Source organism: Falco rusticolus, chromosome 3 (genome assembly GCF_015220075.1).
Source record: "Falco rusticolus isolate bFalRus1 chromosome 3, bFalRus1.pri, whole genome shotgun sequence".
NCBI lineage: Eukaryota > Metazoa > Chordata > Aves > Falconiformes > Falconidae > Falco > Falco rusticolus.
Genome location: NC_051189.1, coordinates 46,509,757 through 46,631,652, shown reverse-complemented (window position 1 = coordinate 46,631,652; position 121,896 = coordinate 46,509,757). Strand labels below are relative to the sequence as shown.

The 121,896-nt window shown below is 41.3% G+C and overlaps 4 protein-coding genes and 1 long non-coding RNA gene across 21 annotated transcripts; 2 read left to right on the top strand and 3 right to left on the bottom strand.

The window, feature by feature from the left end:
- Nucleotides 1–4,522: 4,522 nt before the first annotated feature.
- On the bottom strand, nt 4,523–6,271 carry MOS (MOS proto-oncogene, serine/threonine kinase). The gene has a single exon (XM_037380909.1). The coding sequence runs from the start codon at nt 5,638–5,640 to the stop codon at nt 4,591–4,593; it is 1,050 nt and encodes a 349-aa protein (XP_037236806.1). The 5' UTR covers nt 5,641–6,271; the 3' UTR covers nt 4,523–4,590.
- Nucleotides 6,272–15,352: 9,081 nt separating this feature from the next.
- PLAG1 (PLAG1 zinc finger) lies at nt 15,353–67,992 on the bottom strand. 4 transcript variants are annotated; one of them, XM_037379093.1, is made up of 5 exons: nt 67,769–67,992; nt 53,472–53,530; nt 26,252–26,351; nt 22,041–22,399; nt 15,353–21,445 (listed from the first exon to the last, which is right to left on the bottom strand). In XM_037379093.1, exons 4-5 carry the CDS (start codon nt 22,280–22,282, stop codon nt 20,182–20,184), a joined length of 1,506 nt encoding a protein of 501 aa, XP_037234990.1. In that variant the 5' UTR covers nt 22,283–22,399; nt 26,252–26,351; nt 53,472–53,530; nt 67,769–67,992; the 3' UTR covers nt 15,353–20,181. The 4 variants fall into 4 exon arrangements, with proteins under 4 accessions (XP_037234990.1, XP_037234989.1, XP_037234991.1 ...); XM_037379092.1 differs by lacking the exon at nt 53,472–53,530; XM_037379094.1 differs by lacking the exons at nt 53,472–53,530; nt 67,769–67,992 and adding an exon at nt 66,497–67,246.
- Nucleotides 31,529–47,461, top strand: LOC119144149. Its single transcript, XR_005102972.1, has 2 exons — nt 31,529–31,656; nt 40,482–47,461. It is a non-coding gene; the product is annotated as an uncharacterized LOC119144149 (long non-coding RNA).
- Nucleotides 67,993–68,152: 160 nt separating the features above from the next.
- CHCHD7 (coiled-coil-helix-coiled-coil-helix domain containing 7) lies at nt 68,153–80,150 on the top strand. Of its 13 annotated transcripts, none has more exons than XM_037379319.1 (6): nt 68,153–68,316; nt 71,173–71,250; nt 71,806–71,904; nt 72,710–72,841; nt 75,270–75,456; nt 76,180–80,150. In XM_037379319.1, exons 2-4 carry the CDS (start codon nt 71,197–71,199, stop codon nt 72,809–72,811), a joined length of 255 nt encoding a protein of 84 aa, XP_037235216.1. In that variant the 5' UTR covers nt 68,153–68,316; nt 71,173–71,196; the 3' UTR covers nt 72,812–72,841; nt 75,270–75,456; nt 76,180–80,150. The 13 variants fall into 13 exon arrangements, with proteins under 13 accessions (XP_037235216.1, XP_037235214.1, XP_037235207.1 ...); XM_037379317.1 differs by having other exon boundaries at nt 75,238–75,456; XM_037379310.1 differs by adding an exon at nt 69,563–69,636 and having other exon boundaries at nt 72,710–75,456.
- A 15,321-nt stretch (nt 80,151–95,471) lies between these two features.
- Nucleotides 95,472–112,384, bottom strand: LOC119144743 (epidermal retinol dehydrogenase 2-like). Of its 2 annotated transcripts, none has more exons than XM_037380468.1 (7): nt 112,236–112,384; nt 109,250–109,593; nt 104,006–104,137; nt 102,934–103,033; nt 101,509–101,653; nt 100,807–100,932; nt 95,472–100,293 (listed from the first exon to the last, which is right to left on the bottom strand). In XM_037380468.1, the coding sequence occupies exons 2-7, from the start codon at nt 109,568–109,570 to the stop codon at nt 100,200–100,202; spliced, it is 918 nt and encodes a 305-aa protein (XP_037236365.1). In that variant the 5' UTR covers nt 109,571–109,593; nt 112,236–112,384; the 3' UTR covers nt 95,472–100,199. The 2 variants fall into 2 exon arrangements, with proteins under 2 accessions (XP_037236365.1, XP_037236366.1); XM_037380469.1 differs by lacking the exon at nt 112,236–112,384 and adding an exon at nt 111,708–111,849.
- Between the last annotated feature and the right edge of the window lie 9,512 nt (nt 112,385–121,896).

The window sequence follows — 121,896 nt, the reverse complement described above, 5'->3', positions numbered from 1 at the left end:
ACCTCTGGAGATTGTCTCATTCAACCTCCTGTTCACAGCAGACTCAGCTACAGCAGCTTGCTCAGTACCGTGCCCAGCTGGGTTCTGAATATCTCCAAGGATGAAGACTCCACAGCCTCTCTGAGCAACCTGTGCCAGTGTTTGACCATCCTCACAGCAACATTTTTTTTCTCTTGCATTTAAATCAAGTTTCCTGTCCTTCAGTTTGTGTTCGTTGCATCTTGTCCTGTCACTGGGCACTGCTGAGAAGAGACTGGCTCCATCTTCACTACCTCCCATCAGTATTTATACAAACTGGTAAGATCCCCCTGAGCCTTCTCTTTCCAGTACCATTTCTCAGCCTCTCCTCACACACAGAGGTTCCAATCCCCCAATCAGCTTAATGGCCCTTCGATGCAGTTTTGGTCCAGTACATCCAACTTTTTTGTTCCAGCATAGTCCCGAGCTGGCCACGGTGCTCCAGATGTGTCTCACCAGGGCTGAGTGAACAGGGGGGAGTTATCTCTTCTGGCAGTGCTCTGGAAGAGCTGGAATCACCCTTTGTAGTGCACCCCTGGATGCTGTTGGGCGCCTTTGCCACAAGGGTGCATTGCTGGCTCATGCTCAACTATGTCTGCCAGGAGCTCCAGGTCCTTTCCTGCAAAGCTGCTTTCCTGCCAGTCAGCCCCCAGCCTGTACTGGTGCATGGGGTTATCCTCCACCTGGTGCTGGACTTTGCAATTCCCTGCGTTGATTGCCATCAGCAGATTTCTCCAGCTTGGTAAGGTCTCTCTGAACACCAGCACAACCATCTGAGGTATTGACCACTCCATCTGATTCTGTATCATCTGCAAACTTGCTCAAGGTGCACTCTGTCCCATCATCCAGGCTATTAACAGAGATGTTAACCTGTACTGGGCCCAGTATTGATCTCTGATGTATACCACTAATGGCTGGTTTCCCATTGGACTTCATGCCACTGATCACAACCCTTTGAGCCCAGCAGCTCAGCTGGGCCTGTACTTCATCAGTTTCTCTGTAAGGATGTAATGGGAAGCAGGGCCAAAAGCCTCACTAAGGTCAAGATAAGCAACAGCCACTACTCTCCCCTCATCCAGCAGCCAGTAATCTCATTGCAGAAGGCTACCAGGTTGGTCAAGCATGAATTCCGCTTCATAAGTCCATGCTGACTGCTCCCAATCACCTTCCCATCCTTCATATATTTTGCAGTGATTTCCAAAATTATTTGTCCACTACTTTCCCACGGCTTTAGGCGAGGTTGACTGGCTTGTAGTTTCCCCAATCCTCCTTTTTAGCCATCTTGTAGGTAGGAGGTATATTTTCTTTCTTCCAGTCCTCAGAATTCTCTACTGTCCACCCCGACCTTCCAAAGAGAATAAAGAGTGGTCTCACAATGACATCAGCAAGTTCTGTCAGCATTTCTGAGCACATCCCATCAGCTCCCATGAACTTGTGTATGTCTTGTTTGCTTGAAGTTCCTTAGCCCAATCCTTCTCTATCAACGGTAATTCCTCCTTGCTCTAGACTTCCCATTGGTCTCTCAACTCTTGCATGTTTATTTTTTATGTTTGAGTTCAATCAGGAACTCCTTGTTTATCCTTGGAGGCACCCTGCCACCTTTGATTTTCTGCTTATTGGGATGGACCATTCTTACGCTTGGAGAAGGCAATCCTTGAAAATCAAGAGGTTGGGCCTCTCTTCTCTCCAGGACAGTACCTGATGGAAGTCGTTAAGAAATAACTTTCCTAATTACATGACTGGCATCCGCACAAGATACATAGATTAGCAGATACTATATTAAAGGAATTAACAGACACATAGATATGATCTATTTAGAGGGAGCCATTATTGCTTTTGTTGGAAGGACTTGCTTGTGCTTCACAGTGGTGTTGAATTGTATTGGAATTCTTTAGGAGCACCAACAGCATGCAGATAAGGAGCTGGTTTATATGTTCCCTTTGGGTTTCCAAAGGTATTTGAAAAATACTTCACTGCAAACTTTTTAAAGCAGCCATGTTTAGGAGAGAAAATCCTGGGCTGGATAAGTCAAAAGATAGGAGCAGAGGGTAAAAGTAAAGTGTCAGTTTCTCTCAATTCGAGAAAGCGTCCACTGGTGTTTCAGTCTCCTGTGCTGCTAAGACATCCATAAATGAAGTGCAAGAGGGTGAGCCATAAGAGAAATAAATTTGCTAGCAGTGGAATTATTTAAGACACTGAGTGCAAGGGCTAGCTACAAACTGGCAGAAGGAAATTCAGGGTAGATTGACATAAAGTAAGGCAAACAGGTTAAATAATCCTCATCGAACAGAACCATGGATTCTGAGCTATCAGGCCTGAGATGTTTCTTGATTAGTTTTAACTCAAAGCTCATTAGCCATCAAAAAGCAGCAAATCAAATCTTAGAAGTTACTAAACAATAGAACATCATTATGCCAGCAGATTATGACATGGCTACATCTTGAGTGCCGCTGCAGAGTTCTCACTCTCAAAAAAGTATCCAGTAAAATTGACAGAGACCTCTGCAGAGTTGATTATGCTACAAGAGTAGATCTTGGCCATCCAGTATTCATTCTTCTGTCCAGTATAACAGAGAATTTGAAGGGTGCTTGATTTTTCAGAGACTCAAGTAGCACTTATTGGTGCTAAAGTATCATTAAGCACAAAATAGCAAGTTTCTAGCAGTCTAAGCAACAAGCTACCTCGACTGGCAAAATAAATACAACACATAAGCATCTAGGAACAACTAAAAAACTGTAATTCCATTTTTTTTATTATATTCTTTTGAAGACTGGAAAAACATTTTTGTCTAAGGGTTGATGTTAAGATGAGGCATGCCAATGGCTTTGTCTGACATTTTGTCTTACGTGCCCTCAGCTAATCATTTTAAAAGGTAACTGGTTTATTAGATTAACTTTTATAAGACATTTCTTGTTTATTAGAAGATGTTCTGCAACACAAAAAAACCTGAAGTTCAGGGTCTATAACATAATTATTTTGACAGAGAGAAAACAGAAAATATATTCCAGAATTTACCTTCAGGTTTTTCATTCCAGTGGGCATTTTACAGTTTCCACTTAAGGGGAACAGAAAAGCAAGAAATATTTAAGCTTAGGTATGCTTTAGAAACCATTAATTTCAATGACCAACCCAAGACCTGCAGGATCATCTCAAATTCAAATAGCTGCTCATTTCGAGGATTTCACGGGGCTAAGAGCAGATGTGTGTCAGAAATCAGGAAACTGGCTCAATTCCTTCGGGATTTTTTTTCCAGAATGGAAGCATGGGGGAGGAAGGGAAAAGAAGAAAAACAATTTGACTGAAACCTCACTCTTTCTCCTGTCTTAAAGAGAAGTGGGAGTCTTTAAGCAGAATGGCAATATCAGCTACAGCAGTCAGATCTTTGGAGCTCCAGATAAGGGTTGAAGTAGACAGATGTATATTTATCAGTTCTGATAAATCAGGGATCAGAGCTCTTTGTCTTCCCCATTGCCTACAGCACTTCCTTCCCCAGACACCTTACAACCAGATTAGGAAAGATCGTAGATAAGACATAAGCAGTGCAGAGGATAGTTCAACAGTGTCTATTTGGAGCACGTGCAGAGTATCATTATTACTGCTTTAAGCAATCTTCCTTTTCAGTACTTCCAGTATCTTGTCTAATATGGATCCATGCATTACAAAGGGCAAGTAATCCCTCCCCACCACCACCACCACCTTGATTTATGAGGTTTTTGCATCTCTCCATCTCCCTTCATGCTTCCGCAATTATTTTTTTTTTTCAACTCCCACTGTACTTCCAAAACCTGGAAACTTTCTGTTCCACACAAGATGCTCTTATAAGAGCTAAAGTTTACAGTATACCAACTAGCAAATTAGAATTAACGAACCTGGTAGCATGGAGGTCTTATAAAAGCACAGGTTGTTAAGGTATCTTCTTACTCTTAAGAGCCATAGACTGACAAAAAAGGTTTCTTATTTCAAGCAGTATGTGGGTAGTTCACATTTTCCATTTCAGAAACAGCATACTTACTGAAATTAAGTACACCTAAGAACAAGGAAAAATCCCGCTGACACTCCGTATTTGTTTTTCTGCATGCATTGATTTGTGATGCATACTCATTCCTTGGTAAATGAAGAGGAAAAGCTCAAATGCATAAACCTAGCTAGTGTAAAGAACTGCTCACATCTGACATCTTGGAAATACCAAAAGGTATTATGTACAAAGAACCTTCCAAAAGCAGCCCTTTTTCGTACTTCACTTATTTGAAAACAACTTTTTTTCTGCACATCACATTCCCCAGTTTCTCCCCGAGCAAGGCAGCTCACAACAGGTCAACCTTAAAAAGCTGTATTTGCCAGCACCTTGATCCTTGCCTCTATCCCCTCCCATGGTAAAAATCCAGTTTTGTTAAATCTCTTTATTTATAATCTTTTTATATCAAAACAGTTTTGTGCTTTTGGTTTGTGGGTTTTTTTTATATAAAAAACAGCAACAAAGCCTTTAGATCACACAGGGGCTAAATTCATTATGTTTGAAGGAAAGGGAAGAAGAGACAACAATAAAAGAAACTGTAAGAGTCCTGCATTTTCCTAGAGGCTTCCCTTGAGGGCCCTGAGGCTGGGAAGCAGCTCAGCCGCACTCGGGCGCTCCTCTACATTAGCCTTCCAGCAGCAGCTAATAATGCTCTGGAGTCTCTGGCCCACTGGTGACTCGTGGAAAACAGCAGCAGCCAGTGAAGGGCGTAAGTTATAGGCTACCACAGCATAGAGCACATACTGCCGCTCACCCTGGTAGGGCTGCTCTCGCATGACAATTTGCCAGAGGGTGATAGCAAACGAGTAGATGTCTGCTTTGGCAGTGACCCTCTCCCCTTTGAGGAGCTCCGGGGCACGGTGTGTGTATGTGCCCCCTTGCTGGCAAACATGGGAGCTCTGGGACAAGCCCTCCTCCAGTTTCTGAGAGCACCCAAAGTCTCCAATCTTGCACACTCCCTGCTCAGTGATGAAAATGTTTGCAGGCTTCAGGTCCAAGTGTACAATGCCCTGTGAGTGAAGAAAGGCTAAGCCCGTTATAATGTCGCAAGAATAGCACACAGTCTCTTCCATGCTCAGGGCCTTCCTCCCACATCCGCCTTCATCATCCTCACCCTGTCTCCACGCATCACCAGTGCCATAGATTACATGGTGCAGAGTGATATTACCCACATACTCCATAATGATGGTGCCCAGGCTGTTCTGGCTGGCTGGGGCACACGTGCTGGCAGCCACCACACGTACCACGTTATTATGCTGTAGCCAGGCTACGTTCAGCTCAGCCCAGAAGCTCTGTCGTGACGCCAGCCGGTTTTTGCTGCTCTTCTTCACCTGCTTCACAGCCACAGTTGCACCGTGGTAGGTGGCTTTGTAGACAGATCCAAAGCCCCCAGAGCCTAGGGGCTGCAGGAGGCAGAGCTGATCCCAGTCAATGGAGCACCAGGCCAGGCGTGGAGGCAAGCGGCGAGTCCTGACCGAAGGAGTTCCTCCCAAAAAATCTTTGCTGCCTTTGCCAGGGATAACTAAGGGGCTGCTGCAGGGTCGCAAATCCACAGATGAGGAAAATTCCCAGGGAAGAAAACAATTAAGAGGAATGGGTGATGGCATAATAAGATGGAGAAAACAACAAGCAGTTACTAAGACAGAAAACTAGAAAGATTCCCTGACAGAAAGGACTCTGCAGGGGCTGCCAAAGCCTTTTATCCCCTCTTCACCATTTTCCTCCCTTACCCCAAATGAACTGCATCTGTCACAACTAGCTGAACCCAATCAGGCTCACCTGGAAACATTCTCCTCCAACCCTGAAGCAAACCTTTAGAAAATCGAGGTAAATGGATTTAAAGCTAAAAAGATGTTAACTCATATGTATGTCACATCATTTGTAATCTCAAGAGAAAAGAAAGATGTTCTGCCCATTGAATGCTTCTAGCAAAATGCCCCAGGAATAAATAAAGCAATGATTGGTGAATGCATTTCACCATGGCTCCAGGCAGGAACGGTCATCATCAGATGCATTAAACAAAGTCATTATCAGAGGAAGCAGCTGAAATGGTGAGTGCTAGCGTTTCGTGATGCTATGGCAGGCATAACTAATATAAAAGCATGTTTGTAGAAACCCTGCCACTTAAACGCGATTGGGACAAGGGGACTGGTTTGCTTGCTCAGCTCTGCTCATGCAGGACAGCAACCTTATTATAGCAGCATAAAGACAAATGATTGCTCTGTATCATCTACTGGATATAGTAACTAGAATTATACATAAATATTTGGTCATCTTCCCATCACATCCCACACAGTTACTACAGGTGTGTATTTTATTTCTGCATTCTCCTTAGTAAACTTATTGCTAAATTTACAGAGCTGTTCTGGTAGAAGACAAACATAATTTTGCCTTGCTGATCCCAGTGATTTTCAGAGGGGCTTTTGCTCTTTTGGCCCTGCTTTCACCTTTTCATAGTGCTCATGTTAACTGCCTTAGTCTTCAGCACCTGCTGCCCAAGCATCAGAGCACCCTCATGGGACCTATACAGCTTTTGAATATGCCAGTAAGTATCTTTCTGTACGTGTTGACAAACATCTTTGAAAGCTTGGTACCCATTTCCCACTTTCTTGCCCATCATAACCTTCCTCTGGATGTCAGTTTTGCCAACACAGATCCTCCCATGGGACTTCAAAGGTCGGCGGTGCCCGTTTCTCCAGAGTTTACCTCTGGGCAGCACTGGCTCAGCGGGCAGTTCTTGCAGAGTTTTCCTGATGTTTCCTGTTCCTTTTGTTTTGCTCCTCTGGATGAGTAAGATGCAGCACAGATGCACTGAGGGAGGTTTCAGAGGTGCTCAGAATATGTGCAAGCCCAACTGGAGTGTTCTCCACTTCGAGACTGGTTTGATTGTTCACCTCAACAGACAAACCTGATGTCCCAAGGTTATCTTCAGACCCTAACTGAACTCTAGATCAGCTCAGCCAGAGGGTTTCAAAGGTACCACTCTGTGTAGCAAATCAGTGATAGAGATCTTCCTGGGTAGTGAGACTTAGGACTATCAGGAGAAATTTGTCATTGCAATTCAGAGGGAAGCAAACCTGGACCAGAGATGAATACGAATGGGGAATTTGGGTTATCACCTGCCAGTGTGAAACAGATAGGCTGGGGAAGAACTAGATAAATAGGTGCTAATATGCATTGTAGGAGTTGCTAACAAGTGAGAGTTGCAAAGAGTTAGGGATGCCAGAGGGCCTCTCAATGGCCCTGGGTGGGACAGTCCCTGCAGATAGGACTGCCTGACAACACCAGGCTCCTCTTCCCTTGCCCCACCCAGAAGAGACTCTAATAGTGCCAGAGGCCCCTGGACTCCTCTGGTGTTACCGCACCCTGAGAACCTCGTGCTGTAAAGCACAAGCCAGCTGGGTAATACCCTGCTGCTGCCCCTGCCTAAGGGCAGCTATCTGGCTTGAGGCACCGTTCAACATCAGTTATGCAGGGAAGCTCTGGGGGTGGGGGGAAGACCACAGGAGCTTTAGTTTTAAACAGGCAGTGAGGTAAGCTGTGGAGACAACAGGTATTTTATACTCCTTTTCTGAGCAACACTGTGATTTTATGCTTGTATGCAGAAGTCTTCACTTCTAATCTTTGCAGAGAATGTTTTCTAGGCAGGTGGGTTGTGATGGAAATCAAAAGCTGCAGTAAGCAGATGAAACTGTACTGGAGGGAGAAAGGAATTTTTATGCCTATTTTCTGAGTGCTATTAGGGCTCTAATTCTTGCATGAACTTATAGAATGGTTTGAGTTGGAAGGGACCTTAAAAATCACCTAGTTCCAACCCTGCTGCCATGGGCAGGGGAACTTCCCACCAGACCAGGTTGCTCAAAACCCCATCCAGCCTGGCCTTGAGCACTTCCAGGCATGGGGCATCCACAGCTGCTCTGGGAAACCTGGCCCAGTGCCTCACCACCCTCACAGTAAAGGATTTCTTCCTCATATCTAATGTAAATCTACCCTCTCCTAATTTAACCATTACCCCTGCCTTACTGCTACAGGCTCTACTAAAATGTCTGTCCCCATCTTTCTCATAAACCCCCTTAAGTATTGAAAGGCCTCCCCTGGAGCCTTCTCTTCTCCAGGCTGAACAACCCCAGCTCTCTCAGCCTGCCCTCACAGGGGAGGTGCCCCAGCCCTCTGATCATCTTCATGGCCCTCCTCTGGACTGGTTCCAACGGGTCCATGTTCTTCTTATCTTGGGGGCCCCAGGGTGGATGCAGTACTCCAGGTGGGGTCTCACAAGAGCAGAGGGGGCGAATCGCCTCCCTCGACCTGTTGGTCATGCTTCTTTTGATGCAGCCCAGGATACGTTTGGCTTTCTGGGCTGCAAGTGCACGTTGCACATTACAGCATTGCACGCTGCCTCTCGCCCAACAACACCCCTAAGCTTTCTCCTCAGGGTTGCTCTCATTCCATTCTCTGCCCAGCATGTAATTGTGCTTGGGACTGACCCAACCTACATGCAGTACTTTGCACTTGGCCTTGTTGAACTTCATGAGGTTCACACAGGTCCACCTCTCAAGCCTGTCAAGGTCCCTCTGGATGGCATCCCTTCCCTCCAATGTGTCAACCACACCATACAGCTTGGTGTGGTCAGCAAACTTGCTGAGCGTGCACTTGACCTCACTGTCCTGTCACTGACGAAGGTGTTGAACAGTGCCAGTCCCAGTACGGATGAGGAATGCCACTTGTTACCAGTCTCCGCTTGGACATTGAGCCATTGACCACAACTCTCTGAGTGCAACCATCCAGTCAATTCCTTATCCACCGAGTGGTCCACCCGTCAAATCTGTGTCTCTCCAGTCTAGAGACTAGGATGTTGTGTGGAACAGTGTAAAAAGCTTCTTCTGTGCCATATAGTATATAAAAGCAGCAGAGAGACGTCTCTGCTATGAATTCTCCAAAAATATCAGCCTTCTCATGGAAGAAATGCACTTGTTCCAACCTGTTTTCACCCGGTTAAGGTGGCAAAAAAAGTTCAAAGGGAAAGTTGGTTGAGGAAGAGAAGTAGATAGAAGGATGCATGGATGAAGGGCCTGAGAGTGGACCTGCTAAGCTGACAAATATAGGAGCATATCTGGAGATTGTGAATGCTACAGAACACAGCAGTAAAATCTATGTTCGTAAAGCAGAGGGTTAGGATTAGGGCTGTTCCCAAATTTCTTTGGTTGAAGTCTCATTCGGAAGGATACAGCAGAACTTCCATATAATTTTTTCCAGCTTCCATGTCCTCCCCACTCCTTCCAGTTGTCCCTCTTTTGGTAATTTTCATGTCACCTTTTTCTCTTTGAAACCTTTCTGGTTTTGCCTGTCATGGCAGGTGTATTGTATTGCTCTTGGGGAATACACTGAATTTTTGAGCAGGAAGAGGGGTGTATTTTAGGATCTAAAGAGCCTTAACATAACTTACTGTCCTGTCTCAAGCTGACTGCGAGCAGGGGGACAGCCAGTGCCTTTCAATGTGAACACAATTAGAGCACATTTAAAAGCAAGTAGGCTTTTATTCTTAATAAATGTTATTTTCCTTTAATCCATTGATGACTTGGCCCAGTGACTTCCCAGGAGACACCACTGGCTGAAGGAGGGGGCTACAGCATGGCCTGGGGAGACATTTTCAGAGGGAAGCAGGGCTGCTGGGGACAAGCTGCTCCTTCCCTCCCAGCCGCCCTTCCCCAGAGGAACCCCGAACATTGCACTGTGCACCCACAGCAGCCTCCTACCACACCGCTCCTGTTTCACTGCTATTTCCACAAGGAAAGAGGAAGCTGTATGAACCAGAAGTCATCAGCAGAGAATGCAACAGGAACTTTTACAAGTGACAAGAGGGAAACACATTCTGTGTCCTAAGGGCTGCAATGTGTCACAGCTATGTAATATGTCACAGCTACCATGACCTGTGGCAGCAATGGTTTTGTTCCAAGCTTGTGTGTCGTATTTCTGCAAGTAAAACATGCTTGTGCACCTGATGCTGCAACAGCTGCCCAACCTCATCTGTGCTTCCAGCTGAGAAGAAATACAGAACCAGTCTCACTCAGTTCACCTGTTTATATTTCACTTGTATATCAGGAATACAGAAACTCTTTATTTGCCAATAATTTTAGTTACCACTGCTGTTTGTTGCATTGCTGGACAGAAGTCAGCCCCAATACCAAGAGCCTCAGAGGACTGATATGGATGTAACTCACTACAACTGAGGATGCATATCAAACACCATTTTGATCAAGGTGCATCACTGTTGTGGTTCTTAACAGCCAAAGTTTTGTCTAAAATAAGAGAAGGACAGAACTGGGGACTGGAAGTGATTTCAGAGAGTTTAAGAGTGTATAGTTATATTCTTCTCCACGATCATTACTTCATTTCTTTGTACGTCTGGTTCGTGTACCATGTAACAAACCCTTGAAGACTTGGCTGTCCAGTGGCTTCTAAGAACTGCTTTACAATTTAGAGGTAGCATTGTGTTTCTAATAAATTACGTTATAATCTTGCTAAAGGAGTAAAATTTATCTAAGTACTTAAGTTACAGTCCTATGCTCAAAACTACACAGTTCCTTCACCTGTGCCATAATGATTTCTGAGAGGTTTTCTTCCCAGTTTCAAATAAAAGTTTTCTCCATTTACTGTCAGTCCCTGTGATCTCAGTTTAGGATTTGATGATGAACCTACATTCTTCCTTAAACATACAGTGTTTCACGGTCCAAATGTTGCTTCCAGTCACACCTCATCGACCTCAAATGATATTCAGAGTTGCCTGAAAGCAGTTCTGATATGATCAATTGCACAGGTGTAAGCCATACCATTACTGGAAGCCACCCCATACACAGGCTTGCTCTGAAGGTAGGCAGACTACGAAGATTAACCATTTTTTTTTTTTTTTTTTTTTTTACTACAAGCACAAGCCAGAAAGGAATCCAGTTCACGTTTCAGAGTTTGGCTGTTTTGATGAGACAAATGACACCTTGGAGTAGCAAATACAAGCAAGTTTTCATTAAAGCAGAGGTAAACCCAAATGCAAAAGAACAAATACATCTGCAAGAATTGTGGTGCTAATTTACTGCTGAGAGACGTAATAATAAACATTTAAAAAGGTTAAACCCTAGTTTATAAATAGTAAGATTACGTTTCAGACACACATTGCCAAACAGCTGCTTGATGCTTTTTTCCTTCCCAGTAAGGTTACTCCACGTGTTCAGGAGCAAAAAGCAAAGGCCCTCCTTATCTGAACACAGGCAGGTTTTAGCTGGAGGCACTGGCATGCAGGTGAGCTTTCACAGCTGATTTATGGGGGCCTCAGGGACCACCACCGACCAGGGTGGACCAGGGATAACAACCTGGGACCAGCTGCTGTAGACTAATATCACAATTGCAAAACAGCACCTTGAGACAAGCTAAGAGAACCTACACTTAGGAATAAAGATAGTAAAATGTGAAGTACAGGCGCTCACCCATAGCAATACATTCTGGCCATGCCAGGCCAGGTACCTATCCTGGGCGGGTTTACTGCTGTCACATGGCTGGCACCTTATGCAGTATTTTCAGTCAAATTGCCGGAGATTGGTTTTGCGGTCTCCCCCCTGGCACAAAGCTGACTTTGCTGGGTCACAGGGAGATGACAAAAGGTAATTTGAGACTTGCAGCTTAAGGACTAGAGAACAGCTTCAACGCTTCGTGAGAAAAATGATTCACCTACAGCAAAGGGCCTGGGGGGTAATGTCAGCGCTATCCCACTGCTTGGAGACAGCTGCTTTCCCAAGTCCACAGATTTAATGCTGATGCCTAGAACTGAAGTATAAAAGGGTCAGTCTCTCCCAGCAGCTCACAATCCTGTTAACACAGACCGTGCCCAGCTCTGTGACTCTCCGTTAAACACACTGCCATAGCAAATGCAGTGGCTCCCTGCAAACACCACATCTTCAGAGCTGCAGAGGGGAAGAGACAAGAGGATCAGCTACATCTGCTGGCTCTGAAATGATGGACTGGGCACTCTGGTGGGCCACAGCAAATTATCAGAGGTTGCCTTAAGTTACAGGGTTTTAAACCTGCCTGATTAAAATGGGTTGTGCAATTCAAGTATGTTGTTACAACGTCTGCATTAGTGAATAAGCAGAAGCGCCTTGTAAAAATATGGCTGAAGAAAAATATGTCTAAACTGAACAGAGCACATAAACTACGGGGCAATCCTGTAATGCTTTATTGCATTTAGGAGCCAGGCACTGACAAAATATGAGGAGACAATTTTCAGGTGAGGACAGACTTCATTGAGTTTGGGAGTTTTGTCTGTGTTTATTTGCCCTTAATGTTTGCTATTCCCGTTACAACTCTGATGTTGCTTGTTTATGGCATGCCCCTTAATTGTACAGAGCCTGTATTTTATTTTCATTGTTAAGCACTTGTGAGGGAACTTGAAAAGATTTACCCATGACCATGTGTGTAACAATTTTAACACAAAGGCAGCAAGCCAGAGTTGAGCTTAATTTCAGAAGCACAGCCTACAGAACTTTTCTGCTGAAATTGTATCCAATACTACACAAGGATAGCTGACAAACACCTTCCTCGCGAGAGTCTGTGCTCCCCTTAGATAAATTGCTGTCTCTCATAGATTAATCACGTATTTGGAAGAAACTCTTCCAACTTGCCTGGCAAACCACATGCTGTGTTAATTAGGAGATACCTTTACAAACTGCATGATTCATTTTGGACTTGTAAAACACAAACAGTTCAGACTTAAACTTTTTGAAGTAAACCAAAACAAAATAAAACTGATTTCTCAACTTTTTCAGGTTTGATTGCTACCCTCCCATGTATAAATACATGAACACATACATATACAAAATTTTAAGCAACGTACCAATTTTCTGTGAGTATTCTCTCTGTACTCTCAGGTACTCCACATTATTCCTACACACAGTGAGCAGAGATCTGACTGGTTTATATGAAAATGACACTAAACCATTCTTCTTCTTTGTTCAGTGCAGCAGCGAAAATCAGTGCCATGGGCAAACTACCAAGGATCAATTCAAATGATTTCTAGCCCAGCCACAGTGTGCATCACTATAGTCCTGTTTCCAGAGTACTCAGGTGATTGCTGATGTCTTCAGTCCCCTCTGAGGCAGACTAGCTTTGTAGCTAGTGATCTTACAACACAAATGTTCCCAAAGGAGACAGGGTTGTGGGATGATGATGACATTGAGGAACACAACTGTCAATTATATTTTTTTAAATACTATTCTGAAAATGTTCATTTCTGGAGGACACACAGACCATTACAACAAATGAATATAATTATATAAAAATACCGAGCAAGATGTCACACCTTTACTAGGAGCAGAGGAAGTTTATACTGTATTACCTGAGCTTATAGCACGTGAGCAGGAATTTGAAACTTCAAACTACTGCTGGTGTCTGTCAGTGTCAATACCAGTATCTCCACTGTTGTTCAAAACAGAAATAGAGCATTGCTGTTTATTTGCTAAAGGCCCCAGCTTAAAATGATAAGCAGCAGTTAATCCTCCAATACACTTCTCTAACTTTTAAGCACAGGCTAAATTTTGTAATACAGCTTATCTTGCTGTCCTGCTTGCTGCCTGTTTGTGATCACCAACCCTTTTGCTGTGCCAGCTACCACACCTGCCGCTTTGGAAAACTTAATTTCTATCCAATTTAATACAGTGTTTTGATTTGCAAAGCAGGGATGCCAACAGCTCAGTTCTTGCTAGTCCAGCAGCAGCTCTGCATCACTTTTGTTCTCTGCCAAAAAAATTTCTTTATTCTAGGGCATGCTTATATGTGGGAAGCAAAAGGAGAGTGAGGGGGGAAACTAGAATGGTCTTTCTCTTCCATTCCTGGAGAATAGTGAGACCACATAGAGATGATACTGAAGTACCATTTTCCTATATTTTCTTATGCAAGTTTTGGAAAGGGGTGGTTACAGGAGAGACAGAAGGGAAGACACCTGTGGCTCTCAATTTAACAAGGAAAACTCTGGAGGGAATGCACCATGAGATCTCTGGATATAACATAGGTATCATCCATGCAATCACATTCTACTTATTACAGAGGCTGATGGAGTTCCTAGAGGGTGTCCATTTGGAAGGAAACATTAATTCAGTAATGGTGGATGAGACCACCTATGACAGTGACATAAAAGCTTGTTTTTCCCTCGGCGTGGGAGTGGGGAATTAATATTTTTGCAGAGTATTTCATACTGTAGAGCATCTGTACAGCTTTTGACTCCTGAAATAACAAGGCCAATCCTCTCAAGCAAGTTAGAAACCTGTGAGGCAGAAGTGATGTCAGCTTAGAGGAAAGGGATAGGGATCACAAGAAAGGAAAAACGTCTGTGCATGCGAAAGGCAAGAGCCAACAACTCTCTGTAACAAGCTTTTCTCTCAGACCAGGTTACAGAAGAAATCTAAAAAGTCAAGACTTGGAAAAGAGAAGAACCCAAAAGCAAGAAAACACAGACAATGCTGAGGATGTTAACAAAGTACGTTCCAATCAGCAATGAAATGTGAAGTGCTAGTCTTTTACTTTCCCAGCAAACAGTCTATGCTAGGGAACAACTACATGGAACGAGCAGAGAGGCAACTTTCTGCAGTTGTGAGTAGGCTGCTCGCCTGGCTGCATAGCACCTCTTCCCCCCACGCATTACAGTCAGACTTCTTCAGCAGTGTCATGGGCAGACGGGAGATCTACGGGATCAAAGCAATGGTACTTCTCCTGGAAATATTTCATACTCTGCCTAGCGCATGCTGCACCCTTACAGTATATCCTACAAAATGTAACAATCGATGTAAATGACTTACATTAATCTGAAATGACGGAGAATCACTCACCTACATCTCCTCAATGAGCAGTCCCACTATGGAAACCCCAAACTCACCTTCCAGTGTCTCACAGCTCTTCAAAGTGCAACTGGATGGCAAACTCAATTGCTTCCTTCAGATCTGTCTTGTCACAGACACAGTAGCATCATCCAGTTTGTTCCTTGGTGAAATCATAAAATGCAGATACTTATGCTTTAAGATTTTCTGGAAAACTGACATTTTACCAGTCATAAATTAGAAAAGACAGTTATACCTTTGCAAACTCAGAATAACTACACCCAGGAAAACTGGATGTATTCTGTAATTACTTATCATAACCACAAACATGCAGATAAAGATTATCTATTGAAATGCCAGGCATAAGTTATTCATTAACTAAAACCATTCTGTAATTTTATTGATATATTTTGTGGAGTTCACATATTTTTGTACAGCAAACATAACACTGTAGGCCACAAGAAGCTGCAGCACTATTGTTTAATAGCAGCAAGGTATATTTTATAATCAGGGTATGTGGACAATAAATAATCTGTTTCTTTGGATGTGAATGTTTAAAATGAAGTTCTGCTGCAGCTTCATAATGTGATTGCTATTTTACAGAGCTTATACACAAAAATATATATGCAATCTTTTTGTCTATATTTTATACAAATACAACAGTAGTTTGTGAATACATTTTAAAGTACATATACATGATAAGCAACTCAATTTCCCATATCACAGGATAGCAAATTTTAAATGCAAGAAACATATACAAATTCAGTCTGGAATGCAGGGTTTTCTGTGTTCTTTTTTTTCTCTATTTTTGACTCAAAACTTTTATCATTAAAACATTTTAGCATACAAGTTCAAACAATTTTTCCACTAGCTAAAAATATAATTTCAGCAATCCAAGTCAGGTTTGGGTGTGTCATCATTCCCCAATCTTACTTTTCCCAGTTTTCATCTAAATTCCAAGGCTTTTAGTAATATATAGTATGTTCTTCACTCCACACCATATAAAAAGCCCACATTTAATTTTAACTAGCCATCACCTATTTTTGTGAACAAGAGCTGGGCTTGTCAGCGTTTAAATTTGCATGTCCAAAATTTTACTTTTGCAAGTGCATATGAATACATTGTGGTGTTGCACAAAGTTCATTAATGACAAATTAAGTCACAGTATAAAAATATATCATACAACTATAGGTCTAGTATAGTCCTTTTTTCTATGGGTAAAAATACATCTGAATGAGACAGGGAGGTTTGTAGCACCATGAGAGGAGTTGTATCCCAAGTTACATTAGCAGCATGATCCAATATAACAATATTGCAGGAGTGTTTCTGAGGAGATAAACATTCACTCTGGTTCAACTGTACCACTGAAGCTTATACTGAAAAGTGTTTACATATGATTAGCAATAGTTCTGTGTCACTTCCAGGGCTAGATAACTGTTATCAAAAGACACTGCCTTCCAACAAAAGTAAGACACCCTTATTGCATAAAAGCTTTGGGCCTATCCAAACACATTTTGAACTACTGTGGCGTTATTTGTACGTTGAGCGTGATGCTAAGTAGGCTGTGGTTTTAACTGTACACTGGGAGGATGCAGGATGGGCAGCTAAGCCTATACGGTTTACTACACACCAGACAGGTATGTTTATTTCAGAGGCTTATCTATAGACTGAGAAGACTACAGGATGAGCTGCTAAACCAGTGTATGAGACAGACATAACGAAGGATGCAATCCTGCCCCCTTGACCTTTACGGATGCAGGATCAGGCCCTAAGTTAACTTCAGACAGCAGCATAGCGATGATAGGATATGATAAAAATATATCTGCATCAAATACTGCATGTTAAACATTTTTGCCATAGTTTACCATCCAGAACTCCAGAGGACACAGTTTATAATTACTGAAGACAAACTCCTAATTTTTTTTGACTGGTATTCAAAATGGCAGTAGAAGACAGTGTAGTTTGAAACATGTAAACCTAGTAAAAACCATTGTAAAACCCTTTAGAAAGACACACTGGTTCTGTGCAATATAGCAAATTGATAAGAAAACACTGTAAAAATGTACCTGTTTAAAATTAGAATGTCTACCATTTTGTACACAAAGCATTATACCAAAGGCCTACATATATGTAATCTAATGGCACTTGAAACAAATTATAATAAAAGGTTTTATAATAAAAAGCATAACCTGTAAGAAATTTTCTTAAAAGGTTTAGGTTTTCTTTTTGAAAGTGCTATATCTTGTAATATGTGTAACATAGAGGTTGACCAAGCTTTATTTTAAAAAATATTGGCCTATAATACAAGTTTAGCTCACTAGGCAAATGATCCTGAAAATATGTACTCTTAACATTCATTATTAGCTTAATAAAGCAATCAGCTCTGGCTCATGTTTCAGTCAGTATATGGTTTTTAAAAACCGCTACTGCCAAATTAACAATAAATCACTCTATTCCACAATTTACTACTAAATAAAGCACAAGCAACAAGTACACAAAAATATATATATTTAAAAAAAACCCAACAACCTTACTAGAAGTTTAGAAGTTGCACAAAGAGTGGTGCATGATCAGCCAGCCCTCCCCCCTCCCACCAAGAATCCATCTGAAATCAAGAAAACAGGGTTTAAAAACCAGCAGTTTAGTAGTGGCCAATATTGACTCTGCCTAAGTGATATTCAAAAGCACTCCGGTGGTGGTAGTATTGCTTACAGTGTCAGTCTGCTTCCATGTTACTGTACATCCTAGTTCAGTGGCAAACACACTCGGTGCAGCCACCCACTGAAACCCTAACTGAATGAGGTTCAATATCTTGTCTGAGGTCCCTATTTCTCAAGTGAAATGTATGTCTTAACTCCGAAGTGAAATGTCAATCCCTTTTCAGGAAGCTAAGGCACGAACAAAGTAGTAAGGATTCTGGTTACGCCCTAAGAAATGGATGTTGGCAAAGTGTCTGTTGGGTTTTGGTTTTTTAATGAAGTCTAAGTGGCAACTGAGACTGATAAACAGTCGCTATGGACTAGAAACCTGTGTGCCAGAGGCTGCCCGGGACTGACAGTGCTGCCCGGCCAGGCTCCTGGGCCAGCTGCAGGATGCTGAGCACTCACAACTTTCCTCTACTGCAGCGGGAGTTGCAGGTGCTTGGCTCCACATGGGACATAACCCACTGGAGGAATTAAGTCCATTTATCATCATCTCAGATTGATTTAAAGGATTGAGAATAAACCCGAGTTCTTCCTAGACACGTTATGGTTGCTGATTTAAACTAGAGTTACATTCGGTTGCGTTCACCTTGTGCTCTGTTCATCTGTGGTTTTCTTTCCTTTCAAAAGGTGAAGAAGAAAAAAAAGCAATATTGAACAAATCATTCAACTAAAGATGTAAGTAAGCGAGCAATCTGTTTCACAGAAACCAGAGGAAGCAGTCATGAAGCAGAGCTCAAAGCCCCCTTTGAGATAACGTGCTCCTAAATCCAAAATTTAGGAGTAGTTGGCAGAATTTCAAAAGGTATTTTCCTTATTAATACATCCTTATTTTAATGCCTTTGGAACACAAACACATTTATAAAAATGTTATCTTTCAGTAATAAAATTTAAATACACATATGTATAAAATAGTAAAACTACACCTGCATATTGCTCCTAGAATTAAAAAAAAAGTAGGAGCTACTGATAAAACATCTGGAGCATGAGCTCCTTAAATGGGAGCAACTTTTGTTTCTGTGAAGTATATTTAGTTTAACCACTTAAAACCTTGTACGAATCCTCATTATTGTTTGAGAGATACTAATGTACTTGATTTCTATTTTTTAATTCCTTGTACAAAAATGACAAGGAAAAGAATTATTGTTGAATTACAGCAAAACTAGTTTGCTTTCATGCATCACAGGGCTGGTTTTTTTTTTTTTTTTTCCTCTTTTGGTTATTAGGGGTTGGGGAATAGAATATATTGCATTAGGTAAAAGTGGTGTAAGCAATATGCTTTTACTTCACTCCTAAGAGTCCTGTCTTTAAATCTTGGCAATGGGCAAAAAGTCCCTAACCAAGTACCCAGGTGTAGAAAGTATGATTAACATCTAACTTGTTGCTTAGGAGGACATAACACACCATGTAACACAACTGGAAAGATCATTCCAATAAAAAAAAAAATCAAACAAAAACTGGTATTTGCAAATTTACATTCACTCTCTGACTGCACACTAGTTTTGAACTGAAAATAGATACACACTTTCTGGCTGGACTTGACCCACCCTTTGGCGGTGGCAGCTGGGAGAAGACTGATGCCTACAAATGTGAATACGCTATTGGAAGATTCCTATACAGTACTCTTTCTATGCTACTAAAGAGAAAAAACAGCAAGTTAAGAATTAAAACAAAAACTGCGACAAAATAGTCTGCATGACTACATTACAACACTTTTATATTTCAAGATCAGCCATTAATTTTGCCTGTTTCCCTCTACCAGAGTCATGAAAGCACAACAACACAGTTCCAAATTCAACTTGAAACATTTGTCATTTAGGCAAGCAGATTCTCTGTTGAAATTCTATTCAGCCATGATTTTAGAGAATGAAACTATATTTTTTCTTCCATTATCCATAACAGGCCACAAAAATTTAAGCCAGAAAATGGCAAAATTCGTAACACCTTTTATAATGACTTCAATACAAGTCAAAATGCTATATATATGTACATGTGTATATATGCACTTCTATATATAGACACACAAGTTTTCAGAAAAATCTGAATTCTATATTTATTTAAAAAATTTAGATTTGTCATTAGAGAACAGATCAGATGTGTCACCATTTGGGAAGAGGATTTGTCTGGAAACAGACTGGAGATTTTTTTCCCCAAATCTTCAGGAATCTTTGTGATACATATTTTAACTGGATTCTTTGCAAACAGTAAAATCTATTAAAAGGTAAAAGTGGTAGTTCTACCACTGACATCAATAAAACAGAACAGCTGGTATGGTTGAAAAAGTTTTAAAAAAGGGGTCAGTGTTGAGAGTTTGCTTGGGATGACTTTCTACTAAACATTTAAAATGTGTCAATTGGCAGTGAAAATGAAAACCATACAATGAGACTGTTTAAAAAAAACCAAAGTAAACACAGCTGAGAATAAACACTTTCAAAACATTTTAAAAAAGTTAATTTAAATTTCTTACTGGCTTCATGAGATTGGTACTGTACAAAAGCAGAGAATTTATAATGTCTTATAGTAGGCACTAAGTTAAAAATGGTCACCTAAGGCATTTCTACAAATAGACAGTAACAAGCCAGCTTTGTACATCCTATTGGAAAGCTTGATGAAATCGCGGTAGGGTGGTGGTTGTGCTTAGACTGCTTGTGAAAGCTGCTGACAATGAGTGCAGAGACCCAAGACCTATACTATTGCTAGGATCTTGTGGATCCTGGGTTTGTGGTGGAAGCTGAGTCATAGAAGAATGTGCCTCCTCTTGCGTGTAACTCATTCCGAGGTTTCCCACTGAAACAGAAGGATTATAGGGAGGGCCATTTACAGGTATGAAGTTGAACAGCTGAGAAAAGTCCAATGATGGGGTGTTTAGAGGTTCACTAATAGGAACGGAGCCCTTGGAAAGGGAAACCTCCCCAGACCCATCATCTAGCGGCCCTACTTGTGGATCCAGCCCTAGTTTTGATGAAGATGCTTGAGAATCTTGGGATGAAGAAGGCATACCACTTTGCAACTCCATTAAGTAACTTTCGATTTCCCCTTTCAATGGCTGTTCTTTTTCAGGCATAGAAATTGCGTATGAGGTAGTACCGAGCGGATATTTCAATGATAGCTGGTGAGAAGGGTGGACAGACTCCATATCTATTGGACAAGGCATTCCCAATGGTAACGATGTGGCAACCATTTGGTGTGCAGATGCAGAACTCTGCATGGACTGAATCTGAGTGTTGTAGAGATTTAATTGCAAAGTGTTTGTAAATGGCTTTGATGTCAGTTCACTGGAAGGTAAAGACATCACTGGAAGCAGCTCATCCTTAATAGGCACAGAAACATTGCAGGTAAAGGGATCTAGAAGGTCCATTGGCTCTGTTTTGACCTTCAGAAGTTCCTGGTTGTGACTTTTCTTCATGTGGCGCGTGAGGTGATCCTTCCGCCCAAATCTCTGTGCACAGTACTGACAGAGGAAGTCCTTTCTTCCAGTGTGCACTACCATGTGTCTACGGACATCCTTTCGGGTGTAGAACCGACGATCACAGTGTTCACACTGATGTTTTTTCTCCTTCACTCCACCCGATGACTTGCCTGCATGAGTTTTTAGGTGCTCCAGCAGCACTCCTGTGCTTTCAAAAGTCTGCAAACATACCTTACAGGTGAGGTCACCGCTTGTTGCAGCATGCAAAGCCAGGTGACGTTTGAACCCAAGCTTGGTATTGTAGTTCTTTCCACATTCTTCACACTTAAAGGCCTCTTTGTTGGGATTGTGTGTATGTAGGTGATTCTTTAGGTGATCTTTTCGGTGAAACATTTTCTCACAATAATTACACTTGTGGGTTTTCTCAGGAGAATGAGTAGCCATATGCCTTTAAACACAGATATATTCTGTAAGTAATTATTTTGATCAAAAAACACACGTGCTCATTTTTTAATGGCAGCTAAATACTACACTAAGGGGTGCTTTGCAACAGAACCTTTTAACTGAAAGCATGACACTACAAAGACAGTTCAACAAATTTAAATATAGCAAAACGTGAGCCATTTTTCTTAAATTGACACTTTAGTTTTGGTGGGTTTTAGCTATTGTAACAGGGGTATATGGGCAAGTATGAAAGTATTCGTGTAAAAGTCCATAGCCAAAAAATTTTCAGTCCATACTCTTTTTCTTGTGACAATTCCTTATACAAATGAAAATTCTACGCTCATTAAAAAGAAACAAAACAAAACAACAAACAAACAAACAGAAAACAAAAGCAGAAAACAAATTAAGAAACAAAATCAAAGACATTAGCTTGAAAACTTAGGTAATTTAGAATTCTAGAAACAATCCAATGGATACTTTAATTAACACATCCTCTCTGCAATCAGCTGAAGGTGTACACAAATATATACTTTTACACGGCTTAACATGGCCAACATAAAATAGATAATATAATCTGAAAGATAAATAGAGTTTAATACCTTAGTAATTTGTACTTAGAAACAAAGGCCTTGGTGCAGTCTTGTTGTGTGCACTTGTAGGGCCTCTCTCCTGTGTGAGAGTATGAGTGAACCTTTAATTTCTCAACACTGTTAAAGGCCTTGTCACACAGTTGGCAAGGAAAGTTTTTTCTTGGTTTGGTTTCACCACGCTTACGTTTCCCTGAAGGGACTTTCTGGGTATCTCTTACTTCTGACAAATCACCAGGAATGACAGTGGCCATCGCAGCCTAAACCAGGCCTTCTTGTTGGACACTTGGGAATTGCCCAACTCCACTAAATGATTTAGCTTTAGATGGCTTCTCAAGTTTCATGTGGTCGTAAAAGAAAGCAAAAGGGGACTGGAAAAAAAAAATAAGAAACAACTAGTTTGTAACTAAACTTAGATTTTGAAGTTTACTTGCTATGTGATGCTTCTGAATAAAACTTAAAAATAAAATTAGGTTCAGCTGGTCTGATGTAATACCTGCAGGTTTCTTTACACTATTTGCTGCAACTCTTAAAACGCATTGCTCAGGATGAACAGATCCACATTTGCCCTGAGATCACACCTCACAACCTTCCCCTCAAGCACTGATGGAGAACAGCAAAGTTTCTGTCAGATTATGGGAGGCATCAGGCAAAGGGCCCACCTACCCAAGCGGCTTTCGGCAGCTTCGGATTTCAAAGGAATTACAGCCGTGCCTGCGGTGTTTGCACAGACACATGCACACACGCACACATGCACACACACGGTTATCAAAGTGAAAATCTGTAAGCCTCGAAATGTTTGAAAACCTGCACGAAAAGCAGCAGTACCCATGCTGACAGACTCGGGGGGCAAAGCTCCTGTTCTCGGGCATACCTCCTCACTGTCCTTACCTGCACATCTGCGCATCTACTCTCGCAACATGTACACATTGCCAATGATTGCTAACGCCAGGTGAAATTCTCCTGTAAACTTACCCTCTGCTAACAGAGACAACGTATTAACAGCAGAAATCCCACGGATTAGGGATAGGTTAGATAGATTAGGGTTTTAACAGCCCAGTGCTGGAGACCCCCACCCTCCTCATGCTATCCTTCAAGTTGCAGGGGCGGCAAGTGTTCAGGTTTGGGCTAGCTCAGGACGGAGGCTCTTAGTCCAGCTGGGACACTGCAAACCACCAGCTAAACCGGCACCTTTCAGCTAGAGGAGGTGCGTGATGCTCATGTCTGACTTGCTGACTGACTCGGGTGAACAGCTTTAAGTTCATCATCTGGTAACGTGTAGTAGCAACTGGGCACCTGCCATGACAGGGCACTCAACAGCCCTCCTTTGTCAGGGGTAGCTGACAGCTTTTTTTCATCATTGGCACACAATTGCTACTACAGATACCAAAATTTAGTGCTACCCGTTGTGGCAAGGGCCGAGTGCGAGGTCTGTGGCAGCAGGGGCAAGGAGGAGGATGGTGGGAGGATGGCACTCAATGAGAGCGTTTGGCAGGGCCAGACAGCCCCAAAATTTGGCCTTTCTCCCTCAAAAGTGCCCCCACCCACCCCCAGCCCTGGTGTGGCTGCTCGCAGCTGCCGTCCGCTCCGGCCTGCGCCAGGGCAGCTGCGTGAGAGGCAGCTGGGCCGGGCGGCAGCGAGGCCGGGGCAGTGGCCTGGCCGGGCTGGGGGGCTCAGCGGCCGGCCGCCCCCACGGCCCCCAGCAGCAGCACAAGGGAAGCCAGCAGCTGCTGGGACAGGTGGAGCCGGGCAGCCGGGAGCCAGGCAGGGAGCACCAGGCTGCAGCTGCTCCAGCCTAACGCCACCTCCCCGATAAACAAAACGGACTCTTCCCCGCTGCCTGTGAGGGAAGGCCGGAGAGCTTGGAGGCGGCCTGGGCCCTGCCTCAGCTGTCCACTCTCCCCAGCCGAGGCTCAGCAGACGGAGGGAGCCAACCACTCCAGAGGGGAGCGGAGAGCAGTGCCCAGGTGCGATGGGGCCAACACTAAATGGTCTTTGCGAGAGCCCCAGCGTGGTCCTGGAAGAAAGCAAGGAGGAAGGACAGCTGGTGTTCTTCTTAATACATGGCAGGACAGGAGGGCTGGGAGGGCAGGGAAGGGAGATGGGAATGTGCCTCTTTGTTTGCATTTTGTGAAATCTTCAGACTGACATCTCCATTTGAAACATGTACACAGAGTATGCTTTCGTCTATGCCTTTTCCTCCCCTGTTCCCATAACTTCTCCCTTGTCTTTACAAGAGGAGAGAAGTCCTGGCTCACCAAGATGGAAATCTGCTGCCTTTCAACCCTAAAGCCCTCCAGCGGCAGGTCAAACTATGCTACATTCTTTAAGCAAGAAGTTTTGTAAGACCTTTACTCCCCCAGATTTTATATGGAACCATTAACCTCTTTAAGGTGTTTCTTTAAGGACTACTAAGATTTCAGATTTGTCTTGGACTCATTCCCACTCATGGGACGAAGCCTGGACACATCAGTTCCAGGAGTGGGAACATGCACAGGTCTTCAAAGGGTCAGCTTAATTTTATTTTCTGTCTGCTAATCAACTATCTAGTTCATAAGTGGAAAAATGAAACAGTTATTTGGAGACTCAGGAGCAACAATTTTCTGCAATAAAAATAAATGAAGACCAGTTCCGAAGCCTTCAGTGAAGCCACCAATGTAATCAAAAGGAGGGTCTGATTCACATCGAAGTTGTGATACCTTTGTGGATTGAAAGATTTTTTTCAACATATGCTTTCATCAGAATCTGGTAATAAAATTAATTTTGCTTTCCTGTAAATGAATACACTGGTCTTCTGCGCTTATTGGCCTGAATATAGAATGAAATCTTGCTTTAGCCTAATCTCTCCTGACAAATGAAGTTCATGGCGGGGGGTGGTGGTGGGTGGTGAATCCAACCTGATCTACACTTACATAGGGTATATCTATCTATACCACACAGGCACCTACGTGAGACCTGCCACACAGAGCTGACAGTGTAGCAGCTGTGGCCCTCAATGCACAGCTAGGGCACCTAAGGTCTCAATGGAGTAACAAAGGGCTACAAGCCCTTTCACCTTGCCACCAAATCCACACCTAGCATGAGACAGGGCAGGCAGCATTAGCAGCAAAGGGCAAGGGAACTGCCTCCACAGCCTGCTGCAAGGGAGTGGAATTTGACCATGCTGGGTCCAGAGCTCAGCAGCAAGTGGTCTCTGTGCCCAGCCAGTGGGTAAGGGAAGCAGGCACAGCTGGCAGGATAGAGAGCAGGAGAGGGAGGGACAACAGCCAGAACTAGGGTGAGGCTGTGGGGCCAGAGAGGTGCAGGGAGCACTGCACAGGGGTTGGGAATATCTGAGGACAATGAGTATAGGGATGAGCTGGTAACACTGGGGGCAGATGGGGAGGAATTGAACGTGCATCAGGCTGGGGAGGTGCAAGATATTAGGTCATGCAGAAGGACAATATGCAGGGTTTGATGCAAGGCCAAAAGCAGTGTTTGTTGTGGAACAGCACAGGAGACTTAACTGTTAAATTAACAACTCTGATGACTTCTCACTCCTTTTCTCGATGCAAAGATCACACCTCAGGCTGGAGGCCATCCTATATTCAGGCCAATATAACATTACCGTTATCTTCTCCAAAACTTGAGGCAACCTAGCTACTGTAACAGAAGTAACCTGGAACATTCACACAGATGAAGAATTCAGGTTTTGTTCTTCTATGATCAAAAGTAATTAAGCTGACTTTGAACTGTGTTTAAGTGTCCTTAAAAATGTATCATTAGAACAAATATAGTGTGGATCCAATCTTGACAATGACAGTGTTTTATTAAAAACCATGTATGCACTATTATCTCAGTACCATTTCTCAACAGATGAGGCAATTAAGAACTTCAGTATTGATCTCTGAATAGCACATAACCATGTTCTTTTTTTTTTTTTTTTCTTTTGTGGATATATAGACTGAGCAATGGAGATAAAACTTTAAAAAACACTGATCCTCAAATATTACACTTTCCAAAGACCAGCTGAAAGAATTTTATGAGTAATATTGCCTGTTTGTGTCTCAACATATTATCACTTAAAATCCTCATTCTTACTGGTGCTTTCACAACTGCAGGATGAATGATTATATGCAGTATCAAATATAACAAACACATTACACAAAAGCTCATATATAATACTATTTTTAAAGAAGCATATACTTAAAGCAGGATTAAAGCAGCTTCTGTTCAATGCACACCTGATGTTTGCCCACTAAAGTCCTCAGATTTTGGTCTTAACCAGTTCCGCTGACTCTTCTTGGAGGAAACCAGAATCCAGTACTTCCCATTTTTACTGGTCTGAAAAACAAAAGGAAGAATAGACTAGATTCCAGCGAAACCAGCATATTCAGAAAGGCTGGGATGCGGCAAGACCGGGGTCGGAAAGAATCGGAAAGGAAAAGTTAAAAGGGACAGATCCAACCCATGCACAGAACATTATGTACTGTTAATTATAAACTGTAGGAATCAATCGTTCTTGCATTATCAGTAGCGATTATGCACTTCAATTTGCAATATACTTACATAATTTCAACTAACGCTACACTGGACAGTAACACATAAAGAGATGAAATTAGACAAAAGTAAAGGAGTTTTCAATAAAGTTAAAAACAAAACAAAAAGAATCCACAGACCACAAATAGTTTAGATATAACAGCAAAACACGTAAAATGCTGGGCCCAGACTCGAGTTTCTTACTCAGAAAGGACTGAATAAGAGAAGATTTCTGGATTAGGCCCAACTTTACTAGAACCTAATGCCTTCATTCTGCTTAATTATACAGGAAATAGCAGCTTAAAAGGTGACCTGCAAAGGAAAATAAAATTAATGTAAAAAAAATAATAAAGCCTCTTAATGAAATACATGCTACAGGTAAATCCTGATAGAGGGCAAGTCTAGGTGTGCCTGAGCAAATCCAGAGGGCCTTTCTGGAATTTCCCTTATATCTCCCTCTTCCCTGCCACCATCCTTCTGTAAATGTGCAGCATGTCTTCCTTTTCTTGCTAGAAGGCCTCCTGGATGACACAGGTATACACAAAAAACATGTCCAGCACCTCATTGTAATGGGGAGGTTTATCCCCTTCAGCTCTTCCAGATATGCAAGGGCGAAGCCCTATACAAAGCACATACCCCCACGTGGCACAGCAGGCTGAAGGTATTTGGCAGGAGCCCCGGAGAAATGTAATATTTCCCCCCACACAAACCATTTTCCCATCTCACTTCCCATTCACTCCAGCAAAGTATTCTTCCTCTGTGGTATCAAGTTCAGCTTCGCACAGCCCCAGCCTCCTCTGCTGGTAAGCACAAACGTGAGCAAGCTGGTGTCCTTGAACATCTATTACAGGCAAAAGTGCTTCAGAGCAACTGACTGAAGCTCTCTGACAGCTGAGGAGCACTAATTTGGGACTTTGTATATACAGGCAGGAGAAACAGCTCCTGTGCTCAAAGAAACGCTTTGTTTTCAACTAATGAGCAAGAGAGGGGGCACAACCCTCACCTCCTCTTTTGGAGGTCCCCAAACCTCCTTGTTTCAGGGAGAAAATGCTGACTCCTCACTCCCTCTCCCAGCAAGGCTCTTGTAACTTAGTTACCCTGTGAGGCCTATCTCAATATCTTCCACTATTGCAGCAGAAAGGAAGAGCTGTTATTATCCAGGTGTTTCTACTAATGTAGCTCACAGTAAGCAGACAATATTTAAGACAGCCACATAAATGTAATGGACTAAGTCCTCATGGACTTGGTCCCTCCACTATTGGTATTTACAGGCTATTTCCTGTTCGGACCCCACCCCCCAAATTCTACCTAAAATATTATAACACCCATTCAACAGTATTCAACGTTTCCTCTTAAATGTTTGTGGTACTCAGTTCTCACCACACATCTAAAATCACTCCAGCAAAAAGCAGATGCCCTCAAAGACAGGCCATTAGGGGCATGAAAAGACTATTGTATCAGGGGAAACTGAAGCAACTGGAATGAGTAAATAAGCAAGATAAACACCAGATGCAGGTAAAATGCTGAAGAGAATGAAGGAGAAAGGTCAGGTACTCTCATTCATTACCTTATGAATATAGCAAAATCACAGTGCAGTGGATCCAGATGAGGGCAATGCTACACCTACAATTAGCTGAGACTTCAACTTCTACAAGACCATTACCAAGCAAAGAGCTTAACAACATACATACAAAAGGGGGTTAATTTGAATTAATAATGAAAACATCTGCTACATTTGACAGGATTAAGTGAAAACAAAAAATAAAATAATTCTTATGCTTTGCAACAATAAATCAGCTATTGGATAAAAGATGTTTTCTTATGCACACAATACAAAAGTTGTCCATGATAATGCTGATTTTTAGACCAACTTTCTCAGAAGTTTTTGGTGCTAGAAAAATCTCTGAGGCAGAATACTGGACAAAGATGTACCATTCTCCTAATTGCTTATAGTTATAACGTTACTAAAATTTTTTCTCTGCTAGATGAGTTAGGAACATTTTTTTAATGAATAACAAAGCTCAAATTATTCTCTACATGAAGTAGAGAAGCATCACGTTGCAAAAAGCACTGTCACATGCACATGCCCAAAACCTACTTGGGAACTAGCAATAAAATACAACTTCTATAATCTGTCAGATTATCATTCTTAGAATTTATCAGATCTTCCAGTATCCATGAAACACTAATTTTGCTAATACTCAGAGAATTCCAGGCTAGACAACACTTGAATTTCTACCACCTAAGGAGTCAAAAAGGTCCCAAACCCTAAACTAAATCACTTATTCCTGGTTTTAATATTAAAAAAGAGTAACATATTTTGTTCGAAACTTGCAGTTCATCTTTAAAAATTTGAAAAAACAGTGCACTTGAAAATGCTTTTAAACATTATTTGATATCTGAAGTAAAAGGATAATGAAGACATGAATACAAACAATAACCCTCCTACTCCTAACTTGCATGTCTTACTTTTCTTAAGAGTGTTCAAGCACAGAGCAGGAAAACACCAGTTTCATGGTTATTTGCTTTTAAAATAAGTGAGCAATAATGAGAACACATATTGAGAACACAGTATCTGTCATTGCGCCTTGTATACAGAACAGTGAATCTAGCTTCAGTTCCTGAAATTAATCCATTTTAAACCAGAGGAAGGCTCCCAGAAACATTAGAGTCATAATAATGCTGGAACTGATTACAGATTTAATAGTATCACAGAGTCATCCTAGGTTTTAAATATTTCTTTAAGGAAACAAAATGAAAAGCGGTTACTTACCCTATGGAAACTGTGATTCTTTAAGAAGTGCTGTCCACACAGATCCCAGGTAAGCATGTACTCACATGAGCAGGATCAAGTTCTCTGAAGACAGTAATGTCCATCCAGGCTGTGCCTGTGAACCCCCCCAACTGCTACCGGCCGTGGCACAAGGCAACGGGCTCCCGAACAGTGCCACGCACATCATCGCACCACCTAACGCGGTCTGCAGCAGTGGCAGCTCCCAGTCCTGCTCTTCACTCACGCTGTGGGGCCAGAGCCATCACACGCGTCACTGCCATCAACGTGCTGCTCTGGGAAACAGCAGCCTCCCTCTTCAGTGGCTGCCGAAGCCCTGCTGCTCCCAAACCTGCGCTCCTGTCTCAGGGTTTTAGATGATGATGTGAAGGAGCTGGCCAGGTTTGCTGTGGCTGATGAAAGGAAGCAGAGCCATGGGAGAGAAATATGTGGGCAAGAGCTGATGTCCTAGCTGCGAATGAAGTGTGAAGACGGGAAAGCTGAAACAGACTGGCATCCTGGTTTGGAAAGAAGGAGGATGCACACGTGCAGCCCAAGGAAGCCAGGAACTGCTGCTGCTCAGGGTCATGATGGAGCAAACTAAGCTCAGGATGCCCCAGTCTGACCTCTCAGGTTTGCCAACAGTAAAGACTCTTTCAGAGCGAAGGACAACAGACCACTTGTGGTGCCTTTATGGAGAACATTCCTGGAAGAGCCACAATTACTGTAGCATAAGTAATCATTTTCCTTCTTTTCTGTATCAGGTGGCTAAAAAAAGTACTGACAGAGGAAACCTTCTCTGCCTGAGCAGTCAGGGATAGCTGGAGGAGCTGAGCTGGAGGAAGCATCAGCCAGAGACAGCCAACGTAGCCACTTATTGTGGCTCAGAAGAGCCAAAGTGACATTCAGACAGCACCTCCGCTACAGAGCGGCAGGAGTGAACTACAAATCTCACCACATCTGCCCCTCTCAGCCAGGGCTGTTAAAATTGCATAAATGTCACCAGGGTTCCTGAAGATGAAGGAATCTACCCCTGGGTTAATGCAACCAAAAAGGAAGCACGATTTAGCTTCCTTCTGCCTTCCTTGTGCTGCGGGCTTACACACAAGCCTCTCTCCAGGCAGTTCAGTTTGTGGAGGTACAGATTTAACCTCCTTCCTTCAGACACCTCTGCTGGGACAGTTGTTGGAAGGGGCTGAGGGCATAGTGGCAAAGTGCCTGCACTGCTCCAGGACAGCACGCTGGGACCTGCAGCTCTGCAAGGCTCAGCCATCCTTCCTGGATCATCAAGGATCAACTTGCCTACTACACACTTGCACGGACCTCAGAGTGAGCGGTAGGTCTGACAGACTTTGTAGAAAAATGCTAGAATTTTTGCAGTCAAAGCCTCATCTCAGAGTAGCTGCAGGTAGCAGAAGGTCTAGCTGCCAACCCGGGACTTCCAGAGGTCCCTCTTACAGAGAATTAACTTTCAGTAAGGGAGGATCTCAGCTGGAGAAGTTAATCACATCAATGGAAACAGTCAAGCAGGTAAGAAAAATCCACGCTTAACTGGTGAAGATGCTGAAGTATCAATGACTTCAGGGGTGCCTTTCTCCATGTTGAATTAAAATCAGTCTTCTGACTAATGGAGGGGTCTACAACTGTTTGTTCTTGGCAGGCCACTTGATCTGCATTTATTTGAACAGCATGTCACTCTTTCAAGGAGACAACCAGTGAAGCTTGTTCACCTTTGCCCACATTTAGAAGGAGAATGCTGTCTTTGGTAGGAAGATGCTGATTCTCCCTCATTTGTTCTTGGCTGAATGGAGCTGCAAGAGGAAGGGGGCAACAAAAGGACGTATCTCTGTGGCCCGAGTTCTCCTACATCTGGAAGCTCAAGCTGAGTCTTTGGTGCTGGAGGACAAGAAGGAGAAAGAATGGGCATTGCTGGGGTGAGCCAGAAGATAGGTTTGACCAGGGAGCCTGCCCAGGCCAGAAGGGGCTTGTACCTGCATTGTCACAAAGTCATACTTCATTTAATTTTCTGCCTGTTTCATTGTGTAGTTTGGAAGAGATTTATACGGCAAGCAACACGTATGCACATGGCACGACTGCTGATAAACACTGCGCTGCCGAACAGCAGGAGGGACAGATCTCAGCCCCTGGAGCCCTGCCTCTGGCCACCGTCGCCGTTCATACAGCAGGCAGCGACAGGGAGAGCCAACAGCAACACTGCCTGACAGCAGCCAGGGATCGGTGGGGTCCTGCAGCTCCTGTTCTCTCAGGAACTGATGGAGAAATGTGAAAAGGCAAAGGGGTCCACGCTGAGGCCCCAGCAGGACAAGATGGCACTGAGAGGTGGGTGAAGCCACTTGGCCTTTTGCATTTTGGAACAATAATTATTATTGTAAATTATATTGTAAAGTTATTGTAAATAGCCACTCAAAGATGTAGGCACTGGCCCTACCACACAGCACTGTTTCATATAAGGGGAGTGCATGCACACATATGCAAACTAATCACAAAAGAACAGGTAGTTTGTTGGTTTTCTTTTTTTCTTTTTTTCTTTTTTTTTTTTTTTTTAAATATAGACAAGGCTGTATTTATCTTATCTTGAACTTCAGGACTTCTCCTTATAGCAGGCAGCTGAGTTCAGAGAAATCCTTCTCCACGGATTCAGGCACTAGCCTACTGTACAGAGGGGTGGCCGAGGGAGTGTGGCAGAACAGCAGCGAGAGTGTGCACAGGCTGCAGGAAGACACCACCAAATCCAGGCATGCAGCAGGAGAATTGCTTGTGAAAGCTGCTGCAGGAAAATGAAATTTTGTGGGCAAAACAGTGGAAGTATCTATATCCAGCAATCTTAGGTATAAACATACGAATGATTTAAGAGGTAATAACACACAAGACTTCATCCCTCAGGAAAACAGCCTAACAGCTAGAACATAACGAATTAACATAAGCACTGAAACTAAAACCAGGCAACCATTGTAGTCTACTGTTAGTGACATCACATTAATAATATCCTATATATTATGTGTGCAAAACAACAATTATGCTGCAAAGAGTATTATATAGAAGGTAGAAAAATACAAGAATTAAGATATTTCATCAATTGAAAAATTTAATTATGTCTTTGTTGGGGTTTTTTGGGAAAATTTCCACAGAGAAACCTACTGAAATTGCATAAAGTTGAGCTGGAAGAAAACCTGATCCTTTCAAACTAGTGTGAAATATGGGTAGCAAAACAAATGCATCGACATGATTAAACCCATTACTTTTCTTCTGGGCAGTAAACACACAGATTCCACTAGTAAACACCTGTTAAATATCCAGACCTTTTATTAATTAATAAAGCAAGCATTTGGAAGAAAAAACTGCTAGGTTCTGTGGGCCAGTAACCATCATACAAAAATAGGTATTTATAAAATTTGACTATGAAGTACATGTTTTTTTTTCATGATCATAAAGCTATTCACAATTCTTGAAAGCTGTACTACAGTCATGAAATGTCGACAACCAGCTTTTTAATTTTAGAAAACAACCCATTCTTATAATATGCTACACTAGAATGAGTATTACATCACCTTTTCCAGAATATAGAAGAAAAATTCTATCATGCCTGCCTTTTTTTTTTTTTTTTTTTCCTTAAGTTTCTGGAAATGTAGAACACAAACTTACCAACATTTATTTTATCATGACCTAACAGTCTGTAATTTAAAGAAAAATAAAATCACAATACTAACCAGCATCTCTTTGTGGGCATTCCATGTTTAAAATTACTTAGGTCCACTTTAAATCTTGAGAGCTTAATTTTGGTTACTAAATGTTCCAAATGATTCCTTATTATATACTAAATTTAAGGAAACAAGAGATGCCAAGAATTAACTGATCTGATGATTGTGGTTTTTACGGGCTTTTTAAAAATCTCTATGGTACTGCATAGATCTTTTTCTAAAATCTTTGGAGAGGCCGTGATACAAATAACATTGATATGGTAATTACTGTTAGAATGCTTAAACCTGCAAAAATGTTTTCATCTATTTTGGAATCACACCCCCACCCCCACCCCCTCCCCAATAATAATCTGCACCCATTTTTAATGTGATGATGCTTCTGTAAAAGCAAACTTTGGTTATTATTTAATCTGCATATAGGACAATGTCATTTTTATAATAAACCCTAATCAAAAGCAAATCCTGTATATGTACAAGTAAACGCAAACACACATCCTAAAGGTGTGTATGAGATCATACACTAATATAATCAGGACTTAATTGATGGTCGTAAGGAACATTCTTTTCCTTTGTCCCAAGATGTTTTAAAATGAGACTAGGTGTGCAGGCTAGATTAATGGTACATCTAGGCCAGTATTCTGTCTCCAGTAATAGCCGAAAGTACAGAATAGGTCAAAAATGTATGATATTTCTTACTGACACTCTTCTGACCTCCAACCGCTTTGATGTCAGGGACTTTCCGGACTGTATGTGTTTCTGTTAGTTTAGCAACTTTCAGCACATCACCCTTCCAAGCAATATCCACACTCCCCTGGAAATCACATCAATTTCTAGTACCTACAGCATACTTTCAAAAAATTGTCCCACAGGTATCTCCACTACTGATTTTATGGAGAACCTCTTCCTTTTGAAGTCTCTGAATCTACCTTCCCTCCTGTGTACATTCTTCTTTTGAAAGGCAGTGGTTAGTCTGCCTCTTCCTTCCTCTCTAGATCTCCATGATATTGCTCTCAATTAATTCCCTTCCCAGACCAAAGTCCCAGTTTCCAGAAGTGTTCTTCATGTGGAAGCTACCCCATTGTATCTTATCATCCTTGACAACCTTCTCTAAGCCTCTTCCAGTTCTAATAAATCAAACGTATTGCTGCTTCTCTGTTAGAAGTGAAGTGCGTCACTCCATCTGTGACAACCATAAACTCTTGTAATGACATTCTCAATTTTATTCTACAGTTCTTTCCTCTAATATTTGGGTTGTGTTTCGGTGACCAATGAGCTCATAATCTCACAGAATCACCAATTACAATCCCCAAATCTTAGCGGTAATGGTAATACTCAAGTCAAACTCATCTTCTTGATATATAATCAGGATTGTTCTGCACAGTTACCCTCATTTATCTACATTGAATTTCACTGCCCGTTTTGCTGCTCAGTCCTCAGCACTTTAATGCCCTTCTACTGATCTCCACAGCTAGCTCTATTCTTCACAGCAAACTTGCTCACCCAGTTGCTCATCCCCTTCCTGATACCATTTATAAATGTGTTGAACAGCACAGATCTCTGTGGAACGTAACTGGGACCCTCCTTTAATTGAGAACTGACCTACTTCTACCCTTTGATCGTACCTTCTAATGTCATTTACTTGTGCAAAGACCTTCCCTCTTACATTATAGCTCCTTAGCTTCCTTAAAAAGCCTTTCTGATAAAGTTCACTTTGATTTTTGATCCAGACCATCTTTAATTCTTGCTGATGCCTCCCAAGAACTCCAACTCCCTAAGACAGAACTCTCTTACAAATGCTGCTTTGGCTCTTCCCAAATAATCACACCTAGCCAGGTGACCACCAATTCTACACTTTATTATAGCGTCTATCAAAATTGCCTGGTACAGATTTCAGATTTGCCTGGTGCAGGCCTACCTGGCCCAGACCACCCCTGAAACCATGATTGTACACACTCACATGTCAGAAGATTTGTCTAAACCTGAATACTTTAGGATGTACCACGTAAACAACGTCATTAGATTGCAAAGCACTAGACAGAATAGGAAGCTACAGGTTTTGCTCGTTGAGACAGTCTCATCTACCTGGAATGATAACGCAAGTTGATTTTAACGGTTTCAGCAACTGGTCAAGGGTTTCTGGTCTGCTGTGGTCTGCCAGGTGGAAATCACAATGACATCGGTGAACTCAAGATAAACTCCACTCACATACATCGCTACATCATACAATCCTGTGCAGCTACAGATCTCTGCTCAGTCAAGAGCGAGATGGCCTGAACTGGAACGGCACAGAAAAAAGCCACCAGTCACTTCACTTGTGCTCTGCTCCTCATTTGAGATGAAAAAGTAAAATTTACCAAAGAGCTCAGTAATTTCACTTGAAGGTCTGCTGGGCAGACAGCACAAAGGAACTGGCTGTGCTGAAGAAATTAACAGGGTGCCAAAAGGCAGGGACAGGTTTGAAATAGCAAAATCTGTAAAATACGCATGGACTATAAATCAGAAAACGTGGGACTACAATAATCCAACCAGTGATTCATCATTTGGGCTTGGAGAAATCCTCTACCATACCTCATTTTTTTGTCTGTTGTTTAAAAAAAAAAAAAAAAAAAAAGGAAATAAAAGTGTGATACCCATCTAGCTAACATAAACTCAAATAAGAATGGCAAGGTGGTGCTATTTGAAAAAGTAGCAGTATGACACAGAAGCTGCAAGGACCGTACTAAGGACAAAACCTTTCACAGGAGTTAGATTTCCCTCATGAGGTTAGGTTAGGTTAGATGGTTGGGAAACTTACATTTGGGACAAAAAGACAACTCATGAAAGACGAAATAAAGTGACTGAGAGAAAGGGTAGTCTCTCCAGTTACATACACCACATCCTGGGTGTAGGTGGTAACTACGCAGTAGTCCAAAGAATGTAGCAGAAGCCCAGCCCTGCCCTGAATCTCACTCCCTGAAACACATTGCCTGGGGGCAAAAGCTGTGACAGGGTTTAGCCTTGCTTTTTTCAGAACGTTGGATTTTCATATGATTTATTGGAGCTATTCCAATTAAAATGCTGATCCTGGTTGCCCCATCTCCTCTGCCTCTTATCTCAGCCCTCAAAGAACAGCAACAAGTGAAAAAGAGTGCCCAAATTCCAAGCAGCTGCTAATCTTCCAGTACACCCTACAGTCAAGGAACTGCTGTCATATCTGAAAAGAAAATACTTCCTAGATTATCGTAACTTTACAGTAAATAAGGAGTGTCACATTTAGTCGCGATGGCCTTTGCTACTGCTGCTACAGCCGTGATGCTGGATGGTTGTATCAATGACCTTACAAGCTAAAACACAAAACCCTTAGGAAAGGATAACTAAAGATGCAGAATACTTAGGCTAATACCAGAGCAAACCCCTATTCAAACCTCTAATCAGTGAGCCTTTCAGAACCTGCACAGTGCAGACATTGAATTTATTCCTGACTCTGTTCACGTACCAGCTTTATCTATGCAATGATGTTAGCATACACCTAAAAGTTTACTCTGATCGGAGTGACTTCACAGACTGTTTGCATGCCATTTTGCTATGAGAGCATCCTTGTTAATGAGGTAAGTACATAGCTCTGCATTTGCTCCCATCTCCCATTTGGTGCATTGAGTGGTTTGTTTACAGTGCTTCAGTTTGTCATGCAATTTATTTTGGGATGCACATCTGAATCTGTAAGAATTCTGAGATTCGATGCCAGACTAATGAACAATTAAAAGCAGTCATGCATAATTTAGAGCTACACAATTGAACATAGTAGAGGGAGATGAAGCCAGGAAGTTAATATCCAGAACAGTCACCTGGAGTACAATTTTTGGATTCAGGTGACTGGCAGCAACTAATGGATTCAGTTTCAGGCAGCAAAGGCAGAACCTGCCAGAAATCCACACAGATTCTGCCCTGGAGCTGCACCAACAGAAAACCAATCTGGGAGCTCCTGTCAGCCTGATGAAATGTCATAACGTTGTAGTCACCAAACAACTTTACCATTAAATCACAAGATAATGAGCTTGTTATTGGCAGGGCAAGCAAGTCAGGAAGGCTGACAGTAGGAGGAGGCGGACTCTCCATGTTATGTCAATGCACAGTAGGTCACAGATAGCTTAGAAGGGATAGGGTTCCCCACTGGCACAGAAGCGAGCTGCAAGACACATACTTCTTGCCTTACCCTACCCCAGCTCCACCTCACCAACACACAAGCTTAAGACTTCATCAACATGATGGCATATTCCTTCACAGTCTTGCTGGACACAGTTTACCACAGTAAGCGTTCACCAATACTAATAATGGGTAGTCTATGATGGAAGATCTATGCCCTGCAAGGTAATTTTTGTTCTCCACAGTCCAAGAAACCAGGGCATTTAAGAGCTCTCCTCTTTTTTTAAAGCAACTTAGTACACTCCGCTTTCCTGATTTCCAAGCATACATTACGTGATTGGATTAAAACACATGCAAGACTTTGCCCTGAGTAGCTACAGACTACCAGTGGGGCAGGCTTCCAGAAAGGTGGAAGGAAGATGGTGACAAAAAAGATGGAATAAAAATAGCCTTATGACTGTATGGTATGCATCAATGTTTCATGCACATTATGGGGAAAAATCCTGGAAAGCAGATGGAAACATGAAATGGAAATGCTTTCGTGAGTCCCAGAGAATGTATTCCTCTGAAGTGCTCTGCAACAAGACGCTTGAGCTCCTTTCACACTGTGGGAAAGTAGCTGTAGGCTAGCAAAACATTTGCAATCAGAAAGGTATGTTTTAGTTTAATTTTATTTTTGAAAAGTTGTGAAGAGATGAATTTTACAATAGTCGTGTTCAATTAATTTTTCAGACAGGTGTTTAGAAAAATAGATTTATTTACTGATTCAGCTGGTGAAATTTTTTCAATGAAAACATAATGACCTTAAAAACAAAGTAGGTCATGTGAGGAATGCTCCTTTAGATGATGTACGCAAGATCCTGAATACTGTCAGGAAACATCCCCAGTTAGCTCAGCTGACAGTGGTCTCAATATGGAACATCATCTACGTTTTGCTGGGTGTTAGAGGTAAAGTGCTTGACCAGTGTTTTGTTACAACTGTTTGTACTGAGCACCTTTGTATTGCCTGTTTCTTGTCCCCTTCCAGAACTGCATAATCCATTTTAATCTTCTGGGAGTTCTCCAGGAAACCCTTCTTTCAGCACTCTGCCTTTTGCAACCTCCTGCTGAGCTGATAATTTCAAGGTTCAGATCCACCCTTCGTTTATCTTCTGAAATCTGATGGCTATCTTTTAGCTAATAATTCCCCTCTTCAATATGGGCTGCAGCTTTTTTATGTGCTAAGAGAAATCAGAAAAAATAAAGATGTTACTAGTCACCCCACTCATTACAAACTCTATTTTAATACTGCTAACTAGTTTCTTCCCTCATGACCACATTCAAATTCCTTTTCCCCAACTTTTCTTTTCACCGTGTTCCCTTCAAAACTGCAAGATGCCTTCCAAATTACTTCCACATACTACATATGCTGTTGTAGGTTTTTCTGGGACATACATAATGGGGTAAGTTGGTTGCTATTGTTTCAAAACTTGAAATGGTCAGACACTGTTGGATAGGCATTTGAGTATAAAGGGTTCTGGTTTTGGGGTTTTTTAAAGAAAAAGAACAGTAGGCACTGCATTTGTAACTGCACACATGTGCAACTAGCTCTCCTTATGCGGAAAGATACTACTCCCTAGCAAATTCCTGGGAAACCTGAGGGATTCATTTATAAGGACAACAGGCAAACTGCAGTAATACACGAGGTTACCTATCAACAAGCTTCATCCAGGAGTGCTAGAGGAGCATTTCCATAAAGGAAAAAAAAAAAAAAGAAGGAAAATAACCCTAACACCTCCTTTATATGCAATGTTTGTGTCAAACCTCCCTCCCACAAACTCTTTTCACTGTTTGTATTGCTCCTACAAATTACTGTAAAATACGCTGCAAAATTAAGAAAATTCTGTAGCAGTTGTTAGATATATACAAGCTCACTCTACTAAACAAACATCGTAGAACAGCAATGCAGTTCAAAATTCCTTGTGTATTTCACCCTGAGTAAAGATTGAGCACGCTAACGAAACTCCGTGACAGCATACTTTGTATTTGAGACTGCATTCAGATTTATAAACACTCTGAGCATAACTAAGGTCTGGAGCAGGGGGGCAGCATAACCAAAGCTGGGGAAGGCTGTGATTAGTGAGGAGGAAATGAGAGGAGATCAAATCAGCTGAGAAAGGAGGCAGAAAAGTGCAACTCATGTTTGGGACTTGGCACATTAAACCTTTAAAGTAAGCCTGATGAGAAGATGCCATTTCAGGGAGGGGAGAGCAAGAGTAAAAATAATAATAATAATAATAATAAAAATAATAGGCAAAAGCATCATAAAGTATGATCGAGAGCTCCTGTATTTGTGGAGTCAGGTACTGGAGAAACTGCAAAGCCCTGAGTCAGCAGCACAGATGTGACAGATGACACTGACTGGGAAAAAGGCAAACCAATACTTCTTAAACAGATGGATGTGTTGTATATGAAGGGGTGTAGGCAGCAGCAGGAGGAAACACAGAGTCCCATGTAACACCCACCCATTCTCTATGTCTGTGCACCCCCCCTGAACAGATGGTTCCCTAAAACCTTCAGACTCTCTCCCCTTACGCCCACGTGGGGAGCTGAGCCCTGGGGAGCATGGAGGTGAGCCATGCAGTGGCTCTGGCTCAGCTGGGACAGGCATGCTCCTGGCTGAGTCTAGCTGGGCTGGCTGCTTCGTGCCTTCCCCACAGCCCCAGGGCTCCCCAAAGCAGGGAGCAGGCAGCATGCTGTGCTCCGTGGTGACATCTGCACCAAGAGCAGGGTCACCTCTCTCCTAGAGATCTCCAGGCTTCCGAAATAGGGCAAGGTAGCTACAGGATAGTCGCAAAGACTTGGACAGTGAAGACAACTTGATGCCACTCCTCCTGGGATGGAGAAGACCGAGAGGTACAAAGGAGCTGATACGGTAGAGTTTCTGAGAAGTCCTTCAGTACAGCTGGACTGATAACTAGGCAAGGATAGCTGAGCGAAGACTGAACTGAATTTGCTGGATTTTACATGCAGAATTTTGGGGTAGGGGATACCAACAGTAAAGGCTGTTACTCTGGGTGAGAGGGCAAGAGAAATGCAGGGATGTAGGGACAGTAGCTGGAGCGCAGAGAAGTTCAGAGGTGGCCAGTGAGTGACAGTGCATCTGTGCAGATGAGGAGTCCACAGCAAATAAATAAAACAAGAGTCTGATCTAAGTTTGAGAATGGCTAAGTTAAATGGCAAGGGGAAGGCTGCTACTGCTCCAGAAAGAGTAGTTTGAACTCTCCTGTGAAGTTATTGTGCAATTGGGCATGCAATACTTACCGGATTGTTTTCCTTCTCCAGCCTCTGCAGGATCCTGTAGCTGCTTCTTGGGTATTGTTCACATCTGATGAGTCACAATGCTTGCAGCAGGCCCAGGCCCAGCTGGACACTATGGCATAGGTGAGGCTACTGACCTTCATTTGATGGGTTTTTACCCAGTTGTCTCGGGCCTCTCCTATGGCACTGTGCACCATCCAGGGGGGAAAGAAAGATCTCTCCTGGATTTGGTGGCAATGCCTTTGCAAAACCACAGCCCAGAGCGTGTATGAGGACACTGATCAAGAATCCCGTTGTGTTTCTTTGCCTTCTGCTACATCCTTTGTGGTCCTTTGTGTTGACTCAGCCCTGAGGCCAGGTGTGCCCTCTTGCTTTCATTTATGTGGGCAGTGACCTGTACCTGTCCATCCCCTAATGATTCATATCTGAGTCGGGTCAGACATACATGAACTGGAGGCCACCAGAGCCTTGGGCAGACTCTTCAAAACTAATCAGTCATTACAACCAACTTGCTTACAACCCTCACCACAAAGAGCAGCACTCTTGGCTACCTGCCAGCATGCATGGAGCATTTACCTCCAGTCAGGATGATCCTGGAGTAAAGAAGGACATGGGGAGTGAGCCAGGTGAGAAGAAATACAAACTCCATCACACTATAAGCAATTAACCCAAAGAAACCTTAGAGAAGAAACTCGCTCACTGCAACAAGCATTTACTGCACTCACTACAGTAAGTAGTCCTTTTTGATACAACTTTGAGAATTAAGTTCAGCATGGGCACATGATGCTGTAAGACAAACTGAAGCGTGTTCAAGGTAACATCCGACTGTGGACTAAGCCATAGTAAATTGTTTTTGTTAATTATTTCCCAGTGATCAACAGCCTAGACATTCTTTCTCACTACCTCCATTTTAAGGTTCACAAAGGGACAATTCTACCTATTATCTGCTTGAGTGAATCCTATGTTTCCACACTTAGAAAAGCAAAATAGAAGTAAAAAAAAAAAAAAGCAACCAATCAAACAGAAAATGCAGTCAATTTTACACGCAGTTTCTGTTTGTTAGGGCAAATCTTTTTTCAACCTACAGGAAGAATATCATGCAGAAGGTAAAAAATCCCAACAACAGATTATTCCTCATCCTCTGCCTTTAAGAGACTAATAGGTAACACAAATGGGTTTGAGCAACTGTAGTAATTCAAGCATATCTTCTCTAAGCCACTGAGATGCCAAAATAATGGGTCAGGTGGACATACATTTCAGATCTGCTAAGTCCTGGTCCCATATGTCTCATGTACCCCTGTGCAATCTTGAGCAGAAGCAGCTCGTATCTACCGCATATCAGCTACGGCATTTTTATCAACCTCCAATCCTTGCTTAAATAAAGAAACAAAACCACTTAACAAAATCCAGCCTACCTCTCTGTCAAGTATGCCCTTTTGCAACCTGACCATCCCTAGTTTCTAAGGTGCAGCCCCAGCCACTCAGCTCTTGCAGATCCCCCACTGTCCATTAGCAATTGCAACGCCACATTCCTTCTTCAAAGGTTTCACTGCTCTAATGGCAAAACCTGCGGAAGCACTTCAGCTCCTTGCTGCAAAAGCCCGCAGGTCACTGTGCACTGTGGATCAAGTGTTCAGGCTTTCTGCTGGACACACAGGCTGTTCCTTATTTGCAAAGGTCTGGACGTTAAGACAACACCACTACAAACAGAAGTATTTATTTACAGATATCATTAGCAATTTACAAGAAAATGTAATGAACAGGTCACATCTGAACAGCTGAAGCATGGAGAGGCTAACTGGATATTTCAGCTATCTTAATTAACTTCAGTATTGCATCAAACGCCGTAAGAGCGACAGATCACTAATGCCAAGTTAGTCATTTTCAGTAACAGTTCTCATGGAATTTTTTCCTTCTAAATAATCAAAACAATTGGTCATTGGACCTTATAAGGAAAAGTGCCATACCAAACAGAATTTCATAAAATACAGCTGTTTTAACTTCACAGTTCCCTCCAGCATATCGGCAGCACCTGAATTTTGAGGCTGCAGTTTTATGTTTTGTGTGTTTGGTGGGTTTTTTTAACCAGATGACAAGATAAAACTATTAAAATAATTAGCAGTACAGTAACTTGCTCAGATGGTTTCATCTGTTCTTATGACAGAGACATTCAATAAAACCACAGCATAACAAATTTAAAACCAATAAATACTAGTTCTTTAGTTTTTAACAGCAAAGTGTTAGCCTGTGAGATTTATTGCCAGAAGGTAACATACAGTTAGACAGACAAGACTTACGTAGATAACTGGATCATCCAGAACTATAATACAATTTCAAGAGGGCTTCAGAAAAAATAACCACCGCCCCCCTTTTCAGGACAAAATCCAAACCAGCAGAGAGCTAAAGAAGAAAGGATCTTCTCCTCTGTATCTTCTGATTATACCACCACTCGAAGCTTCTGATAGCAGTTAGTATCAAGACAAAATACAGGACTAGACAGAACAGCAGTCAGAATTCCTGCATCGTATCAGATCTAGAGAGCATAACACTTTTGTGAACTCCAAACAGCAGCCTCCCATCTCTCCAGAGCATCTTTTGAAACATGCAGTTGAGCTTGCCTTGGGTCTAGCAAAGTATATGTTTTAAGACCTCAGGCACTGGGATACCTGCCAAGTCACAACAAATATGTATACATATCTAATCTACTTAAATTTTGAGTGGAAACTCTGTGCCCTTTAGATATATCCCTCAAGGCTACGAATAGCACACTTGTCGGACAGGATGAAATTTCCCTGTGTAAGTAATAACTGAGCTCTTCTGGCATCTAACCACGCCTCCCGGCTTCTTCCAAAACCAACCATCAGGGAGGGAGGAATGATGAGGATGAAGGTAAAGAGGTTTGGAGATAGGGGCAAAAGAAGATTAAGGAAGAGGAAACAAATTATAGGTGGATTAGGAACAACAGGGCTCTCTCGAAACAGTTGTTAAGAAAGCAGTCTCTTCCCCCTGCCCCTCTTTATCTGGCAGGTGACAAGTTGGTAAAAAAATTCCCGAAACAGAGATTCCCATGAAGAGAAGGAGGCCTAAAAAGTGAATTGAAACAGAGCAGAGGCAAAGCAGCACTGTTACCGAATCAAAGGCAATGCTCACTGTCCAACAGATTTGAATACTGATAGGATTATTCACAGCCTTGGTATGGTCACCTTTTCTTACGAAAAAGGAGCTAGAAAGAAAGCCAATGAAATCCTTGGTACCCTGTACAGCTTCTACAGCTAAAATAACACTAACAAAAATCAAAGCAGTTTAGATTACACATGAATGTAAACAAACAGGGGCATATTTTGACAGCACTAGGCAGTAGTTAACTGCATTGTCTTCTAAAATGAGGGAATATTACTTTCTTTTGTTTTTCTTTAAAAGCAGGTGACTATTTGGTTTGAAATTTCATACCGCACTTGTTTCTATGACCTATGAACCTTCTGTTAAAAGCTGAACAACTGGATAAATTTTAATAAGAGATCTTTGCATTTGGACTCAAGAAGAAAAATTTCACTGGCAGCCTTACTTCCTACCACTAACCAAACTCTTAAAATACAGTATCTACTAATCCTTTAAAACACTTGGTCTAATTGCACACAATAATGGGCAGGCTTATCTGAAGCCGATCTAGTGTGGTCTACAATACTTGTTTTAGCAGGACTTTTTTTTCTTTACCTCGAACAGATAATGTTACAACTACAATTTTCAAACTGCAACTTCCCTGCTTACCCAAACCTGAGTACCAGAGGGCAGGCAAGGGAGATGTGGAGACTCATGCCCATGCCATCAGTGTTTGTAACTACACAGATGAGCAGTCTTTAAAAAAAAAAAAAAAAAAAAAAAAAGAAATACTTGTGAACATGAAGCACAGATTCATGACCCAGCTAACGCTGGGTAATACAGTCTGACAGTATGGCACCCACCCAAGCTTTCTATCATTAAGAACACATGAGAAAGTAACACATAGAAACTTGGCTGTAGAAATTACATTTCTTTTCTGCCTCCTATCGTATCGCAGAAATCTGCCAGAGTCAAGAAAGGTATGCATCACCTTCTCCTGCTGTTACATATTATCGACCACACACAAAACACTTATTTCTGACCCATGGCAATGGTAATCTCCCATCCCTCTCCCTAAACACACCACTCTCTCCCAGCCCCACCACTCAGCCCAAGCTGCCACCATGACTAGTGCTGGGGGGAAACATCTGCTGAAGGGCCTGGTACAAAATAGTAAGAAAAAGAGTTGGGGTTATGTGAAAGAACAGCTAAGAAAAATAACACAACGCTACCAAAACAGCTACAACAGCCTGATGATTTCAACATGTCCCTTTCCGACATAATTTGTTTCCTTACCAAAGCAGGGGGGTGGTTTTCAGAGCAGCCTGCATCCTAAATGGGAACACGAGAACATGTCAGACATCTGTATTTCAGTCTCATTGTTACCACAGTTGTCACCAAAACTTTAGGCTTTGTACCCAAAAGGCTGTACTTGCAAACACAAGAGCTGACACTTCCCTTGAATTACAGGTCCACAGAAACCAGCACTGTGAGACATCACCTTTTGGGTTTTCGTTTTTTTTGTATTTTGGGTTTTTTTAACAACAAAGAAAACCTCAACACAAAACAAAACACTGAAGAATCACTCAGCATGGGTATAACTATGGTACAGATAATTGCTGCCAGTTAACCTCAAGGCCTGATCCCTCATCAGATTTGATAGCTGCCTTGGCAAGCAGCTTCAGCAGTTACCTTCCCATCTCTGGACCCAATCCCAAAAGCAAAGCAGTGATCTCTAGAATTAGGTAACTCCACCTAAGCAAGCACCTTATTTACTGAGTCAGCCATAGGCAGAGGCAACTGTGCCCAGCCAACACCCCCAGCTGGCCAGACACAAGCCACCTCCTTGCTGGAGGCCACGCTGTGCAGTGAAACGGTGCCAGGCTCACACACCCAGGAGCAGCTTGGAGGCAGGGAATAACAGCTCCGGCACAGCACCTTGGCTAACGCTTTGGGATTGGAGATGGACACATCTGTCCAGCTGTCACGTTGAAGAGAGCAGACAGTACTCAGCCTGTCAGCCTGTCCAGAGCTTAGTTATTTTGAGCGTGCCTCCACACTGAAACAGTTTAAGGTACGGTGCTTCTTCCTTCCTCCCTTTCCCTCTTGCCCTGGCACTTGTCTGGCCACACAGCGTACCAGGCCAGAGAGCTAAAACAGTAAAATTAAATCTACAGAAAGAATGCCAAACATTTTTGTGCAGCCTAAGACTTTAGAGTGGCTTAGTGCCGGCAGGCAGAGAAGAACCATCTCAGGTACAGGGATGAGCAGGTTGGGATTCCCGCAGCTCTAATCCAAACTGCAAACCACCAAGAAAGTGCACCCACAGATTTCCTGTGGTCTCTTGGCACTAACCAGGCTGAGCAGACATTAAGGGTCAGGAACGGCAGACATTTCAGCACCCTGCAAAAGGGGATTTGGCACCACCTCCATCCTGCAGACCCAACATCCAAGAGGGCAGCGAGGGGAACCAATCTGGCAGAACAGACTGAGCACAACAGACTGATGGAGTATCACAGCACTGTGAGGTGCTCTCAGCATGGCTGACGACAGGTTACTAAATGACTAAGTTCATATTATTGGCAGTGCATCTATTTACTTGAATAAATGTGGTCAGAACTAAGTCTGCCAAACACCTACAATCACAACAGAAAGAAGCATCAGGAAACTGTTGTTTGAACTCACTATTCCCACTACAGTGAAAATAAGGTAGAAGTGTACAGTTCTCTGCACCAGAGATGGCTACCAACCACAGAGACCAGCACAGGTGCTACCGAAAGGTGAATTTAAAAAAAAGTCTCTAGTACACTTCTATAACCTTACCTTTCACATTGGAATACTATCTTCTGACTTAACAGGAAGCAAGGCTGCCATGTGATGAGATGTAAGAGTCTCAGAACAGCATCAAATCCAAATAAACACTTTTGGCCTCATTTCAGTATTGAGGAAAGGTGGAGAAAAGTTATCTGGACTTAAAATTCATGATGATAGCATGGAGTCTTGCTTGGAGCATGTTTTCAAAGAAAGAATGAAAACATAAAAGTAAAGAGAAAAATCAAATAAAACATAACACGTTTTTTTAAAAGTTGAACCATGTCAAACACTCAACTTTTCTTCAACATGATAAAATAGATTATACAGCAGAAGCACAATACTTCTAGTCTCACTCAGTAAGAAGTCTGATACACTGTATACTACCACCCGAGCAGTAGTTTGCTGAGCTGAGAAGAGAGGGCTTAGTTTAAGAATAGTATGGCAGGAAAAGCAGCAGATCAAGAAGAGATGACAACAGATTTCTTTCTGAAAGGTGGATATGGACTTCTGCCAAGAGTGGTCTTCAGTCTTTTTTGATTCAGCTTTTTAGTTTAAGATTTTTTTTTTAATGCCTTTAAGTGAGCACTACCAAAATGTGTAAAAAATAAGAAACTAGGAGGTACCAGAAGTACAGTGCAGACTGAAACAGCACACAAGAAAAACTGCAACAAACCTTAAGGATAGCCGCGACAGAAAGGGGATGAAAAAGTAACAAAGGGCAGAGTAACACACTGAAAAGACTAATGGTTTCTGCTGAAAAATGATGAATCATTAGTTGGAATTAACAGAGAAGGAAAAAGTTTGTGTATAACCACCCTATAAGTAGCTAGTAAAAGTCACTAAGGAGAGCTGGTTCAGAAGACAGAAAATATAACGATTCAAAAAAAGCAGCTGTATTTCCAGTGCAGAAAGGGACATATAGATGGCACTATAGCAGAATACCAAGATCTTGCCGGGAACACTGTGTACAAATCTGGTAATACATATTCACAAAAAACTTATTTGGGACAGCACAACAAAACAACTGACAAAAGAAAAAAAAAAGAAAAAGAAAAAAAAAGAAAAAAGAAAAAAAAGGCAAAAGGTCTTAACAAGTACACCAAGGAGTCAATCAGCATGGCTGGCATAAAGAATAACTATAAGCTTATCAAAAGTTAAGTTTAGGCTGGAAATTAAAAGGGTTCTTAAACAACAAAACACTGGCTTCAAGTTTACATGTTAGAAGATAGGGATGCGAATAGAGGAAAAAATGTAACTAGTTCGCAAGTGGGTCTACACAGGTTTACAGACACAGACATGGTTTCTGTGACAGCAAGGCACTTGACTCAGAATGATTTGTTCCACTTCTGGGTGATGTGCTCTAGTCTGTGTCCCGAATACTCATCAGAATGCAACGATGGTCCTAGCAGGTCAATGCAGAAGCCCATCGAGCCCAGCAACCTTGCTCCAGTAACAGCCAACAGCAGATCATGAGGAAGGTAAGCATGTAGTATTTTGGAGAATTATCACCATTTGTGATTTAGGGACTTCCTGAGCTGGAAATATTTAATAACGCTCTTTTCCACTAACTTGGCAGCCCCCTCCTCTGCCTATGTAAGCTTTTTAACTTGCAACACCCAGTGGCAAGGAGTTCCACAGCTTATTTTCACGTTTTATTAACAACTGCTTTCTTTTAGCTTGTTCTGAACACATCTCTCACTATTTCTCCTTCCTCTCAGCTAATAATTTTGGCCCCACTTCATCCCATCTATGCCACTCATGATTCCCTTACGATCCCCTGTCTGTGCTATGAAACCCCTATTGTATTCTCCCTTTTGTAGTCTCTTACCAGGCTGAAAAGTCTAAGCCCACTTAGGCCTTCCTTGCATGGAAGCTGTTTCACTACTTTTTTCATATTCATCACCTTGTCCCGTATTTTTGCCACTCTGCACATATCTTTTGTGCACTAGTCAGGAGACAGACACACCATGGATTGCTGCCTGTTTTATTTCTTTCCTAACAATTCCCAATTTCCATTGAAGTACTACAATAAGCTTGACATCTACATCAGGCAAGTCAGCATACACTTGAACAACGGGGGGCAGGAGTATGGTAGAAGGACACGTGAACAAATACAACACACTGGTGAAGAGGCAACACAACTTGGAAAAGGAAATCGAGCTCCACAAAGCAAGCGAAGTTCTCTGAAGGAATAAATAAATGTGCAGACAAGGGAGATGCAACTGAATGGCATGCAGGTATACCTGCACTGAAGTGGCTGGAGACTGACAGACAAAGCTGAACAGACCGGTAGTTACTGTCTCTTCCAATAAAAAAGCTGGAGACGTGAAATGAAATTATGAGGACACAGGCTCAAGAAGGAAACATACCTGTTCTTCACACATTTCTGCTGTGGAACTCCTTGCAACAGGGCATTTAGACACTTAAAGAGTTTACAAAGGCTCAAGAGGCCACAGGAAAAAGTTATGGGAAAAGTCCAGTAAAAGTAACTACATACACACCCCACCATGTCTGGCTCAGAAAGCCTTTGACAAGTGAATTATTAAAGACGAGGTGCATACTCTGGGAAAGCCATCCCTACATGTTTGCCCTGCTCTTGTGCCTGTCACCACATCTTTGGTTTTGCCATTGTCAGAAACAGAACACCAGGCTTTGATATGTTCACAAGTGTAATTATTCTTAGTAAATAAAATGCAAACATAGAATTTGATCAGCATTTATCAGGTTGATTAAAAGTGGTATTTGTCATCTCAGGCCTTGATAGGGCTGGTAAGACCTGTGATAACAGTTTTCTAACAAGTCTTGATTTGAAAGCAGGACAATTCCTCTGTTAATTTACACAAGAACTGGCACTGTTGTCAGTAGGTACAAATGCTAACTCAAACCCAGCATATTTTACTACTGGCAGAATGAGTAGGATCACATTTCACCATGCTGCCAAACACTTGCCATTATAAGACAAACCCCTCTACATAAGACAACTTACAACTTTGCCAGACTGCCGTTTGGGCTGAAATTTTACAGGTTAGTGTCTGCTTCAGTGTTTTGTTTCTTCACTTTTTATTCATTCAAAACAGTACAGCCATTTAAAAAAAAATAAAGGTTAATGGAAAAAAAGGTTTTGCCTGTGTCAAAAGATTCTGACAGACTTTTCCTACTTTTCCTTTTCCTAGAGTTTTGAATCCCTGCCCCTTGGGATGGAGACTTGAAATTACACAGGGATAGTGGTAGAGCTGTGATTTTACCCAAATTTGGCCAATTTCTTGATTATTTATTCCACAAGCTCCTTAGCCATTCATAAACCAATATTTTGAGCCAGATAATTGAATATTGTCCTAGAGGACTCGGATTCTACTAGAGATCTCTGTGTCACTTAAATTGAATGCAACAGAAGAGGTCATTAATTTTCCAGGTCCTTGGCATGGGTCTACAAGGAGTGATTTGCAGAAACACTTAGTGCCTGCAGCTGCAGTGGAAGGCAGTGAAAGCTGTGTTCTAAACAGATTATGAAGACAATTGTTTTGAAAAACTTGGCCTAGTAATCTCAAAACAGGTTCTCCCAAAAAATGCCACAGAAACTTGATTCTTAAAAAAGCAACCCTCAGAAAAACTGTAAGAGCCATTTATTTTATTCTCACTCTGCATTTTATCCTGAGCATGCACTGCAGGCTTTCCTATCAAGGTGCTTACAGTACAAGTGTCATGATGCAGGTTGGGCAAGTAGTGTCTCTCCATCGCAAGCGTCAGAAACCATGTACAAGCAGCTAGGTATTTCACAAGGGTATGGACTGTGATTGTAGGGTAGGATTTCTCAAAGTATCCAGAGCCTGAGGCAAAACATCAAATGTGCTAGAGAGCATACCAGAACTCTGTATAAATATGTTCCATTGTCAAGATCCATGCATAAGTTTCCAGCCAGCAAACTGGCTTGCGAACTCCCATCTGCAGGATACATACAGTTTTGAGAACTAGCATCCCACTGGGTATTTGCCTTCAGTGATCCAGGGCCTGAAAAGTAGGATAGCATAGGAGTGCCCATGGCGATGACTGAGAGGAACATAATTTGGCTTTGTGTAAATGAGGGACAGCTGAATTTACTTTTTTATTTAAAAACAGTAGTGTCAGCCACTGTTGTTAAATTAGCACACAAAATTAAACAGGGTGCATATATGCAACCACAAGTACTTTAACTGCTTTTTCCCCTTTCCTTTCCACATGTCTCAGTTCTCCTCCTTCAAGTAACACTGTAAGCTTCTTAGGGGAAGGACAGATGCCTGCTGTGTTTTCCTTTTCAGCCTCTAGTACATGGAATCCTAAAAATGGATGCTGCTTTTTTTTTTTTTTTTTTAAGACATGAACAAAGCAACACAACTCCGAGAGCCTCCTTTAGTTCTATTTATTCTTACCCGGTCATCAGTGCTTAGAAACAAACATTCTTCCTGTCCACTGCTCTCCTGTGAAAGACCACAGTATCTATAGTTACTGGAGAAGAGTGCTTCAGTTATCTGGGCTCCGATCCTTCCCATGCTTTACTTTTCAGCTTGCCCTAGAAGGCTTGCTTTCTCAGAGGATACTAGAACGAAGATTTCTGTCTTTCCAAAGGCACTGAAATTCTCTCATCACTGGGAAGCTTGTCACTCCTTAAAAGAACCAAATACCAACATCATATCTGAAACTGAAGACCTGAAGAGTCACTTCTGATCAGCTCTCAACTTCCAGCTAACTTGCCAGGCCTCCCCTGGTCCTGGTGCAAGGGAAACCAGGAGACTGCAACTCCAGCCCTAAGAAACGCTGCCAGAGAGCACAGGCTGAGCTTTTTAAAAAAGAGCTGCAAACTTTCCCCAAAACATTTTTTATTCTTAGTTGTAGGTCTTCCTGCAAAAGGAAAGCATATTGGGCAGGTGGCACACACTGCCACAGTAACGCTGTGAAACTCTCACCAGAAGGACAGAAATAGCATCAGAAACAGCACCTCAACTTCCTTCAAAAGATCCATGATTTTCTAACAGTCCTAGGAAGCAAACACCATAATTCCCCATCCTAAGAACACAATGGCACGAGGAAGCAGGGGGAGAAGGACTATATCAAGCAAGAATCTTTCCTATTCCTTTCTTAAACCATGCCTGCTTATAAGAGGCGACCTCACACAAATAGGAGGTATTTTTGGCTGATCTTGATGGGCTGCTTCTCCTTGGCCACTTGGAAATCAGATTCATTAAAGAAAATACTGTAATTTTGGCTAGAAGTAGCTTAAGAGCTTTCCTCTTTAGTAAATACCATGAGATGATACTTCCCTTTTTAGTTCAGTGGAGCAGCACAAATTTGTGCCTAAGAAATTTTGGGCGTAATGCTGAAAGAAACAAACAAGCCAAAGTCCAAGTTGACGCAAATATCCTCTCAGGACAGCTGTTTATTTTATATAATTCTTCCAGCTGTGCAAAAGGTGCTCAAAACAGCACGCTGCAGAAGAAAGGGAGGCAGCTCAACCCAACCTGCACTACGGCAGAGTTCTTCCCAGGGGTGGGGGGGCGGCGAGAAGTCTGAGCCCAAGGAGCTGCTGCGGTGCACACAGTGCAGCAAGACCCAGGACCTGAAACTCTGTTACCAGGTGCACATTTCTTATGGTTCATCTCAAGGAATGTGTTAAAAACAGCACACAAGAACCCACTGAAGCTTCAAGTAGTCAGATGATCGACACATTTTGCAGGTATATCCTCGGCCACAATCTGCTAGTGCTTTATCTATAAACTACTTACCAAGACACAAATATCCCTCTGCTTCCTAGTGCTCCTATGTTACAGAGCACCATCAGACTAAGCAGTGCAGAAATAAGCACACAAACATTTTCAAACGTTTTTCTTTTGCAACTGATGAGCAATATGTGACTGAAAAATGATGAAAGCAGAGTAGAAAAACAATCTAGTATGGGAAAACGGTACATTAAAAAAAGTAGTAATGAAACATTCAGGACAGGATGAATCAGAACAAAAATGAAACAACATTTCCTATAAATCAAAGATCTCAAAATACTAAATGATAAGAGGCAATTATGAAGAAATCTAAACACTTGCAAAAATAAAAAGGCCAGATCAACAAGGTGTTTTGAAATATTATTAAAATACCTTGAGAAGGTAGTTTTCAGAAGCACTGACAACCCTGGACAACCTTATTTTATGCTCTCCATTTTTTCTTAGAGACGTGAATGAAAACCATTGTTAAGGAAAATGGCACAAACTTGGAACAGACATCAAAGAGTAACAAGATGGGAAACAAATCATTACTAGACAGGAAAAGAGAGAAATCAGAAATCCAGAAAACCTGAAGCAGAATAACAAACAGTTAATGTTGTTGAGGACAGTGGGACACAGTGATGATGGCTAGAAACACACACTTTTCTGGTCCTCTTTTACTATAAGGAACTTATCATGGGCTTGACCCCTCATCTGTTTTGGTTTTTTAAATATAAAAGCTCCTCATCAGTAAATACACTCTCATCTTAAAAACATAATTATGGGCTGAAAGTTGACACTAAGAATAGCACTAAGGAACTTCATAGTCATGTCTTCTTGATTTCTGTATCAATTTACTTGATTGCAACAGTCAAGCATATGTCCTTTGGTCCTCAAGACTGAAAGGAGGTCTTAAGAGTGTTAGTCTTAAAGAGATGTTTGACAGGGTGACACTTTGGAGTTTAAATCCATAAATAACAGTTGAAATATCAATGTGTAACTGTAAATACATGCACACATATAAAGGACAAAGCATTCACAATTTTTTAGCAACTTTAAAGAAAAGCAAGTGTCTGAGTAAAGTAAAAAAAATTAGATTAGGGAAACATAAAAAAAAAATATTAATACATATTCCACTAATCCATACTGGCATGCCAGGAAAACTTAAAGACAATCTGGAATAAACCTCACGAATTCTTATAATTAGGACATACATGAGGAATAACATCATGAATAAGTCTTCAAATTAGCAAGTGACCAAGAAGTATATGCTTTGCCAATTTCAGTTCAAATCAAAATACTTCATGATACAAGCATATTTTTAGTACTTTTACAAATAAATGAGTTCTTTGGAATAAGATTCTTCACTCACATTCTCATTTTTTTCCCTGCAGTGTCAGAAACAGCCATTTCAAGATGACTTTTGCAAATCTGCAAATTGAAAGGGACAATTAACATGTAATCTTACGTGAAGTTGAGTCTTCGAAAAAAAGGACAAAAATCTTCTAAATATGAATCTCGGAAAAGTTGGGGTTTTTTTCCTTCACTTTAATGCCTGTCTGAAATAACTACTTCACTAACCTGGTGACACACTTATTTACTATATTTTCTTATGCCCGTTATTCAGTGGTTGGCAGTAATACAACTTCATTTAGCAATAGCTTGGACCCCTCAGTAAGGGAATGTGTACATAGTAGCTCTCTAATCTTGCTGCCCAGCTGCTAAGACAGTCACATGAGTCACTTGCTGCCTTTAGAGCAACACACGCCACTTGCTGAATTTAGAGACATTCTCTGTTTCTGCACTGGCCATACATATAAATTGAGTAATACCCTATCCTAATCACATACAAAACTCTCTAGGTTGTTTTCTTATTTATTTTTTTTTTAACACCAGTGAGGCAAGCAACGTATTTTTTACTAATGCAGTTAATGACCCAGCTCCACAGTGTGGTTTATGTACTGTTTTTCAGCATTATTGTTTTCACTCTAGTTTGGCTAACTTCAGGAATCAGTTCAAATGTAGGTAACTTCATCTAATTGTTCAGTGAAAATCCAGCCCTGGAAGAATGAAGAACTCCATCTGCCAGGATGATTCAGTACACAGCTTCGGAACAAAACGCTTCACAACAATCCCTTCCTTATCAGGATTTTAAACTGTGACTGTTTGGAACACCACCTTATTCAACAGTCTATTTAAAAACAATTTACAAAAAGACTGACATAGTTACTTCCATGCAGCACCCCAGTCTACTAATACATAAAACTCCTTGTTGAAAATACTTCATTTATTTAACATAATCTATAGGTGATATGTAGAAAGTACCGTCGCATACAAACAGTACATAGCCTCACAAAACAACACTGTGAGGATAATCTTCTTTGGACTGTCACTGCATCCTCAGTGTAGGCCCTATAATGTTTCATTTTGCTCTATATCACACACTATCTTCTTTCCTTATATGCTCCCTGTGTCTCATCATGGCACTGTTCTTTGCAGATGGTTGTATATAGAAGCCATCAACAATAAGACATACTATGCTGTGGTCGTATGTGTCCACAGACTACCAGCGTAACAAAACCCCCACAGAATCATGCTTCAAGGTACAGGGCTAACGCCACCAAAACCGAGGAATCTTTTAGATTATATGAAACACACTTCTCCAGCTTAAAAATATATTGGCCTAAATCACAAAAGGTGTTTTAGTGTGCCTAAAGAAGAAAGCAGTGCGTCTCACCTTACCTATTAGTTTCAAATACAGGCAGGCTTGCCTTGAAAAGGTCTTTACAGACTTCTTGCCAGGAGGGAATCACAGTAGGCAACGTCCCCGACTCGCCAGTCAAGCAGCAGCACATTTTCAAGTTAAACACTCTAATCTGTCAGATAACATTAACTACAGCTCCATACCTAGCCAGAATAGAATACCAAGTAGTAACTACTAACTAAACTTTTCACTCATGTTGTACCACTTTGTATTATAAGCACTGGTAAAAATAAATGAAGATGGTTATTTCTAAGCTGTTTCAGCAAACTTTGCACAGTAATTCAACTAAGTATAAGCAAATTCCTTGTATTGGTGTTTAATACCTAAAATATTCTAGCCACTGATGTACACAGTGGCAGTCAACCTAATGTCAAATTTCAGACTAACAGACACATATCTACTGCTCTTACAAGTAACATCTAAGATTTCTGAAGTCAAAAGATAAATCCTAACTATTATTTTGCTGTTGTATTTTTTGCACTTTACGGATTTTCTGCCAAGTCAGTATTGCCGTTTCCCACGTTTGTGTGACTCTACACAGCGACAGTATACAATTGCAAAAATCAAAAAAGCAAACAAAGTGGCAGAGGAACATGGGGCAAGATTAGCAACTGAAACTACTAATCCAGCTGGCATCAATTCCCATTCTCCTTTACTCTATCTCTGCCATAATCAGTATAGCATTCCAGTCAGGTATTTGGCTATCACAAAACAATATCCTACATCAAAATTAGGAATTGCTGCCCACACACACCGAGAACAGGTTTTTTGCATATGCCATTTTTAATCAACAATTTTTCTCAAATAACAAGAATGCCTTAAAGCAGGCCAAACCGTGCTAACATATAAAACAATTCTTGGAAAAAAGGCTGCAGTTTGATAATGCACGTATTATGCATTCTATTAAAGAAGCCTCTCTCCATCAGAGTTCAAGTTTATGGGTATATTTCTGTGATAACCTGAAACCTTTCAGATGGACTCTAGTAAGAAGTAGCTGCCTGGAATAAAAACATTGCCTACAGATTGATGTATGATGATTTAGTGGATGAGCATGTTAGAAGTATAAACTCTTTAGACACAGCTATTTTTAAGTGGTCTTTAAAAAAAATATGAAATGTTAATTCTGTTTTCCAATAAACATAACTTTTGATCTGCTGAGTCAGAGGTGTTATGCATAATAATCACAGCAGGAGTATAATGCTCTTTGTATTTGTTTTGAGGAAAAAGCATGAGCACAATTCCATGCAAATAACAAGAAAAAAAAGATCATGGAGCAGAATCCAATTAAAATGGATTCCAATGACCATAGGGAAATGGTCATTCTGACAAAACAAAACACTTGTTTTTCTAGGTACAATCCACATTACTAGAAAGTCAACTCCAAAGCCACGTAACTTTTACATTCAAGTTTTATAATATGCACTTCCAACACTGGACTAAAATACTGTGCGCTTCTAAATCAGTACCATATCACTCTTCTATGTATCCCTTTTAATTCTGAATTCAAATCCACAAAGCCAACAAACTCATTAACCTTAGAAAGCACTTTATCATGCACTATCTGAATGTAGTAGAAGAGCTTTATGTTTGTACAGCTCCCAGAAATAATCATGGTAGGGTTCCGAATACCTATGCATGTCTAGGTACCTAACCTTTTCACCGCACACACCACCACCACCCCCCAAAAAAAAAAAATAAATTACAGATATATATGGACACAACCAAATTTTTTTTCTTTGATAAAGTTTTGGTGGTTTTGTTACGGAAAACTACATTCTTCTAAATGTACATTATGTATTATTTTCATAAATAAATTAATATAACAAACATTCCCTTACTGAGAAATCCAAGGTCTTGCTAAATGAATCTCCCACAACATTTAAGTATTATTTACTAGGTCAAAAAATATCATCGGATTAGTATAGTAGTAATTTTCCTTTGCTTTTAAAATAGTTAAATATTTTTCCAATATCTTTAGTAAAAGGATTTTTGTCCTTTTCAAATACTCTAACTTCATATTTGGTTACATTAATTCCCCTTTCAAGTTGACAGACTTGGAAAAATCATCCTGAAGTGTCCATTTCTGATACTGCAGGAAAAAATGAAAATGTGAGTGAAGGAAGGATCTTATTCCAAATAATTAATTTATTTGTAAAAGCCAGAGTAAAGCAATTCCCTGTTCACACTGTAGAAAGAGACCAATCCTTCACTGCAGGTCCCACTTTCAAGACACTGCAGTTCCATCATTAAGCAGCATCCCCTGCTGAGAAGCACATGACTCTACTGTTCCATGTTGTACCCTCAATGACCAACAGTTTCCAAATGGTGCTAAAAAAAAATACTTATTTTAACCTATAAAAAACCCTGAACAGCTTGATTCTTGACAACCTGAAAGATCACTCCTTTTCATGAGTGCTATCTGAAAGAACCTCAAACGGATGTTACAATAAAAAAAAAAAAAGATGGGAAAATACCACTCTCTCAAGAAGCATTTAAACTTTAACATAGATCTCTCATTCGGAAACAAGCTTAAAATGTTAGCACTACAGAATATACAGTTACTTCTGTACATTTACTAATGAACTACCTAAAATCTGATAGATGGAAATGTTGGTATTTGGAAAGCATGAAGCAGAGGCTGAATATCTTGAAGGTCACAGTGAAAAGAATTGTCAGCATCCAACTGGATTTTAATAAGCTTTGCCAGAGGAAGCTGGGACACACATTTTTATTGACTGTTTGTTCAATTTAATTTGTTTTGATTTGCAGCAAAGCACTGTTGAAGAGTCCAAGGAAACTTTCAAATAACCTGTTAAGATCAGACGGGAAAAAAAAAAGGTCTCCTTCTTCCATCTACAAATTCTGTAGTTCAGGTCATTTAATAACTTTGCCAGCCACTGCAACACTCAAAAAAATATCAAGAAAGAGACTTCCTAAACAAATGAATGCAACAAGCATGTGTGTGTGTGGGGGGGAATTAATACATTTTTATCTCCACATAACCAGGATAAAAATACACAAAGGAAGAACTTAGAATACTTGCTCTTCAGGCCTATGCTCTGCCATGCACTGGGGTGGAGTATACATACTTTCGACTACATATTCTCTCAGATGTGCCCCCTAAACACAAAATCACATAATGAATTTTAAAAAGTTGCTAAGTAGCAGTACATTCAAAAGAGGGATACAAATACATTATGATCTCTACCACTAAACCTCTTAACCTTCCTACAAAGGCCTAAGTTACAAAAAGTTTGGGGGCAAAAGAGAGATATGGGTGGATAATCTTCAGAGCACTGTTGGCAGCAAAAGTGGTTGCAAATTTTTACGTATATTTGGGAAAGAAGAATTAATAACTCAGGTAAGCTCTGCCTTCTTCAAACTACGAGTCTATCTCAACAAACAAATGCTATTTAAGTACGACTACACGTAACGGTTACAGAGTACTTGCAACCCGATGGCAAATTTCTGTCTGCCTTTAAGCTTTTTTGGTAAGCTACCTACATAAAACCTTTATGCTAAAACTTCCACCAAATATCAAACTACTTCCTTTATGATAAAATCAGATGCTTAGCAGAAAGGATTATTTGATGTTCAACCACAGTTTAACAACTAAAACTATGACAGGAATAGGGGAGGTTTAGTGCATCCATGAAGTCTTTGAGGGTTTGCTCAGAGTCGAGAGACTTTCTACGGCTTGATTCCTGATGAAAACTGGAACAAACAGCACAATACTCAAGTACTTTTTCAGACAAAACCTTTATGGAACTCAGTCTGCCTAATGAGGAATTGAGGAGTTCATCTCAAGATAACTGAATATGTTACCAGTTTTTAGGCTGCAACATTACCGCATGACTGAAATCCCAAATTCATAGGATTTAAATATTGTGAGAGACTGATGAGCAGTGACGTAAGCCATCAGAACCCCTTCCTGACCACATCTCCCTTTTCACTCAAGGCTTGAAGAAAAATCTGGTCTCCTTTTATGTTCAGTATTTTTACTAGGCAAACTACAGAAAAACAGAAAATGGTAATACATATTCAACCTCTCCAAAGTAAAGCAACTTTCTACTCCAAATGAACAAGTAACCTATGCATTTAAAAACTGCTTAAATGCACTTTCCTTTGAGTACAAATATTTAAGTATAATGAAAAGTAACAAGTTTGTTTTACACAATGCATAGATAAAAACTGTACTAGAAATGGAAATGGATTACCCAAGATGGGCTTAACTTACTTGTTCTCAAATAGTCTGAAGTGGTCAAGTTTTCAAAGGTAAAATAGTATTATACTGCAGGGGAGACCTCTAAAATTTCTTGGTTCTTCCAAGAAACTTATTTCATGGTTTATCATTTCTGAAAGTGTAAAATCTAGATTTATGTTTGCCTTCTAGGAGTGTGTTTGAGTATTTCTTATGAGAAATAGTGATACCAGATATTTGACTAATGCTACAAGGCTGCAAAACCTGACATCTTTTCCTCATAGCCTAGTTTAACATTTATCCAGTTTGGGACTGCTCCCATCATCCAAATACCATTATGATTAAGTTTCCCATGTTACTCTACACCCAATTTCTATACTTGTAGCATCAATAGCACAAGTTATCTCCACATTATTCCTCAGCGCAATTTCTGTAGTACAAAAATGGTCAGCATCAACACTTAATGGGACACATTCATTTTGAGAGAACAGAAGAGTTTTAAATACCTGAAAGAACTGTTCAGTTCAGAAAAGAGCATATCCAAAAGGATATGCTCATGCTGCTAAGACAAAACCCCTTTAAAATTACAACAGGGAAAATACTGCATTTTACAAGTAATGAGAAATTAAATGAGTTTGATATAAATATTTCACATATACTTTTTAAAGCAATTTCAACACATATTAAAAACAGCCTGAATAATGAGGATAATTAATATATTATGATTCTCGGTTAACTTTTAAAGTAACAAATAATACAACTTTGTTGTTTAGGCATAGAACTGATTTCATTGTACTGGTATGCTTATAACCGTACTTAAACGCCATTTAAAATAGCATGTAGCAACACCATCCTTTGACAGATGCAATAATATTTTTATTACTTTTTCTGAAACTGATTAAAATATAGCCATAAGCTATATGTTTGTGCTGGGGTATAATTAGAAGTGGTTTAGTCTAAACACAATCCCAGTATTCAAAAGAATTAAAGAAAACTATCAAGTCACAGAGGGAAAAAAAATCTACAGATTTGAATTAAGTGGCATTTATTGTTATCAGCTATGTCTAAGCTCTTCTCCAAGCTATATGGTTCACTGTTTCCTAGTGTCCTAAATGAAATAAATTACGCGTGTATTGACCACAATAACTTCCAGTGAACAAAATAAGCTCGAACAATGTATATGTTTAGCTTTTAAACAGAGCACAAAACACTGATAGGATTTTTAGGTTTGTTTTATTTTAGTTTAATACTCACTCCTCTTAAAGTACTTGTGAGGGGAAGAACACAGGTAACTGATAACAAGTAGCTAACGCCACAAATCTACACCTTTGTAGTGTATCATCTTATGAAAACATAAGACCAGCTGCAGGCAATTCCTACTTCTACCTATTTATATTGTACCTATAGTTCCATGTGATAAATACTGTATTATTATGTAAATGCACTATTATTATGTAGTAAATGCACTATTAGTATAAATGAAAATTCCGCACGTGACAGTAAGAGTTTGAAGAAACTTAGCACTTACAAACTTGTAAATGTTTTATTACTAACTACACAGGCTTGATTGAAATTTAATAGTAAGCTGCCAGAATCTCTCTTTCTGCCTTCAAAAAGGTCTCTTCTTTAAAAAACCTATATCACAACTGATTCAAAAGACATGATGTTCTTCCTAAACAGCCAGATGTTCCCTTAAAATATGTGTACATATATATGTGTGTGTGTACACTGATACTACATATAAATGTAACAATCATGATAAACACATATACCACACAATAAACAGTTTTATTAGAAGGACAAGCACTTGGGACAGTAAAATATGATTTGCATATACTGGGTCTTTCTGCTATTTCAACATTTAGTGTAATGAAATCTCATTAATTCAGAATCAGATGATTTGCAGGGCTTTTTAGAAAACTTACACACTGATAAATCTGATGCCCTGTAGTATACAAATACATACTCAATAAATGAAGAGGGAAGATAAGTTTTCTGACATCCTCATTGCTTTTTGATTACATGGCAAATCACAGTAAATGTGTGTAAGACAAAATCAACCATCTACACCTTATTTCATGAGAAATACTTCAGACTTGGAAGTCTTCAAAGTATAATGTGACCCATAACCATGAAGAAAAGCTTTTAGGGTGAAAGTTAATAATACACAGTGTCAGGCTACCAGTTAAATTACCTGTACAATATTTAAGTAAATCTATGTGCAATCTGCATGGTTAAATGATATAAAATAAAGCATTATCTACAGCAATATGGAAGAGATTATTATTAGTTATCCTAACTTTAGTAAAAAAACAACTTTGACAAATAATTCCCTTTAAACACTTTCTAATCTGATTTCTAGGGATATTCTCCTTTGAGAAAGGAATTTAGCACATTAAGTGCAAAAGAAGATTATAGCAATTCAGTTTACTGTAACAGACACTTCTTGCATTCTTCCAAGTTCCTTTACATAGTTATTTCTTAATTGCATCTGATGGCAATTCTAGGTTTTACTTTCCTGATTCCCACTTGACTTCTCAAAGCTGATTTGAGCTATTTTACTTCAGAGTTTTGAGTCACTGTTCTGTGTATTATAGCCACACTTGTCTACATTCATCTGTTTATCTTTCTCACTTTTTGATTTTATACTAGTTCATACATATACTAGTTTATACTAGTTCAGTGCTGTTTTTTCGTTTGGGGGTGGTGGTGTCCTTCTTTCTTTTAAACACATAAAACAAAATCATGCAAACTGGGCCACATTCTACTCACTTCGTGCCCACTTGTAAGTCTATCAAAACTCTATGAAAACCACCAGGGTTGTGCATGCATATAATAGCTCACCACTCTGGCCATGTATTTTAATGTACTTGACAAGGTATCTCTATACACTGGACAGAAAGTGAATTAGGAAAGGGACAGAAGTTATTACAAAGAAGGCTCTAATAGAAACTTATTTATTCCTTCAACATGAGAATAACTATATAAGCTTTCCCACTCTTCACTGTCAAGTACATACGGTGGTTAATTTTAATGCCATGATCCTACAGTAAGTGCTTACAAGACATACAGGGTCCATTTAAATATTAAAAATTTCAATATATCCTATGAGAAGGCCCCATCCTTAAGAGCTGGTATCACTTAAGTATTTTAACAAGCATGTTATATATTGCAAAAAAATTTAACCCCCCCTCTAATTCTATTCATTTCTGCTAATTCATCCTTCTAAAATGAGACAATAACAGGTGAACACAGATACTGAAGTAGACAAAAAAGACTTTAACAAGCCAATCTAAATAAAAGTAAAACTGAACTTGCAGTAATGGTGACCTGTTCCATTCAGTATTAGATTTTCATAACTTGTGTACAATCAGAATTTTTCACATTTGATGTCTGGTGGACAACTGTTCATTTTAAATACACTAGTAACTGCAATCTATTCAATTTCAGGTAAAGGGTCAATATATTCCTTAAAAAAATAAAGAATAAAATATAGGCAGCTGTATAAGTGATTATATTGAGAGTTAATGTTTTACACTGAAGTTACAAGTTCACACAATTTAAAAATCAATATAAATTTAATTAAATTCTAGAGATGATATTTTGCTTAGCAAGAAAAATACACAACTCCCTACCATCCAAATGCTCAGATAAATGCAAAAAAAAAAAATCCCCTACACTTCAGAAATATAAATATTTTACATTTGATCAATACAAAATGTTACTTTGTTCTAATATTTGAATTGTTTTTAAATAGTTTTTTAAGGCTACCTAAACAGTTGGTAATTGGTTAAAGATGCTTAACAACAGTTCAACTGCTAGATACTGCACGTTTCTTTCAAAAGCAAGGCAAGCTAAATCCTCCCTAGTAGCAGGTATTTGGAGAATATCTTCTTGAAAGCAAGTACTCTGTCACTACAGTGGTGATGGCTTCTAGATCCCTTTTAACTCTACACTGATTTGAGAATGGTCTAATTGCTTTAACATATTTCACATTTTTCAGAATATCTCCCCTTGGTAAACAGATAAACTTGTTCAAGAACACTCCCAAAAGGTTCTTGCTGACAAAACCCGGTTGCAAAGATGTAAGAGGTTATAGATACAAAATTTTAAAAACTTATGTTTTAGACTCTGAAGTAAAACATCTCATTTAACAAAATATCATTGAAGAGTTACAAACAGTGGTTTATTTAGAACATAAGCTGTGCCTTCTTTAACCCATTAATTTTAAAACACATGCACTACCCTGAAAGGAGACTTAAGGGCACCATTTTGACCTACTAGCTGCAGAGGTGGGCAACCATTAAAAGTGGCTGTGCTTTGTATGCAGTGCCTTTTGGGATTACACAAAATTTTTAAAAGTTTCTTAATTCAAATTTCACAGTTCTACATCGGGAAACTATTTTTCCAGGATAATTACTAAATGAAAAGTACACACTAAGAGACACACTGGAACTAAGCATTCAAGAAAAGCTGAATGCATGTCAGTTTAGATTCCTGTATTTGCTGTACTGCTGTAAATACTGCAGTTATTAACTTTTAAACATTATTGAACAGGATCGATAAGTATTTAAGAAGGATTTTAATACATTTACAGCTCCCCACTTTGCCTACAAAAAGTAGGGTAACTTTAGCAACAACAGCCCATAGCATTTGTTTCCTCAGGTGTTCTCATTTTAGAAAATCTTGAAAAAATCATACTGAATCATATACAGAATCAGAGAAACATATAATAGCACAGATTATCTTAATTCTTAGAAGTAAGGAAGCTTTGAAAGTTACTTCTATTTTTATTAAACACCACATCATCCCTGTAAGAAGAATTCAGTTTTCCACAAAAAAAGAGTAAGTTTGTAAAAAACAATCCTAAACAACATTTATCTTCTGCTATTATCATAATCATCTGGATTATACCTTAAAATTAAACCCAGTTTAGAAGAGTATCAAATTCTGTGAGAACACTCTGCTTTTTCTCCTCCCTATGTCCTGAATTTTGCACTGTGGTTGGATACACTGAATTTACTTTGTAATACATAACTGTAAGTCAAGAAAGATACTCCACAACATGTGCTTCTTTCATGTTGTTATTACCAGTGCCTATACCTATTTTCAGTGTTACAATATTATCATTTAGAAACTCTTAATTAGGTAAAAATGTAGCAACACATTAAACACTTCATACTGATGGTCACAGACACAGTATTCGAAGACTTCTTAAATACTGTCAGTACCACCAACTAGTTTACTAAAGTTAGTTCTGCACATCTACTACTATCTATCTATCTCAGTACATTAAAAACACCAACACATGGTGTACTGCTATTAATTTATCAAATTTCTATGCATTTCAGGATAATCTCACTTCAGTCAATAAAAAGAAGAGATCACTGTAAGACATATTTGGAAAGGAACTTTAAAGTATGAATTCTTGGTAACTATAAAAGAGATTTCCAAACCATAAAAGAGTGTTTTAGAAAAATGTTCAATTTCATTCCTTTGTACAAACTGATTAATCCTTCTTCCTTAATGAGCCTTTTTTTTCTAGCCTAAGAGTAGTTAATGTGATTTAATTTTCACAACTGTGAGTCACTGGAAAACTTTGAGATTTCTTCCAAAATCTCTAACCACAAGACTATCCTAGTCAACAACTACTCCACAACAGCTTATTTGGTCACACTTGCAGGAAAGGTACAGATCATTTTCAAATTCATGCCATTCAACACAGAGGGCTACTGCAACCGATACTCGATTTGCACAAGTTCTAAGAAAACTTTTGTTGAACTAGCCTCCCTAAAAGTTCAGTATTCCATCTTCCCTCTCAAGAACCACATTACCTGTATTCATTTTTTAATCTAGAATTAAATACAAAGACTACAAAACCAAGGCACATGTAAAGGAAACATCATAACTCTTCATAATGATATCAGATTGCCATGCTAAGAGGCGATGTTAATTTTTTAAATAGGATATTTCACTGAAAATTAAAATACATAGGAGATAACAGAGACAAGCAGGGCATTTCACATCATTACAGTTAAACATTTACAAGTTAAAAATTAAGCAAAAACCTGTATCAGTCAGAACCCATGCTATAAGCATGTAGGCATGCACACATGCACACATACACACGAAACCAGACTGCAGTATAGGATTATTTTTTTTTTAATTATTTTTTTTAAACAAAGCCAGAAGCAATTCTTCCAAGTGATGTTACAATTACACAGCTAAGGTGTACTTGTAAAAAGTCCCTACTTTGGCCAATTAAAGCCTACAGTTATTTTCATTATTTTTCCAATCCTTTTCAGACTGTTCAGAAGATTTAACTATAGCACAAGCTCTGCAATGCTCTTCAACAAACTCAGGTGTCCCAAACAAAACAGAATTTATTCAAAGTAAAAACAATGCACTTCTCAACTTTTACAAAATGTCTGTGAATTTGCTCTATGCACATAGGTCTCCTCCCAGGGAATTCATAGCTAGCGGAGCAACACTAGGTTTTAATATTAAACAACCCAAGACTACTTCATTTCTGCAACAGCCATTCCAAAAAATGCTCTCCAAAACACAGCATTTTAATTAACACACCAAGAAAACTCCCCTGAAGACCTGCTACACACAAAAGAATTGCTGTGATCCAAACGAATCTGCACGTTTTCCCCTATTATCCTGCCTTAATTTATCATACCAGGGCCGATTTGATACCTTTCCATTAAGGAAAAGAACAACGAACCATCCCTCTGCTAGAGGCAGAGGTGCTGCAGAGGTGATGATAACCCCAGGAAAAGAGAAGCTGTCTCTTTAAAATGCCCTGCTATGTCCCTGATCCCACGTGGAACCAACATCAGCAGCACTTTCGCATTAACTTCAATGTGAGGCGAGATGAGGCATCATTATTTTATATAAATAAAACGAGGAGACTGCAGAATACATTCTTTGTAGGAGACAAACAGGTGAACTGAACGTGCCAGGGAAATCAGCAACCACCCGCAGAAAAGGTGCCCTGCCCCTGAGCCCTCTCTGCTTTCCCTATGGAGCATTACCTCAACCCCACACTACTCTGAAGAATCCAGTTTAAATAGAGGAGGGAGCCACCAGGAAAACTTGAAATTCAAAGGCAACGAAAATGCACTTTATAAACCGGAAAGGTTTACTCTTTGCCTCACACATCCTAATTAGATCAGGAAAGTGACACTACAAAGGCATTACATTCCGGTCTGGGGAAAAAAAAAAAAAAAAAAAGAAAAAAGAAAAAAAAGAAAAGAAAAAAAGACAGAGGAAAAGAAAAGAGCCCCCATCTCCCCAAACCCCCCAAACATACAAAAAAGCATTAAAAAAGGAAGTTATAAAGCAGCACATACAGCATTTATCTTATCTAGAATCACTACACATTACCCCCGAGTTAGGCACTTTCTGCACTATCATCTCCCCCTACCTCTCTCTCCTGAAAGGGATTTTCATGTTTTCTCATTGTCGGTGGCGAGTTATAAGAGGCTTTCGCCTTTCCAAAGAATTAATCAACAAAAAAAAAAATAATAAATATTAACTCCTTGCTCCCTGAAACCTTAAAACAGTCTCGGGAAGACAGGGGTTTTATTATGTTACCTTGAAGAAGAAAAGGGGGAGCAGCCCCGATTTTTAGGTATTTTTTGGCATTTTTTTCTGATTTTTATTTTGTTATATGCCTCAGTTCTCCCTCCATTTTGGTTGTTTATGATACTGACAACAAGCTGTCCCTGCTCTCTCTCTCTCCGGATCTCTCCTGCTTTCAGTTAGCAAACCCCCCTCCCCAATGCAATACGACTCAGCACTTACTTGGGTTCACACTTTGCACTAAACACACACCGATGGGGAAGGGGAAAGCTTCTGGGCCACTCGGAGGGGGCGAGCAGACAAATTCGTTTCTTTATTACGAAAAAAAACCACTTTTGTCCGAAAAACGACGGGAAAGGGGGGTCGAGTGCCCCAAAGTCACTCCGGATCCCCCCAAAGACGCAGCCGCCAGGTCCGGGGGACACCCCACGGGTAGCCGGGTCCACGGGGGAAATTTCTGTGCGAAATTCGGCCGGTTTGAGGCGGGGGGCGAATTTATATTAATTTTTTCCCTCATTTTTCGGCACCGCGGTCTCTAATGTCTTCCGCTCCCTCTCGCCGCTCTCGCCGCTGTCACTGCATTCACAGCACAGGCTCCGGAGAGGCGAGGAGGGGAGGGGGCGGCCGCGCAGCTCCTGCCCCTGCCCCAGCCCCGCGCCGCCGCCGCGGCCCCGGCCCGCCGTGGGGGTCTGCGGCGGGCACCCCGCGCCCTCCTGCCGTCCCCCGGGCAGACCGCTGCCTCGCCCGCTCGCTCGCGAACCAACATAGCGCCGCGGGGAGGGAGGGGAGGAGTGGAGGAAACTCCTGAGAGAGGTTTTTCTGAAAATCATCTCTTTCTCCCTCCGAGGGAGGGGAAGGGGGGCACCGCTCGCCTCGCCTCCCCTCCCCTGCTTTTCCCCTCCGGGGGGGTCCGACGCGGGGCGGCGGGGGGCTGCGGGAGATGGGGGGAGAGGGGATGGAAGGGAGGGATGGTTAACACAAACTTTTCCTCACTGCTCGCTGCTCCTCTCTCCTCTCCCCCCTCCTTCTCCTCCTCCCCCTTCATAATTTAAATAACCCTGATATTTCTCTGCTAAACCCCGGCGCCTGCCCCCCAAACCCGCAGCAGACTCACCGCGGGAGCCTCAGCATCCCCTCTGCGCCCCGTTTCCACCCTTTACAGTGTTCTCCGATTTTTCTGTAATTTTTTCCCCATATTTCGGGCTGGACGCGGCGGGCCTGGAAATTGTTTGCTTTCCCGTCTTTCCAGCAGCCATTGTAGTGTATGCGCTGCGGTGCAGCCCAGCCTGCCGCACACGCCGCGCCCACACCGCCCGCCGCCCACACGCACCGCGGGTTGGACGCCTCCCCCAGTCAGTCAGGGCCGCGGCCGCGCCCCGCCGCCGGCGCCTGCGGCCCGCGCCGCCCGTCCCGTTGGTGGAAAGAGGCGCCGCTCAAGGCCGGGGCGGACCCGCCGCCGCCGCCATTGGCGGCCCGGCCTTGCCACTCAGCGCCGCCGGGGCGTGGGCGGCGGCGGCGCTGGGCCGGGGGGAGCCGCGAGGCCGGGAGCGGGGTAGGCTGCGCCCGTATTTAAGCGGGCTGCCCGAGCCGCTGACGTCTTTCGAATTGGAGACGGGCTGCCCCCTCCCGCCCGGGCTCCCGCGGACACGGCCGGGGACGGAGGTGAGTGCCGCCGGCGGCCCGCGCTGCCCGCTCGCCTGCCGTGCCTGCGCCCGGGCGCTGCGTCCCCTTCCCCGCCGCGGGGGAGAGGGCTCGCCTGCCCTTCGCCGCCCGTCTGCGGGCGGCGGGAGCCCTGCCTGGGCCCGGCGGCGGGGCCCGGCCACCGCGCTCCGGCGGCAGGTGGTGCTCGGGGGAGGCTGCGCGCGCGCCGGCCGTTGGGCGCCGGGGGCCGCTGGGGCCGCGGGCCGTTACCCGCGCGAGGCGGCGGCGCGGCAGGAACGGGGCGCCGGGCTCCTCCGGCCGGGCCCCTGCCGCCGTGAGGGAAGGCAGGGCTGGGTGGCGGGCCGCACCCCGTGGCGGCCGGGCCGCCCGCCCCCCCCTGCACCTGACGTGCCCCCCAGCCACCCTCTGGGGGCTGAGGGGGGGGGGGGGGGGGGCAGCTCGGCCGTGCCGGCCTTCCGGGCCCGCCGGCGGCCTCGCCCACCCGCCGCTCGAACAGCGATAAAAGCGGTGGGGTTTCTACACGGCCTCCACGCCGGGGTTTAAGGTTTAATAAGCTGGTCTGTAGGGCGGCGTAATTAGCAATTCTGTCTGTATGCATGCATGCATTTAAAAAAAAGAACACTTTTCAATGGGAGGGAGCCTGCAGAAAAATACCCTGATGGATTATGAACGGAAAAAGCCCTAGGGTTGAAGAGCGCTAGTAACAAACGTATTTCTCTGTGGTACAGTTTACAAATGTTAATGCGTTAAAGCATAATTAAGAACTGTGGAATAGACAAGCCTTTGGTTGTGGTTGGGCTCTGACCTGTCACCCGAAAGCAGGAAGGGAAGGCTGTGCATGTGTAGAAAGTGCAGGGCAAAGCTCGCTTTCTGCCCAACTGCTCGCTCCATCACAACACCACAGTGCTTTGGTGCGACCTGCCTGCCCTTCTAGCTAGTAGTGCTGCAAATCCTGAAGAAAGGAAGCCTTTAGGAGATGGGGGGAGAGAGGAACGTGAGCAGGAGCTATCAGACCTTTTTGGTAGTACTAAGCATGTTCAAGCCTTTGCCTACTCTTGAGCTAAGCAGCTTCATGAGAACCTGAACTGCCTGTTCATTAGGTAAGTATTTAATGTATTGTGTGCATTGTTCCTTAAACCAGGCATGGTTGCAGACTGCTGGTGGTGTAACCAGACTGAAAACTTTAATTGCAGTTTGTATAATGAACGCTGATGAAGCTTCCTGTGACTTGCGAATGCTCTTTCAGGGAGTAAGGCTGAAGTCAATCCAACACTGTACTCCTTGAGGCATGTCTGCTTAGGTGGTACTTACACCTCTGAGGTCAGTGAAGCAGAGAGTTATAACACAGATGCAAACAAACCTCTGAAAAACATGTCTGTGGTACTAACTTTGATGAGGCATTGTGATATGCTGCTTTTGTTTTCTTTTCCTCCCCATCCTTCCTTGAAGTCTGGGATGATGCTATTGTTATACATGCTTGTGTTTCCATTTGAGTTGGAAGTGCCTGATCAAAAATTCTCTTGCACCCACAAAAAAGCAAACATTTGCCTAGCTTGTAAAGTGAACTTGAACACTGGATAGTTCTCAAAGGAAAGTGGAGGAGTTTCCTGATGCTGTTCTTTAAAAGGCCTGTTTGCCAAAAATGACCATGCAGAACGCAAAAAATACTCCAAGCATCAGGAGAGTATACTTGTGTAAGATGTAAGGTTTATTTGCCTGGAATATCTTTGTCTTACCCAAAAAAGAACCTTCATTTGAAACATTGTTTTCTGTCTGAGAGCTACTAAACAGCAGTATTTGATTATTTTTTTTCTGGTACCAAACAAAACTGGGTTTTTACTGCAGACTTCTGAGTTTGCAATCTCTAACGTGAACAGACACAGGTTGAAATTTAGAATAAGCAATGTTTTTTAAGAAAAAAATCCCAACAGTATCAATCAAGGATGTTCTTTCACAATTTCCTTCAGTAGCTGTACTTTAACTTGCTGCAAAGAGCTCTCTCCTTCGCTCCTGTGTTTCTGCTTGCATTGGCTCAAACAGTCATCTGGTCAACATTAATTTATTCTTGGTTATATTCAGTATTTGTTTGGAACAAATACCTGCATGGCCATATGTGTGCCAGAGGCAATATATGGGAAGTTGTAAAGGGAACGAGCGTCTGCTGTTCATCTTGATGTCATCGTCTTGGATCAGTGTAGGTTCTCGGCACTGAACTCTGTCAAGCTTACAGTTCCTAGAGTCAGCGTCAAACTACTAAACTGATGAAAAATGTTATTCAAGCTGTCATTGACAGAATGTAAGTGGGTCTGGTCCCTCCTTGTGGTGGAACAGTTTCTTTTTCTGTTAAATGTGATACAGCCACAGATGGTTGGGCACTTGTTACACCTGGGAAAGCTCAGTGAAGATACAGATGTGATCCAGCTAAGGACTAGGCACAAATCTGGAAAAGTTTACTTGTACATTGCTCCCACACACTATTAATTGAAGTGTCTACAGTGTGTTGGCCTGTGAACAGCTTCTACAGAGCTGTTTCTCCTACATGACACGGTCATTTTCTCGACTATGTGACAGGCTGGTACAAGAGTCACTGCAGTGGCTCCATTCTCTGCAGGAATTTATTCAGGGAGTAAGCAGGCTTGGTGACAGGCTAAACTTGCCTGAGCTGTCTTGCTGTTAGTGCTTCTGAGGTAACATTTTTGCAAAAGGTATTTATTTAGTGGTTGTGATTGTCTTTGGCTGTTTTTTTAAAGATGGCCAAGCTGTTACTGGAAGGCCTTTATTACATGCTGAAGTTCAAACTTAATCCTGAGCTACTGTTAAAAGTAGATACTTAACCTGCTTCTTTTCTCTTTCTAGCCAAGATACAAGTGTCTGTCTGCAATGCCCAGGCATGCACAACAGTTTAGAGACCATGATACAAATCCATGTATAGCGGTAAGATGACCAAATTGTGATTTCTATTTGTATGTTTCAATGTTAAATAATGCAATTTCTGTAGGTTTTTTTATGGATAGCCTTCTGGTATTGGCATTTTGCATGATCTTAGAGTCTGAAGATGGGAAAAGGTGAAAATCATCCATTATAGTAAGTGAAATATCAATAAGTAATTACTCATAAATGAGAGTAATACAACCGATAGCGATCTCTTCAGTTTTCTGCCCCTAAAAGCAGTGCCTGAAATCCTGGTTAGACAAGCTTGGTTGATGTTTGCAAAGATGCTTGGTCTGACCCACAAAAGACTTTTAAACAACTACTCTGTGGACTCTATCCTTACAATTCAAAGCGTACTAATGTCTGTTATCTCTAAATGAAGTCATTGCTTGCAATTACTGATTATCCTTTGTGATAGGTGTTCCTCTGGTCTCTTTGATAGAATTCTTTCATCTGAGAAGCTGCCTCCTATTTCATAGATATTGTTGGACTTGTTAGAATTTTTAGACACAGAGCACACTAATTTCCCTCAGCTCTGAAGTATTTTCCCTATTAAAGGAAACAGATGCCTCTAGAAAATGCATGGACGACAATAACTATAAAAAGGATATGTGTACTGATTATTTTCTGAAGTACAAAAGCTGCAGAAAATTCTGGGTAAGCACAGTAGATTTTTTTAAATTTTCTAAGCACATCATTTCTGACACACGGCTTTCTGAACTTTCACAACTTGTGCTGACTGCTATGGTTTTTAGTGACTTACAGGCCTAGAGTAATCTTGGCATGTGTAGCTGGGAGACTCAAACTGATGCATGTCAAAGTACTTCACTTGTTTCTCTGAAGTTTACCCTCTTAGATTGTGAGTCTGTGTTCTTGCAGTCCCTGCTATGTTTCCCCCTCTGAATTTCAGTCAGGCATTTCTAGTAATAAGTTTTGGGTTTAAATGGATATAATGAAAAAAATTCTGAAGTAAGATAAGGTCATCTGTTTTTCCATTGGTTTCGATCATGTTTACTTTAACCTAAGATAAAGCTTAGGAAAAGCTCTTTCTTATTTGGTGGTGTCCTTATTTCCTTTTCTCTTCTGGTAGGGAAGTATCGTGAGGATCTAGATGCAGTTAAACTGTTATCTGCTATTATGTCATAGTAGTAAAGAATCTTTTCGCTTAGCCATTAAATACTTGTGCAAACTATCAAAAAACTATTTGCCTGTTTATATGCATGTTAGTCTGACATAGTATAATGTGCATACTGTAATTTCACTGTCTTTTGAAGCAGCAAGGTAAACTAGTCGGTAACCAAAATATACTAGTATTTAACTAAAGATATCTGATAATCAGAAGGACTATCTGGCTCTTGATATGTAAAGAGTACTTCTGTTGAAGAATCTTATTTATTTGGAGCTCAGAGGCAGAGAATTCTGAGAAATCTGTGTTCTCATGGTCACTTTCTTCTATTTTCAGCATAACATCATGATACAAAGGAGAAGAAATGGTGTAAAACCAGAGATGCCCTCAGCAGAAGAGAGAAAGAAAATACTGGAATCAATGGGGAAGCCCTACTGACTAGAAACTTGCACGGACTGACTTTTCACTGTACATGTGAAGACTTACCAGCAGCAGGTTGCCCTCTTATGAAATGGACTTTACAGTTGCCAAATCTTGGATTAAAATAAGCTCTTAAATTTTGAAATGTGTGAGCTCTCTAGGATTCAACCTCTTGGTTTTATTCATATTGCCTGTCTGTGGAAGACATGGGTATTAACATAACTTTTGTCTAGATACGTTGGATGTAGAAACTAACTTGCTGTGAAATGCTGAACAGAAAGTAAATGGCACTCACAGAAAGACTGTTTGAAAAGAGGGGGCTGATGAGTATTGCAGCGTAGTTCTAAGGATGGAACAGGTTGAGAGACTGGTATGTGCACAACATGTTTCTTGTATCCAGCTATGCTGCCTAATAGTACGGATTTACCATGTGTGATTTTATCACTATCTTTATGAGTTGTAGTCTGTGTCCCCAGTTTTAATAAGGCTGTTCATGAACTAAAAATCTGAAATCCAACAAGCCTGTCACTAGGCCTGCTGCTGCACTTACTGCTGACAACAGAAGCTTGTAATAAATCAGATCTGCAGGCCTTGCTTGTTACAAGGTTAGAGAGGTTGATGCAGATAGAACTGAACTACTCAGGTCTGAACTGAATAGTACCTTCTGTGGATAGTAAATAGATACTTTGCTGGCAGGGAGGTAGGGGGGACTTGTAGACATGTAAACATATACTCTGAGTGACATGGCAGGTTTAACTATAGTACATGTATCTAAGACTCTGGACAGCTGAAGCCCTGGGTTTGGAAATGCTTACTCATACAAGACTACGAAACTGAGTTTGAACAGGTACTCTGATCTTAAGTAAGATTGATTCTTTAACTAAACCAAAGAACTAACAAGTGTAAATGTGTTGCTGTCTAGTGGAAACACTGTTTTCTTACCTCTAGTACCTTCTGTTATCCTGGCTTAAAAGCTTGCACCCTGTGGTAAAACAGAAAAAACACTGTCGTGAGCTCAAATTCCATATGAAATCCTTTAGGACTTGCTGTGATCAAGTTGGCAGAACTCTGGCTGACCTCGTGGAGGATGGTGTAAAAGTGTTGTCTCTCTATTTAGACTGTTTTGGAAAGACTTCATGGCTTCCTGTTTCTCCCTCTGTCTGGCTTGTCTTATTTCTTTCCACTGGAGGCCTATTTCCATGCTTAGTGCGATTTTTACACTTACCTTATATATAAATGGAAACACAATTTCCCTCTTGTTATTCGACCTGACCTGGTAACTAATAGAGATATGCTTTTGCTTCTCTTCTTTCTGGCTGTTCTCCTTATACATCTGAATTTCAAAATGGATTTGATCATACCTGTTCTGTTATTGGAATGAGTGTGTAACACTATACCTTTTGAGATGCAGCAATCTGAGCATGGCTGTGCAGCCTCCAAGCCATGTCACAAGTTCTCTAGTTTGCTGGTAAGGGAAATGGACTCTCTTCAACCAGGATCATCAGGTTTTTTATTTTAAATTACTTTCTCTGCATGTAAAATTGAAACTTTGCTGACATCTTTTTTTTTGTGTGTGTGTAACAGAAGAAACTTTCATTATAGATTCAAAGGCACTTTCTTATGCATTGCCTCCTTGCCACCTTCTTCCAATACTTCCTACATACCAGTCTGTCTTCCCCCCACGTGCCTGCCCCCCCCCCCCCCCCCACACACACACATTTGGCACCAATTCTTTGTTATTGGTTTTGAGCACCTTGGTCTGTTCTCATTCTGACATGTTTTCTTCTAGTACCTTTGTTCTGTCTCTGATCTGTCTAATGATGTAATCCTGCAGTGACTTCCTATTACAGCTCCTTTTTGAAGGTCTTACGTTCTCTGTTCTCCCTGTCTTAGAGCAGAGCTCCTTGCTTTCATTAGTCAAACTTGGCCATAATACTTCCTCACTGGCCGTGCTTCTATTTGATCTTCTTATTGATCTGCAGTTTTTGGGGAGCTGTTGTCCTCTTTTTCCTTATGGCTATGTCTCTCTGGACTCTTCTGGTTTTGCTGCCTTGCTTGTCTAAGGGCACCTTCTCTCCTACTTGGCGCAGGTTTGTCATTTGGCACCTCTGCTCTATCTTTCAGCATGTTCTTTGCTCCTATGGCTTTAGCTGCTATTCTAGTGCTTGCTGTTTTCCTGTTGCTCTGCTCTTCTGGGCTTATGTTAAAATCAACTGTATGTTTTAGTTCTATGCAAGAAAAATGGCATCTACTATTGATGTGATTATGCTGAGTTTTCCTTGCATAAGCTCAGGTTCCTTAGTCATCTTGTTTATCCTAGGTTTTCCTTTCAACTTTTCTTTGAATGTAGAAATGCCCTTTCTCTTAGGTTAATTGTTGTATTTACAGTTTTTTTCTTGCCAGTATTTACTTGGAAAGTTTCCACTGTGTTTATTTTCTTCTAGGGGATGACCGACTTGTCTTTGGACTTTAATAGGAACCCTGTGCTACTTTGCCAAGTGTTTGTAAAGAAGCTAGTACTGGACTGCAGAAAGAAAAGGAGATGCATTCCCTGCTTTCATGTATCAATGCAAGAATGTGGGATCACAGGACAGGCTAAGGCACATGTAATGCAAGAACAGTATTCTAATATTAGATTTCCTGATCATCACTGAACATACATGGTAAGCTCCCTGTGGGTGTTAGAACAAAATAGAGTTTAGTGAAGAACTGAGGGCAATTTAAGCAGTGACTTTGTAGATTTAATTCAGGTAGTTAGTCATCTATTGTAGGGAATGCAGTTTATTCTTTTATTTCCATTGCATATGCCTTACAGTTGCTGTTAAGTAACAGTTTTATGAAAAATTTTGAAAAGCAAAAAGTTTTCTTCCTCATGTCGTAATGCCTCTCAAGTAATCCATTAGTTAAGCCTGGGTCTTCATCATTTTTTTTTTTTCCCATCACTGGAGGTTGCTGTTCTTGCTTAAACTGCTAAAGCTCAAGAGTGGTAAGTTACGATAGCTAAAACACAGGCTCTTATGTATGAAATGGTTGAGTTTTTTCCATTAATTTTTGTAGTGTGATTAACTGTCTTTGGTTGTGAGCCAAAGACAATGGTCTTTTCCCTCATAAGCTCTCAAGTATATTCCATACTTCGCTGAAACACTGAGGTAAGCTATAGCCTGCCAGGTCTTACTGGGCTGAATTCTTAGTTTTGCTGAAGCATGCTCTTTTGTAGTAACCTAGAAAACATAACACAGTTGACCAATATCGTTAATACAGAAGCAGGGAAAGGACTGAGATGAGTTTTGTTGTGTTTGATAGGTGTAATTCTTAATTTTGCTTGTGGTACAAGGACCAAATCTGGATAGTGGCATTAATGTTTGATTATTTTTATTGGTTGACAGCTGGATGGTGCTGTTGCATAACAGACTATATGAAAAGAGACTCACTCCACCCACCACTGGCTCTTTCAAGCTTTTTTAGCCTCTTCCCACAGAGATGGCAAAATTCACACAGGAGAAAGGGAAGATTGGTACTGCCTCTACACTACAAACAGAGGAGCAGGACAAGAGTCTAAGTTGCTACTGTTTGCACAGGTTTCTGTGCAGCTTGAGAAGTTTTGGACTATGGTCCTTGAAAAAGAGTATTTTTCACAGTGTTCATTTGATCACAGTTGAGCACTGAGCAGCAGCTGTAGGCTCTCTGCCAGGCCCAGGTGAACATCCAGACTCCCATATGTACATTTTTTTACTATCTCATCCTTCCCATTACCTTGCAGTGCGAGGCCTTTATGTTTGGCTCCAGAAGCTTTCTGCTGCCAGAGCTGGGATGAGTCCGTGCTCTTGAAGGTGTTGAAGTTTGTCATCTAGCTCAAGTCCTGAAGACTTTTTTTTTTGGATTTAATAGCTGAAGCTTTGAAAGGCAGGGAGCTGCATGCGCTGCAACTCTTGAGTGTTTTCCATGGTCTTCCCCTAATAAAACTTTGCACTTGTGTGATCAAGGGTATGCATATAAGGAAGGTTTTCCTAAAACTTGTGCGGAATAGATGGGATGAATGTAGAGTATACAATGTTATTCTGCTCTAATGCCTTTGGAGGCAGCCCTTAACTCAAACTCGGGCTAAAAGTATCTGCATCTTTAAAGTCAGCCAAAATAGCTATGAAAAAAGCAGTTGTAATCTGAAAAGTCTGGAAAAATAGCACACTACTGCAGACTTTTATTCTCTTTCAAGAATTGGAGGCAACTGGAGGAAAAAATTCTGTAAGAAAGTAGTGAAACAAGCATAGTACGAGTCTTTGTTGTTGCAGCCTATTTGATAGAAAAAAACCTGAGGGAAGTACTGCATTTATACTGACTGAATACAGCATATCATGAAAGTAAAACTTCAGTATGTTTTGTATACGTGACACCATGTATGTAGTAACTGAGGCTCAGCAGAGTTTTAGTAACTTCGCTCCATCCTTTAGGATCCTTTCTGTCTGGATGGCTGCTATCTCAAAATCCTTTTCAGAGGATTTTCAGTTTTAAGACCTTCAGTGTAAAAATCTTAGATCACACAATTACTTCCCTTTTGACAACTAAGCTGCTAGACTGAATGCAGCAACTTTAAATTCTTTGCAACTTGCTTGTCTCTCTTCAGCATGCCTTTCAATAAACTCTGCTGTTTCCTCACACTGATGCTATATTCTACCCTGTGGACACTGTTCTCTTACTGTGTTATTTTTTGATTATATTTTTTCCTTCAGGTACAATACTGTTTCATCTCCTGATTTCTATATTACCTTTTTGCTTTTATCAATTACCCTGCTTCCCACCCTGTCTTGTAACTTTGCTCACCATGCCTGAGATTCAAAGTTAATCTTTGAGGTTTTATTCTACAGCTTTATCCTCCCCTGTTGCCTGATCAGCTCTTTTGCAAGCTAATTTACATTAGCTCTGGCTGAAATACCTTCTCTCTCATGAAAAAAATCAGTTGTATAATGCATATATAAGTGCCTTGGTTTTAAGAACACTGTCTTTCAACTCAGAAATACAATTCTTTAGTTAATGCCCTGTGATAAAAAAGAAAGAGGCTACTGTAGTAGCAAACTCGCAAGACTACATGTGTATCTGTATAAAATGTTAATGAGGTAGCTGGTGAAAGCATCTCCCCTCCCTTTTTTTTTTTAATTCTGTTAACCCTTTCTCAAAAAAAGCTTTCCAGGCTCATTTGTTGTATGGTGGCATGTTACATGTAATTCAAGCTGTCTGCTCCTTGAGCAGCAGCCTGCCATTTCTGATTGGTGTGTAGAATTCTGTACACAGCTATGGCACTAGAGAAACATTAAAAATAATACTGAAGTTGGTTAGGCTGAGAGCCATGATAGATTTTCCTGTCGTTCTGATACTGAAGTAATGTGGCAGATGGCCTAATTATTATTAGCAGTTCCTTCCCTAGCAAATCTCTTCTGAGGAGAGACAAGAGGGGTGTTTAATATGAAATGCTTTTTCCTGATGCTGTCTGTGGGAGTAATTCCGTATTTTGTTATATAATACCGAACAATCAGATAAGCTGGGTGGCATGGTTTTTCTGTCAAGGAGACAGAAGTTTCTTTTGGTGGTGGTTTGTTTTTTTTAAAGCTAATAAAACCTTCATTGTCAGTGAAGCTAGGCATACATCTATTTTTCTAAAACTTTTTTAAAATGAACTTTGAGTATTCTTTTCTAGATCTAGGCTTTTTCCAAAATCCTAAAGGATTATTGATATTCACAGCCTCCCTGTGTCAGGGGCTTTGTGGTTGTTTGGGGTTTTTTTGCAACATTCAGCTTGAGCAGATTCTGTCTGGACCACCAACCCTAATTTATTTAAATCTATGTGGAGCTGTTTCACAACCTGCTATTGTTTCTTTTTTTTAAAACTCAGATATTGATTGTTGGTGAATTGTGTTTTGCATTGCACTATTCTTCCAATCATCACTCTCTTAAAAGTCCCACTACACTTGGGCTACCTCTTTACCTATTTTACTTTGATAAAAAGCAATGTGCTGTAAACACTTAGTGATATTTAAGTGACTTTGGCAGAATACAGACTTGAAAAGGAAATGAAAATTGCTCAATCCCTGCTATTTTCTTGAACATTGCTTTCATTTTCAAAGAGTTTCAAAAACATCTTGCTTCCTCTTTCAATTTCATAATACTTCTGGGTCACATTAGTGGATGCAAGCTATGAGCCACCTTTTGAAGCTGCTATGTAACAAACATTTTCTCTTAATGTCAAACTCTTACTTTACGTGGAAAACACTTTTACCCTTTTATGGCAAATGTTTCTACAAATACTGCCTTCTGTTTTAGCTTTTTTCTCTGTACTACATACTTCATTCTCTTCTAGCAGAGAGGTCCTTTTGTATCTAACATTCTCAGTGGAACAGAAATGCATGCATCTTTGCCTGTTCTTTATCTCTCACTTCTCAGTATTTTAAGTTTACACCTTTTCCAATATACTTTAAGAAAATTTTTTTAAAATTCAGCCTTTGAATTTGAAAAGGTACTGTTTAATTCCTGTACTTTAGCACCTTAACTATGCTGTGCTTGGCTTGGTTTGGTTGGGTTGGTTTTTTTTAATACTTCATGTGATAGTCCCTGGCACAAAGGACAGGTTTTGTGCCTGGAAGCTATCAGTGTCATCCATTGCCCTGTAACATAAGAATGGTCACCCTTAGTCATTGCAAAACACCATTTCATGTGTGCTGTGAATCAGTAGATTTAAAATAAAAAGTAACAACAAAACAATTTTTACAAAAGCAAGCCTCTCCTTAAATTTACTGTTACTGGAAATAAAAAGATTTCTTTAACTGCTTTTTAGTAAAGGCACTTGAATATGAATGCTGGATGATATTAAAAGCTTCAAACTATACAGTTTGGCAACTGTGTAGGTTGCGGATCAGATTTATGTTGTATATACATACAAGAAAATTGGTGTCTTAACATGGAAAACAATAAAAGATGATGTATAATGACAAACAAGATTATGCTTAAGTTGGAGAAGAGGGTACTCACTGAATATGCTAAAGGCAATTCACAGCTTTTAAGACAAAGACTAATAGCAGAAATAGGGGAAATCGGCTCAAGTTTGCAAACAATCATAAGCCTGTTTAGATTCTTCACATTTTTTGATTATAAAAGATTACAGTTCTGTTAGAAAAGATTTTTTGCAATGTCTTCGCAGAAATGGCCTGCTAGTAATACTTTCTTATATTGTCACGTGAATCTCAAAAACTTGTCTTGCCTTGAAACTTGTAACCCTGAGCAGTCCTTGACTCTGGAGTTTGATGCAACTGTTGAAGTGATCAGTGAATGTGATTGTATATTAAAAGTATGTGTGAGGTTTTGTGATGTATTTTCTCCTGATTTTTTTGTGAAGTAGTGAAACTGAATGAAGCTGCTACACTGGAATGTTAGCAATACAGTGCTTGCCTCTGTGCCTGAGTAACAAAAGGATGGAATGAAGATAAAGGCACAGATCCTAGTATAGGGTGTATGCTATGAATTTGCTGTATCCTGCAATACTGGTCTTTAGTACTTTGGCTCTAGGTTTCCTAATGGTGAATGGATTTGGACAGATGTTACTGATGGTCTGAGAAATGCTGTGTTTCAGTAGTCTACTTGACAGGTAAACAAAATCAGTTCCTTAAAGATGCTGATTTAAGATTCTGGGATGGTCCTATATAGGATGGAAGGACTACTTTGACTCTCATATTTAAAATGTAGATCCTTAAGGGCCTGTTCACCTGTTGGCTATCTCAGTGTTCCAACATCTAGAGCCTGTAGATGCCAAACACTTTGATACTAGAAGTGCCTGGTATTTCATGTTCTGCTTTGGTGCTAGCAGAGTGCTGATGGACTGAGTGTTCCCATCTTGGCCCTACTGGGGTTTATGCAATGAACATTTTACTCCCACCAGCCCCAGCAAGTGGTTGTGAAGTCTGCTAGCATGTGGGTGAGCAGAAGGAAATTTTTCTTCTGCAGAATATTAGTTGATAGTCATCAAGAAGAGCTTTCCAGCTGCTCTTCCCCAAGCCTGTAGTGCTGTGTGGGGTTGTTGTGACCCAAGTGGAGGACCTGATGCTTCTCCTTGTTGAGTCTCAGACAATTGGCTTCAGCCCATCAGTGCAGCTTGTCCAGATGCCTTTACAGAGCCTTCCTGCTCTCATGTGGATCAACACTCCCCCCCCCAGATTGGTGTCACCTGCAAACTTCCTGAGGGTGCACTCAGTCCCCTTGTTCAGATTGTTGATAAAAGATACTAAACACAACTGGCCCCAGCACTGAGCCCTGGGGAACACCACGTGTGACCCGCTGCCAGCTGGGTGTAACTCCATTCATCGCTACTCCTTGGGCTGGGCTGTTCAGCCAGTTATTTACCCAGTACAGAGCATACCCATCCATGCCATGAGCAGCCAGTTTCTCCAGGAGAATGCTGTGGGACTTGATGTCAAGGGCTTTACTAAAGCCTAGGTAGACAACAGCCACAGCCTTTTCCTCAGCCACCGAGTGGATCACCTTGTCACAGAAGATCAGGTTCATCAAGCAGGACCTGCCTTTCATAACCCCATGCTGGCTGGGCTCCATCATCTGGCTGTTCTGCACATGCTGTGTGATGGCACTCGGGATGATCTGCTCCATAACCTTCCCCAGCACCGACATCGGGCTGAGAGGCCTGAAGTTCTCCAGATCCTCCTTCCTACCCTTCTTGTTGATGGACATCACATTGGCTAACCTGCAGTCAGTTGGGACCTCCCTAGTTAGCCAGGACTGCTGGGAAATGATGGGAAGTGGCTCGGTGAGCACTTCTGCCAGCTCCCTCGGTACCCTTGGGTGGATCCCATTTGTCCCATAGGTGTGTGTGTGTCTGAGTGGTGTAGCTGGTCACTGGCCATTTCCTCTTGGATTGTGGGGGCTTCATTCTGCTCCCCATCCCCGTCTTCCAGCTCAGGGGGCTGGGTATCTAGAGAACAGCTGAGCTTACTATTAAAGGCTGAGGCAAAGAAGGCATTAAGCACCTGAGCCTTTTCCTCATCCTTTGTCACTCTGTTTCCCCCTGCATCCAATAACGGATGGAGATTCTCCTTAGCCATCCTTTTGTTGCTAATGCCTTCACAGAAATATTTTTTATTGTCTTTTATGGCAGTAGCCAGATTTAAGTTCTAGCTGGGCGTTGGCCCTGCTGATTTTTTTTCCCAGCATAACCTCACAACACCCTTGCACTCCTCCTGAGCTGCCTGCCCCTTCCTCCAAAGGTCATAAACTTTCCTTGTTTTCCTGAGTTCCAGCCAAAGCTCTCTGTTCGGCCAGGCCAGTCTTCTTCCCCGCTGGCTCGTCTTTTGGCACATGGGGACAGCCTGCTCCTGTGCCTGTAAGGTGTCCTTCTTGAAGAATGCCCAGCCTTCCTGGACTCCTCTGCCCTCCAGGACTGCTTCCCATGGGACCCTGTCAGCCAGGCTCCGGAACAGGCCAAAGTCTGCCCTCCAGAAGTCCAAGGTGGCAGTGCTGCTGACTCCCCTTTCTTACTTCTCTGGGAATCAAAAACTCTTATCATTTCATGATCGCTATGCCCAAGACAGCCTCCAGCCATTACATCCCCCGTAAGTCCTCCTCCGCTCACAAACAACAGGTCCAGCATGGTGCCGTCCCCAGCTGGCTCCCGCACCAGCGGTGTCAGGAAGTTATCTTCTGCATGCTCTGGGAACCTCCTGGACTGTTTGCTCTCTGCTGTACTGTATGAGGAGGTAGGCAGCTAAAAGTAGCTAAACCCTAGAAGGAGCCATGATTCCCTAGCATCTCCAGCTGGCCAGCTTTTTAGTAGTGTCTTTGACAGTATGCCAGTCTTTTATTCCTAGATGTGATCACATTGCAATTAAGTGCTGCAAGCACTTATGTAAGTATGTACTTTCATATATGTAGTTACATATACATACTAAGTATGAGGAGTAGAAAAGCACTGAAAAGACTCACTGGTAGGTTTTACTTACCCATGCATTTAAGGCAGTTTTCAGGTTTCTGCCCTTTAAATTTTAACGTTCAAATCCTGAGAATCAATTATGTTAATAAAAACTTTTAACAGCTCGGCTCTTTTAGGGTTGCTGTGGGACAAGAAGAGTTCACAAAATGCTTTGGTTTTCTACGGTGTAGAAAAATTGCCAGCCAGGAGTTGGCAGAGAACATTAGTATCTCTCTCCGTCTCCTTCAGCTGGCAGCTGCAGGAGATTGGCCTGCCGGAAAAGCTGCTGTAAAGCTGGATGTTTGCAAGCAGTCAGCTGCTCCTTGTATCAGGGAAATCTCATTCTCGGTTTGATCCAAATGGATACAGATCTGCCTGATTTTGTACTAGTCTGGAAATGCAGGCTGGTCATTTTGGAATGTGCTAGTGAGGTCATTTATTGCTGATTATTGCTACCAATTGGCTTCTGTAAAGCAGCGAGAAGCTGATACTCTCTAAAATCAGAGCAATTTGCTAATTTAAAATGTTAATAGATTCATTTATGGGGGTTTTTTATCCTCTACAAAATCTAGATTTGCTATTCACTTGTAGAGACTGATTTTATATGCAAGTTTTTCCTCATGATTTATTTCCAGTTCACCTTTCACATTGCTAGATTCTGCACCAACCCAAGAGAAATAACATTTTCTGTTCAGTAAGGGATTAAACTTTTGATGAGATGTTTCTGACACAGGAGGTTCACAGATGTTCTTGCACAAGTCTTTAAAAGGACATTTGACATGTGGCGTTGCAAGAACATATTCAGCAAATTTTAGGTAAGCAAATTGACTTAACTTAATAAACTGCTTTTCATCAAACTAGATGGAGCCAAATCTTGTGCTTTGCCAAGAAATTTATTTTTATTAGTGCAGTATAATTTGGTGCTTACTAAGCTGTCTGGGGCACACAGTGTGTTGGAGGCGAGGGAACAGAACCGGTGGCGTTGGGAGGTTTCCCAGCAAAAGAGGGTGGCTCCACCAGGAGCACAGCAGTGGTGCTTGCTGCAGAGGTGCTCCTCCTCCGGGTTTTTAAAGAAGGGATCGATACTGTGCTACACAAACTGTCTCTGAAATGTGAAAAAATCCTAATTTGAAATGAAAGCCAAAGAAAGGTAAGCTATTTCATATGCCTGGTTCACTGCTTTCCATTTAATCAGCAATAAAAACCCAAGGGGGGCTGGAGGATAAAATTGTCACACCACCAGAAAGCATCCTAGAACTCTGCTTCCAGTCTCACACTAATTTCTGGGGTGTCTGACAAGGGGAACCATTCAGTGTGTTAAATTCACATGCATAAACCCTTTTGTGGGTAGTGAATGCTTTGGCATATGCAGAGTTCTTCTTTCAAAAGCCCATATTCAACACAGATTTCAACATTTCTGGACGGCAAGTCATCTCTCTGTATCCCCAAAGACTGAGAACCACAGAAGTTGGGCACTTTTTATAATTAGGAATGACTTCTCCAGAGAGAGATGATTGCACCACGAGAAAGGATTTATTTTTTTGCCAGAAATTGCCTCCCTATATCACTTTCCCTACTGAAAGATATGTGTGGGATTCAGGATATGGTGTTCTTCACAGTGGGTCTTAGATGAGACATCATTTGAGTAGTCTCACAGTGACTATTTATCAGTGCCAAGGATATCTAAAATCAGAAAGCTCTTTCCTTTCATTTCCTGAAAACTAAAAGACAGAAATTTATTTCCAGATCTCAGTGAAGCTTTAAGGATGCTTGGGGCTTTGTCCATCATAACTGAGTTTACACTCCCTAATGATGTGTAACGTTCTTATCTGTTTTGTTTCTGTTTGAGTGATGTATAATGAGTACTTGAGCACAAACCAAGCTAAAATTGGGGAAAGTAAAATGAAATAGACATTGACACAAATGGGGTATTATCTTCAGTCAGAATGTCTGTGTCCTACTAAAAGTATTTTTCAAGCAGTACCAGCCTTTCTCCTTTCCCTTAGCAGTCTGCCCAGGGAAGTGGTTGAGTCACAATCACTGAAGATACTTAACAAACTTGTAGATGTGGCACTTGGGGACATGGTTTAGTGGTGGATTTGGCAGTGCTAGGTTAACAGTTGGCCTCAATGTTCCTGAAGGTCTTTTCCAACTGAAATGATTCTATGATTCTATGTGCTTTTGATTTTGTCTGACCCAGAGCCTGTCAGGCAGCTCACAGATAATCTCGACTCCCACAGTGTTTATCCAAATGACCTTAAAATGGCTTAGTCAAGAAAAAAAAAAAGGTTATAACCTTTCCCTCCCCACCTCAAACCCCTGAAAAGTTGCATTAAAGATCAGATTTCTGTAAGAGAGGTAGGAAGATGATTTTGTTTATATTCCCTATATTTATATTACAGCAATTGTTTAATATCCAGCTGTTTCCAGGTAGGTAGCGCTCTCTGAGTGTGAAATACAGCTTACTAGACTGTCAGAATGATAGTTTCACACCATATTATGAAGGCAGGTCCTTAGCATGGCTTTTTCTTAGAGTAAGGCATCTACAAGCCCTTTGTTTTGCTGCTTGTGATCCCACTTTAACCTATCACTTCTGCCTTCATTGCCCAGGATATGGTGACTACTCTGCTTTGTTAGGTAGGGTTTAATATGTCTGTCTTGATGTTATGTGAAATAATCAGGAAAACCAATATTAGATGTCACTATTTCGGCCACTGGAATAAGAGTTTTGTTAGCAAAGTGAGATAGAAATTAATTTTATTTTGAAATATTAGTATTTGGTTGTGAGGGTATCTACTTGCCAAGTTAATCTTATGTTTCTTAATATACATATTCTTTAGACTCTGCCATAATTTCCTGGTTTCTGAAGCTGAAACAATACTGTTTTTCTTCCTAGCCACATGTTTTTTGTTAAAAAGCAGTTTTGATTTGGTTCTCTTAAAATTAGAAGCATATTTTGATGCAATTTGTTTATTTTTAAAGTTTAGCAACTCTGCAACAGAAAGAAAACTTATGAAAGCAATTTCTTAAAAAAAGTCTGGACACTTCAAAATAAATGAAACAACACTAATTAGTTGTCTTTCAATAACCTCACTGTATTTTAATTTCTCTTCTATTTTTTTTGTGTTATCCATTAATATGGCCCAATAAAGACATTTCAGTCATTGAATCCATAAACTAGTCTTGATTTATTGAGAAACGTCCACATAATCTGTCCTAAAGATCTGAGCCAGTAACTTACATTCATGTGAGTGCTCATTACTTTCACTGATGGATCCGAGAGAAGTGGTTAGCAGACTGTAAGGACTGAGCTGCAGTGTTGAAGGCAGGAGTAAGTTTACTTCTGTGAGATGGATGACAAACACTCAAATTATCAAATACTAGTTACGTGCAAGAAAATGCATTGTTTGTATCAGGGAGTTTAGACATTATTCTTCTTCCAAATGAACCTCAGAATGTCACAAGTTGCTCTAAATGAGGATAGCCTTTTGAAACGTTACTCTCTGCTAAACAGAATCAGAGCTGTTTGAGAGAGACACCGAGTGTGACATCCTGCTTTTTAGGTGTGTCACCTGCTCCTAACAACTTAATCTGTGTAGCAAACAGCATCGCTGACGATTAGCTTCACCTATAGACATTGAAAGCAAGTGTCCACAAACCTCTGGCCACCCAGCAGAGTTAAAGTCTACTTTGATTCAGTAAAGACAGCAGTAGGAAACCAAAGTAATTTTTTCCGTTCCCAAGAAGCCAGATCATATAACTGGTACTTTTCTTCCGCAGATACTACAAAAACCTAATTCTTGAGAGAAAGAAAAAACCACCGCAACATCAGGCAGTAGCTCTGTGCTCCTTATGTTTGCCCTGCTGTCAAGGACAGCTAAGATTTTATTAACCAAGAGCAAAAAAACAATTTCCAAATTCCTCATACAGGCCACATTCTACCTGCTGTGTTGAAAAAAATGATGCAAGGAATGGCAGCTCTGAAGAGGCCATCTCTAACCCTATTACGAAGACAAGCAGTTTCCCAGGTAAGCCTATACCAAGGGTTTCATTGTTCAAACTTCTAGGCCTCATTCCTCTAAGAACCAACCAAATAAACGCCCTCAAAACAAAACCAGAGAGGAAACCAGCACACATCTAAGTAGACATTTCCATGTTAGTGTTCGATGCATGCGTGAGGTCTTGTGCAAGTTTTCCCTCTGGTGAAGCGATCACATTTTAGCACTCAAAACTAGAAGCGTATTTTCCCCCCTTGTCTGTTTAAACTATCTGGATATTGTTAAGCAAAGTATCATTTGTGAGGATAATTCAAGAAAGGCGATCAGAATGGAAAAAAAAGAATATTTGAGAGTATTTGCAGACTTGTTTTGCTATTTATTAACAGAACTATATTTTTATCTTAAAAAAAAAAAGTCCTTTAGAAGAGGGGGGTTTCTTACCAATGTGAAATCTGGCTTTTTAAAAAAAAAACCCACAGACCTAGGCCATAGACACTTCACTCTTTCAAATAACTTTTAGAAGTTTATATGCACCTGTAATATCAAAGTTCCCAAGTCAGCAAATGGCAAAGTCTGGAGTCTGGATCACTGGTGGAACATTCCATTAGAACACATGGATGGGGAGCACTGCAGTCTGTGCCATATTTGTTGTAGACCCATGGCATCCGCACAGGACTCTTGTATTCATAGACCCAGGCCCAAACACTATGAGTTTCAGATGAGGTTTTCAGCATGGAAAGCTGTGATTTAGGCAGTGTTTCTTCCCTGTGACTGCTGGCCCTCTGAGTATGTCTCAGGCTATACTCATAGTATAGAAACACCTAACCACTTGATACATCTCAAATCCTGACCATTAACTGTTCATATCACACTCCTGATGTGTTTATACCTTCATTAAGTTTCTCAAGAACCTGCACCACATGCTGAATTCCTGATGACCCCTCCTGTCTGGGGAAGCTGGGGCAAAAAGAGAGAGAAAATATGGAAATATTTTGCCTCCACTTACGCTCCCTTACAGAACCTGAGCTGATTTGGGTACGTGGAGCCTAGTTCTAGTCTAGTTTTCTTGTCCTGAAGTAAAACCAAAGTTTGCCTTTCCTTTGAGAAGACAAGTGCGTCCACTGTCTTCACCCCCACCCTTGATGGCAGAAACTCAGTTTTCAACTCAGGCTGCATGGTCAGAAGTGGAAGTGCAGTGGATGCTGCTTTTTCTGTGGAAACTACAGATCAAAGTGATTTTTGAGACATATTTTGGCTGTAGCCAAGTGGTCTAAAGCATTACGCAGTCCGTGAATTTGCTTTTCCTTCACTGTGGGTTAATGAATAATCCACTGTTTACCTTTATCTTTCGAAGTTTGGTGTTTAATTGTTGGTTGCAGCAGATGGAAAGCAACTAATTATTAGTGATTTTCTTTTTTCTTTTTTTATTTTTTAAGTGGTATCTGAGATCAGTAAACAAAATGTACTAAGGTGAGTTAAATTCTAAGGCTGAACTATCCAACAGCTCACCATTGTCAAATTGGAGAGACCCTGCTCCCTTTATGCTATCCCTTAGCCCAGGGGCAGTCTCATCTTTAACCTTGCACCAGTTCTTACACTTGCTGGATCCTTCACCGAGCTGATCAAATTTGCTAACCCAGCAGGTTCAAGGGAACAGCTTCTGTGGGGTTAATGACTGGGTTTATGTAATTTCACACTTAAGCAAAGTGATTGCGCAAGCACTGGGACACGTGAGCTACAGGCACCACGCAGCATCGCTTACAGAGAACCGTCTGTGATTGCTGCCCATCTGTTCAGTTATGAACATTCAGGCTGAGACCTCCCCTGTAAGCCTGAGTAACCACCAACCAACGTGATGAGTCAGGACTCTGCAACAGCTCATATCCTCTGTGGCTCACCAGGACCTCTAACACCAGACTCCAAATGCATGACAGTGGGTTCAGTTCCAATTTTCCCATCTAATTGTTTAACTTTAACAACAAAAGTCTGCAAAAAAAAAAAAAAAGAGAGCCTGACAAACCAATCTTACGAGTATTGCTTCCTGTTTTCTGAAGCTGAATCCAGAACAGCAGTTTGTGTAGTGATGATGAACTGTTAAATAGAATTAAGTCTTTTTCCCTATAGACTTTGTAATAAGAATTGTAAACAATATTTTGCAAATAAAGCTGCAGGCCTATGGGCTGTCACTCCCAGATGGCACGAATTAATGGAGGAAGGATGGCTGTGCTTTTTTTGTGCAGTTGTCCACCCCTCCCTGGGTTTTGGGTGTGCTAACCTTGGACAGGGGTGACTCAGCTGCTGGTGAATCACCTGCCTAAGTGCTAAAGTGATAGCTTGGCCTTATTTCCTCAAGCAACAGTGAGCTGTCAAGGCAGACTAGCAAGAAGACTGTCTTCTTCAGCTGGGAGAATTTTCCTGCTTGCACATCTAGATTTGCTGCAATGGTGGCTGCACAGGTTTTACTGTGACTTCAAGAATGCCTGTTGAGATCTTGCTTAATGAAAGCTTCCTTGTGCGACTGCTTATTCATGATAGGGCTTTTCAGAGGCATGGCTGTAAATCTTTTTTTAGCAGAAAACCAGTTGGTGAATAGCTCATGCACATTGTAACTGGAGAAATACTGGTCAGGAATGTTTCACTGTTTTCCAGGTGTGACATGGAAAGTAATGAAATATTTCCAACCAGAGAGATTGTTCCAGAAAAGAGATGAGATCTAGAAAAGGCTTCTGAAATATTGCTATTTCAAATTAGTTTTCTGCATTGGTGATGGGCTAGGAAGACAGGAGAAAAACTAAAAACCACGTGGAAAATTTTGCCAAGCTCTACATCACCACGGAAATGCACAGGTCCAACCAGCTGCTCAGGAGAAAAACATGGAGAACGTATTGTCACTATGTGGCAAGTCTAAATGTCTTTACAAACAGAGGCTGTTTGAGAGACACAAAACAATGCTAGTTTACCACAAGAATTTTTAACTAATGTGATCAATGGGCCTTTTTGACTATTTGTTTCAGCATCAGTACCTTCTCCCCCTTAACAGTCAAGGAAAAGTAGTGTATAAGCCAGCTGCCTGTTCTCAGTGACAGTAGCACCAACCACCCCTGCTAGCAAGCAAGAAGACATGGTGAGAAGTTCATCACCCAAGTCTCTGTTGTGAACCTTGGCAAGGACCAGCGTGTGTTTTGTTGTCCACCTGCTGTGGTACAGATTTGTACTACTTAATGGAACCAGCAATAGTTCCTTGAGTGGCTGAAGTTTGAAGAAAATATTGTCACAGGTAGTTACATTGGCTGCCCACTGTCAAAATGATAGAATTAAGTAAGTGCAAAGGAAAAAACTAAGCTTTAGCTACAATGGCAATTATTTTGCTGGATGTTGTTTACTTTGGCCTCTTTGTTATATGGCTTGATATATTTTTGGGGATTGGCTCCAGCCTCAAGAAAAGCACCTTTTCAGCTCTCCTCCCTTCCTTGTGGAGAGCCACAGTACCATGGCCCCTCTTCAGCTGCTTGGCCAGACCATCCTTTCCCAACGGATTATTTCCTATCACCTTTGTCAGGGTCCTCTGAGCCAAAATCCTCCTGCAAACCAATGGTTGCCCAATGATGGTTAAATTCTCAGTCATGTAGGGCAGAGACAACAGTGCCAAAAAGGGTTATGCAGAGTTATATATCTATGTAACTCCTAATTGTAGCAAAGCCAGAGGGTTCATCACCTGGCAGGACCAAGCTAAATGAGCAAGTACAATTCTATCAATTCTTATTTTTGGAGCAAGTCTGATTGTTATTAACATTTTTGTGGGGAAAGGTCCAAAGACATGGGAGAATCCCAATATAAACCACTTTTCTCATATAATCATGGTTACCATCTCTCAGTAAGCCTTCAAATAAGTCTTATGATAAGCAAGTTTCCAGATACGAGATTCACTTGAAGGCATTCCTTCACATATTTTTCCATGAACATCCTACATCTTTAATAGTAAACAGTATTCCATTGACTGGAACAGCAGACATTGGACTTGATGCTGTTTGAGGTTCTTACATGCAGAGGTAATATTCCAAAACATCACCGCATGCAGAATGCAGATGTCCAAGTATCTGCAGAAAAACAAATGCAAGGGTAGACATACATCTCTAAGTGGCATGTAACACTGTGTACTCTAATACCATTCAACCTCAGTGGAAAGCCACTGATAAGCTGTGTGCTTAACTATGTGAGAGCACACACAAATCTTAGAGCCAAACAAGTATTATTAGCATTGTACTGACTATGATTTGCCTTTTTTTTGTCTTTCTACCGCAACTCATTTTCAAATGAGTTTTACTGTTGGAAGTCTCCAGACTAGTGAAGCTATTTACCGTTCTATTAACTTTATTTAAAGTTCAGCATAATGTATGTATATGTAAGTTTACAGGTATTATTTTTTTCTCGTAAGATAATTGTTTTTGTTAAGAGGAATCTTATTCTTAAGGGATTACACTACATGTACAATCAATCCATTTTGCTAGTCTTCTTGAAAAAGCTCTAAGATAACAGCAGTCAATTTATAGCAGTCCCTTCTCTACGCAGACAAAATACAAAGGTTCTTAATGTTTTCCATCCAAGTCTCCTTATAGTCCAACTTGGGAGTGGTAATAGGACGAAAGCCAAGGAATTTCCAGAAATCTTGAAGTGCTAGTAAGTCATTACTGACGCAGTGCCATGAATATTTGGTTGATGAAAATTAGATGCAGGACCATTCTGCCGCTGATTAACAGATATTGTCAATGCATCCCAACAGCAGTCAAGGCTTCTTGCTTGCTTACACAGCAAGGAAAGAAGAATAAGAATGATAAGAATAAGAAAAGATTAAGAATAAGAATAAGAGTTACTTCCCCAATTAGGAGCAAACATAACCTTTCAGCACTCTCTGACCTCAAATAGTCTCTGCAAGAGACTGTTTTAGCTACTGCCTTTTCTGAACCCCTTCATCACCCCAAGTCATTATTTGTTTAGGTTATATTTGTTTTACAGTTTAAAGATTAATAGATCTATTGGTGTGAAAATATTCTTTAAACATATTTGTAGGTGTATAAAATCTGGAGACCAGTACTGTGGCAAAGGATGTCTCCCAAAACAGATTTCATGGAATACATGGTCATGAAGCCCTAAGGAATGCAGAACTTCATTAGTCACCACAGAAGCTCTAATGGTTTACATGTAGGAATGTAACAACAAACATTGTAGACTTCTTCAGGGTGATTTCCTGGATTTCAATGTTTCTAGATCAGCTGCTTCAAAATAGTTGAGAGAATTTATATTTGGTTTGAAAGTGACAATTTGTCATTCCATTGTATCTCCTCCAAAGTCCTCAGCCAACGAATGGTGTGGTCCCTGAACATCTCTCCTAGCTTGTTTCCTTGATCTATGTGTGCTTTTAGTACTCCTTTCTGGATATTAAGAGAACACTATTGAAAAAAACCCAAACAGTTGTCTATACTAAGCTCTGATTTAGTGTTTAGCTTATGTTAAACAAATCTGTGCACAAAGTTTTGGTCAAGCTGACTCTCTAAAGTTTTTAAAAGTGACGAATGAAGCAACTTCTAATCGAGGGATTCAGCCTTGGGAAGGACGGGAAACAAAGAACGGATGGTGAAAAGAACACCGTTATCTGAGTTATGCAGAAAGAAGCCTTCAAGTGAGAAGCTCTGGCTGCAAGAGGAGACAAGTTGATAAGGTGTTGCAACCCACAGAAAGTTGATTGAAAGTAGGGGAAAGTTAATTGTGTCAGTGGGAGATTGTGACCTCCAACCCAAATAGCCCCCCCAAAAGCGGGCAAACCCCCACACGGGGAGCACGTGTAGTTAGTGAAAACTTCAGCAGTGCTGCCTGAGGATGTGTGCGGATTTGCATTAGAAGCGAGAAACTTGTAACCAATCCTGTACATGAATGAAAATGAGTGTGCACTATGAATGTGCAGATACTCTATATAATGTATACCCTTGAGTAACTTGCTGAGCATGCTCGGAGGAAACACTCCCCTGTGCACCCGGTTCTGTAATAAAGAGAACGCATTTCTTAATGCTACATTGGTGTTAAGAGGTTTACTCCTGATTTCAGTGATAAAACCAATCTAGTAACTCGGGTGGAGAGTATGGATGGATACTCATGATATGTCTTTGTCTGCCATAGTACAATAGTACAATAAGACAAAAAGCATATGTATACAAGAGAACATGGGACAGGCTTCCACAGTGGAAATAATGCACTATTTCTTCCTTCGGATGTGAAAAATCCATTATTTCTGTGTCGTGTTCTAAATAAATAATGGCAAAAAGGATAGTCTTGTGGCTGGGTGAACAAAAAAAAAAAAATAAAAATGTGAAGGTGCCAGTGTCTCCTCAGTCTGGGTTCTTATCTTTTATGGATAGTCAGGGTGCTATCCATAAAATGCCTGCTATTTATAAAGAGATTATTTAATCCAAGAAGGAAAGCATTGCACAGGCAAGTCACTACATGGCCTTAGGTGTGAAGCTCCAGCCTGCTATAGCATACCAAATTGCAAAAGCTAATTAGAAAGACTTTGAAAAAGGGGTGGATTTGGAAGCCTTCCTGTCTGCCTCAGGAGGGGGGCCTGCTGCTCCATCACTCACAACAGCTCTGATCTACCTGTTTTTACTACTGTACAGGCAGAGTCCAAACAACACTTAAATACTATATTTCATATATGCGTAACTGAAGTACATGTATGTAGGTATGTGTGTATATATATACACAGACACCTACCCCTTTTTTAGCTCAGGAAATTCTCTAAACCAGTAGAAACAAGTCAAGCCTTCAAGAATCCTGTGGACCAAAAAGATGTCTTCTGGTACTTCCCATAAGGAGACCATGTACCAACTATTTATCAACAGCATCACCCTTCTCTCTTCTCTTGCATCCCTCCACATATTTGGTGGACTCACATTTGAATTGGTAAATTAAACTTTCTCACTACTTTTTCATTTGTCCTCCAGCCTTCTTCTCTAAGGTGGTTTCCCACTTTTGAAACTGTAGCTCTCTCCCATCAAACATATCTGCCTCTCTGCAAATCTAGAAAGAAGCAGATGACAGGATATTATTCCTTGAACATGAAGTTTAAGTTTGTTTAACATTGTTGAAGCGTTCTCTCTCCTTTGAAAGGAATCAGCAAACCTGACCCATTTTAGATGGGCAGTTACAATTACACACAAATTAAAAGCAAAGTTACTTTGTTTTTTTAATTATCTGAATGCTAAAGACCAATCCATAATCTTTAAAGTGTTAATATAAATATAATTGCAGATAAAATTATCTGTATCAAAAAGCATGAGTCAAAGCAGTCAGCCATTTCATTGGCAATGTAAAAAAAAATGTTAAAGAAACTAGCTCAGAGGTCCTCAAACTTTTTAACCAGGGGGCCAGCACACGGATGAAGTGGCAGGCAGTCATCTGCGGCTGCTTGGTTTCCCCCCCAACCCCCGGCGGGGGGTTCTGTAAATACCGTGGGCCGGATTGAGGACCCTGGGGGGCCATATCCAGCCCACGGGCCATAGTTTGAGGACCCCTGAACTAGCTTCATAGCTGTCTTCCAAGTCCTCAGCTCAGAAGCAAGATTAAAAAGATTTCTGCCTGTTGCAGCAGGTGGAAGTAATTTCTACAAGCAAGCTCTACCTGCTTCAAGTATTTAATTTTTCGTGAAATTAATTTTGTATTTTTTCTTTTAGGGAAAGAGTTGTAACACAGAAGATTTCAGCTAGATACCCTGTCATTTTACTCCCATCTTGTTACAGCCTGACTTGATACCAGAGCGTGGAAATTATGGACTTCCTGAAGGAAACATTTCAAACAAACAGCTCACAGAATCACAGGATGGTCAGGGTTGGAAGGCACCTCTGGACATCATCCAGTCCAGCCCCTGCTAAAGCAGCTTCACCTACAGCAGGTTACACAGAGCCACATCCAGGCAGGTTTTGAATGTCTCCAGAGAAGGAGACTCCACAGCCTCTCTGGGCAACCTGTGCCAGTGCTCTGTCACCCTCAAAGTGAAGAAGTTCTTCCTCATATTCAGCAGGAACTCCCTGTGCTGCAGCTTGTGCCCGTTGCCCCCTGTCCTGCTGCTGGGCACCACTGAAAAGAGCCTGGCCCCATACTTCTGACACTTAGAGGAATGAAGCTGGGTTAATTAACATTGATAACATACAGCTGTGGGCTGGCTTCAGGGGCGGTGGGTTGGCCGATGTAGGCAAGGTGCAGCTGTGGCTGGTTCTGTTAAGTGGCTGGGCAGCCAAGGAAGAGAGAGCAGCCAAGGAAGAAGCAGAGAAAAGACAGAGTGTGCCCTGGGTGAGGAGAGATGAGGAGAAAGCAGCAGAGGGACGGGCATGAAGAGTATGCTGGTATGTGATGGTAAAGGACCTTGTTGCAGCTTGATAGTTTGGAGAGTGCTGCGACACTTACCCTTAAGATTATTTGTAGACATCAATAAGGTCCCCTCTCAGTCTTCTCCAGGCTAAACAGGCCCAGCTCTCTCAGCCTTTCCTCAGAAGGGAGATGCTCCAGCCCCCTAGTCATCTTCATAGCCCTTATAGATACCTTTGGAGGTAGCCTCACAATTACAAGCCCCTGGCTCTCATGAGGGACTTCAACTGAAAGCTGTCTCTTAAATTAAGTCACTAGAAGCTTCCCAAAACACAGCTATGCTATTTTGCAATAACTGTAGCATTACTCAAATCCATTTTGGAATTTAATTAACTGTGCATAGTACATTGTATGAGTGTGCTTCAGTATCAACCATCATCACGCAAGAAATATGCAGACAGACCAATAAGTAACGTAAAGTGTATTTTCTAAAATGATCATAAAGAAGACCCTTTATGTTAGCCCTCCACCAAAAATTCCCAGTTCTGGGAATTAATCATTGAGGATTGCATGCTCAGCGTATACCTCTGCTATCACATCTCACTTTACATTAACCCCCAAGCAAGCTGCTTTTACAGTGATGCACTTAATACAGGTGATGCAGATTCCTCCCCACTGGGACTACAGCATCACCTAGGTTTCATACCCTAGATCATGGCACAAAGTTTATGGTGCCAATGGACAAAACTTGCTTGGCAAGAACCTCTTTTTTTGCTGTTGGTTGAATCTGCTGGCAGAGCTGTTGCTGCCGCTCATGTTCTGGCTCTGTTGATTCTTTTCTGTGCCACAGCCAGGGATGCTGCCTCTGGATCCCCAGACATGGAAAGCAGAATGCATCGGAATATGCCAGACCCTGACTTAGTGCTCTGCCTCTCCTGAGCCCTTTCTGTAGTTCTTCTCTACTGGGCAGGGAATCTGAAAGACTATCACATGTCCCACAGAAACATGTTTCCTTAGATGTAGTTATTTACCACCTTGGACAAGGGTGACATCTCTCATCACAGCTGTACCAATAATCAAGGTTTGTTTTGATCAAGCAGTAACTACCCAGCAGACCCAACATGGCAAGGCACCTCGGCACACAGCCTAGGCCTTCGTCGTACCCTTTTCTTGTATGTCTGTGTCCCAATGAGGACACTGTTACTCCTAGCGTGAATATTGCCAAGGGCAAGAGAAAAAGGTGTGAAGGTTTTTTTTTTTCACCCCTCTTCCCTAGACAAAGCTATGTTTTCGTCAGGTGTATGTTATCTGTACAACTTCAGGCTATGAGCTTGATGGCTTTGGCAAGCAGAGGAAATATCTGTCAAGCTAGAGACACCTAGGACTACAGAGAAAGTGTAGTCTGAGTGGACAAAAGCCAGCACCTGTAATGCTCCCCCACCTATTGAAGCATCAATGACCTCGCTAAGTCTTACCAGAGAGACAGTAGTTCTGCATTCTCCTAGAATATCTGACAGCTGTGGATCCAAACCTGTCTTTTTTGAATGAAAAATTCAGTCAGAGAAGCTAAGTTATTTTGTTAAAAGATTTTACAAAGCCTACGGATTTGGACAGCCGCTTAGCAAAGCATGCAGTCCACAGAGGTGTCTTCAGATCAACTGCCCCTAGGAAAGTTACCAAAAAGAGCTGCCTGCTTGGTTCCTTCCTAAAATGAGATTAGACCACCATGAAGACCAACATCCAATCAGCTGCATCTTGCTCTTGGGCAAGATTTCCAAAATCATAAAATAAACAGTAATAGAGCCTGTATCTCAGCCACTATTTTTTTGTCGGTTTCCTCTGCAGTCTTGTTCAGGGGACCAAGTGAGTGCCAAGAAAAAAATATGTTTTCTGTGATTTGAAGCATTAGAGGATAGTAAAATTTCTGCTACCACAGGAATATGAACTTACATGGAAAAGAAACACAACAGTCAACAAAATACCATGTTCTGGACTGTCTTTGAATCACTGTATCAGTGACTGTCAAGCCAATGAAGCCATCCCACTCAAATCTGGGACCCAATCATATTGTTGGAGACTGTTTAAAGTTTCAAGCAACAGTCATGAAACCAGGAATTCCTTTGTGGGAGCTGCCTGATGTACTTCAGAAAGCAGTCTGCTGTTGTCAGCCATGATGCTGTCACAATGGAGATGCTCTTCCATTTCATGTTCCATCTCCTCGTTTGGGTCTCTCCAGAATCCTTCCATGAGTAGTTTTCTTGCAGAAAGCAGGAGGAAAGCGTTCTTCTTGGCATCAGAAAAGTAATCAATCAAGATTATGCTGGAAATAAGCTGTCTTTTATCTCAAGAAGTTCCTGTGTCATTTGTAGATTGAAACGCTCACTCCATATCACCTCCTGAACACACAGGAAAGATTTGTGCTACTGGACCTCCAGGATACAACTGTACATCTCTCAGGAGATGTGAGAGATCAGAACCATCAACAGGACAGGATATTATCCTCCAGTCACACAAAGTAATTTGACAGTGACCGTAACATTCAAAGTGGTAGCAGCACACTTGCATAAAAGCAGTATTTTTGTACTCCTACCAGGACAGCTAGCTAGCAGAGATTTTCTATTGAAGCTCTGTATGACAGATTATGCACACTCAACATACTCCAGAATTTGGTCTCTAAAAGATACAAACATATTGGAGTGAGGCCAGTGAAGGGCCACAAAGACAATTAAGGTACTGGAGCATGTGTCATACAAGGAGAAGCTGAGAGAACTGGGGCTGCTTGGTCTAGAGGAGAAAAGGTTCAGGCTCAATGTGCATAAGTACCTGATGGGAAGGTGTAAAACAGAGACAAACTCGTAGTGGTATCCACTGAAAGGACAAGAGGCAATGGGCACAAATTGTAAAAAACCTACATTCAATTTAAACATAATTTGTATTTATTTGTTTTTAAATTGAGTGTGAACACACACTGGAACAGGTTGCTCAGAGAGATGGTAGAGTCTCCAGCCTCAGAGATATTCAAAACTTGACTGGAGATGGTACTGAGTAACCTGCTCTAATTGACTTTGCTTTGAGTAGCAGTTCTTTCTAAGCTCAATGATTCTGTGAATTAGTAAAATCCCTACGGAGATGTACTTCTCTGGCAGATTTTCAGGTAAAATCCTCCTAGTGGTGTGACAAACCTGAACCTACTGATAATCCACAGATCCCACAGCCAGACTCTGCTTTCAGCTTCCCTCAGCAGAACCTGTTTGCAGAGACACTAAAAATGAAAAACTACTTGCTCCCACAAAAGCTGAAGTTTGATATATACTGTTCATATGTATAATCCAGTTCTTTGCTCCAGAATCCTGCATGCTTAATGTTTCATAGTTAGGAAGCAAAAGTGTGCTGTTAGTATAAAAAGGCGAGGAGTCTGCAAGACACAGATACACCACACTAGTGTTGACTTTGTGAACAGTGTAATGTACATATGGACAGCACATTTCAGCAATATCTGATTTTTAATTAGTAACTTTATGTCCTGAAGTGCACTGTATGAGCAGAATTTCTGAGGTAGGACAGTTGCAGGTCTGAAGGGACAGTAAGACAAATATCTTCTTCATCAGTCTGAATTCTGACTTTCATCAGTCCATCATAAAGGCTATTTTTAATGCACTTGTTTTATTTGGTTTCTTGCCTATCAGTAGTAAAGTAGTGCTATGTAAACCCTTCTCCATTGGTAAACGTCTCTAATTGTATAGACAAAGAAAATGAAGGTAGTTTCTAGGCCATCATGGAAAAAAAAAACCCACAAACAAACCAACATTAAAAAACTCACCCTTTTCTTCATAATGTTCTTCAATTAAGTGCATGCTAATGCATTTTAGTCTTAGTTTGCAGGTGTTACTGATTGCCAGCAGAGTACCACGACACAAGGTGGGCTTAGCCAACATGTGCATAAGTGACATACATTTAAATATATTCCTTTCTCTTGTTTTGGATTTAGAAAAGTCAAGGAGGCTTTCAGTTTACTAAGTGCCCATTGTCAAAAAGGGCAAGGTCTCCTCAGCATATGTTCAAAATAAATGGATAGTCCTAAGAATAAAGTAAAACAAGTCTCTGTAGACACAAGGCAACCTGCCACCCAATTCAGAGAAGCAAGACACTGTTGCTCAAGCTATGGCTGTAATGATCCCATGCACTCCCGTACTTTCAGCATCATTCCTTTCTGAAATAACGCCAAGAGAAGCCCTGATTATACGATGTAATACCTTTGCTTTTAGTAGCTCATTGTCTTACTTGGCAAGACATTTGACAGTCCACCTAGACTGGCAGCCCTATGCTTTCTAGCTACAAGTTTATTTGGCTTCGGAGACAAAAATGTAATATTGTTCTTAAAATGTTGCACTTAAAAGATACAAAGAACTCTACTACAAAGTTGCAGTCATAGTATTAGCTTTTAAAATAAATTGAACAAAAGTAGATTGGCACAAATACATAATTTACATCTTTCACCCTCCCTGCCCTGACATCCAGTCATCTGTGACTCCAAGATCACCACCTCCACAAATTAATATATTTCATTGGTTTTGCACCAACACAGCACATACTTTCATGTCACAAAACTTCCATTTGGATAAATTTGAATCTGTTGTTTCAGGAAACTCTTGAATTCCTCAGCTTACCAGGGAATGGTAACGGCACCAGCAGTACAGGCCCTCTTCATGGTTCAGTGAATGGCAGCAAGAAGTCAGGTCCACTAAAGGCTTTCCTGGCTCCCTTCCAAACACACATGGTTTCTTCGTCCCTTCTCCCCCAGAAGTTGTCAACTATTAGTTTGTGATGCAGGATCATATTTAAGGCATTATAACAAATCAATGGAACAAATTTCCATAATGAGGTGAGAAGAAAACAGTTCACTGGATTAAAAAAAAAACACCTTTGAGTGAAAGTTGTTGATTTACAGCAATTAAAAAGCAATTTCCTTAAAAAAATGTTACTAATGAGAAGTGAGGCACCTTAAGTTCATAGCTGCTAAAGAAGCAAACCTTTACCACCACCACCTTCAACAAGGTCCACTTTAGAGTTGCTCGTCTCAGAATTTTGTGCTTTTTCAGTCCTTCTTCGCTCGACCTTTGAAGCTATCCATGACATTGAAGACTCCCAAATAGTCCGCAAAGAGAACAGTTACTTTCACTGGTAGGATACTGTAGGGTAGGGGAGTTGAAGAAGAGAAAAAAATAACCAAACCAACAAACAGAACAGACATCAGAAGAGTTGTGCAGTTTTATCACAAAATTAAATTTTACCTGGCTAATACTGGCAAAGACAGTATACTCTCTAGAATATAGTACCACTGGTCCTCTCAAAATATCTATTGCACTCATTTGGCAGCCTGAGTTATTAGATCCATTTCCCAGACCAGCCTGCAACACAGTCGGGAGTGCCCTAATGCTGGAGCAAGACACCAGGCATGCAGTTACTAAGGAGCAGGCCCAGTCTCTACAGCACAGAGTAAAGCTGCACCCCAGTGGGGTCAGCGAGGCACAGTTAGAGATTTCTGTCATTGCTATGTGGTCCAAGGGCAGACTGAATCCCTGCAGAACATAATGAAAATTCACACCAACAAGTAAAAGCCTAGTTTGCACTTTTAGTCAAACATATAGCTGAAAAATCCCTGGACAGAAAAAGAGTGGAAAAGAAGGAAAGGCGTAACTTACTGTCTCAAAGGTAATATAAAATAAAGACTGCGTGGTAGCAGCAACATTTCTTGGTCCCTCCGAATAGCAGTGATTATCTTCTCAGCCACATATTCCGACTCCAGAACAGGAAGCAGACGTGGCCACCTGGAAGAGAAGACATTTCTTACAATAATACAAGTTGGTTTGGATTCCCATTTTACTCAAAATAAGTCTCAATTTTGCAGTTATTCAACTGAAAGAAATAAATACTACAAGTCCTGTGAACAACAGAACTTTCATTGTGTTAGGGAGCGAGTGGCCATTGTTATTTTCCCTTTGTATGATCTATAATGAGACAAATCCATATAGTCCTCACATTAAGACACACTAGGCTTTTATTTGGCTCCTAAATTTTGTTATTATACAAGCATATGGAGCAAAGCTATGCCACTGATTTCAGGAGGTGAATGGGGGTTTAGAAACCAGAGAGGACAACTGGAGCATTTGACTTCTGCAGAGGAAAGGATACCAATTACATTTCAGATTAAATGAACAGTAAAGTACCAAGGGCTTTGCCATTTGGGTTGCCCAGTCGCTGGATAGCACTGTTAACACCCATCTGAAGCCCTAAAAATAACACAAGCAGAGAAAAGCGTAGCTTATGATTTTCATAAAGGAAATAGGAATACGTAACATGCTAAATATGCACGTTGCATAAGAACTTCATAAGAATTTACTCACTTGGTTCTACAGCCATCAAACATTCCTGTGTTTATGTAGTAAGGACACACAATTGTGGTTTTAACACCAGTCCTTCTCAGATCTCTCAACTCCAAATCAACTGACTCAGCAAAACCAACTGCTGCAAATTTACTTGCACAATAATCTGTAAAATAAAACAATAATTGCAGTTAAACATTTTAATTTACTAACTAAACTTTACTAAACAGGTTTAGTGAGTCCTACCATTGAACAAGTACACAGGAGCAGTAAGTTTTTGATGGTGACGAGAACATAGTTTTGCCCCTGTTAAGTAACTAGCCACAGTTGTGTGTTTGTGGGGTTTTTTTTTGTTTCGGTTTTATTGGTGGTTTTGGGTTTTTTTTTTTTGTTGGTTTGGTTTTGGTTGTTTTTTTGGGGGGTTTTGTTTTTTGGGGTTTTTTTTTTTTTTCAGTGTACAACAGCAGCACTGTAGTATAGAAATGATATATGTGCAGTACCTGCAGGAAATTACTGTCCAATAAGAAAATACTTTAGAACATAGTAGGAACTGTTTGCAGGATTAGGTTACAAAGAAAATTTGTGTTTGATGCAATTCACCCCTTTACTTCCCCTTTCCTAAATTGACCATTGTTCTACACTGACAGGCAGAGGGTTTCTCATCGCATCCCCTGCTATCACCTTTCCACTCTCCTCTGAACAACAGCAAATGAAATGATCTTTTCATACCAGACCTTATCTTTGAATCCATGCACTAGCTTCTTATGCATCAAACTCAAGCTTCCAAGACTCTCTCATGTGGTTTCAACCTGAAATTCAATTTCTCTTCATTATCGCTTCCTTGAAGCTAGATTTCTTTTACTGCTATGTCACCTTATTTCATTTTCCTTCCCCTTTGCATACATTTTCCAGAAATGCCTTCTGAGTTTGCCCTAGTCTCAACACTTTCTTTCCATCACTGTATGGGTCCTCTTGAATGAATGGCTGAGACACAGAGAATGCAAAATGAGGTATCGCACCTCTGCCTCTGTACCACACCTGAATTTTAGTAGTTCTTTGAGTCAGGGAAACCTGTACAGCATTCTGCTTAGCTTGAGAACATGCTGCAAGAATTAAAAAAGAAGCAAAACAAACAAAGTGTCCTTCTCCCCACCAAATACCTGCAGGTTAACAACATTGACGTTACCAGTTTCCAAATTTCTATATGGCTCCTAGATCCTTTAACTGCCTTGGCAGAAAATCCTGTTTCACAGCACTGCTCAGTACTTGGAAAACTCTTTTGAAAGGAATGATCTGTTTAAGATCATCTGGTTTGAAAGTATGACCATTTGCTTTACCTATATGCAAAGACCCAGAAACTCAAAATCAGGATTTTTTACAGGAGTTTAAATTGCAGAGTTTAAATCAAACTAATTGTCTAAGTGAACATTAGCTTTAATGCTCTACCTGAAAGACGATTGACTCCAGTCAGTCCTGCTGAGCTTGCAATACTAACCAAGTGTCCATGGTTAGAGGCCATCATTGCTGGGAGGAAGGCTTTGTAAGTCTGCAATGTAAGTTAGAGTTCCAATGAAATATTTTACTAAGTAAACTACATGCTATAATATTTTGAACTTGTCTTTTTAAAAAATTTTCCCTGCAGTTTAAATAAGCTTCCTCCTGTGTCCCACTATGGAAGAGGAGGGGGGGCGGGAGAAAAAAAAAAAAGTTTGTTGTTTGAGCTCTAACCTTCAAACACTGCGCTGGGACTTTCCAGGCCCCACCAGTACCAGTACCACTTTCTCTCAGCTAGTTGTTAAGTTTCTTTCAGCCTAAAGCTCAACACTGCAATATTTCAAAGGAGAATTAAATGTTTACTGAAAATTTTATAAAATGGCAAAAAAAAAATTATGCCATTACATTCCTTTAATCTTTGTGATGAAATTTATTTATGATGAAACTGAAGCATGTGTTAATAACCCCTTTGCAGTTCTTTATGATAGGAACACCACATAGATGACCTGCCTTCCCTGGAAGGAAGAAAAAGCATGTGAAGTTACGCATTTTGGACAAAAGCCCCACTTATTAAGAGCATTGTCTGAACATGTAGTATTTCTTACCAAAACTACCATAACCACAAAGTAGAACACTAACAGAATTGAACAATTCTCTGTTACGAGAGCACCAACTTTTAGTCTGGGCCTGCTTCATTCATGTCAACTAATATTGAGGGATTGTACATATGACTAACTTCAGAATTTAGCAGATGGTAAACTTCAGTTCCTAAGAGCATTTCTAAATATGAAGCAGTTTTTCTTCCACCCACCTATGCCAGGAGTTCCCAAAGGATCCATTCTTCTACCCTTGTTCTGTTTTACAGACTCCCAGGCACAGAAGGTAATTTCTTGTATAATTTCTGACTGAACTTACAAGGACCTATATACCCTTTCATATTTTCCTCAATTCCAAAAGGTTAAATTAACACTAAAAACATGTTGAAAGGCTCTTTTGGTGTATATATGCAAAGTACAGATATTACCCAGAAGTGTGCCATTATGTTCACTTCCATGCTTTTTTCCACAAGTGAATCTGGACAATCAAGAAACTTCTTCCCAGTTACAATACCAGCGTTGTTGACTAGGATGCTAACATCACCAACTTCTTTTTTAACCTAAAACAAAAAGCCTCAAGATATTATATAATAAATACATGCTTTCCAAGTTTTATAAATGAAAACATATGAAATAGTGCACATTTCAACTAAGTTGACCTTACACATCCAAACACCTCAGGTTCTTGCATATTCTCACCCAACACATTTTTAGAGCTGAGCTTACAACTGGACTTACTCTGGGGCTGTGGAGCCCAACAGCTCCACACAGGCTTCTGCTTTCGACATTTCTGGTTCTTGCTGCAAATGTTCCAGGCAAGCTCTCTGCAATAGGGACTTAACTAATACAAGTATTTTGCTATAATAAATACAACTTAAAACCGACAAACAACTCTGTCTGTAGGGCCATTTCTATGCCATGTGGTGAGGCACAGTACATAGATCCTCAGGTGACTCCATCAGAATCAGGTACATAAAAATCTGTGTGAGGGCTGGAATATCTAAACTTTCACTTCTAAGGTTCCTTGCGTGATACTCAAATCCTGCATTTTCCACAGAGCAACCTGAGCACAGCGGCAGCGTTGCCATATGACTTGAAGGCTAAAGCCAGCTTGCACAGTACTTGAATCTTCACCTGTTGGTAGTGTTAGTTGCCTGCATCCCAGCAGTCCAGGTATTCATCTCTCCCACTGCACAGGGCAGCAGCTACTTAGTAGCATCTTAGTATTTCAGGTATTTCAAGATTCAGGTTGCTTTCCACATATTCCGCTTCTGACTGACTGTTAAACGCTAATGTATTACATAGTAGTTTTTCCACGAGTGGTAACTTTACTTGCATTCCACAGTGCACACATTAAAACACACTTCCCTACAGCTTTCCAGGGGAGCAGATGGAATTTTCTTCCCCCAGTGTGTTACAATTGGTATGGGCAAACAGTCACTTTTGATAAGAAGTATTCCTCATACACATAGGCAGTAAGAAAGACTACCTGTAAAATATTTCCTCCTTACAACCTTTTTATTTATTCAAATATCTTAACTTCAACCAACTCTACAGGTCAGGAACTTAAGAGCTTACATTACCAAACAAAAAGGGTGGGTTTTTTTTACAAGTTTATTTCTCATGAAAACAGCCTAAAAGAACACTATCTCTCCATTGGTATTAGCACTCAGTACAACACAAGAAATGAGAAAACTGTAGGAAGGGTAGTAGTTTGTTATGAAAATTAAACAAAAGCTGTAGGATTCTGAGTAAAGGAAGATTTTTAGGGGTCATACAGTCACAGAAGGCAAAAGCCTTATGAGCTTCTGCAGGTGATGGCGCAGACAGTTGTTTTAGTGTATTTGCTTCAATTCTAACACTGTACCAGAATCCTTGATGTGGTTCCCAGAAAATAAGTTGGCTAAAGAATAATACCTACACATTTTGTTCAGCAAGAGAAGTATAGTTCTCACTTTAGCTCCAGACTGAGAACTTTTATGAACAGACTCACTTGAGAGAGCAGCTATAGGCTAGCTGATATTAAGATACTGTGCTAGCTCTCAAAAGGAGAATGAAAATATTTAATGTAGTATTTGAAGTACAATTAATTAATCTGAGCTACCTGGGAAAAAGGAAGCAAGTACTTTAATTTGTGATTTCCAGATCAGGTGCTAAATACACGCTGATCAGTAGCTTTGGGAAACCATGCTGGGTTTATCCCATCTTGCCATACTGCTGCAGCTCACAGAACACAGCGTTTCCTTTGCTAGGTACCTATAGTGGCTGAAGAAAGCACAGACAGACCAGGTCTGTATAGCAGTAAAGAATTAAAGGATAATCTACCACATATCCTTTATTCCAGCTTAATTTCCTCATCTTCCTTGAACTTGTCCCAATCTTGTCCATGTTTGTTAATTACATAAGAGTTTAAAAAACAGAAAGGAGCCTTGGTAGGATTATATAGAACAGTTATTAATCAGCCAGAGCCCCTCTCCACCTCATTCACTGCAGACATTGTCTGTCTATTCCCCTCTCAAAAATTTGTCATGTAACAATTCCAGTATTTCTGAAGCAGTGCCACATGATCTCCATGTCAGCCTTAGACACATTGCTCTAGTCACCAACCTGAGAATGTACCCCTCAGTACACATTCAGAGACATAAATGCAATCGTTAGTAAATGATGCTTTAATACTGCCTCATATCAGATGATTTAGCAATTCTAGAAGTCTGGACCAGTACCCCAAATCTAACCTTTGGGGCAAAGAACAAGTATCTGAATAAGTGGTCATGTTTCTTTTGTGCAAACAGAAGACAGACAGAGGTAGGGGATGTGGTATGTACAGTTTATAACTTGGTGATTGGAGCATTCTGTTGATGGAAAAGGGAAATAGTGGCAAAAAACTGAACAATCTCTTTACCACCTGTCTCTGCTCAGTCTAAAATATATTCACACTCTGAATAGAATTCAAAGCAGATTTGAGTGCCTTCTTGCAACCCAGGCAAATAATTCCAGCTTTACAATACCTCTGTTCATGTTGCTTCCCTACTAACTAGATGTGGCAGCTCTTTCCTCAGTAAATGGCTGTTTTAATTGCATTCTCCCCTCAGCATGACAGAGCCAAGACAACCAGCCCTTCCAACTTTCTGCTTTGAGGCCAAGTACAAAAGACCTGTACCAAGCCTTTTCCCTAGCTGTTGGGGGCTGGGGTGGATAATGTCAGCTTTCCAGAGCTCTAAACCTCCCCATTTGTACAGTGCAGGAAAGTATGTTACAGGTGTTTGCATTAAGCCTAGGTAAGGCAAGCATTATGCAAACAGCTCACCTGGTTAAACATCTTTTTAAGGTATAAACACTCTTTCTTGCTTGCTTTGGCAGTTATGCCCTTATATTGAAGTTTAGTAGCGAGCAATTCCCAAATATCATCCTAAAGCATCTACTCTTTAATCACAAACCCCTCTGTAACTGCCTACAAGAGCTGGAAGAAAGCACTGGATGTTTTACAAGCAGCATGAAATACCACCAGGAAATCTGCTTCTACTGTTGCTCCTCTGCACAGGAAAGATTCTTAGAAAAGTAGAAAACTGGCTGCAAACCGTCATCTTTACTAGCAAGAAAAAACAATGGATAAGCAAAAAAATACCATGCAAGAGATACCCTGGAAGTAAATGTGAGCCCAGATGCAATTTTGCAACATGATAATGACAAAAAGGCTTTGTTTCTTCACAAATAAGAAGATCAAAAACCAGTTTCTTTTCAAAGCCCTAGATTCTTTAAGTTTAGCTGAACTCAGGGGAGGGAGACATAGGTCAGAGAAGGCCACATCCTTTTTGGGGTTGGGTACTTCTGGAACAGGGACATCAGAAACAAGTTTTAAGCTATAGCTCATGATAGCTAAAAGCTGTCCTTCATCCTGTTAGTACAGTAAGGGAACACCACCACCACATCTGCAGAGCTTTTTTGTTTTCTTCCTACTGAAATGACTTTTTCCCCTTGTCTCTCTGTGTGGCTGATGAAGTACCAGAAGCAGGTATTTAAGGTCCACATACATTTCATTCTGGCTTTGAGACTGTTTTACTGGGCACACAGTTTTCAACCATATCCTGCCCTGCCTACATGCACTCAGTTTGCTACAGTCTTGCAAAACTCCAAGTCATTGTGTGAAGCTGAATCACAGGGAGGGGCGGGAAACAAAACCTGGAGCCCTCCTGTCCCATATTGCAAAGGGTGACACTGAACACTATGAGCCAAAATCTACTTCACCGCATCATGTAAACAATGCCACCAAGCAATAACTAATACTAAAGTCTTGTTACTAATAAGACAGGAAAGTTGTCTGCATGGTTCTACATCAGTTGTCAGCAGGACATGATATTTCTGAAATAATGGTAGTAGGAGATTTTCTTCTATGGGGATCAGGAGGCAGATTATTAGTGAATCAGCTGTTAGTGAACTGCTGACAGAAGATTATAAGTGAAGCATCATGCACTCAGACCCCCTTACCACTTGTTCACTCCTGTCTACGACTATTTTGTCATCCCTAACCTGTCACACACATATGTACACACTTATCTTTTCATATTTGGCCAGAAAGGCTCCGATACTGCTTTTATCCATAGGGCTAAAGTGCTAGCCCTCAAGTCCTCAAAAAAGAACATTACTTTCTGTCTTCTTCATTCCTGTGTCCTTCACACTGCAATATTCCCCCCTCCTTTACTCCTTCCAGTCCATCAGGATGCAGTTACAGGCCTGTGGTGAGGCACATGCAACTGCTCTGCAGGGACAGCAGATGTGCAACTCAGCTGGCATTATGGAGCTGCAAGGGGGACCAAGGGTGACCAGCATTATGAGGATATAAAACCAGCAGTACCAGCCTCTAGCAAGCTCCAAGTCACACACAAGTTTCACTTACCAGAAAGTTTGTTCTAGCCATTTTTGCAGATAGAAAAATGCAGAAGGCTAGAGCTTCTTAAACATTATTCCAGCCAACAGATGTTTCTGAAGACAGCTGAGGGTTTTTTTAAATTCATCCTCAGACATAACACTTACTGTGGAAACTTTCTAGATCAACAGTTAAGTTTAGCAATGTTTTAAGCAAATGAAAACAGGTTGTTATAATGGAAACTGTTAAGCAATTTTAGCTTTTGGCAATTCTACTAGTCTGCCTAAAATATCTAACCACATGCTATATTTACAAAGCTCTTCAGAAAGGAAGAAAGAAATATTTAAGTCTTCAAGATACACTCATTAATTCTGATAAAGCAAGTCTGAAAAAATCTATTCACAGCTGTGGATTTATCTGTAAAGGGGATTAACTGCTTAGGCAGTTTTCAATGTACAGTCTTCAGGGTTTACTTTTGGTAAAAGGCTGCCAGAACTTGGAATACTGCTATAGCTTCAATAAATTGATTTTTCTGTACTTCACCAGTAAGTGCTTGCCTAGTAATTGAATGAATCAGGAGTTAGCCAGCTGAAATGGGCTACTGACAAAAAAAAAAAGAGAACCAGCTCTTTTTATTTTTAAAGGAACAGAAGTACACAAGTCAACTCTAAAACTCAGTATTCTTGAAATAGGTAGCATGCACAATACATTCTGAATTAACTTGAATCTCTTGCTTTGAGGTCGCTAAAAATTAAATGCACATGCATGCACTCAGAGTAGTGTCAAAGCCACAAGTAAGATACTTTACCTGATCAGCTACTCTGTAGACATCCTGCCTTTTGCTGCAGTCACAGATGTAACAGTGTATTCTCGCTGCTCCATTTTCTCTGGCCAGCCTACTTGTCTCCTTGAGTCCCTCTTGATTGATGTCCCAGAGTACCACTGTAGCTCCAAGGCTAGCAAATTTTAAAGATAACAGTTTTCCAATGCCACTTCCTGCTCCTGTTATTAATACGATTTCACCACTAACATTCTTCTTCCGTCTAGGCACAATCAGGAACACTAGCGACTCCAGCAAGTAATAAACAGTAAGTCCGATTACTTTGAATGTTTCCAGCAAGAAGTTCATCTTGAGGCTGTTTCTTCAGATACCTGATAAAAGAAAATGTTTACCAGATAGAATAAACCATAAAGATAAAAAATGCAAACATCAATATTTCAAAGCTGAAAGGCATTTTCAGATCCATTCTAAATATTTTCTCTAGTCTGCTTCCGAGCGTTGTCTGAAAATAATATACATATAGGCTTACATCTGCACATCTGACCCATTTGTCCTGTTTCTGTATCATCTTCAGGTTGCTCCTACTCCCTTGCAGAATGCAGCACACAACTGTTTTACCATTTGGCAGAGGCAATAAAACCACTTGCCATCACCTGCTTTAGAAATTCCCCACCCCTCACATCACATGTTCCCATCTCTGCTCTGACCAAATGCATAGTCAAAGTCACAGTCTCAACCCTCCTGAAAAACTGCCAGTATAGGGAGCTTCAGAGTACAGTATGCTTATACATCTCCAAAACACACTAGGCAAATTATGGCTTTCACAACTAGCTTTTCAGCTACTAGCATTACCATTGTTGAGGAAAGCCTGCTTTTGCAACTGAACAAAATCTTTTGCAAAGCTGTTAAGTTTCTTCCCTTCACCTCCCTGCATTAAAGCAAATGTTATGGGCCTGAATCATACCATCTCAGGTATGCATTAAACTTCACAGACTGTATTCATAATAGTAATGCTGACACCAAGCAGGCATTTAAGTCCTTGAAGGAATGTTATTTATTTCCCAGCATACAAAAACCATGCAAGAAATGCACCCTCAGTCAAAGCAGGTTTTAGTCTCTGACTAATTACGGTGTGATGGATTAATACCTTCCTTCTCAGCTGAAGGTAAAGCACACTGGCACTTACACTTCAACCTTTAGCACTACACCCCCAGTTTGATAACATCTCTTGGTTAACATTGCTATCTATGTGTATAGGTAAACATGTTTGACGAGTGCCAAGAGATAAGTTACTTGGATCTCTGCTGCTCTGAGCAAAGATTGTGAGATTTAGCAGGTAGACATACACAAGTTATCATGAGTCTCAGGTTTTGTACGTGGGAAACAAGGTCTGTCCTGAAAAGGGATAGGCCACTGCTCGGGCAGAGCTAGCTATTTCAGGAAGTTTTCTGGCAGAAACATTAGGATATCTTAAAACTATTCCAAAAACAGGAAAGCATTTATCAGACGCATAGTAGGTATGGAAAAAAGTTGTTCTTTCTGATAAAGAAAAGTCATAGGGTGAATGTTTTCTGGTGTGAAGGTATGCAGAGGTTCTGGCACAGATGAAAGGCAGTGACACCAATAAGAAATTTTAGAAATATCAAAACAGCACAGGAACATTTTTCTAGAGCCAATATTGACATTATACAGGAAAATTATTAAATTTCACATACATCAAAAAACCAGCGAGTTTTTGGAAACACAAGTTCTTTGATGGCTCTAAGACAGAAGCAACAAATCTTTAAAATAAATTCAGTTGTTGAATGTAACTTGATTACACTAACTTAGTGCACTTAATGTAACATACTCCATTTGTATGAAAGAAGATCGGTATCCCCAGGATAGATAAGGATGTTTTCCCTATGGAAAAACAAGAGGTAATTGCCTTGAAAATAGAATAACAGTTTGACCTAAACTCAGTTTAGAATTTACATCAGTAATCTATTAAGTAAAATAATAATGTATTAGGCTTGCATAGGGCAGAGGCATATTAGATCTTAGAGAAAGTACCTACTTTATCTTAGGGAAGTAGACTTGGCTTAGGCATACAGACCACAGGAGACTTCCTTAGAACACCAGCCCCACATCCCTCAACAAGATGCCTAGTTTCCACTGACACGTCTCTCGCCTAACCCAATTTTGGTGGGGCCAAGAGCTCTTCATTCTCACTGCATTAGCACTGCTAATTACACCAGCTACTGTGACCAGGAACGTCCACATGGACAATCGAATTTGCTAACTGACTTGGCTGATTTGGGCTTCTCAACTAACATGAGCAGGGATCTACTTACAGGTGCATTAACCCAGGGTACCATTGGCACACATAAGGCTTCAGATCCCTTCTGATGCCGAGTATTGTTTTTTTAATATGCCTACATTCACACAGACCTAAGCGTGGAAGGCTTTTACATCGCGAAGTATCAAAGGCTTTACAACGGCTTACCATACCGGTTCCTTTCCAAGCGCCGGTAAGCTCGCCAGCACCGCCGGGCTGGCACCCGCGCCAGCTCGCGGCTCTCGCAGGCTGCCGGGGCTCCCCAAACCACCGACAGCACCGAGGCTGGCCTCCGACCCACCGGCCTCCTCTGCTAGCCCAAGAGATCCGAGGCTGATGACAAGGCACCTAAGCCGAGCTCAGCAAGCACCTGGAAGGCTGAGACCTCCCACCCCTCCCCCCGAAAGCGCAGCGGTCCTGTAGCCAGCGGCCCGGGGGCCGAGGCACGGCAACGCCCTCCCCAGCACCCGCATGCCGCCGGGCAGCTCGGCACGCCCGGCCTGCCGGCCCAGCCAGCGCCGCAGCTCCCACGCCGGCAGGCTTCAGCCGTGGCGGCCAGCCCGCGGGACCCGGCCCGCCGCCCCTCGCTCCCGGGGCGGGACGCTGCCAGCACGCCTCCCCGCGCCGGGCGGCACCGCACCTGCCCCGGCCCCCAGCGCACGCCCCCAGCACCGGGACCCCCGCGGCCGTGGGTACCTCCGCCTGCAGGGCTGAAGGGCAGAGAGGGCACCCCCGCCTGCCCGGCGTGGCGCAGCGATAGGCGGCGCCGGGGCGGGTGCGAGCGGCGGGCTGAGGCAGCGGGAACGGCAGGGCGGAGCGACACGGCCCGGCCCGGCCCGGCCCGGCCTTTATGCCGGCAGCCCGCCCCGGCGCGGCGCTGACCGGATGCCCGGGGGCGGGGCGGAAGGGCTCCGCGGCGGGAGGGAGCTGGGCCCGGGGCGGCCGCTGTCTGCTCGGGGCTGCTGGCCGGCGGGGCCGGGGCCGGCTGGGCCCGGGGGGCGGGCGCTGCCCTCCGCGCCGGGTCTGGCGGTGGGAGGTTGCGGCCTGGGGGGCGGTGAGGGCGCTTGCCCCCCGGAGTTCGTTGCTGCGGCCGGCGGTCGGGCGAGGGCTGTGCGGACGGAGAGCTCGTCGGGCGGGGGCTCCCGGGGCGGCTCCCCCCCACTTCCCCTGAGTTTTCTTTAAAAAATACCCGACAGTGGCTTCTCGGTTTTGCGTGTGAAACGGGGACGCTGGGAGGCGGTGGGTTTCCCCCGGCTGCTCCGGACCCGTGCGGCGGGGCTGTGCCGGAGCCCGCCCGGGTGGTCCGCGGCGGGAGCAGGACCCGGCCGCGGTTCCGGAGGGTGGTGCTGCGGGCGAGGAGGGGGCGATTTTGCCTTCGGGAGAAACTTGGAGAAACCCGTTGGGTAGTAGTGGGCTTCGGGGCGTGCAGGGCTTAGGGAAGCCTGAGTGGAGAAGGCGCTGTGCTCGGGGTGGTTTGTGCTCCGTGCGCTTGGGTGCGGAGAGGTGCCCTGGGCCGCCGGGCGCGGCGGCAGGAGCCGTGCGGCACTAGCAGGGTTTCGGAGGGGCATGCATGGTCCTTCCAGCGTGGTGGCCTTTCAGGGGAGCGAACGAGACTTGAGCTTGCAAAATGTGTTTTCTAGCAGTCGTCAGAATAGAGTCATGAGTTTGGTAATTCAGTGAAGTGCTCTGTGTTTACTGCTATAGATACTTTAATTTCTTAAAGCAGTATAGTTTTGGAGGGTTTTTTTTAATCTCATGCTCATCCTTATGCAGCAGAACTCAAACTGTAAGGCACTGAACGTTCACAACTTCAAGGAAAGTCTGTATGAGGAGAGAATGTGTAGTACCATCAGAAAAAATATGACTGAAGGTGTTTTCTTAGCACTGAGATCATCAGTATGCCCCTTTTCAGACTGGTGTATTTGTGTTGCTGTTACATGTCTCTAGATGTATCAGAACCCAGCCTTCCGAATGTTACTTTCATCTGATGAATTAAGCAAATGCTTACGAAACACTGCATTTAATATACTGCATAATAAAGAATATGAAACAGCAATTCATGTTGCTTTCTTTAGGCAGCTTTAAAAATCTGCCGTTTGATCCAGTAATCTCCAAAGAAATTTTGAGAACTCACTGTGCACAAACACTTTCCAAGGAGAAAGGATGGAGAGCACGCTTAGCGATACATACTGGTGAGGGAGCATGTTGCTTCGCTTGCTTGCTTGCCTTGGAACAAATGGCTCTCCTTAGTCAAAAAGAGCAGGGGTTTGAAAAGTGCTGTGCTGTTTAAGTAAATACTTTTCTTGCTTCCCCTGCACAATCTATTTAAAGTATTGCTGTAATAGGTCAAAGGTCTTTTATTTCAGGTATGTAGTTTTGGGTCAGAGTCTAGACTCTTGACTATAGACTCTGCTGCACCCTCAAGATCTATTCACAGAAGAGAAATTAACTGCTGGATTAGAATATTTTAGTGGGAGTTAATCTATTATTGTATTAATACAGTAAATTTAGGAGGCTAATGATAGCCAGACAGTGACACTGATGAAATCTGGTTTTGGCTGCTGCTTTCTTTTTGTGGATTGTATTGTTTACAGTAGCTCACTTAAAACAAGGAAGTGTAAAAAAAAAAAGAAAAAACCCTACGCATTTAATTTTCAAAAAGGTTTAGATAAAATCCGTGCTTTTTAGTAATACTTGAAAATTACTAACGTTTCACATTGAGACTGACCTTATTATCAGAATTTGAGACTAGAAGGTGGGACACGGCTTTTTTCCCCAGCTTGTACAAAGTTTTCCTCCAAGTAATAAACTCACTAAGTATCTTGAATTTACTAGTCTGTATGACGAAGGCTAAAATTAGCCTTAAGGTAAAGAAACCCTTTTAAAGACTGTCAAATTAGTGTCTTTTACAGTGTGAGGTCAAAGAAGACCCGAGTGGAATCATTACTTTTGATTCAAGTCCAGAAATGAAACTACCCTAATTTGTATTGGATGAGGATGTCTCCCTCTTGCCACATGTTATTTCTGGACCAATTTGTGAGTGCTGGCAAAATCCCAGGAGTGCAGAACTGGGACTGGTGGTGTTTGTGCATTTTGTGTAACATCATGCTAGATGTTTTCAAAGGAACCCAAGGTCATTCAAGTCATAAGAACAAGTCTGAGGAACTTTGTAAGTGCTTTCACTTTTGCCTGTCTGTAGTAGTTGTGTACGTAAGTGTACTGCTAGGGCTGTACTGTATTTTGGCTTACCATAACTTCCAGAAAGCTCTTGACATTTGTTGTGGGTAGATATTGGCACCTCTAGTGGAACAGTGTAAACAGTAGCATGCTGAAGTGCTATTCATGTGAATCTGTGGTAGATTCATTATTACATTGACCTGACTTCACCATTTAATCTTGATTATAGATGTGTCGCAACAAATAAGGATAAAGCAAACGGAGAGTAAGGGTCGGTCTCTGCTGGATAAATGCAATTGTATAGTGACTGGGATACTCATCCTCACTTCAGGATAATAACAACAGACTGGTATGCTGTTGCAGCCGCATTCTCTGAAAAGCTCTGTTGGTTTTGTTTTTTGTAAAATATAATCTATTTCTATCAGAGCACTCAAATTGTGACAAATATTTTGATATTAAAGCATTAATTATTCCCCACCTACCCCAGCTGTTGAAGTGGAATAGTGTAATATGCTTGTAAACAGTCTGATCTCTCTGCTTTCTTTTAACTGGCAAGAAGTAGGAAAGGAAGTACAAGAGATACCACCGGTGCCTATATACTGTGATTCGTTCTGTATGTCTACTGTGAATCTTCTAGAATCGTATTAAGTTTCCAGTGGCAGTGTCAGCTGCTTTAGGAGCTGTAGGTATGCCATTGCAATTGCAGCCTGCAGACTTGCCCTTAGCCACATATTGCGACTGCCCAGTGAAGAGTGGGTCTTGGTTTGAAAACTACTGCCTTGCTAATAGAAGTTAAATGTCTCCCGTGTTGCCTACGAAGGAAGTAGGGCAAACAGCACTTAGCCAGAATTCTTCAGAATTCACTTTTCCTTCTTATTCCTGCAGAAGAAAACCCGCTTGGGTAAAGGGGATGTAATCAAAAGGAAGGATCATCATCCTGAACACAGATGACTGAGTTGCATTCTGAATTTTCGTTTACCATATGTGTTTCCTTTGAGTCGTATTCACCCTCTAACGAGAGTTTATTGAATTCTAGTTCCCTTTATTAGCAGATTGAAAATACAGGAATTGTAGAAGTGAAAAACTATAACCCAGTGGTGCTCCATTCACTACATCTGAGAAGTGCGCCAAGTCCTGTTTACTGAGGGTGAGGGCGTGGGATGTGCTGCACTAACATCTGTTCAAGGTTATATTCAGCAATATATATGAATATATATATATCCAGCAAATATAACCAGCAGCTTGGTGCACTGAAAAGCATGCTTCTGTCCCTTACAAATCAAATTAAGAAAGGGACAAATCCTCATCAGAAAAGGAACACAGCAGCACTAAGTATCATCATGACTTAGCCATGGGATGCTCAGATCCCAGAGTTTACAGCTGTTAAGCTGTGTTTACAGTATGATGGTCAGTGTCAGAACCTGCCACTTTGTCTTTCATTCCCTGAGCATTTTGCTGTGGTGTGGTGAACCTCACCAAAACTGATGAGTAAAACCCTGCAAGAAAATATTTGGGGTTTGCTCTTTCATCTGGGCCAGCTCTGTGATCAAATTTATCATATGCCCACACAGTGCAGAAGATTGTGTGGGAAGAGGAATGAAAGCTTGCAAAACAAGACTTTTTGATCAGAGCTCCCATGTGATGTGAAAGTGACATGGGCAGAAGCCTCTAACCTTGGCAACAGGTAACATTGTAGACAAGGGTGTGTCTGAAATTATGTTCTTTATCCAGACAGGAATGGCTGTTGTGTTAGTCCTCTAATGCCAAAGTCCAATTATCCCTTGTGGATGCAGGTGACTACATCAGCTCTTATGAGTAAACAGTGTTTGCTGATGGTAAAAGTGGTGTATGCCCCTCAGTCACGGAAACATGTACCAGTTTCTGTTATAGTAAGGTTATGATGATGATGGTGTAAAGGACCTGAAATCACATTTTCCACCTCCCATGAGGACATCGCAAATACCTGGTTATAATTTCTTTATTGGATCTGCAGAGCTTTGAGTCACACTGGACAAGTGGGTACAGCATAGGTATCTGGTCTTGATGATACCAGCCCTCACCCAGCAGTATAACAGTGGATGGCAGCAGCAGCATCACCTCTTTGAAGTCATATTTGCCAAGGGTGCTAAACTTCACTGAACTCCCTGCAGCGGGGATGGAATTGGCATGTTAATCCCCTCTGGGTGCAGAAGTATTCAGCCTATTGATCCTAAACATACTGTGGCACGAACTAGCTGGGGGTGGCAGCTGAGGGCTTGCTCAGGTAAGCAGGTAGCATTGGCTGAGCTCTCATTTGCCTCCAGGGCTGACCCACTTTATTCAGAACAGCAAGCTGAATGAAAGAAAAGGTGCAAGTAATTCTAGTGTGATACAGTAAGTGTTAAAGCATGTGCTCCAATATTAACTACGTGTCCAGGTAGTGTTATAAATCAGGGCCTTGTCTAGCAGTGTTATGTTTCCCAATCCCTCACTAGGCTTTTATTTGCAAATGCACAAGCTGTAACTGATGCACATCAAAGACACATAATCAGTAGTCTGCCACAGTATGCTGCAATGAGATTGTTGCTGTGTATCTCTTTGCTCGCTGTTTTTGCATGCTCCCCTACGTGCCCATGGTATATATTCATCATACTATCTTTAAGAGAACCTGCCTGTACTGCAGGAGGAGGTGGCCCACAAGAGGTTTGTCTTCTTTCTCCATGAAAAAAATGTATTTGTGAGTGGTTACTTGGGGAGTTTGGGCTAAAACATCATTTACAATACAGATGTGTACAGGCTGTCAGCATGGATTTAAAGGGAGATGCTGGGGGGAAAAAAAGGTAATTCATAATCCTCATTGAACAGTAAACAGAGTGAGGCAGCTTCCTACCATTTGGGATTTGGGAAAACTTCTTCCTAATAAAGAGTAATGCAAGGTTTCTGATGTGGAAAAATTAGAGACGCAGCAGGGAAGCAAAGCTAGCAAAAAATGATCTGAGGTCTGTAGTGATGTTTGGGAAATGAGGCAGCAGGCTGATAGCCAACTAACAGAAAGAAAAGTTAGCAAGGTTTTAATTAATTGAGTGTATATCAAAGCAGTGGGTGGGAAAGTATGTTCTAATACAGCAATAAGCAAGGCCTGGAGGAGAATGTGGGATGGAAACAGCAGGGTATAACAAACCTAACTAACTTAAACCTAAGTGAACTTGAGGGAAGACTCCGGGTGAGGCCGTGATGAGTACCTCATCTGGGCTAGCAGATCTGTGCCCTGATGGAAAGTTGGGGCAGCCTTGCAGGTAGGTAAGGGCTGCAGGTGGAGATAAGTGATAGGGGGGAGAAGAAAACAAATGAATAGTGCTTCTGTGCCAGACCTAATCTTCGTTTCTCTGCTTTCCTTCTTTTGCTTTTTGTCTTTTAGATGGTAAAAAGCCTGGAGGCAGTGAGGTGCAGAACTTGTAGCACACTCTATTGCACTCTGTAACATGTGGCCATTAATTCACTGAGTGTTCAGCCCCATTCCATACCTGTATCACCGTAAGCTACTGTAAAAATAGGAAACTTGACCTCTGCTCCCCTGTCATTTCGTTACTTTGTGCGTTACAGGCCTCAAGGAGATGGGAGTTTCTAGCTCTGCACCATGCTTTCTAGGGTACCAGCTGATGTGATTATTAAGCCTCAGGTTTTTTGGGTATTCTGAAGTAAGTGCCTCTCAACAAGAAGAAAAGTACCCTCTGTCCCTCAGTGAAACTTGGTGAAAGCCAGAACATACTTGTACATCTTGTGATGGTCGATTTTGGCTTGTGTATTTCTCAGTTGAGATAATGCTGCAAATGGCTGTGAGAGGAGTAAAGGCTGCTACATTTCTCTGCATTAATTGTTGGTCTGTGAATTGAAGAAAAATGCTATGAAAGCAATAACTGCTGATACTTTTAATTAACTTTTATATCCATGGTATCATACTTAGTTATTAGCTGCAATGTCATTAACCCTTGAGTCTCTGCTATCTGCAGAATCCCAGCATTGCTGCTTTAGGATTTTAACTTGCCTTTTTCCTCTATGATTTCTAAATTATTAGCATCTTCAGCTGCACAGAAAATTCACACATAAAAAGTTTAGTGAAACGATTTTGTCAGAGAACATGTAAATTCATGAACATTGATCATAAGGTATTTACAGGAGTGTACTGGCTTGGACAAGGTTTCACTGTGTTCCCCTGGTCACTTCAGAAGAGCCCAAACCTGCTGCTTTCTGAAGTGATCCGGCTGGTATCTGAGGAACCAGAGATGAAATCACCATTGCTTTGCCAGGTTTGGTTCAAACTTAAATGTCACTCTCCCGCATCTACAGATTTGGATTTTTATGGTCCACTTAATAGTTTATTTAAGTTGAACAGCTCCCCAAAAGAAGAGTGTACAGGCCCGATTGCCACTAAGTAGTTCTGCATGTGCCTCAGTGATACATGCTTATGCTGCACGGTACACATGATATACCACACGCAGAGCAAGCTGCTCCTTCCATGATGTAAAATTCTGATCTAAACCAGGGAGATAATTTGTATTCAGGACTTTGAAGTCTTGAGTATTGGCCTATATAGTGTTCTGTGGGTTAAAAAGACATTTCAAATATAAAAGCAGGGGGAAAATAATCCTGTCCAGCTCTTTCAGACACACTTGCACGCCCTTTTGTAAGCTGCACTGCATTTTCATATATACTAATTACTATATTTACACTTTGATGCTTTTGTTACATGACTTTGACTACATTTGAAATGCATCCACTGCATTTGTTAATACAATTTTCCTACAATAAACTGTTGCATCTTTGTGTATTATATGTAGGATTCATATTCTTAAAAGTCACTGTTGTCACGCTTAGCTCTGATTTTAATGCATACACCTGGCTTTTGATGGGTGAAACTGAGCATCATGTTGTTAGGTGACAAAGGGATCATACACATGATACCACAGCAACACAAAGTGGTACGATAAAATAATCTCCATGAAGTTTGTGAAGAAAGGAAACCTGTCCAGGAGGTCTTTACTGTCAGCTAACCCTAAGGAAAAAAGTTTATCACTCCTTTTGTAAGCCCTTTATCTTTCATTGTATTTTATACTAGAAAACCTAGAAAAACAGTGCTCAATTAAAACTTTTTTCCACAGCTGACTCTGAATAGCCACAGGAGTTTTGTGATTTGATCAGACAACACCAAGCTAAGTGTGAAACCTCACCCACAGAGAATCCTGACATCAGCTTAGTATTACAGAGGCAATTTCCACTCCCCGCTCCCCCCCCCCCCCCCCATTTGTTTTGGTTACTTTTGAATGCGGGATATGATCCTAGCACTCACTGTGGCATTTCTCATCTATCTGAACATGAAGTAGGTTCCTTATATTTTCTGAAATGTCTGTATTTCCTATTGCTTGTTTCATTTTTGAAATGTTTCTCTGTACTAGACTTGAAACCTATAATGTGTTAATTCCATAGCTTAAAGCCAAACAAAACCATTTTTAAAAAGCTTTACTGTTGCCCTTCCTGTAGTTGAAGGATAGTTCCACTAACGTTATTTTCCTCAGCCTTCTTCCTGTTCCCTGAAAATTACACTTGGACAAAACATGACCACTGAACCTGATTTTAGAGTGGCCTTTATTTCAAAATCTGTCAGGCGTACAATTGCTTGCTTTTTAAACCCAAATCAATGGTCTCTGAATAGGGAAAGAGCTCAGAGAGCATTGGGAAGAATGTTTTTTCGGTGAAGAAATAGATAAGAAAATAGAAAGCAATCATCACGCCATGACTTCATCCATAGTGCACCCACGTCTTCAATGCTGAGTGAAGACTAATTCCTCTGCATCTTCCCCTCATCTCAGAAAGGATCTAGTAGAACTTGAAAGGTATGCAGAAGAGTGAGCAGGCTGGTTACAGTATGCAATAGCTTTTTGGTTAAGAGACCTTACAACAGTTTGGAAGATAGTTGAGAGGGGAGGAGTGTGTCAGAGGAATATAAAATCTAACAGTGAAGTGAATGATTATTCAGTCTCTCACAATAAATAAGTAGGTGATAACAAGTAAATATCATCCTCAAGTTATAAATGGAAGAAATTTCCTTTTCCCTCAGCATTCTTAGTCCTGGAGATCAGACTGACTTTTCTGCTGCAAGTTCTTATCTGCAAGTATGCAGGCTGTTTATAAAACAAATACATACCTATAAAAGTGTACTTATTAACCACTGTTTCTAGTAATTGCCTACTAGAAGCCCCTTTTCAGAGATCCAGCAGTCAGCTAAGTTATGTATGAGTACTGGACACTTTATAAAATGATTGTGGAGAATGTTATTGTTGAGAGCAGCAGTTTAAAGAAAGAAGCGTTTCATTTCAGAAAGCTAAATTACATAGCTGATCTGACACGACTGATTCTTGTACCTATACAGTACTGGCTGTGACATAGTTCTTTATAGAAGAACAGCCATACTGTGTTAGACAAAACATCTATTTAATCTAGTATTTTACTTCTCAGGTAACCAGCAGCACATACTTAGGAAAACAGTGTAAGAACAGGGAAAGCATATAAGTGCTATTTCCCGAGTGCATACAGACACATTGAGATCAGGGACTTCTGAGGCCACAGAAAATAGTTTTCTGTTTAATGGTCCTGATGGATAAATGGAGCAAATGCAGTTGATGTGCTCACACATTACAGCAGCTTCTGAATAACTTTGGAAATGCTGCTTTTCTGCCTTTTGATCTCTGGACAATCTGTGTGTATTTCCCCTAAAAAAGACCTTTTGTATGTAAAGTGCATGTTTACAGTCTGTCCGTATTAGTATGTACCCATGTACAATTAAAGTCTCAGGGTTTTATCTGACTTACCTGCCTTTGTAGGCATCAGAGTATAGGCACATAATATTTATACTGTGCAATTAGAGGAACTGATTAATTATTGGAAGTATACATTGTTTTCCAATTCAGTGGTATTAGCCTATCTGCTTCATTTTAAACTGCAATCCATGGATTGTGTCATCTGTGGATCATGCATAACATAATGACAACAGTCACTAAAAAAGTAAACCCCTTCTCACTGGGCTTAAATTTGCCATATGGGGACACATAGCTCCATTGGAAAATTTCTTGGCATCTGCAAACTGAGATGGAAAAATACATTAGGAAGGGAAGATCAGTAAAGGCGGTAGGAAGAAGCTTCCCAT

Coding starts and splice junctions, on each gene's coding strand:
- MOS (XM_037380909.1), bottom strand. CDS start 5,640: ATGCCATCACCCATTCCTCTTAATTGTTTTCTTCCCTGGGAATTTTCC.
- PLAG1 (XM_037379093.1), bottom strand. CDS start 22,282: ATGGCCACTGTCATTCCTGGTGATTTGTCAGAAGTAAGAGATACCCAG. Junction 21,446..22,040: donor TCTAAGTACAAATTACTAAG/GTATTAAACTCT, acceptor CTGTGTTTAAAG/GCATATGGCTACTCATTCTC.
- CHCHD7 (XM_037379319.1), top strand. CDS start 71,197: ATGCCCAGGCATGCACAACAGTTTAGAGACCATGATACAAATCCATGT. Junction 71,251..71,805: donor ATACAAATCCATGTATAGCG/GTAAGATGACCA, acceptor TCCCTATTAAAG/GAAACAGATGCCTCTAGAAA. Junction 71,905..72,709: donor AAAGCTGCAGAAAATTCTGG/GTAAGCACAGTA, acceptor TTCTATTTTCAG/CATAACATCATGATACAAAG.
- LOC119144743 (XM_037380468.1), bottom strand. CDS start 109,570: ATGAACTTCTTGCTGGAAACATTCAAAGTAATCGGACTTACTGTTTAT. Junction 103,034..104,005: donor ACATAATGGCACACTTCTGG/GTAATATCTGTA, acceptor CTTACATTGCAG/ACTTACAAAGCCTTCCTCCC. Junction 100,294..100,806: donor TTTATATTACCTTTGAGACA/GTAAGTTACGCC, acceptor CCTACCCTACAG/TATCCTACCAGTGAAAGTAA.